The sequence below is a fragment of the Python bivittatus genome, unplaced genomic scaffold (assembly GCF_059951505.1).
Source record: "Python bivittatus isolate LINGU-HERP-01145 unplaced genomic scaffold, Pbiv_v1 ctg000960_np1212, whole genome shotgun sequence".
NCBI lineage: Eukaryota > Metazoa > Chordata > Lepidosauria > Squamata > Pythonidae > Python > Python bivittatus.
In genome coordinates, this window is record NW_028277124.1 from 12308808 (window position 1) to 12411409 (window position 102602).

The 102602-nt window shown below is 41.7% G+C and overlaps 1 protein-coding gene across 5 annotated transcripts; it reads right to left on the reverse strand.

The window, feature by feature from the left end:
• Nucleotides 1–10862: 10862 nt before the first annotated feature.
• Nucleotides 10863–81085, reverse strand: PROM1 (prominin 1). 5 transcript variants are annotated; one of them, XM_088131452.1, is made up of 28 exons: nucleotides 80921–81085; nucleotides 72501–72607; nucleotides 71278–71627; nucleotides 58904–58962; nucleotides 49436–49641; nucleotides 46924–47044; nucleotides 46212–46275; nucleotides 44978–45067; nucleotides 41995–42212; nucleotides 40032–40106; nucleotides 38684–38747; nucleotides 35003–35162; nucleotides 32404–32556; nucleotides 30009–30132; nucleotides 27247–27350; nucleotides 25152–25236; nucleotides 23584–23730; nucleotides 23102–23173; nucleotides 22285–22377; nucleotides 19811–19864; nucleotides 19292–19372; nucleotides 19116–19184; nucleotides 18834–18926; nucleotides 16776–16891; nucleotides 15402–15425; nucleotides 14860–14928; nucleotides 13093–13132; nucleotides 10863–12423 (listed from the first exon to the last, which is right to left on the reverse strand). In XM_088131452.1, the coding sequence occupies exons 3-27, from the start codon at nucleotides 71498–71500 to the stop codon at nucleotides 13114–13116; spliced, it is 2583 nt and encodes an 860-aa protein (XP_087987578.1). In that variant the 5' UTR covers nucleotides 71501–71627; nucleotides 72501–72607; nucleotides 80921–81085; the 3' UTR covers nucleotides 10863–12423; nucleotides 13093–13113. The 5 variants fall into 5 exon arrangements, with proteins under 5 accessions (XP_087987578.1, XP_087987579.1, XP_087987580.1 ...); XM_088131453.1 differs by having other exon boundaries at nucleotides 72496–72607; XM_088131454.1 differs by having other exon boundaries at nucleotides 10863–12368; nucleotides 80921–81084.
• Between the last annotated feature and the right edge of the window lie 21517 nt (nucleotides 81086–102602).

Sequence of the window (102602 nt, forward strand, 5' to 3'; positions counted from 1 at the left end):
ACAATGCTCAGAAACTATTTGCAATTAAGTGATCCCATCCTGGGGAGGCTCAGAGTCTTCATGGAGGTTGACAAAGAGTCTTAAACCCAGATATACTTTCATAACCTCACTTATCAAAAACATAGCTCAAATTACAAACTGACATGTACAGTCTAGTAGCATTGTCTAAATCTATTTACTGAGATGTCATTTATAGCACTTATAGCCCACTTTTTCTCTAAGAGCTCAACATACAGCAACGTCTCTCCTAATTTTATCCCCACAACTACAATCCTGTGAGTAGGTTGGGCTGAGAGAGAGTGGTTGGCCCAAAGTCACTCTGGGGCCTTCCATAGCTAAGAGTGGACTCATACCTGCCTCATTCAAGTTCAGCATCTTGACTTGGGCTACCAGACCTGGGCTGTAATACTCAGGACAATCACTAGATGGAGATAAAGAGATGGAGAAAATTCTAATACTTTACTGTCATCTAGTGGTTGTCCAAAATGTTTCAGCCTACCAGAGCCACTTTAATCACATTAGTTCACTTGGCTGATGTAGTAAACTAATTACACAATAGTATCTCACCTTGTATAAACTTCAGCAGGATCCAACCATGAAAAGTCCTCATTATTTTAAAAAGGCAGCCCCAGCCAAGCCGAGGATAGTTGAGAACGCTCTTTTCCCTTTTATTGCGATTTTTACTCCCAAGTTCTTTATTTTCATGGTTATTCTCTAGTAGGTTACTCTCTAGTTACTTATACACTAACTAGGTTTTTTTTTTCTTTTTTATCTGCACTCAGTCGTTACCAACTCTGCAGTGACTGCTTTTGGACAAGTCCTTTGCAGTTTTCAAGGCAAGGTGTTTTCAGAAGTGGTTTGCCAGTGCCTCCTTCCTAGAGCAGAGCCCAGGTGGCGAGCGCAGGAGGCGGGGTTTCCGTTGCTTCGCGCCTTTTTCGGGCGAGCATGGCTTCCGCACTACTGGCAACTGCTCCTGACTCCTTCTGCAAGGCGCTGCCAGCATTTTTCCTCCCACTGGAGAGAGAGTACCCATTTATCTACTCGCGTAAGTTTTCGAACTGTTGGGTTGACAGGAACTGGGGGAGGAAGCAGGAGCTCACTCTGCTGCGCGAAGGCTGGGCTCGAACCGCTGAAGTGTCGACCATTTCTGGCCGGCAACTTTCAGCGTCATTAAGCCGCTATGCCACCGCGTCCCCCATAACTAGGTTACTCTCAGAAATTATTTACTTTCTCTGCCTGTTGGCATCCTGTTGGCATCCTTACCTTCCAGTTCATTCCAGTATATTCACCACTGTTCTAACTCTTCAGATGGTGGACAAAGTTGAACTACTCCAAAAGGAATTTGAATTCCCACATAAACATTGGCTTTAACGCATAAGGAACTGCCTCCTTCTATTCATTGTTGAATATTTTTGGAAATTGCAACCTGTTTGTAATGTGCTGCCTGGAACTAGAAGCAAACCCTGAGTCTTTTAGATATGTGTCCACGCTTTTCTTTCTTAACAGAGTGTTTGAAACTGTGATTTGTTCTCCTCCTTCCCATCAATGAACAGAGCTTGAATCAGGTAAAAGTAAAGTAAAAAAAAAAAATGGTGTATTTTTAATAAATGAGGGCAGTCTCTCTGTGTGCAGCTACTGACAGCTCTACTACCAATGTCATTATTTAAGAGGAAAGAAGTGGGGGTACAGGAAATGTGAAAAACATCAGATTCCAGTGTGCTGGGTTGAAACTTTTGGTTCCTCATACAGTCCATGTGCCTGATTGTAACAGAAAAGCAATTTCTGCTATGGAACCCTGGCATGGCACAAGTACTCTTCCACAACAAGTCAAGGCAGAGTGCGCCTTTAATTTTCTCTCCCTGAAATGAGTTTGGAAAGAGTGAACAGAATCAGCTTGAGGGTAGCAGAAGCTGGAAGTGGAGCAAGGAAGGTGGCACAAAGCCCGCAAGCCACAGTCATCCCAGGAGCCAACTGAACAAGGCAGGCTGGGGACCTTGCCAATGGCAGCTGAACACCGCTGGAGGCTGGGCAAGGTTGGCCAACAGCAGCCCTGCCTAACTGCATTTAAAATGAGCGATAGAAGACGGAAGCCAGGGTGCCTAATCTGGTCCCCAGGGCATACTATAAGACAAAGGCATTTCGCTTCCTCTCCTGCTAGTGTGACTCAGTGCCCCATTGGCATACTACCTGAAGCTTTCTCTGTGTCTCAGACTTTCAAAGGAGCCTTGATAGATTGTAGGGCACTTCTACATAGCCACTGGCCTTGCCTCTTTTATCCTTTGCATTGGTTTTCTATGAAATTTGAAACCTCTTATCCTTTCATAACTGTTCTATCTCCTGTATAACTTCATCCCACTTTGCTGAAGAAAAAAAAAAAAGAACCCAATTATAGCCATCTTTTGTGGGGGTCATCTTCTGGATCTGGTGACCAAGATGGATCAGACCAGAGTAAAGCAGAACACATGGGACTCTCTGGGGAGATCTGGTCTTTGTTGTAGATTGGATGGTTTCTACATACCCCTTTTTACCGGGAGCCAGGTCAGCTCTTTGGAAAGTGAACTCAGATGTAGGTAAGAGAAGACTATTAATGGCTCCTAGGAGCAGCATGTTGAACAACAGATGTTGGACCTCAAATCCTGCTTTTCTCTAAGACAGCCAGTCGGCTACTGGACAAAAGGATGCCAAAGAGGCCTTTTGCTTTCTGCTCCTAAGTCTACAACATGTGTCAGCCAAGCTTGGGCAGATAATGTGTCCCAGGGGACATTTCCCTGCACCACCATGTTTTTACAGTCCCTTCCAATCCTGTTGTGTTCTCTTTAATGTGGGTCTGCTCACCACAAGTTGCTGTGAGAAGTTATTTCTTTCTAGAGTTTGTTTCACAACAAAAAAAGCAGGGAAGAACATTGGACTCAACTGCCAATATCTTTCTTCAGGCAAGCCATGAATATCCTAGCATGTTACTTGGGCCAGGAGACAAAAACCCCACCTCTGGTTCAGGGAGGAGAAAGAAAACTTGTTAAAACAGAATTATGCCACACACCCCTTATAACACATTTTACACTTTTTTTGCTTTGAAACTCAAATCAACAAGAGTACAAAAAAAAGTGGCTTGTAAAACATAGGAAATTAGTTCCACTAGAATCAAAAGCTGCAGAATGTGACTCAGTATTGTGGGACAGGCTTTACTGCTATCCTACAATGACGTTCTGAATTCAGAGGGGAGCAGGTCCAGGTCTAGTTCTGGGAAATGCTTGTAGGTCTTGTTCTGGTGACCCAACTTTCAAGTCTTTTGGGATCCACAAAGTACACTGTTAGGAGTGGAACAGATTATCCGTTTGCTTTTCCCCCAGAAATATCTTCTGCTCCTTCCAGATTTTTCCTCCTTGACAGTTTCACCACATAAGTTCACAACTTAACCCTCCACTTAACCCAATAGCTGGCAACCCTCTCGCATTGTTAGCATGGATCCTTTTACTTACACAGAAAGGTGGCACATGGCAATACCCTTATTATAAGTTTCTTGCAAGAGTTAGGGTGCAATCCTGTGAACTGGATGGGAAAGGGGAACTTTGTTGAACCCAGCAGCATGCTTTGCAAAAATCATTCCATGAGCAATTGTGCAAACCAAAATTAACATCTGGGACTGCATGTTTTGGAGGAAACTATACATCTCTGTGGTCACTACATCCTTTTCTTCAATGTATTTTTGATGATTTAAACTGTATCCTTTGTCAGTAGGTTTGACTTCTGATATGTCGGACAGGAATATGTCAAAAGGGAAACCTCATGCCCTGGCAAACTTTCACCCAACCTGGCTTGCAAATAAAGCATGATCTCAGAGAAGTTTGGAAGGCTCTGATGTACAAAATAGTTTCCAGGTTGGCTACAACAGTGACAAGTGCCTTATCATGGAATTGTGCAACTTCAGCATAACTTGAATTGTTGTCTGATGAGAAGATAGCAGCAACCTTGTAGATGAAAGGTGTCGGCTGCAGCCTTCAGCCATGGAAAATGTAGAGATGAGACAACATTGGCTTTGGTTGATTAAAACTTCAGTTTTTCACTTCTAGTGCCCAATGGAATTGCAATTTTGTGGCTTATTATTAGCAATGTTTTTTCTACCCAAATTTTCTTTTAAGGTCTAATATGGTTGCTGGTCAGTGTTAAACTGTTTCCTTCTGAGACAGCACTACAAAATGGGCTGGAGCAAGTATGTCCTGCCCTGGGAATGTACAGTGCAGAAGCCATATTTTAGTACCAGAAAGAACTTTATTTTCCATCTTTCCAGTAGACTTTGCAATTACTGCTCCCAAGGATTTGTGATGTAGCCACCACTAACACACCAGTTATAGGTTGGTGGACCTTCTACATAGTTAAGCAATAGCTGGGAGGTCAAAGCTCGGCTTCTTTTTTACAGGTGCAAATGATAAAAAATGAAAATAGGAATAAAAGCAGGGCAAATAGGGATTTTGCCTGGAAAACAGACGTTGGGTGTCAGCCATTCCTGCTTCCTCCACAGAGCTTAGACCTGCACACTTTGTACAGCAAATATGATTTCAGAGTTATGTGACACTGTTTTTTCCTGCACCAACTTGGGAGATCTTGATCTGGCTGGGAAACAGGTGAGGCTGTTGCTCCTCCAGGCATGCATGCAGGTGTTTAAAATTGCCTGTGACAGATTTTTATGCCTGGAATAAGCCATACCCTGTGCCTGCAACAAATAGTATTTCCCACAGAGATGATTGAGGTAATCGAGATTAGTTTGGGGGAATGAGGCCATGTAGATCTTCATCTGCAGCAGGGAAACTGTGGATGTCCTCACCTTGGTGACTATAGAGGTACAGTCATCATGCGGTAGGATTGGTTAGAAGACCCGGTGAAGCAAATGTGTCTTGAAAACACTCCCAGACTCATTAACTGTGCAGAACAATCCATACTCTATTGGCAGGAGTAGAAAGTAGGGAGGCCCACCTTCCCCTCAACCAGCTATGCCCTTGTGTGAATGCCTTATGTTCAAGGCTGGTTTAAAGTCTTCCCCGTGGTGGGGATGTATTCCTGGGTTAGGAGAATATTAGATCCAGCAGAACTGCGGTTCACACTTCCTTCTGACACCTTCTGATATTGGCCAAGCCAGCTATGAAAATCCAAGGGTGAGTGGTTTTTCTAATGTTGGGTTTCTGAGGTCAAAAAGAAATCCTTGTCAGGGACATGTGAAATCTGGAATGCCTTCCTTAAGGACAATTCTTGTTGGGTCATTCTATTGTTCACTGTGGCATATGTTTTGTGGGGCTTTCATCCTACTATTCACCACCTTTCTTCAAAGAATATTACCTTTGACTTCCATTTACAACCCCCCTAAATCTTTCCATCACTTCTATTGTTCTTATTGCAGAACATCAAGGAAGAAGTGATAACAGAACTTGGACCAATCATTTGGGAAGCTGGTATATGAAGCTTATTCTTGGTTAATCTCATCTATATTCCAAGTTTCTTATTGAACATCCCTGACTTCCTTAGAAAACCTCATTTGGTTGACCAGAGTGAGTTCTGCTTACTGACCTCCACAGAACTCCACAGAACAAGGGTGGCAAAAATGGAATCTATGAGCCAGTGGAAGAAATAATTGTACATCATTTATCCTGAATCTCTTAAACAAGCCTAGAGGATAATTATCCTAGAAGTGATGGGCTAGAAGTAGAGTAAGTTATATTGGGAATTTGGACCAGGGTACCCAGGTTAAAGTTCTCACATGGAGAATGTGGAGATCTTTTTCAGCCCAGTGGCCTTCCCAGGGCACTTGTATTGGAGATAAAATTAGGAGAGATTAGCAGATACACTGATTTGAGCTGAAGAAAGGCAGAAGATGACTGACTGACTGACTGACTGACTGACTGACTGACTGACTGACTGACTGACTTGAATGAACCTATCATGCATGACTACGACTACTACTCATGAAAAGGGATGGACTAGCCTTCAGCCAACCCACTTTCCATCTGTCCAGGAAAGGGAGATTAGGCCATTCATGTAATTCAGGGTCCCATGCAGCCCTGAAATTCAGCAGCAAAATGTCAAATTTTGGTCCATGCTTTTGAGGATGGTTTTAAAGTTGGGAATGGGAGCAGTTGGCCTCTGGGATGGCCTGTTTCCTCACTGGGCATCCAGGATGCTAATGGGACACGAGAGAATCCAGAAAGGCTGCTTCCTGCCTTAGCCTCTATCTCCAGTTTGATTTCATTGTTTACTTTAATCCAGACAGAGCAAGGATAGCCTTAGAGGAGGTGCATGAATGCCCCCCCTGAAACACATACTCACACACATGTGGTGTGTTAGCTTTTTTTCAGTCAGTCTGTACTTGATCGTTGAGAGGCGTGAAAGAATGTAGTAAGGCTCTTGAATGCACCACTTGTATATGACAATGAGTTGCTGAGGAAGGAAGGATGCAAGCAAGCAAGCAGGGAATTGTCCTTTGTAATTGCACACAGGATGAAATGTGGACCACTTGGTTGTTCTTTTGCATTCAGGGTGCTCCAATTGCGCATCTGTCAGAAGTACATTGCATTGAGGGTGGGTTGTTTTCCTGCAGTTGCAGCACCATCTATTGGTCAGAGCAGACAAATTCTTGGGACTTTCCGACCTGGCTCAGAGTGGGTTAACCTGCTATAAAGAGTTTTTGTGGAGTCCTTGGTGCTCTCTGAGCTTGGTTGTTTGCTTGCAGACACTTCCTTACTCGATTTTTATTAGTTTTCAGGACAGCACTGAGTTACCCAAAAATGTTTAGTCTGTTAAAGTAGCAGAAAGTAATTTCTACCTACATTTTCTACAAGCAGGTGTGGTCAAGCCTTAAACAACCTGTTATGGATATGGAAAGGCAATTAGATTTGAGAGCCCTAACTGCCTTTCCGTATCCGTAACAGGTTGTTTTTTGAGTAGCCAGTCTCCCTTGTTTAGACCATTAAGATATTTAAACCAAACATCCTCCCTAAATTTAGGAGAAAACCAACTCTAGGACATTTTAATACACTTCCAACTGTCATTTTTGAAAATGCAACCATGTATTATTGCATTGCCCATTTTATAAAAATGCCCAGCATAAAGACCAGCTGTGTGTCAAGGGATCAAGATAACCTTCATTTATTTTTAATCTATGGATGGGTGCAAAAGCTATCCTGGCCACAGCTGCTACCTGCTCTTTGAGCAGGGGCTGAGAGTCTAAGAGGACCTCCCAATTGCATATCAATTCTGTATGGAGAAGTGCTACCCCATCCAGAACTAAAGATAGGAGGACCCCAGGTCCAGGAGATCTGAAACCCATGCCCACTGAGTCTTGCTTGAGTTAAGCCAAGTTAAGGCTGTCCTTCCCCATGCAGATCTCATGGCCTCCAGACGCTGGGAAAAAGCGTTGTCAGCATCTCTTGGCCATCCAAGGATAGAGATGCATATCTGACTATCACCAGCATATTGATACCTGACCCTGTAGTGACAGATGACTTCATCCAATGGCTTCACGTAGATGTTAAATAGGAGCGGAGAGAGTAAAGGTCTATCATTAAGAGTCAATACTGACCTGACAGCAAGTAATCAAGCGATCAAAATTTTAAATAAAGACCTACACTGCATCCTTCGCATAATATACAATTCACTGCCTCCCCCTCTCTACCTGAAGCTGCGATAATTGTCCAACACTATATTTTTTAAAATTAAAGCTTCAATGAAATATTTGGTTTGAGAATCAAAAACTCTGGCAAGACTTCTGGGTGAGGAATGGTGAGCAAGCACGTTTCCAAATTAGCAGAGAAAATGTTGTGTCTACGACTGAAGGACCAGTGAGTAGATTGACCTCATGGAGCCCTCTGGATGAGAGGACAGAAGATCACCCACATGTGCTCCAGATGGCTGCTCCTTGCAAGAAGACTGCAGGATACTGATTTCCCACAGATCTGAGCACCAGGAGATGAAGAAAATCCATCAGACTCTCAACTGGGTTGGAGCCTTTTTAAGGACACTGGGTTCTCTAACCTCACTTTCTAATCACATTTGGAAATTACAGTATCTATTTAACTATCTTAAAGCTAATAGAGATCTTCAAAACAAGAAGTTTTCCAGACCACCTGGTCAGTTTACCTTCATTCCAGAATAAAAGAAAAATCAACTATAAGCTTAAGAATGTAAAGAGTTTGAAATAAACAGCAAAAAACTAAATAAGATTTTAATCCAAGGAAGTTATAAACAAGTTAACAGACCAGACAAATTTGGATTATTAGGAGTTTTGCAATAAGATTTTGGAAATAATTATATAAACAAACAGTGCCTTCATGGGAACTGAACTGTTTAATCTACCTTAAGTCATAACAGAAATTCAAGACTTTATGATTTCAGAAATTGGACACTAGAGGGGATTAAAGTTTCCAGGCATAAAAGGAAAAGAAAAAAAGGCTTTTGTCTTTAGTCAGCATTGCGACAAAATGACAGAAAATGGTATGAAGTACCCCAGGAGATATTCGAACAATGGGGACAGAAACTAGTAACTACAATGTCAGCAATAATGTCTGCTTCTATGGATAGACTATGTCCAAAAGATGTTAAAAAAGAAATGACAGATGTGAAAGGGAATACCTTGGAAGATCTACAGGATAAAGACTGAAACAAACTTTATCTGATGCAGAAAAATTACAATACAAAGAAATGGTTGAAATACTCGAAAATAAAAAAAAAATATGGATAAAACAGAGATGACTGTTAAAGTGGGAATAAAATGATAAGAGAATGACCTGGATAATAACTCCTTACTTGATTTACAGATGTTTGCTAAAGCCTCAAAGAAGCCTTTGAGATGGGAAAAACTGAAGAGAGATCAAATCCTATGACAACATTGGAATGTATTAAACATCAAGATTGCTAGAAGCAAAAGAAAGCAATACAAAGCTGGTTTGTTTGACCAAGGTTAAACTAAGACAGGTTTCTATAAGATTCTACGAAGCCTTTATGGACTTTTTGCTGATACCAGGACTGAATTGTTAATGATTTATGGATTTGCGTAGGAATAAGGAATGGGTTATGGGAAGAAGAGATACTTGCATATAACCTTATAGGGGGTGAAGAATTACTAAGTTTGTTTATACTTGTGATGAAGACCAGAAGTAATTTCTTTAAATATTTTTCTCATTTTTTCCTCTTTCTTGCACTTTCTATTCTTTTTTTCTTTTCCTTTCTGTGTTTAGTTTGTATTGTCTTTTATTTTTTTAAAAAACTTTCAATAAAAATTATTTTTAAAAAGAGAATCAAAAACTGGGTCATTAAATATATTATGCAAACTTTAATCCTGATATACGTTAGCAACTTTCTCAAATGTCCCAGTAAGTATGGAATTTTAAGGCCATTTCCCTCTTCCTAGAAAGCCTTGTGATCTCCTGTTAAGGCTGGGGTGGTAAGAGACAGGGATGCAGAGAATAGCAAGGGGCCTTCATTTCTTGTGCAGAAGAAATCAAGTCCTGTTCAAAGCAATTTGAACCTTCTCTGAGGCAACTGGGTTGTTGCCAGCAGATGGGAAGATTTCTCTTTCCAATGTGAAAAAAGCAGAGACAAGAATGGACAACCTTAGCTTTCAACAAGGGAGTTTGTTAAGAGCTCTCCAATCAACACTCTTGGGAAGGGATGTTGACTTATGCTATCATCACTTTTTGTTAGTTAGCACTTTTAAGAGTAGAAATGGTTGAAGTTTGGGATAAAAGTTCTGCAGGCTCTGTGTGTGTGTGTGTGTGTGTGTGTGTGATTCACTCTTTTACTAAATTTTATTTTCTAAAATCCTTCCTTAGAAATGCAACCTCTTTGCCCTTTCCAATCTTGTTGCTACTCATATCCTTATGGTATTTATTACATTCATTATGAAATTCCTTCTCCTGTGAGGTTTGGCTCAGTTGCATTTGACTTCAGATTCAGCTCTGTGTGTTTCTACCACTCTGACCTGAGTCAGTCTTTCCTTTATATATGTCACAAGGGCCTATTCTGTCTGTCTTAGAGTTTGTGCTGGCCATGTGGAATTTCAGTAGGGCATCAAGGATAAACGAGGCAAAACTCATGCTACTTCCAGTGGTGCTTCTGGGAGGAGAGCCAGAAATGACAACTCTTCCACTTGAAGTTTGGAAAATTCACCCCCACGGAATGGGCTACTCTGCCTACATATCCAAATTGGGACAAAGCAAAGTATTATGAATTTTCATCTTATCCAAATCAAGAATTGGGGGCTTGGAGGACATGTATGTGTGTACATTTCATTAAATCTATCAATTACCAACTTTCCTAAAGGAAATACTTTAGTGGAGATTCATCTGAAACTCTTTTCATCACTGTATTCCAAGTTGCTGTATAGCTCAGTGGCAAAGGCAGCTGTGCTGTTATTTCTTCTTGGAAACCTTCTCCACTAGCATCTTGGGCCAGAATCTGCCTCTAAGCACTCTAGATTACTCTAAGATGAGTAATCAATTGTTTCTTCATCTCTGGATCCCTTGGCACTGCTGAAGACTTCTTTCTTTCAACAGACTTTCTAAATTGGGGACAGAAAGCAATAATAAAGCACACCGTCCCTTCACACATGCCAACTTCCTCTGGGGGGGGGAGGGCATGGTCAATGATGACATGCATGCCATCATGGTTTGTTATGGATTCCAATGCCCACCAGCACATCTGGAACAAGTTGCTTAAGCAGAATCCATTTACTTCTGATACAAGCCCAAGTTTAAACTCATTCACCAACTTCTTCCATTTAAAACAAGTATCAATCAAGACTTTATTTAAATGATTGAAAGACATTGTCAAATTAAAAACAGGAATGTATTAAATCTACAATATTGAATTATTTTATATATATACTTAACAGATACACCCAGCCTACTTAAGTATTCTACACACTGGATAGTAAAAAAAAAAAAAAAAGTCCTATTACTGAAAACCTTGCTACACTCAATGGAGTACATTTTTAAAGTCAGGTGTTGGGTAAAAGTACTGAAACATGTGGTTTACTCTGAGTGCACAGATTGCATAATTAAACAATGCGTGCACATTAATTGCACAATCTTTAAATAATCTAGAATTATGTTTATTAGAATTCAATTCCAGTTTGGAAGGTCCAGCGAAACTCCCAAAATGGATGATTGTCTTACATGTAGGAACACATTCTCAGCATTATTGGAATACAACATAGTATTTCTTCACGTTTCTTTTGCAATTGTCATCTAGTAGTATTGGCCCCTCTTCACAATTGTTCAAATCATTATTACTCCCTTTCATTGTTCAAGGGCAATGGTGTGTCACCATTTACACTGATTGAAAATAAGAGTCACACCTTTGGCAATGTCAGTTAGCCACTGCGAAGCAGCCCTGAGATTCTCTGATGCTTCTCCTTTAAATATCAACTATCAAAGTTCAACACAGCTTCTGTGGTTCAGAAATGATGCCCAGGAGAACCCGACTTATTCACGTTGGAAACAGGTGGAGGTTTACAGTGTTTAGATCCTTCACCGAAGTGAGCCAGTGGTTGTCTTCTTCTATCACATCTGCTGTGTGTGTATGTATGCTGAAAGTCCAGATAGGTTTTTTGGGAATACCTCTTCTCTTCTTATATTGCAAAAGATCCCCACTGCTTATCTGTCTGTGTGTTCAGGGACAGACAAATCAGCCATACATCACCCTCCCCACATAAGTATAGTTCTGAACTAAACAACATTACATCTTAAATAAGAAGAGTGTCTTAAATAAGAATTCAGAAAAAGATAATTTTATCCTTCATTTACATTCACATTCCTGAAAACAGCACGAGAGAATGCTGGTTCCATCACTGCTTTTCCTTTCTTCTTCTTTACTCTTAACAGCACCAGAGAAATGTTGATCACTTTGAACAGATTGCTTATGAAAGATAACAAATGTTACTTAAAAGTCTGTGGCGAGACAGCTGTAAAAAACTCAGATACAAAAGTCTCTGTATTCAAATGTATTCTTCATGTAAACATACTTTTATATAGTGTACAAACATCAGTGGACATTTTAAGAAGAACCTTAGTCATTCTGAACAGACTGTTCAAGTGAAGAAAAAGAAAATAAAATGAAGATGATATCCAGTCAGTCCTGTTTCGTTACGCTTACATGGTACAAGGAAAAAAAATGAAAATGATTTTATGAAACAAGAACAAAACCCACAACTGATAGGTTTTAATGGTTGCTTGGCAGCAAAAACTGATTGCCATTAACCTGGCTTCGCTCTATGACACAAGATTCAGTAATTCTCTTTTTATTCAAAATCAATTGGTTGTGCTGTCCTCAGACAGGACGATTCAGCTGTGCTTTCTTTGAGGAGAATCTGATGTTTCCAGAAGCTGGAACAAAATCCAGAGAAAACAAGACAACATTCAGAGCTCTTCCAGGACTGTCCTGTTATAAGAGAGCAGACATGAAAAATGATGAAATCACTTTCCAATGATGATGGACATGTGAGCGTAACCGGACTGGGGTGCAGAATGTTTAGGATTGAGAATACAGAAGATGACAGAGGCCTCTAAGAGAACTGGTGTCTCTGAGGGGGGCTTTTAATCTTTCCAATACAACAGAATTGTATTGGAATTGAAAAGAAATTATGTCAAGAGGCCTAGGTCCTTGTCCATCTGTCTGTCCATCAGCGTGACATCTCTCTGAAAACTGAGCAGTCAAGCACCAAACTTGACATGGCAGACAAAGCCAATGCAAGAATAAGCAAATTTTGGGGCTGGATCAGTCCGGGGGCTGTGGAGAACATCATCATCATCATCGTCGTCATCGTCATCCCCCAATGCATCCCCAAAAGGGGATGCTGATTCTAAGATGCTGTCCCTTCTTCCTCCATCATGCCCTTCACAGCCTTCCCAGTGCATGCGCATCTGCGCACACACACAAAGTGAAAGTACCCACATACAGATGAAAATGGCCACCAGTATAAAGGGTTGAAAGCCATTCTGGAAATCCTGCTCTGCAAGATTTCCTTCTTTGTTAGCATTTACATGAACCCAGATGTCCACCTTTTAAGGCCATCAAGATTTAAACAGATCAATACACCACAGAACTTACGGTTAATATTTCCAGTCTGAATTACCACTGTTCCACAGAGCTAAGAGGGGGAAAAATCCACAAAAATATAAATCTGTTTGGAGATACTAAATAAATATGGTAAGTCAGGAACAATGCAATATAGAATAATAACTGAAGAGTGAAAAGGGGGCTTTTACTATCCAGTTTTATTCCAATTCCTAGGTTAGGAATGAAAACAAGCAGACACAAAGAGCACATGCATTTGCAATCACAACAGGCACCAGGGAGTCAAGACCTTAGCTTTTCTTTACCAACAAAAGTACAAAGCTCATTATAATCCACTGAGAAGCCAGAGCAAGAACATGCAAGATTGGAAAAGAAGAGGAGGAGAGGTTCATGACTAGGGGAAGAAAGTGAAGATTGTAAAGCTTTGATATGAAGGATTGGGGAAAAGGAATTCAGGGGCTGGTTTCCAACCTGTCTCAGGTACGACAACAACTAAAGTAATACTTCTGACCATGGAGAGATAAAAGGAAAAGAAGCTGGCTGGTTGAAAGAATGCTAACTGATTTTCTTAGCATGTTTTCAACAGATTTTCATGTTAATATCCCTCCAGATAACCCAACAACTTGTCTACTTATTGGTTTCTCAATGTCTGTTAAAAATTTCTAATTTTTAAAATTAGAAATACTAATGAATTGTTAGGGAGCCTGAAGAATTCTGGACAGACCTCCTCAATTTCAGAAATTTGTACCTCACTGCAAAATTGTCCAGTCCTCTCTGTGAAAAGGGGCCGTCTTCTTCTGTTTTCCAACCTTTCCCCCTGTTTCCTTAGCAAATACTGTTGGGGAACCTTGCTTTACTTAAAAAAACTTCCATGCTGAAAGAACTTTGGGACACATGTTATGGATTTGCCCACTTGCAATTCCTTGTTGGTTAGTCATTGTTGCTAGGGCAAACTAGATTCTCTGAAGGCACTTAAAGGTCAAAAAAGTTAATGTTTTCTTAAAGCATAGTCCAAAAGTTTGGAAACTTCATAGTTTCAGTCTATGAAGCACTTTGGATATATTGCCCTTGGACTGTGGCAAGAAACCTGATCAGGTACTCATGGAAGAATGCTGGTATCCTAGACTCTGAATGTTGGATAAAATGAAATCTGTCAACTCTCAGCCTTGGAATCAGCTGGATAATACAATTCTAAATTCAATTCCTTGTTTAAAAATTGCATCATAATATGGAAATAAATGAAGAAATATAATTTTAATACTCTGATATCTACCTATCTATTTATAAGTGGGCTTTTATATGATAGATAGATATACAGTAATTTAGGAATGCATGTGTTTTGCTCTTTTTTATTTCCTAGTTTAGCTTACAGTCTTTTTTTTTAATATTTATTTTTTTCTTTGTTTTCTTCGTTTTTAATATATATAAGAGGTGAGGTTTATTTTTTAAAACTATATATTTTTAAAAATAAAACAGTGGTATAAGTAGACTGCTATTTATATATAATCACAAACTATCATGGCTTTTTTAAAACAGAAATATTAGTTGTAATGTTTTTAAACTTCAAATAAATAAATGTTTTGAAAAAAATTGTTTTAAAATAAGAGCAGTTGCTAAGTCATGAATCCAATTCCACTGTTAAAATTATAATACCTAATATTATTTAGGGCATAATGTAAAAAAAAAAGTAGCCAAGGAAAAGTCATGCAAAAAGGAAAGATGCTGACTTTAAAATGTGCAGAAATGTGCATGAATAATACAAAAAATATTAAAATGTGGGCAGTTTTAAACTTGGTTTACCTTGTCATAACTGGATTGTGTATACCATACAATTGTTCTTTATGATAACTATTATTACCATTTTCCAAACTGTAATAAAATAAATATACGAGGAAAGGAGTGGGTTAATGATAAAATGCAATCGATTCAAATTGTGGTTACGAAGATGGTAATTAAAAAAAGGGCATTTATTTGAAATGTTATCAGTTGCCTTTCCAAAAATTGTTACATATACCAACAACAAATAACACAAACAATAACAGAAGACACCAACACAACTAGTATCCTGCAATATACAAAACAATGCAAATAAACAGACTCTCAGTGGAGCCTGTGAAATATATGGGTTTGTAGAAAAATTCTACAGAATGTTCCATGTTAAGATATTTTGAATGTAAAACTTTGTAGTTATGTATGTAGATCAGTAGGGCAGAGATATAGAGGGGAAAAAATCAATAACCCAAATATGTAATGCTTGAAAATGCCAAAATGAGCTCATAAAAAAAAGCAAAACCACAACCACTCCCACTTTACATGCCATAAGATTAATAAAGCTTTCTTACTTTTTCATGGGCATAGTTTCAACACTACAAAAATAATGAAAAAATAAGAATTATCACTTATGTTACTTCTAGAAGAGAATATTTGGCATAGCAATAGTTCTTTGCTCTTTTAGCAAAGGGGCGATATAAAAGTGGTCTTCAAACCAAATAAACAAATGAGGAAAAAAAATGGGGTGGGGGAGACTGGAAAAGGCACTGGACAAACCTACAGAAAATGGTTCATAAAAGGAAAAGTGGAGACACCTGAAAAATCAGTAAAAACAGCTATCATAAAGTAATGTGCCAAGTCCCTGAGACAGATGAACTGCAAGAGGAAGAAGAGAAATCCTATTATGCAGAGCAGGGCATAAACTAAGAGCTATGGCAAGGAAAATATGTAAACAAGTATCAGGAGTATCTTCAAGGTGCGGCCAAAAAAATCAAGAGGGTAGCCATAACGGGGCAATCAAAGGTCTGGCTGTTTTTTTACCCACGTTGTGGGTGCTCTGGAGAATAAATCCGCATGCTCTTCCATGGGACGTCCCTTCATCTCTTGGAAGGCTACTATCACGTCTCCTCTCACTCTTCTTTGGGCTAATCACACCAAATTCCTTCAACTGCTCTGTGAGGATTTAGCTTCCACGTTTCTGACCATCTTTGTTGCTCTTGAGTACTGTGGCTGCCATCTTGATTGGGCCTGCCATTTTGACTATTTTGGCTGTACCTTGCAGACACTCCTAGCAAATATAGCACGGTTTTGGTTCCACTGGTGATCCTACTGCATTGTGGCTAGTCTTGGAGGTTTCATCCAACCCGCCTCCCTGCAGCTCTTGAAGAGAGGAGAAGAATTGTCCACAGCTCCAATGTGCAGCAGTGGCTTTAGCTGTGCCCTTGCTTACATCAGCCAGAGCTGAAGGGGGAAGGGGACACCTCCAGAATCTGCTACCATCTTTTCCTCCTTTTTTGTTCTGATGCTTATCCTCTACCGCAAGAGGGAGGAAGCTGGGATTTTTAAAAAGGCACATTTTTACAGGTTTTTAAAAAATATACTTGGGGTTTTTTCCCCTTAAAACACCCCAAAACATAGGGCATGTGTTAAAGCCTATGCTTCCTGCAGCTCTTAGGAGCCTAGTTTTTCTTACCTGCACCCAAATCTAACAGCACTGCCCATCCCATTCTTTCATCCAATTTTAGAGGACAGTTTAAGTAATTCCAAGCAAAACTTGTCCCATCAAGTTTTTACAACATCACATAAAGACTACCCGTGAACTAGTCTTTATCTCAGTGAAGCTGGAAAAATGCTTCAGCTTCCTCTGCTTATTTATATATCCATTCGATTTCTATAGCCATCCCATCTTGCCAGCTGCTACTCTCACTCATCCTACTCTTACTTACTCATCGTACACGTCCTCTGTATCCATCCTGCGGTAAAATTTGGCTAGTTTCACCGCACAAATAATAGCAGGGATCAGCAAGACAGAGCAGCCTCCTAAACCGAACCAGAAGGCATTCTAGGCAGAAAGGAAACAGAACATTTGAATGTGTGTCTGATCCAAGGTGCTCGGAACGATTATTCTTCATCCTTTCTGTAGGTTTCATCACAGTGACCCTTCCAGCCCAAAGCTATCCATCCTTTCTCACTTGGATAAAATGCCAAACTAGAGTCACTTGAGTGCATGTATTCTAGCCATAAACAAGCAGAACCTCCATTTGAAGAAGATTGATGAAAATGTGGTTTTCAAGGGATCCAGACGTTCAAGTGTGATTTGCTAAATAGCATTAGAAGAGAATATGCGTAGCTCAGGGTTAAACTGTGGAATCCTTGGGGTTCTCTGAGCTTGGTTGTTTTCTTGCAAATGTTTCATTCAGGCATTCAGTGCTGGAATGGAGTGGAGTTTGCTCTCTGTTTATGTACAGTGGCTTGCCCTGCCTGTGTTGGTGGTCCCCCCACCCCAGTAGTATCAGAGGAAAAAAAAAACACCAACACAGGCAGGGCAAGCCACCGTACATAAACAGAGAGCAAACCCCACTCCATTCTAGCTCTGAAGATGTTACCTAGCTGAGCAACGAAACGTTTCCAAGAAAAAAACCAAGCTCAGAGAACCCCAAGGACTCCTCAATTTGCTACGTCCTTTGCCTTACCAAAGACATTTACTGCTCATGAGATAATATGCCATCAGCCTTTCCTTGTATGGAAAAATGGCTGCAGGAAGGTTTACTTTCAGCCTTGAATTCAACTTGCTGCCTGTTTTTGCTCCTCTAAGTGAGCCAGGAAGGTGACGAAGCTTTTCCCTTTTGAATCTGAACCCCCGCATAGCCCTACTGGACATCCCTCTAGCATCAGGGCAGCCCAAACCAGCCGTACCAAAGAGCAGATTGTAAAACCCTGAACAGGCATCAGGGACAAAATCATGCAAGAAAGGGCCCTGCTTCCAAGCACACCATCAGCTTCCAAGAATCATTGGGCAATTCTGGGAAACAGCCATTTACACAACACTTCAGTTTTATGAGATTATGGAATGAATCCCCTGAAAAGTTCTGATTTAGAAAGAGGTCTAGAACAAAGCCAGACCAGAAATATGATTTACAGATAGCCCAAACAGATCATTTTACATTACATCAAAGACTTTGGTCTGGCATTTAAATGACAGTAAAAAAGATCATTTTTCTTGATTTAGGATTTTCCGATAGCTAAAAGACATGCACGTTAGTGCATACATATTTTTTTCTTCTTCACAAACTCTTCCTTTATCTTCAGTAAGACACTTTTGAATAAGACTGGTTATCTGAGTCCATTTTAATCATGTCCAGCCTTGATTAGTGTGGGTTTGGTCTTACTGTATTTATTTATTTTGCTTAAAGACCAGAATAAATACAAAAAAGTCAAAATACAGGAATAAACATACAAGGATAAAAACATACAAATTGCAAGCTCATACTATCCTAAGCTTTTCATAAGCTAACAATAAAAGAAAAGCCTGTCTCAAAATTAAAATGTCCAGAATTTAAATCTTAAGACTAGTGTTGTCTTTCCTCTCTGGCTTTCTACACTTCCACACAAAACTTAGCAACGTTTATACACATCTCAGAAGGGAACAACTGAGCCCATTGGAGTTAGGGGGCTAATAAATTCAAACAAACAAACAAAATTTCCAAATCTCAAAAATAAGATGGGAACCACTTCTTACTGAAATGCACCGTTGTAGACTACAATATGTATATATAATTTACTTCTGATTCAACCACAGTTTTTATGCTGTATAACTTTCCAAAGAAATTTGTTTTATGAGGAATCCAGCAGAAAGTGACATAAATCCACAGGGGAAGGGATAACAGAACTGCATTTATGATCTTATTTGCTTCTCCATCCTAGAGAAGATAAAGTTTCTGGCAGAGAGATGACTTAAGCGAAGTCTGCCCCACCACCCTCATGCTCCTCGACTTCCCACTTACCAAAGAATCTGTTACGTAACTGCACAGAAAAATATCAACCGCCGTATCAATCGCGTTTGCAATTGGTTTACAGGTTGCTACTTCGGTAGTAATCTGTAAGAGATGAGACACGGACTTGACGTTCTAATCTTTGAAACGCAAAACTCTCCATGAACATGCTTCTCCACACCCCTCTTAGGACAGAAACATGCATGCAATTTTGATTCTAGGCATCCTCTGTTATACTTGATCTAAATTTCCATAACTGATGAGAAAACAAGCAAATAAACCAAAACATCTTACCGAATCCTTCACCCATTCTGAATACTGCTCAAAGTAAAGTAATATAGAATCCATGTATTTCTTAGCTTCCTTGAAAGAAAGAAAGAAAGAAACCATTGTTAAGAGGCATGTAAGATTTCCAAGCAATGTTCAGTGTAAGGATTTCTTTTAAGGGCTACTATGACAAAGAAATCTACCTGGACAATTATAAATGAAGCGTTGTTGTTTATAAGAAGTTGAGTGGCATCAATGGCACTTATTACATTTCTCACTTTTTCCTGGAAAGGCAGAAGGAAAGGGAGAGACCGTGAGTCAAGCCAACCTTCAGCTGTGATGACTGAAGGTCTAGAAACAATGCCTACCCAGCAGAGCCATGAAAATAAGTGACCAGTACTGAAAAGTATTGGTTTTGGTAAATGGTTATGAATTTTTAAAAATCTAGATCTCCATGGTTATTTGAGGAAAAAGGGTTAAATTCCATAGCAGGATGTTTTAAAAGCATTCTAGGCCACTTCTTTTTTACTTAATTTCCTATTAAATGGAGATAATGTAAGTTAGAAGTTTCTGCTCAAATACTAAATTAAAACTTTCAAAAGTTCATTAAAACAATAGCTAGTTTTTAACAAAGGTAATCAAACATACACTTGGACTATTACAAGCAAAACACTGAGAAATAAATGTTCATTTATTCGGGGAAAAAAGAAAGAAAAACTTACTGAAAGCTCTGATGAAGTTTTCTGCAGTAACCGAATACTCTGGTTTAAAGTACTCTGGTTTAAAATAAACAAAAGGAAAATTTTACCTCTAGCATCTTATACTGTGTTCAACAAATAGCTTGAGCCATACACTTTTTATGCCATTGCTTTTAACACTGACTGTACAATAAAGGTGGGGGTTTTTTGGCTAGAAATGTGACAATAAAAAACAGTAGCAATAGTACCACAACTAGTTTGGTTTAGTAATATTCAAAATTTAGTTAGTGCATAAATTTACTATGCCTATTTGGTAGATGGTCCTACAATTGCATCTGCCTGCAACAGGAATAGATGTTCATGGTAAGTGGATGAACACAGACTATTTGCTAGCATTACTTTAAAGTCTCTGTATAAAGTATCATCAAAGTCATTGGGACCACACTAACTTAAATCCAAGTATTTCTATTAATGGGCAGAACTACATGTTATACAAACAATGAGATTGTATTGTGGGTTGCAAGTTTTCCCAACTTCCTGTTCTGTAGCATGGCTACAAATGATAGAGGAACAACTGAAAATCCTTCTATCCCATAATATTGTGGTTTGGGAAGTGGATCTAATTAACTACCAGCTCAGCTTGTGCTACAGAAGACAGTTTAATGGCATTTCCCTTGGAGATGCACGGTGGTTGTTTCCAGCCCCCATCTCCCATCTTGGTCTGCTTCCTGGGATTCTCCTCTTAGGGTGCCGTGCAAATATTCATCCATTTCCCTCAGTTATTCCAAGGGCAGAGAGTAAGAGATTCTTTTCCTGCTTATTTTTTTTTTCAACAGCAGTGGAGAGGGAAGAACCAGGACTGAGATGGGATGCTGTGCATATGCTTAAATTGTACAATTCAAGAAGAAAAGCACAAGAACTTAACATGGGCTGAAGCTTATGGAAGCAGCTCAGCATCTACAGCAACACATAATTCTACTATTTGTCTTTCTCTTACAGTGTTAGTTTGTGTATCATGTAGTTTAATTAATCAGCTATTAGATATTCCCCCATAGAGTTATAAAGGACCACCAGTAAGCCCTTCGCATGGGTCTGCAGCAAGATTTTAGAAGTATCTCAAAATATCTCAAAATTATTTTCTTTAAAAATGTCTGCAACTAGTGTTCACTGATTTTTAACAGGCTTTGATGTTTTAAAAGTATTTCTAGCTGTTGAACTACGGTTCAACATTAGCAAAAGCAATTTACTATGAAGCCTATGATGCTTTTCTTAGTCTTCGCTTCCACTGAAGTCAAACCTAACGACATCCTTTATACCGAAGACAAAAAGCCACCTGCCTGAAACAGGCCTACCTGCCAGTTCAATTTCAGCGTAAGAAAGGAAAAACACTTACCCTAGCTCTAACATATTTCTTGACAGCCAGTTTTGGGAAACAGAAGATTGAGAATGATTAAGAATTAACCAGCAGGAAAAAAGATGGGAAAAAAGCAATAAAGCAGAATAGATATTTCAAGACAAATTCTGCAACAAGAATAGAAAATTAGCACATGTACACACAGGAAAAAAAAAATCAAACTAAAGCCTGAAATCAAGCAAGATACAGAAAGCCACAGCAATGTTCATGACTGTTCAGCTCACAACTTGGCCCTCTTCAACTTCAGAGAACTTCTACGCTGGTTTAACAAGAGAGTTTAGTTTAATAGTGGAAGTAAACTAAAAAATCTCCTTCTCAGTTAAGGAAGAGAAAAATGAAAGCAGAAAGACTCCAAGGCTCTGTTCACATAGGAATGCATCCTCTAGTTTAATGGCCTATAAATGGTCCAGCAGGTTACAAAAGCACCATTTTATTCTAGAAATCACTTTATGAGAATTAAGTCCATCTCTAAATTTTTGAGGAAAATTCCCTATTTATGATCCAAATCTATCATTCATCCAACAAACCAACCAACCAACCACCCACCCACCTACCTAATTTGTATGTTGCCCAACTCCCAAATATGGAATAGAATTATAGAATCATAGAATTGGAAGGGACCTAAGAGGTCATCAAGTCCAACACCCTGCACGCTGCAGGATTCCCTACACCATCCCTGATAAATGACTATTCAGCCTCTGCTTGAAAACCTCCAATGAAGGAGAAGAAACCGCTCTGTGCGGTAACCTGTTCTACTGACTGACAGCTCTTACTGTCAAGAAGTTCTTCCTAATGTCTAACCTGTATCTACACCCTTGAAGTTTCTTCCTACTTGTGCTAATATTTCCCCCTGGAGCAAGTGAGAATAAATCAAAACCCACCACAAGATGACTGCCCTTCAGATACTGAAGACAGGTATGATGCCCCTCTCAACCTTCTCTTCTAAACACACCCAGGTCTTTTTACCAATCCTCGTAGGACTTGATTTCCAGTCCTCTCACCATTTTGGTAGCCCTTCTCTGGACTGGCTCCAGTTAATGTGATGCATTATAGCTTATTCCAATGACAACTTTAAATTTTTTACCATTGCTTGCTCCAACGGAACAACTCGCTGGTTATGTATCAGCCGAATTGTATTTGCGTGTCCTTTCAAAGCATTTTCTAATGCTCCTTTGGGCTGGAAATACAAGTAAACAGTTATATCCAGTGGATAGTTTTCAATATATAAGTTATTCTTTTTAAAGAGCAGAAAAGCAATAGTTCAACTTTTATAAAGTATCGGAAAAGGAAAATGCTCCCCAAATTAATGAGAGATATTCTTTCTTTCCCTATCTGTATGCTTCCACTTAGAATAATCTATTACCAAGAGAAATATATGCTTTCATGGGAGACAAACTCAACCATTTTTCCAAAAGACAAAAAAGTGCAGAGATATCTGCTATCGAGAAATTTAATTATAAATATGAAATATGAGATTGCAGGCCAGCAGCTGATTAACAACCGGGACAAAGTTTATAAATTGTCATGTTGCTGTCCAAGGTGAAAATCTATATTCTTCCCAAATGTATTCTAGATGGTCTTGGGGTCATAATAGAAGCAAAACAAGTTTTTTAATGTGAAGGTTTCTCTTTTCCCCTGAACAATTAGGTTCTGCAGGCCAGGCTTAGTAGTTCTGGGGGGGTCAGCATTACTCAAGAGTTTCAAAACAAGCTTTTGAAACTTTTTTGTAACTCCGAGCCCTGAGCCCCAGAATAACAGTTAGAGAGTGCTCTGTATTTTGGATGCTTTAAGGAAGCTTCAACAGACAGAAGTCACAACAGCATCACTCGTTCAGATCGTAGGAAGATTGTTGAAATATCAGACCACTTAGTCAGTGTTTCATGCCAATGAATCAAACTTACCAGCTGGTCTGCTCTTGCTTCCAAATCATTAGCAAATAATAACAGATCAACTTTGGTGATGCTCTTGTTAATCTAGAGAGAGAGAGAGAGAGAGAAAGGAAAATCACTGCAGCATTAGACATTGTAGGAGAGCATGGTTAGTCTGCAGTAGCAAAAAATCAGGAGGAGCCTGGTAGCAGAACAAAGACCAGCAAGATTTCACAGGGTCTTCAAAGAGCCCGTGTGCCTTTGCTCCCATCTGCTGATCATCTAGATTTTGGCAGCCTGACTGGTAGTGCTACATAAGCAACTGTCTCTTTTGTTTTCAAAATGCTGCAAAATGCCTTGTGTGTTGATGACACGGTATATAACAATTGCTTCTTATAGCTATCGGAGTAATGCAAAGCAAAAAATGCCTCCGTGTCAGGTATCTGGAATTAGAGGTTCAACCATTTCTCTCTCCCACCCCAGCCACCAGAAAAACAGTTTAGTCAGCACCTTACCTCTGACAGGTATGCTGCAAAGTTTATTTCATCTATTCCCGAAGAACCAAAATTCAACAGGTTCTCTTTCCCAGTGTTGTTCAGCAAAACTATACTGCTTAAATTTATGTTGATGTACTTGATTTTGAGGGATACATCTTCTGCATACTATGGGGGGAAAAAAGCAAAAGGAAACAATTCTCAAATGTTGATGCATCTCATTACTAGAAGTCATATTGGGAGTTTACATATCTCTCTTAGAAGTTGCTCATTTCTATCACATACAACAAATCAATCTACCCTCCACTGACATTGAACAGGATGCATTAGAAGAATCTGCAAAATGCCATTCATCCTAGCAAGGCGAGGGGACAATGTCTGTCCTTCCCAGAGGCGTCACCTGCAAATGAGCCTGAAGCTCATGGCTGTCCTCATTGTTTAACAGGGCTGGGCATTGCTGCAGAGCACACTCCAAAAAGGTGCTTCAGAGTGTACACAAACATCATGCAACTCTTTAAAAGAAGCTGCATCTTTCCCCAAAATTGCAAAGCTGCTCTCTAACTGTTTTTAAACAGGAGTGGTAGCATCTAGCCACCTTGGCTGATCTCAAAAAGTTAATCAGAGGCAGTCCTGATTAGGATTTGAACAAGGAACAACCAGGAAATCCCAGAGCCAGACTGGGAAATCAAAACAATACCTTAGAAGAAGGGAAGGGCAAACCTCTTTCTGGTTATTCCTCCCAAAACATTACCAAGGCATCTGTGAAGTCACCAGGAACTGAATTCAACTCAAAGGAGATTTCATCTTTACTAAATCTGCAAGACTAAACAACTGGGATCAGAATACCCCAAAGAACCCCCTTTCCCATGTCAATCTACTTGGCTGCTGCAATAATTCCCTCCAGATTGGGCCACAACCTTGGGACCCAGACAGCCTTTTCTGTTCTGGTGCCCATCCTGTGAAAACCTGCTCTCTTCTCTGCCCCTAAACTATTGGCATGTGCTAATTCTGGCACGTGGAAGAAGCACTTTTAATTCAGCCTGGCACACCGGCATCTTAGGATGGCACAGCAAGACTGTGTATGGACACTAATTGCTTCTGTTCTATTATTTCATTTGATCTATCTGATTACATTTTCTATTGTATGCATTTTTAATGTTTGGCACTGCCCGGAGAAACTTGGCATCAGAAGTGCTTTGTAAATATTGTAATTCAAATCCCATAACAATAAATGAAAACACATGGTTCATATGTCAGAGGAAAAAGCCTAAGGCAAAACTGAGCTGAAGGAGGACCCAAAACACTTAGTCTGCTTAAACACAGACGAGCTGCCAGGGAGAGAATGAAAAACAGAAACTGAAGGACAAATGAATTGGAATGAAGTGTCCTAGAGGTGGCTGGTAGTTCCGTTCTGCAACAATTGTAACATTCAATTTTTACAAATTGTTGTAACGGCCAGGGGTTCAGTTACTACTATCCACAAATAGCCATTCTTGTAAGTCGTATTTTCTAGCAAAATCCAAAATAAAACAAATTGCAAAAGATTGCATACTAAAGTACTAAGACATTCACATAATTGTTAAACTTACCACACTAATGTTTAGGATTTCATGGATATTGAAGAGGTTTTCTAAATGGAGTGTGGTGTAAATGCCCTTATTTTCCTTGCAGTCACTAAAAAGATACATGGAAAAAGGATAAATCAACAGTTTGTTTCCAATTTTAGATCCCAACATTTTCCATTAGAAACCCATTTGACTGAACCATTTGGACACAAAACCAGCCTGAATCCAAAGAACTAGAAAGATTATTCATTTATTTACTTATTTCATTGAATTTGTCGTGGCTGCCCACTCCAGTAGATTGGGCGGCTTACAAAATCCACACATTTCCCAACCAAATACTTCCTTCCTCCCGTCACAAGCACATTTGGAGCTGAGTTATTTGGACAACTTGTATGAAGCTCTGCTATTCAAAAGCCAAACATTAGAAATTTCATCCAATGTACCTAAAGATTTGGAAGTTTCAAATAACTCTTTGGAAACAAATTAATAAACACAGCTATTTTCTTCAAGATATTTATGTATGAGATATTTCTGTGTAGCTGTAGAATTAGAGCTTCTCTCCCAAAGATTCAGCAAACTTATGGAATCCTTGACAATTTTTGGTCATACGTATGAAAAAATAGAAATAATAACTGATATCCAAGCCATTACTTAGCACCTGCTTTAAAGCAAGAATAATCTGACCATTCTTCTGTCGTTAAGACAAGACAGCTTAAGGCAGCAACATCCAACTTAAATAAATGTCATTGCATCATTTGAACCTAAATTTGATGGGGCAATGTCCAAATTAAAAAGCAAGTCATTAATGAAATCTTAAGGTTCAGCAGTAAATGTGAATCTCAGAAATGGCAGATGGATGATGCCAGGTACATTTTGTTGTTGTTGTTTTGGAGACTGAATTCAAGTCCACAAGAGTTTACAATTCAGTTTAAGCTTGATTTGGTCTAAGTAACTATATATACATATAGAGATGAAGTGTCATTTAACCTCAATGAACAGCTAAATGTTTATGAAGATGGAGAAAGTATCAGATACTTTCAACCGAAGAAATGCAACCCCTGAAGAAATGAGTATTATGGGGGGGGTCATCACACTGCTTAGCAAGACGTTTCCTCAGGCTCTTATGTTATACCTTGGTGTTTGGAAACGGCTCCGGTATTTCCTTTCCGCTCACCTGTCAACTTCTTCAAACTCACAATAACAACTGATTATCTCAGTTGATTGATTCTAGCACTGCAAAGTTGTTCCTTCTTAGAACTGCAGAATAACTGTAGGAGATCCCTGTATCCTCTCTGCAAACCAGAAAATTCCTGGTGCATGTGTGTGTGTGAGAGAGGGAGAGGGAGAGGGAGAGGGAGAGGGATTGCTCTGAAACTAGCTGCGGGAGTAAGGTCAATCACCCTTGTGGCTCAGATGCTGAAGCAAGAGGTCCTACTGCTATAGAGATGGGCAAAAGGGAAGAAGGGCCCCTCCACCTACCACACTCAGGAAGAAGGTTTGGAGGGAGGGAGGAGACAATGCAGAAAGTGCAGGAAGTAAAGTGGGAGCCAAAGTTTCTCAGAACAGAAATAGCAACCACAAACAGTTGCCCAGGGCTGAGAAGCATAAGGCAAAAAGTCCATTAAGCAAATGGGAAAGCTGGAGAAAAAAGTCCCAGAATTAAAGTATAGTACATATCCAAAAGAAACTCCACTTTCTTGCTGACAGAGGCTGATCAACAGTGTTAGTGGCTTCTTCCTAGTATGCAATAAAGATTCTCATCTATCATCTGCTGGGCTGTAGGCCCTTCAGGGAGGGCAAACCTAGAACCTGGTCAAGCCACACTGATTTGACGATCTGGGAAATTCTGCCAAGGCTTGCCAACGATTTCAACAAAGGCACAATGAACAATGACACAGCAGTCCCCAAAAGCTCCATGAATTTTGCACTCTGCATAATTATGCACATACGTAAATGTGTAAAACTATAAAGTGCTACTTTATGGGCTACAAGAAAACAAAATTTGAAACAAACAGGTGTTCCCCTTCAACTGGATTGTACTGGCCCTCAGTTTTCAGATGATTGAAACTATACGTGCAACTTAAATATGTAATGGGAGCAGGAAACAGTAAAAAGTTACCTGTAAACCTTTTCAAATGTCAAGTCAATATCTGGATTTTTCAGAATGATGCCAGATAGATAGTGTTTCCACTGGCGATTAAGCAAGAAGGGTGTGTCCAAAATCTAAAATTCAATTTAAAGAAGATGCACTCATAAATCTACTTTGGCTTCAACAAACAATACTCAGAAATGTGTCTTATTTATTATAAATGTTTTGGAAGTAATACAGAGCTAAGCTGTGTAATACCCATTTCCTAAACTTAATGGTTTCATTACACTGATTGACCTAAAAGTGATAAACTTTAGATTATCTCAGAGGCCATAATAGTCACCAAACTTTATTGAAGCACAAAGTAGGAACTTAGTTTACATCAAGCCACGTTATTTAAGCAGAAGTAATATCTTGGAATGACTGAAAAATTAAATGAGGAATCCAATTCAGATCCAATTTCTGCCATGAACCAACTTCCTTCTTTCAAATTTGCTTCCTTATTTGTAATATGTGGCTAATACTTACTATCACCATCTACTTTACGGGACTGCTTTAAAGGTAACACAGTAATTTTATCTATCTATCTATCTGCAAAAAAGTATTTAGTCAGCCACCAATTGTGCAAGTTCTCCCACTTAAAAAGATGAGAGAGGCCTGTAATTTTCATCATAGGTATACCTCAACTATGAGAGACAAAATGGGGGAAAAAATCCAGAAAATCACATTGTCTGATTTTTAAAGAATTTATTTGCAAATCATGGTGGAAAATAAGTATTTGGTCAATATCAAAAGTTCATCTCAATACTTTGTTATATATCCTTTGTTGGCAATGACAGAGGTCAAACGTTTTCTGTAAGTCTTCACAAGGTTTTCACACACTGTTGCTAGTATTTTGGCCCATTCCTCCATGCAGAACTCCTCTAGAGCAGTGATGTTTTGGGGCTGTCGCTGGGCAACACGGACTTTCAACTCCCTCCAAAGGTTTTCCATGGGGTTCAGACCTGGAGACTGGCTAGGCCACTCCAGGACCTTGAAATGCTTCTTACGAAGCCACTCCTTCATTGCCCGGGCAGTGTGTTTGGGATCATTGTCATGCTGAAAGACCCAGCCACATTTCATCTTCAATGCCCTTGCTGATGGAAGGAGATGTTCACTCAAAATCTCATGATACATGGCCCCATTAATTCTTTCCTTTACATGGATCAGTTGTCCTGGTCCCTTTGCAGAAAATCAGCCCCAAAGCATGATGTTTCCACCCCCATGCTTCACAGTAGGTATGGTGTTCTTTGGATGCAACTCAGCATTCTCTCTCCTCCAAACACAACAAGTTGAGTTTAGACCAAAATGTTCTACTTTGGTTTCATCTGACCATATGACATTCTCCCAATCCTCTTCTGGATCATCCAAATGCTCTCTAGCAAACTTCAGACGGGCCCGGACATGTACTGGCTTAAGCAGGGGGACACATCTGGCATTGCAGGATTTGAGTCCCTGGTGGCGTAGTGTGTTACTGATAGTAGCCTTTGTTACTTTGGTCCCAGCTCTCTGCAGGTCATTCACTAGGTCCCCCCGTGTGGTTCTGGGATTTTTGCTCACCATTCTTGTGATCATTTTGACCCCACAGGGTGAGATCTTGCGTGGAGCCCCAGATCGAGGGAGATTATCAGTGGTCTTATATGTCTTCCATTTTCTAATTATTGCTCCCACAGTTGATTTCTTCACACCAAGCTGCTTGCCTATTGCAGATTCAGTCTTCCCAGCCTGGTGCAGGTCTACAATTTTGTTTCTTGTGTCCTTCGACAGCTCTTTGGTCTTGACCATAGTAGAGTTTGGAGTGTGACTGTTTGAGGTTGTGGACAGGTGTCTTTTATACTGATAACAAGGTCAAACAGGTGCCATTACTACAGGTAACGAGTGGAGGACAGAGGAGCCTCTTAAAGAAGTAGTTACAAGTCTGTGAGAGCCAGACATCTTGCTTGTTTGTAGGTGACCAAATACTTATTTTCCACCATGATTTGCAAATAAATTCTTTAAAAATCAGACAATGTGATTTTCTGGATTTTTTCCCCCATTTTGTCTCTCATAGTTGAGGTATACCTATGATGAAAATTACAGGCCTCTCTCATCTTTTTAAGTGGGAGAACTTGCACAATTGGTGGCTGACTAAATACTTTTTTGCCCCACTGTATCTACCTACCTACCTACCTATCAAATTTGTCACTGCCCACCTCATTAAAAAATGACTCTGAGCAGTTTACAGAGACGATAAAATCAATTAAAATACAATATAAAATGACTGTCTTCCATGCCACCCCAAGCATGGAAGACTTGGCACCCCAATAAATCATATGTTAGGGCATGCTGTCATTTCCTACCTGCTGGTCTGTGGACAGACACAGCTAACAAACCACAGATGTTTTCCAGCTGTGGCTTGGTTACATTTCTGAATCAGAAACTTGTGTTCATTCCTCGCACAGAACAAGCCAAGGAAAGAAGCAAGAGGATGCAGTTAATGACCTGGTTTTGTGCTTTCCAAAAAGGAACGAGGCAGAGTCCCTGGCTCAGATGATAACACTAAACTATGATGAAGCCACTGCCGTTTTCTAGCTGTGCCTTTTGTGTAAGAAACCAGAGACTGAACACTGCTCATTCACAGCAAAGTCAAATTATGGCCTGATGTGTTGAATGAACATGTAGAACATTTTATGCAGTATTCTGAACATTTTACAAATGCATGGCAAAGATTTAAATTATGGGGAAAGACATGGAAATCCTATAGAATGCCCTACCTGGAATAAAGTCTTGTCGTCAAATGATTCACAGATGAGCTTCTCCATGTTTCCACCAGTAATAAAAGTGGCCACCACTGTCAGCATCAGGACCCAGGAGAAGAGGAAACTGAAAGTAACCCCACTGGTGGTGGGGGGGGCAAGAAAAAGAAGGCAGCTTAACAATGCAAACTCTTGTATGTATTTTAACAGCCAATTTAGCCTAAGGAAAACAAATGTAAGAATATTTATCAACTGCTAAGTATGCAGTGATTTTCCAGGTGAAAAATAAGTCTGTAAGTACAGGAGAGGGAACCACGCAGAGCTGAACTAGCTGTGCTGAGAATCTGTGAAAACAGGAGCAGGACAGAATGGAAAACTTCTCAAATACGAGGAAGAATCTAAGTCTTTCTAATCTAAGAATCTAAATCTAAGAATCTCAGCTTTAGCATTTCTCCCACGAGTTCTATCTTTCTGAGATGGAGCACCTCCCTATTTTCTGAGAAAGTGTTCAAAGGGTGTCTCTCTGTGTTCAAAACTCAGGTGAATTTTGAAAGGCCTGCTTTTTAAGGAACTGTAAGTGTGTAGCATAACTTGTATACTCAAAGAAGCACTTTTTTGTAGTTTACAATTCCCTAAATGATTTTTTAAAAGTTTCTTCTTCGAATAGGTGGCTTCATCAAAAGATTGTTAAAGGGCTTATCTTACATACAAAAATAAGCTTGATTCTCCCCTTTCAGTGAATCCACTAAAGAATTCCATTTAACTCCATTTAATGAGATGCTTCTTCTACTCTTGCCTATCAGTGAGGCCTCTTCATGGATGAGCCACTGGAATGGTTACCAAATTACGAGACCGACATAATTTTAAGTCTAGGATATGCCACCTTTTCTGGGCTTATGACTGTTTTGGGCTTTAGGTAGGGCCAGGCACTACAACTATACCTGATTTAATTTACATTTCAGTTTAGTTTAATTAAAGTTCATTAAATGCAGTTAACGTAAGAACTAGAGAGCCAGTTTGGTATAGCTGTTAAGGCACCAGGCTAGAAACCAGGAGGTTGTGAGTTCTAGTCCCACCTGAGGCATGAAGCCAACTGGGTGACCTTGGGCCAGTCCCTCTCAGCCCTAGGAAGAAGGCCAGGGCAAACCACCTCCAGAAATCTTGCCAAGAAAACTGCAGGGACTAGTCCAGGTGGTTGTCAGGAGTCAAACTTTGAAGGCACACATACACACAAAAAGTGAGAGCTACAAGAACAAGTCATGATCCTGGCAGTTTCAGTACAATAATGTATAGAACCACTGAGATGCTCCCCCACTGAGATATATTCAGCTGTTTGGGGAGGAGGGGGAAAAAGAGATATCAGATTTGAACCTCAGAATCTATAGTTGCCAGTTGCTTATTTTCTGTTCTAATTATGGCTGTTCTAATATTTGCAATAAAGTTAGCTTAACAAAAAGCTGAATCCATGAATCTGCTATCTTTGAATTTGAGTGATGGTCTGGGTGAAGCTTGACAATTAATATGAGCGCTCCTAGAGTATTTAATCAACTCCCCCTTTCACTAAAAGCAATCCAAGTGCTGAATCCAAGCACTGGGGGACCACATATACCTCCAAACCATTTGTTGACCACGTTCACAGTTTTTCTTTTAAAACACAGAAATCTTCGAGGCCCGCTTTTTTTGGCTGTGTTCGCAGATGATGCTAAGCTGGAATCATTTAGAGTATCATATTGGTGCATCAACTCTTCCTTGCCTCAACAGAAACAGATAAGCAAACCAGGAAACCCATCTTGGTTTGCCTAGGACAATGTACTAAATGGGATGCTCAGCTCATTTCTCTCCTAATAAGGAAGAATCAGAAGCCCAAAACAAACCTGGCTCTCAATTCTCTCTTATGACTCCCAGTTTAATGTCATCCCATTACAAGCATTGTTTAATTCCTCCAGCTGATAGGAACAGTGCTATGCCTCAGAAAAGAACAAAATCATATAATCCCATATAATCAAATCCCATTGATTTAAAAAACTGTCGATGAAAAAGAAAACATGGACCCTTTACCATAAGCAAGAATTCTGATTTCAGATTAAGTGCAATTCTAAACACCTGAATCAATCTGAAGATTTTTTAATGAGATTCAAGGCTCAGTATTCCAGTCATCATTTTAGGAGTTTAGGAATTTAATCTTTTCTCTCAAGGGTTTGTTGTTATTTGTTTAAAAATCAATTTACACTTATATTCTTTTTTAAAGCTTTTCATCTATTTTCCTTAACTCCAAAGTTCTCACAACATAATGGAAATTCTAGTAAAGCCCAAGAGTTCTTCCTCTTCTTTTTTTTTGCATTTTGTCTTCCAAATATCTTTCTTCAGTGCAATTCTCTTAACCTGGGGAAAGATTAACGGGACAAGCACTCACGCCATCAGGAAATTTCCTCCGGTGTTTGAGATGCAGCCTCTGGTTGTTGGTGTGGCATTTTTGTCATAGCCACAGGTACCACATAACAATCCCAGGTAGAAGAAGACCAGGATAAGGATCACCATGCAGCACAGGATTAAGCAACCCAGCCATCTAAACCGAGCAACAGAAAGATAATTCCAAGATGAAAATTGACGGCTTAGCAGAACAGATGAAGACCAAAGCCACGGAAACCCCAAGACTGAGAACAGCTGAGTTCCGGTTAATGTGAGGAATGGTTAGCTAGAACAACAATGAATCTTGCATTTTTCCTATTTCTCAATTTGATTAGGTTTATGTCAGCAACAGATTAAGAAGTTATTACACGCGCACACTCATGTTTTCAGTCAATCCTACCGTCTTTATGATCAACAACCAAGTGCAGGATATCCAAGAGGAGGAACAACGGCCAATCCACAGCCAACCCCATTTCTTTGAGTTTCCTACTCTCATTCAAGAATATAAGAATTAGACCTGTGTTTGCCTGCATTTCCAAATGGTTTTAATAAAAGGGATTAAGATGCAGGAATACACTCTAAAATTAAATGGTTGAAGGTTGATGTATTGTATCTGAAAGGCTGGATTAAGCAACAATTCAACTTTCTTCTAGAATCTTACAGTTCTGCAACAAAGATAAAAGTACAAATTTAGCTTAACTTCAAGCATGTTGTATGTTGAGGATCTCTCCCTGTTGCAGATGTGCACCTTGGAAGATTATAGTTGGTTCTAGGTAATCCAAATTTTGTTTTATTTGTTGCTAACATTAAACATTAATAGCAGTTTTTTCTGGATATGCTGTGCTGCCAATAAACTCTTATTTGCATATTAATAGCAACAAACACTATTAACATTGCAATGCAACTGACGATTTAAAAATAGATTATGGCATTTCAAAGAATTAAAGGAAACAGACAAAACATTACAGGTAGTCCTTGATTTACAACCACAACTGGGACCAGAATTTCCATCACTTAAGGAACCACAATTTCAGAAGTCCCAGTTGCTGTCATTAATCAAGAATCACGGGTTGTTAGCTGAGGACCCACCCCAATCTGGGCTTGATCCCTCCCAACCCCAAGCCTCAGTAGGGTAAGGGACTGCCTCCAACTCCCCCTACCGGCCTATCTCCCTCCCATCTCTGCCCTTTAGGCACTCTGCACCCTTCCTTGCAGGGTGGCAAGCAGCCCCAGAACTGAAGGCTCTGGGGCTGCTTGCCACGCCCCTGGAAGCCCCAGCCGCAGTCGCCTTCACCATCCTGCACTCTGAGACCCCTGCCACCCTGCAGTCTGCTGCACCAGCTGACTTTCACCATCTTCTTGCTCCAAAACGCCCCTTTGCAGAAGGCAACTGGGAGGGGCTGGGCTGGGCTTTTGGCTTTTTTTCTTTTTTTTCGCATAGCGAAGCAAAAGCCCAGCCCACCCCCTCCCAGGATCCTTCTGCAAAGAGGTGTTTTGGAGCAAGAAGATGGCAAAGATCAGCTTGGGTGGCAGAGCGCAGGACATCAGGGGGCCAAGGGGGCATAGAGGGGGAGATAGGCAGGTGAGGAGAGTTGAAGTGCCCCTGCGATCATAAGTGCGGGCAGGCTGCCAAGCGCCCCAATTTTGATCACGTGACCGCAGAGGCACTGCAATGGCCATAACTTTGATCACCGGTCATAAATCACTTTTTTCAGTGTGTTCATAACTTTGAACAGTTGCTGAACGAATGGTCAAAAGTCAAGGACTACCTGTATTTAAAGTTATGTCAGAGCTGGGAGTATCATCCAAACAGGGAATACTGAATTATGTGTTTGTTAGATGTTTTTAAATACACACACACACAGAGCTGCATATTTGATGTAATATATTCACTCATTTTTCCTTACTTCTCCCAATACTTCTCACCAGTTTTCACAGGAAGAGCAGGATCAGATTAATGATTAAGGCCGGGAAGCTACCACTCATAGGATGAAGCTGTTTGTCAGAGAAAAACTTGCTACTGGAAGAAACAGCTCTCCCTTGAGAACCTGAAGATGTGTCTCCCTTGCCCCCTCAGCCTTGGCTGCTCAACAAGTCCTCCTTGGTGAAATAATTCTTCACTTCATGGATCCTGACCTTTGTTCTCTTGCGTTTACCCTCTGGAACCTTAACTTAAGATGATTGTCTCTGACTTCTGGATGGACTACTAATTAGTCTTTCTCTCTAGCCATGAAAAACCCATTTGGAATTAGACTCCAAGTTGTACTATATTTCCACGGCTTCCAATCTCTGGGGCAGAACAAGGCAGCCTTAGTTATATGCAATTTATAGTAATTTAACTCTACCTGAAATATAAAATAAACCTAAAACATTTTGGCTTTGGAATACTGCTGCCCTGCACGTTTTTCTGCAGCTCATTGTGTATTTGCATTGTGCTGGCAGCTGTGCTTCTCCTCCAGTTTAGCGAGGTATACCTAACTCCTTTCACTAGGCTGTGTGCATCCCCTTGTTTAGGCTGGAAGTGGCAGTTGTACTGGCACTGATCTTCAGTGATACTTGCAGAATAGCCCCTCCATTTTGTCATCAAAACGACACACACGTACCTGTAGAAATCATATTGCTCCACTAATGGAAAATAATCTTGAACGTACGCTTCACTCTGAGTAAGATATACGGTGAAATCTGCTAGAATCTTCTGGATGGGAAGCGTTTTAGTAAAGGTTGTGATATTTGAACCAACAGTTTCCAGGATATTTTTTATATCTGAAAAGGATGAAAGACTTCAGTTACACAGGATAAAATGACTTGCCACAGACAGAAAGGGCTTACTGGACCCCACCTCTACGTAGCAGAACGAGACCTAATGAAAAGCACGAAGACCGGAAAAGCCAGCCTTTTATGTTGCACGCTCACATACAGATGCAATGCTTAAATTAAATGTCCGTGCAAGCTTTCTACTGCAGCATGTTCATTCTAATGAAACAACAGCCTTGTTCTCACCAAGGAGACAAGCCTGTGTCTGCTCCCATGACCAAATGACTACATAATAAAATGTGAAAGCATTTAATCAAGAGAATTCTCACCTGCGACCCAAATGCAAGCCTACTGCTTTGAGGAGAACTTCCTCCTCAAAGGGGGGAAATAGCTACAGTGCTTTGGTTAAAACATTGGAATCTGATCCATCCTGCTCATTCATTACCTCTTCCAGTAAATCCAGGCCTTCTGCTTACATATTTTCTTACAGTTATATAGGTTCACCCTGCTCTTGATATTTACAGAGAGGGCAGAAGCCAGAAGCATTTCCAAGTGAAACAGGCCTTCAGCACTTGTCCTCCTGATGCCTCTGGGCTCCAGCTCTTACCTGCTGTCCACCATCTTGACTTCTTAAGAACATCTTTTGGTCTAATTGGAGCCCAGAGAAATCAAGAGGACATCTGAAATTTGAGAAAGAGAATAATGCAAGAGGGAGGACCTGGGAGCAGGAACAGGCTGGGATGACTCTGGAAAGCAGGAAGACTGGGAACTAGCAAAGTGAAGCACCTGAGCTATTGAGAGCAACGGGGTGAGACAAGGAAGCCTAATGCTAACCAACAGGAGGAAGAAAAAAAACAGAGAAGTTCCCTATGAGCGTCTGCTTGGGGAGGAAATGGAGAAGGTCTGTTTTATGAGGGTCTTCTTAAAAGAGAGAAAAATAAATAACTGGAGGAAGTTAATACCCTGTGCTGGGAAGGTGAGATGGGATGGGGGGAGGCGATTTGAAAGTTTGGAAGGTTTGCTGCCCCATGGCAGCAATTTTGTAATTGTGCCTGAGACACTTTTTCAGAATTCCCTATAGGCCTACCAGACCCTTGTTTTCTATGCACACAACCTTCACCCTACTGGGAATATGGTATGAACGGAACTGTAGCTTGAATTCACTCTCTTTGATTGATCATCCAAATCTTTCTAAAACAAGTTAACATATTTAGGCATGTCTAAACCAGTTCATTCATTTTTTTTCTCCAGACAGCCTTACACTGCCATGGAAAGAATTCTGATTCTGGATTGAGATATCAATCTGGAATAGCAAAAGAACAGGTCCAGAGCCTTTTCACTGCACAAGTAGGGGTAGAGACAATAGTAGTTATTTTACTTACTTCTTTTAAATTCCCTAAACAACTCTATCATATACGTATAAGAGACATTCTGATATGTTATCTACACAGCGGTAACAATGCCTGCTTATAGAAGTAATACGGACCTGCAAAAGAATATGGCAGCCTCTATTAAAATACTTTGTAATGGGAAAAACCATAACTGTCAATATGTATTAAAAATAATGTGAAATTTAAAACTCCATCAGTTTCTAAGGATCTGCTAAAAGCAACATATAAAGTCTCTCCATGAAATTTAAGGATGCCCTTCAAAATCTTTTATCTTCTGCCATCAAGAAAATCTACCAGGAATTCTGAAAAAGAAATGAACTGGGACTTTCAGGGATGAAAACAGTTGTATTTAAGTAGGTGGTCAGCATCTCTATCTGACTGCAAGCAATACCTGGCTTGCATATCAATATCTGGCATCAGGTTGAAGATACTATATCTGATTTTTTTTCTCCTTAGTGGCAGACTAAATATACACTGATCAACTTTAAAAAATAGTTTGCACCAAGTTACATCAGCACTACCTATGGCTGGCATTTTTAAAGTTTGCTATGAGAAGAAATAGTCTGAATGTTTTCAAACCCATGTCCTTTCACGATGCAGAAAGTGCTATGTAATTTCCATGAAAGTAGTGGGGCCTTTGTGTAAAGCATATTAAAAATAACTGACTAATAAACTGTTTTGCTTTTAACATATCCCTAGTTGAAAAAGACATTCTGGGAATAATTTCACTTTATTTTTATTTTTTTGACAAGGCATGCATATGCATATGTTTATGTATACATCAATTCCATGCTCTTTGAAAACTTACAAGGTACAGCTGTTTATAATGGCAGAAGGGATCCATATGCAAGAATGAAAATTATAAGAGGTTAATAAACACTTTCTTTGGTTCTTTTTATAGCATGCAAGGACTTATCTCAGGAAAAGAAGTTACATACTTCTAAAATAATGTCTGAAATGGTCAACCAGAAGTTCACAGACCAAATTTGGACCTCAAAGCAAATTACCTGGTTCTTGAAGGATTCTAAATGTTAATTTGGGGATAAAAAATTAAAAGGTTTGTATGAAAAGGAAATTTACTGGAAAAGAAGTTAATTCATATAGAAAGTTCAAAGCAATATTCAACCTTTCTTTGGCTTCCAACTCCCTGGGAACTGATAATAAAGAGAATCCATGATCAACCTTTCTACATGAAGATTCTATACCACTGCTTTGTACATTATTTTTGCTTAGTAAGTCAATGCATAGAGAGGTGAGAAGGACATCTCAGTCCCTTCCTAGGTGGGTCTTCATATGCTTTATCCAAACATTTCCCTACATCAGCCTTGCTCCTCTCCTCAAGATCTCCTTCCTTCCTTGGCCTCTCTCCTTTAGATTCTCATGTGCATCAGCAACTCATTATGGTAAGCCAATACCACTATTTAGTACTATTATCTAGAGCTCATGGATGATGTTCTGATTTGGCTCTGTTTTGGGGGCTAACTGTAATGGGCTGTCACTAATAAACTACACTACGTCCAGCAGGAACACCAGGAGAAGAATCAGCCAAGAAAGCTTGTAAGTCACCATGCTCCAAGTATTGTTCAGGCCTGGTGGTTGCCTCCTCAGTAATTTCCATCTTAGAGCTGACTATTCACAAGAGCACCTTACTCCTGAGCAGACACTACAGTTGTTCTTTTCACAAGGAAGTCTTCAGGCTATTGTGTAAGTAGGCTCACATTCCTGAATCAGGGACCAAGTTTACATAGCTAGATTACTACTATTCCCCTTTCAAACTGTCTTATTCTCTCATTTTTATTGCTTCCCTTGATAAGAGCTCTTTTCCATAGCCGTGCTGAGATTGTATGCCTCTCATAATGAATAAAAACACTCCTGTTCAATCCTAAATAACCAAGATTATGATGAAGCAATACTCAAAAACAACCCTAGATGCCTACTAGGGTTGCGAAAAATAGGGCAATTCAGAATCACCAAACTTTGCATATACTGTATCTAGTGTCTATTTAATAACCTATATTGCCTATATTTTAATTGTTTTTTCTCATTTTTTTAAAGTAGGGAGTTTCCCATTGTTTTCTATTTAATTGTATACTCCAATCACTTTTGCAGTCAGCAAATTAATTCCCTAATCCTCCTTACCTGATAAAATGTTCTTTGTTTGATTGCGCACCAAGTCAGGAGTGTCATTAAATGCTGCATAACCCTGGAATGAACGCATCCAACAATATCTTAGTTACAAAAGATAACATTTATTTCTGTATTTAACAAGAGCCTCGTTAATGTAACTCTGTACATTACCACTCCATTTTAACTTTTAGAAACTGGAATATAAATTGCAAGCAGAATTTAAGGGAGCATTTATTCCAGATGTATACTTGCTTTCCCACAAACACATACATTCCACACTCTCACCACTAGATGAGCTCATTGAAGGCCCTATTCATTAGCAGCAGGCGAGGCCTGGTGGAAGAGTAGGTGGACATGTGTTCTTAGCCATCACCTCAAAAACATTAGAAGATGGCCAGCTTTTATTCAGGCAAAAACTTCACCAAGGACCAATTCACATTCGGCTCTCTTCTTCAGCTCACTCTGAGTTTGTGTGTTCTTGAGGTGTGACGCGAAGGGGAAAATTACTCTTCTCCTCTAATACGTGAGAGGCATCAACATACAGAGAATGACCCTCTGTGAATCTGTGAGCTGCCTACAAATACACTGGTCTTGTCCCCACAACCTATTTATTTATTACTTATTTTATTTTAGCTGACTGGCTCAACTGAACCCTCTCTGATTTCCCGTGACACAGCTATCCCCCAGCTCCTGTCCTCAACAACCCAGTTCAGGGTGTTTTAGGAACAGGACCCTTGTGATTTGCACAATCAAGATCAACTAATAATGTGTAGCATCACTTGTGCTCTAGCTCTAAGTCCTAAATGTGGGTAGGAACTTACCAATCCTAAGAAATCAATGGCTTCAGATATCATAAGCATCATCCACAAGCAGATGCAAAAGTATCTTATATGTCCACAAGTTGCATGGAAGTGCAAAGAAAAGAAACATCTGAACAATTTGCACTTCCCAACTTGGATGGTACAAAGACTTCCAGTCCTGAGGCAGAAGCAACTAATTGTTAGCAGTCAGGAGAATGAGACAGGATGAAAGTCATGAGCACTGAGATTTTCGGAACAGGATACTCCATCCCAAATCAGCAGAAGATACGTGCCACACATAAAGGATTTTTAAAAACTGACATATAAGTTGCCTTGTGCTAAAGAAGATTAAATTATGTTTCTGCTTTTATTTCAGCTCCAAATGGTAGAAAACATTAGCAGAGAAACTATGAGCTTCCTCTGTGCACACCTTCCGTATTTATGCATCTGCTTGTTGGAACAATTTATGAATATCCAAAGCAACAAAGCAAACAACAGAATGGCATTTGGGATGTAACATGTGAGCCCAATATATGTGTCTCAGCCAGGCATGATCACACCTTTTGAATGAGGCTGGAAAGGTCGATTTTAAGGACTTCGTTGACCTTGGCAAGTTGAGAGCTCACTCCTGGTAACTAAAAGGAGGGAAAAATGATCCCAGGTTAATCTTGCAATCTATAGAAGAAGTACTCAAAGTTTTGCTGATTATACTACTGTATTATCCTAATCTTACATATGGCATCCTAAACTTTCCTTCACTGTTCTTGCAAATTCAGGCACTCACTGAAAACATTTGTGTTTTTTGTTTTATGTTACAGCTTCTGCTGTGGGAGAAGCAGATTTTTAAAATTATTTCTCTGGCCTTCCAACTAATCAATAAAATTGATTTTCATGTGAGCTGCAGATGTAACACAAACAGAGAGGTTCATGATGCTCTGAGATTGTTTAAATCTTTATGCCAAGACTCAGATCAGATTTTCTACATTAGTCAACATAATGGTAGTCAATCATCTGCGTGCACTGAAGACTGATGTGGGTGTCACTTCCCACAGCAGTTTTTTTTTTTAATTAAAAGTATTTCAATCTAATTTGGGGAACTTTAGAAAATTTGGGTGGGAGGATAATTGACACCCTTATATTCTACTAGCACTGTACTGCTAATCCTCTGGTTTCAGTGGACCAGAAGGTTCCTTGAAAATATGTATATTTCATTGATTCTCTTTGTTACGGAGTTGACACTTTGTTAGGGAGTTGACACTTTTACTTGAAAGAAAGATGATCCTCAGTTTAATCCAATTCCCCCACCAAAGAAAGATTAGATAGACAGATTAGATAAAAAACAAAATCTGCCTCCATTGTAGCATTCTCAACAATTTAAGATGACCCTGCCATTGTAAAGATAACTTCTTTGAGGAGAGAGGAGAGAGGAGAGGGAGAGGGAGAGGGAGAGGGAGAGGGAGAGGGAGAGGGAGAGGGAGAGGGAGAGGGAGAGGGAGAGAGAGAAAAGAAACATAGCCTTGTTTTAGATAAATGGAAAAGGGATCTCCTAACAGAAGGGGAAATATAACAAAAGAGAGGCATTTGTTCTGCTGTAGCTCTTAGATTTTTTATCAGACTCTCAAAACTGAGTTAGGTTCCACTTCATTATAACTTCCAAGGTCACTATAATGCTTCCCTTACAGTTACATGTAGGTATTCGGCTTTTTCTCTCTCTCTCTTGAAGTACATAAAGCAAGAGCCACCAGGTAAGATGGAGGGGCACCAGGAACAGCAACATGCTTCCATTCTTTAGGGCGTGTGGAAGCAGTACCTGGCAATAGTGATCATATCCGATTTATCACCAACAATTCAGAGATATGCTACTAGAGTTTCCTAACTCTATCCATCTAAACCAAATATTTTATCTGTCTTCTTCACAAACACACTAAAGTATTTGCGCAATGGATGCAAACGGCTTTCTTATGATGATTTCAGCTATTGTCACAGAAACAGTGTTGCTGAGAAACTAGTCTCAGCTTAACTTTGGAACATGTATTTGATCATTTCCCTTAAAAATGCACATCATACAATTCAACAGAAACTATGTGCCGTTCCAGATTTACACTGCCAAGTAGACCACTGAATGAACAATAAGATTTAACAGATACAGAAGTTTCACAAATTAACTTGTTAATGGTTCTTATAGTCACTGAAGCGTTTATTGGACTACCTTCAAATAAAATGTTCTGTGAGGACAGACGTATTTCCCTGAAAGTCAACCTTCCTTACAAGTATAGACCATGGCAAGATGCTCTAAAAGTCCATATTTTTCTGCAACATGGAGGGAATCTAAGGAGTGTGGAAATGAAGGCAGTCCATTTGGTTTAAGACACCTCATAAACATTTGGCACAGCAAGAGAATCCACACTCTTTACCCAGTGTATGAGTTTTCTATCTCCTCAACATTCAGCCAAGCAAGCCCTATCTTTCTTCTGAAGAGGAAAAGGCCAACCCTTTTAAAGAAGCATGGAGGAGACAGCTTACCTTGCTGTAGTTGGCACTGATGGTCAGCTGATTCAAAGAATTTCTGATAAGCTTGCAAGTTGAAGCAACCTGGGTAGCCGTGCAGGCTGAATCATTAAGAGTATCAATCAAGTCTCCCGTCACATCCGTCAGGTTGGCATCCAGCTTCTCAGTGCCCTCTTGTAACACTTCCAGAGACCCACTCACATTCTCCAGGGCCTCCTTTGTCTCTCTAATAGCTACAGTGGTAAAAAGATCAGGTTCAATGCAATCTGCATGCTATGGTTTAATCTTACATTTGCATTGTCCATCATCTAGATACAGGATACACAACCTGAAAGAACCACTGAAAAATTAATGATGATTAGCAGGAAAGCAGTGTCCTAAGAAAAGAGAGGTTAAACTTCTTTAGCCTGGATAGCTATCAAAGACCAGAACTGGTCCTTCTTTGCTAAATATGCTACAAGTGTCTATATTAAAAGCTTTAGATTTTCTACATATGCTTTTATTGAAACAGAAATGTGAAATAAATTTGGTATTTATGTAGATAGGTCTAAGTGGCATGAACAGACATTTGATTATTGTTTTATTCAAAATGTTTAAACTGTGTATTATTCTTGTTGAAAGTTAAACGTCATCTCTGAAAGATTAAGCATTGACCATAAACTAGTACCTGAAGAGGTTTAATACCATCAAAATTTAGTTTGCTATGCTAAAGTGTTTTAGAATATCTTCTGTTGCAAGGGAACATAGATATCTCTCTCAGATTTCTCTGGACATTTGGAGATGTCTAAAGCAAAGTTCTTGAAATGGACTGCCAGTTTGCAGCTAGAATGTTCCATTTTGTGATCAGACCATTTCTAGTATGTTGGATCCTCTTGATCTGACGCTGGAACACTTCTTGGAAGATCACTCCAACTTCGTAGCAGCTGTTCTGAAACTGGAACAGGTCTCTTTGGGGTTGGAACATTTTGATTTCAAACTGTTTTGTACACCTTTAGTATTAACCACTGTAAAGTCTGAAGTGTTACATCTACTAAAGCAGTGAAATGCTTCAGATTTTATTCTAAAAGGATTATTTGGAGTGTATGGGGTTGCAAATATAGCATCTACCTACAACTCTTTAAAGCAGCTACATCTTTGCAGATGGCAACTGCAGAGGGCAGCCACACAATCCCAGGAAAAGGTTTCACTTCGGTAGATGCAGATGTCTGTGCTCCCACATATTCCGAAGTACCTTTTAAGAATCAAATCTGAAATGCAATACACCCTACACTGGGCCAAAAATAAACAAAATCAGTAGAAATCAAATTAAAATTGTTATTTTTCCTCCATCCCCTTTCGCCAACAAACCTTACAGTAGAAACAAATGGCAGGTGCTTGCTACTAATGCACATTTTCCATCACTTCCACATATCTGCTAGGCTGAGGGGCTGGGAACATGTTGCTGTTTACAACATACAAGCACTATAAGCTTCAATCCATAGCCTTTTGCTCCAGAGCAGCCCTGCTGGTTTTAACAAGGTTTGCAGGAATAAGTAAGTTATAGATGGCAGCCACAACTAATGGGCAAACTACGCTGTTGGGATCTGACCCAAGGAGCAAAACCATGAATTGCTGAAAAGAAGAGAAATATGACAAGACAAACGTGCAGAGGGTTGAAACTAGAGGAGGCACTTCACAAAATGCATTCGAGATAATTTTACCTTGAATGGCCCTTTCCACTTTGACTTCAAGACCGAAAAATAAAAGAAAGAGTGCAGGATAAAGGTTGAAAAATGCAAACACGTTTGATGGCCAACACAGAGTTTCTACCATTAAGAAGGGTGGCCCTTCTAACTATGCTCTACCAGCTGGGATATTTGGCACTTTGTATGGTTCATCTTCATGGGAACTACAGCTGAAAGCACACATTCAAGCAGTCCAAGAACAGGAAGCTAATTCTCCCAACAGCTGCAAAGCAGTGAGGTGATGGGTTAACCCAGTGTTTCTCCACCTTGGCAACTTTAAGATAGATGGACTTCAACTCCCAGAATTCCCCAGCCAGCATGGCTGGCTGGGGAATTCTGGGAGTTGAACTCCACCCATCTTAAAGTTGCCAAGGTGGAGAAGTACTGGGTTAAACTGTGGGGAGACCAGCAGATAGAGGTGGAATGCTTAACCCTTGCCTGCCTATCTTCCCCTGCCACGTACCCTCCACTCAACTACTTTTCTCCATGACAAAGTCACATCCGTACCAATTGGATGCAGAAGTTTAGACACCCCTGATCAAACTCTAACTTCCAACGAATCCGTAAGTGCACAGAAGCTGACGTCACCTTTGCATGGTACAAATTGAAGCACAAGATCTTTCTGCAAATATGAATGTGTGCTTACGAATTATGTGCCGCTGTCTGCAGATTCAGAATGAGGAGACAGTGAATAAGGGAGGCAAAGAAGTGTGGACACCCTCCCATGCAGAGTTTGATCAGCTTCTGTTCACTTAGGGATTCACGGAAATGTACAGTTGGACCAGGGGTGCCTAAATTTTGGCATACAGCTGTGGACTGTCCCTAGAGGAAAAGCTAGATAGTGGATACATGGCAGGGGGAATCCTCAAGCACCCCCATTGTCTAGCAATTTTCATGCATTTTGTGGGTGTGTTCTTGTTAATGGCATAGTGAATATTCAGTCTCCAATCAATCTAAATATTTTGGCGTTATTTCAAAGTTCCTAGTTTTCAACCAGGAGTTGGTGACATCATATGATGAAAGAGAGAGGGTCACTTTAGAGCTTTCAAAGAAACCTATGGAGGTACCTTTGCAGAGTTATGGTAAAAAAGAAGAAAGAAGTTGCAATCTGTGAGTGATTGCATTTGAGGGGCCAGGGGCACATTGTAGGAGGCATTTCAGCAATCCGATGGTTGCATGGCTTTAACTTTTGCAACCCAACCGTATCCCCAAAACTTGACAGACATTTATAAATGCAGGGAAGTTGCTAACACTAGCAACAGTGGTCCTTTTACCTCCTGCCATGGTGAGGGCTGCATCGAGAGCAGGGCGAACCTCCTTTCCCAGCTGTTCCCAGACTTGACTGCCAAGCACTGTCCCAACATCTGTTGGAGAAGGAGATGGTGGGAAGAAAGTCAACTGCCAATAACTGGGTGTACAACTTTGCATTTAAATGCCACACGTTAGCTACAACTCAAACAGCATGTAAATTAACAATTCTCCCCCCACTCCATTAGTTTTCTTGAACTATAACCAAGATTAAATTCTAGTTCGATTAAAACACACACAAACTCTGGTCATTGATTTGAAGTGGTGTTAAATAACAAATAGGACACACTGTCCAGGAATCTTAACTATTAGGAACACTAGTTCTTTATGATTATCCCTTTTGAACTTGCAACATAGATAACATTTCTTTGGTGTCACCCAAATTTTGGACTTTCTCATTAGGTGTGCTCAGTCTGAAAGCCAGTTTGGTGTAGTGGTTAAGAGACCAGGGTAGAAACTGGGAGACCATGAGTTCTGGTCCCACCTTAAGAACAAAGCCAGCTGGTGACTTCAGACCTCTCTCTCTCTGCCTTAGGAAGAAGGAGGCAAGGGCAAAACACTTTTGAAATCTTGCCAAGAAAACTGCAGGGACTAGTCCAAGCAGTCACCAGAAGTCAATATTGACTCAAAGGCACACACAAAAAGATTCAGTCTGTCACTAAATGCAACACTTGTGCATACTGCGTATTGTACTATTGTATTCTATGAATACTGCTTCTACGCAATTTTGAGAACCTTCTAGTCAGCCAGCCTTCCCTTTGGCATAAATTCCCATAAATTCTACTTGACACAACAGGGTGGCAACTCCTGTCTGTCTTCTGCTTCTGTTTCACAGGAAAAAACATTCCCAGATGCACATTCTTTGTGAGAGCAGAGTGATGCTTCTCCCCCGGGTGAGAAAATTCCTTTAGAGAAACCACCTTGAGAAGAATTTCCTTTGCTAATTAACACTATTCATAGCCTCGTAATAATCCAACTGTCCTGCCAAACTTCCTTGAGATCTTAACTCATTGTGTAACACCTAAACCTGTTATTTAACACTTTGATATTTCTGTTATTTAGCATTTTAGACTTAGCACTTAGATAGCATGTTTCATAATACGAGTATTGTAATCCTGAGCTGCAAAATGAGCTGCAGAAGCCATGAAAACAAGCTCTATCTGATGCAAGTCTCTTAAAAATCCCGTTGAATATACTTACTATTAAGATCAGAAAGTGCTTTCTTCTTGGTGGTGTTATACTGATTCACCAAATAGTCGATTTGCTAAAAATAAACCAACATGCACAGAACTAATCACATACCCAAATATACCAATGCAGTAATAGTCACCTATCTAAGCATTGTTTCCATTTCCGGAGGTCACCTCACAGCATCACAAAAGCTGTTGAATTCCAGCTTTATGAGATAGATGAGGCTTCAGTATCCAGTCTTCTTCATAGCCTGATGAGAATTTATCTCTAATCATGGTGGCTACATAAGCTCTTAATTTTAGCTGCTGGTGAACTTGAGTGAAAGTGCGCGATTACACTCTTCTGAGTTTCCAAGAGACATCTAACTGGGGTAAATGGATGGAGGATCAGACAGATCATCTACTCAAAGCCACCTTCCCCTCAAAAGGTTAGATGTCCATGTTTATCGTGGCAAGATGCCCGTGCTTACTGGAGGAGTTAAAAACAAAAGTGGTGCGCATTGTTGTAATTAATGGTGTATGCTACAATTAGCACAATCCATTATTGGGTATGAGTTCAGTTTTAATAACTGTCCTTCATCATAAATGATACTTGGCATGATATTAATAATATTTTTAGTATCTTGTACAACGTAAATGTAAAATTGAATTCAGCCACAGGATCACTCCATGCCTATTACATAACACAACATGAAGCCACCCAGAGAAAAATGTTACATTACCCCAGGAGTTCCATTCAGGAAAATCCGAAGGTCTCTGAAATTACTGTTCACCAGTTTCTTGGCTCCCCGGACTTGGCTTGTGAGATGCTGGTTAGCCGCATAAGCAACAAACACCCCAATACTAGGTAACAAAACAGAATACAGGAGAAAGGATGACTTTATGTTTGTAGAGTTAAATGATATTGTTATCTGGCTCCAAGCATAGTAAAATTACGACAAAGCTATTTCTGATACTGAAGTTGAAAATATGGCCACATATGTTGCTGTCTGTTAATACCCATTTAAGAAAACCAAAACTGGGATCCATCTTAGTTAGTGTAGGTAACAATGATTTAACCTGACCAATGGTTTTAAATTCATATCTTTGGGCGGGGTCCAAATAATCTGTTGAGCTGAACACTAGCGCGTTAAGAAGAACGGAAGTGAGAATTTGAGAAGATTCTCAAAGCTACTGTTGGCAGGGTTGGTCAACAAAAATTAACAGTCTTCAATAGATCTGAGTTGTTTCATGTTGTTACTGTAGCACCCATTTTCAACAGTTGCTGGGGGAAAAGGCTTCACAAGATTTATACATAAACAGTTGTGGCTTAGAAAGAGAATTGATAGATAATATGATGTTCCAAGCAAATGGTGCTCTATGGACAGAAAAGCAAGATACAAATGGTGAACATAAAGAAAACAGAATGTTTTTCTTTATTAAGGATTCAAGACCTTCAAAGATGGAGCTGGAGTTGTCTGCACATTTTGTTGGAGAATGCCTTTGCAACTGCTCAGGATGAGGAAGAATGGAGAAGGTCCTTCCAGAGGCCACCTCAGTCAATGTTTCATCACTGTATTTTGCCCCTTTCTCAAGAGGCAATCACACCCAGGAGGAAGAACAGGTGAGGGAGGTCTTCAGTGGATCCAGTAAAGTTTGACTGCCTGAGATTTTTATTTTATTTACTTATTTTATTAAATTTGTTATGACCACCCATTTCAAAAGACTCTGGGCGACCATAAGAAATATGGCCAATCGGGTGGGACTGGAGACAGAACCCTGGAGTTTGAGAAGATCTGGCTGTGTGACTCCACATAAGCTCTACAAAACTCAGCTCACTGGGAACTAAAACCTGTTGCTCAGGAAGGGTTCTCATCCCCTCCCCAGGTCTCATTAGCCTAGGTGGCTTAGCCTTTTTACACCATATACATGGAACCTGCATGTTCAGAAGCAGGGTAACTTAACATACTACCTACTGGAAGGTGCAAGTCATAGATTGCAGTGCAAATGTTTTGTCTCCCTGGTGTACAACTGTCTTAAACAAGATGATGGAATAAATATACTCCGATATGTGAGCGTTTACGTTGTACACTTATGTGAGATGTTTCTAACTGGTATTCCAGTGCAGGCTGTTGAAAGTTTGTTTCAGATGAGAGCAACTGATGGTGGGCCCAATGCAACTTAACAGAGGTAGAAAAATAGCATTATTTCTGATTCTGATACTCAGGGCCGCATTTTAATTAATTTATGTATTTATTTTAATGGGTATTTTGCAGCTTGCAAAAAGGAAAGAATTACACAACAGACAGCCATATCAAAAGTGAGGAGAGCCATCTCCTATCCCAACAACCAGACTCTCCAGAGGCAACTTGTTCTTTTACCTTTTTCTTCACATTACGAAAGACCAAATACATCCTTCAGTCTTCTAAAATGTTTCCAGTGCAATATTTGGGCTTCCTAAGAGCCTTGTGATGGAGTGGGAAAGGGGTTAAGACTAGGAAGAGGAAGACCCTGGTTCTCCTGTATCCCCAGCCACAGAGGTTCCCTGGGGGACTTGGTCCAGCCTGCCTCACTGGGTTGTTGTTCTGGATAAAATGAAGGGAAATCCTCATGTGAGCTGCCTTAAGCTTTGTGGGAGGGGGGAGGCAGGATATAAATCTAAACAACAACAACACTTCTTAATTGTTTCATGAATTTAGCATGAACAGTTCTTGGCAGTCCATTCACCAATTGGTAACATAAGAGGCCCATGATTTAAATGTCCATCTTTTAAGTGCTGGAGATACTAAGCCAGAAGTCTTGTATTTTATCTTTGTCTCCCCTGAAAGGTTTTAAATTTACAAGCAAGACCCTGTACTTAGTCTTCTCTGAACATATAACATATAGCTGATCTATCTGGAGTGACCATATTCAGCTCTTCTTTCATCTGAATGTATTGCCTTGGGAGAGGAGATAAATCTGTAGGTGGTTTACCGCAAAATAAATTGCAGAGGAGCTCAAGAGAAAATGGCTTGCACTTCTAGATTTCCGCTTTTCCTAAGGGGACTGAAAATCCAAGTTAATGATAAATTCCAAAATGCTTCATCTCCATCATGAAGAGCTGAGGTTTCTGATAACTATCATAAAAAGAAAGTTAGAGGCCTTTCCTTCTTTAAGCACATGGGCATTATTCCTGACCCAACCAAGCCTCCATAAATAATAGGCCAGACTTTGTACTTCTGCAGCCAAGCAAAATTTACTCTGTGTTTAGCTTGCCTGCTTAGCAACGTGGCTGCCAAGAGGAGGCTGGCAAAGCAGCCCCTCCGACAGTCGGCGTTCTTCTTCTGCCGCTGGTGCATTTCCCCACCGCAATTGTCACAGCACCGGCACAGGCAGAAACAGAGGCCGATCAGTGGAAGCAACAGGACAAACAGGATCCCCAGGGCGGCTGCGACGATGAAGCCAATTTCATAGTAAACTGCCTGCAGTTTGGAGAGAAGAGGCAGGTGTTACAGCTCAAAGGTGGGGCTGGTGAGGCTGATGCAGAATGGAACTGAACTGGTTCCCAACACGATCGTCCCACAGAAGGGCTTGACGTGTTTCTTGAACGAGGGAACTACCACCCGTTGGATGTAACCCTCTCCTGAGCTCCAGACAGGAGAGGCAGAAGGCACTACTGGCCCCTCTCTCCCCTTTCTGCTTTGGGAAAGGGCACACAGACGCACCAGGGCAGGAGAGCAATCTCCAGCTCAACATAACAGCACATTTGAAACTGGGACATCTGGAGATCCCTACTGAATTCACCGTTTTCCAAAAGCGGAACTGCAGCTTCAGCAACATCAGTGTGTGGGTGAAAGGGTCCCAGCCAAACAGATCGTTCTCATTCTACCTCTGACCTGACCAAGTCACTCTGGATCTTTTTTCCCCAAAAGATAGGGGAATGAAATATCTGGACCTCCTTGAGTCTTCAAGAGAACCACTGTAAACAGTGCACATAGTGCAGTTCAGGTCCATGAAAAAGGGATCCAAGGAAAGCAAAAAGTGCTTCCATAAGACCTCAAAATATTATAGTTCAAGCATTACAAGCTCAAACTGAGAAGCATCTCTGAAGATCTCCTGCAGGGACATGCATGGGCCCACATGAGGTGAGCTTGTCCTGCAAGGGGTAATATATGGTGGTGTGCTCCGACTGCATGTCTTGTTTTGTGATTTCTGGTTCTTTTTTCATGGGATCTACTGTATTTTTGTTTTTATTGTTGTACACTGCTTGGAGTCACATTTTTCTGAGTGGGCAGCCACAGAAATCTTAGGAGGGAGGGAGGCAGGCAGGCAGGCAGGCAGACAAGCGCAGCACAGCACGGCTTTCTTGGCAACAATATGGAGGAGGTTTGGCCTCGTCCTCTCAGAACATTATTTCCCTATTTCCCACTCTAGCCTACAGAACTAGAATTCTCTGATCTCCAACTGAAAGATTAAGCAAATCCGACCCTGCTTAGCGCTTTTTTTGAAACCCACCAAAACTGGCTAAGTCTGGCCAGCTGCTAGCTTTCAAAAGGGGATTTGATTAGCCATGGAGAATGGTGCCTGCCAGCAGGGAAACAAACAGGCTGAGCAGCAGAATTCTCAGGAGCCTTTGGCTGACCATGGTTGGAAACAGGGTGCACACCCTGCAAGCCACAGTTGTGGCCTCCAATAAGGCTAAACATACCCTGTGCTTAGCACATCTTCAAATGGCAAAAATGCAACAGACTAGAGCAGTGTTTCTCAATCTTGGCCGCTTTCAGATGTGTGGACTCCAACTCCCAGAATTCCCCAGCCAGCATGGAGAATTGCACAGCTGGCTGGGGAATTCTGGGAGTTGGAGTCCACACATCTGAAAACGGCCAAGGTTGAGAAACACTGAACTAGAGGCGCTGTTAAACAAAATACTGCAGCTCAGCTTCTTACTAACCTTTCTTTTCCCTAATTGTTGGGTGTGTTGCTCCGCCTGACAAATTTGAAAAGCACTGAAGGAATGGTACTTGGACTGTTTATAAATATATATGTTGCCTCTGCTGCCCCAAGACTAACCGGAGTGCGAAAGGAGTGCCACAAACACTTCAGGGTCCCCTCCAAGCCACTTTCACTTCATTACTTTCCGGTGAACCCATCTGAAATTTCTCATTTCTTCAAAGAAAATAGCTTCAAGCATAAATAACTGCAACGTGCAGACTTTAGTTTCAGGTGCGGTTAGGGAATTTGTTAGATATAAACAGAAATATTTTAAATACAGTTCTCTTAACATGAGACAGGAGTATTTTCCAAGCTAAATCAACAACATTGTAAATAACACCATTACATTTATGACGTCGTAAATAATACCATTTCATTCAACACCATTAACACCATTAACGTTGTAAATAACACCATTACATTTAACACAGTTGTAAATAACACCACTACATTACATTTACACAGCTCACCACGGATGAGCCTCCCCTAATCAACTGGGTGAGAGCAAGGTGCTTGGGGTGGGGGGAGCTGAATGAAGTTAAGTTAGGAAGGTGGTCAGTTTGGGGGAGGGGGAGGGAGACCCTGACTGGGTGGGGCACTGAATGCGAGGCAGAAACGTCTCTGACCAGGTCTATATATCTCTACTGAAGACTCATACTGTGTTCTGGCCCCCTGTGCTCAGCCCCATGACCCGGTTGCTGGAGTTTCGGTGGCTCTAGACTTCGGTTGCTGCTGAATGCCAGGTCAGTACAGACAGTCCCCTACTTACGAACTTTCAAGTGGTGAACTTTTGCCAATATGAACAAGATGGTCCTGGAAGTTGGGAGAAGGTGGGAAAGGGCTAGTTTCTGGCACATCACAAACTAACCCTTTCCCGCCTTCTCCTGCCGTCTGGGAGGTTGGAGGTTTTTGTTGGAGTTGGAGTTCCCGGAAAGAGTTAGTTTACGTGGTGCGTTCTGTCACTAGGTGAGGCAGGAGAGGCAGCAATGGGTCCCGCACATCCACCCCCTTTGTCCAGGGAGCCACCGCCACCTCTCCTACCCCACCTGGTGACAGCGCCCACCAGCTTGTCCCACTGCGCTCTCCACAGTCTGCAGGCTATAGCTCCTCACATTGGCAGCAGAAGACAGGGTTTCTCTGCCCACACCGCTGCCCTGCCTCCTGCCTCCTCTTTTTTTTTTTTACTTTTTACTTGGTTGGACTTACGAACAAAATGGACTTACGACAACCTCTTGGAATGTAACCTGTTTGTTTGTAGGGGACTGTCTGTATGTAATAAAGCCTCCCTCATCCTCAACTTAATCTTAACCTGGTCTATATTACTGAAACCTGGTCGGCCACAGTGTGTGGGGGGGTGTCCCCCTCTCTGAAATGTGCCGTCCTGAATTTCCAGTGTGGCACCAACCATGATTCCAGGGCAGGGGTGAGGGTGTGACTGTTGTCATTCGTGAATCTTTGGGGGCCACTGGGGGCCCTGCTCAGACATCACTGGATGTGAGACCCTCTTTGTGAGGCTGGGCCATAGGGATCAGTGGGGATTGCTGCTCGCTTGCCCCCCCCCCCCCGCAGTGTAGCGGCATCCATGTCTGCACTCCTGGACTCTGTGTCTGGGCTGGCAGTGGAGTTCCCCAGGCTTATGGTTCCAGGGGATTCAATCTGCCTTCTCTGGGTCTGGGGCCTGAGGTAGTGCAGGAGTTCATGGCTACCATGGCAGCCATGGACATGGTCCAACTTATCCATGGTCCTACCCGCATGTTAGATCTGGTGTTTGCCTCGGGGCAGTGGTGTCGTGATCTGGATTTGGGGGACCTTAGTATCAGTCCCCTGCCATGGACAGACCACTCTCTCTTGGCCCTAGAGTTCTCCACAGCCACCCCCCACCGCAGGGAGGTGGAGCCTATTTGATCACCCCACCCCAGACACCTGATGGTCCCAGTGCAGTTTCAGAGGGAGCTTGGGGCTTTTCCCAAAACTCTGGAACATGGTTTAGCAGAGGCCCTGGTCACAGCTTGAAATGAACATGGACCGAATCACGCCTGTGCGGACTCTCTGTGTACGTGGATCCTATAGAGCACCATGGTTTACCAAGCAGCTCAGAGAGATGAAGTGACAGAAGAGTCACCTAAAGCACCACTGGAGGAAGACAAAGAGTGAGGCCGACCAAGCACAGGAAAGAGCCTATATTAGGATTTATTTTGAGGTGATAAGGACGGCGAAGCATAATTACTGTTCCGCCCTCATTGCATCTGCAGGTAACTGACCAGCAGCCCAGTCAGTCGGGTCCCTCCTGGGTAAGGAGGAGCCGGGAGAGCCCTTGCAGGGTCGCTGTGAGGAATATTCTCGGCATCCATCAGATAAAGTCGCTCGACTTTGCTCGGAGTTGGACTCTGGCTGGGAAATCCTTTGGAGGTGATGGAGACACATCTGAGCCTTGTTATCTGGGAGGAGTTCGAGCGGATGCTCTTGAGGAAGCAGACAGGCCCCCTGGGGCCGTGAGCTCAGCCACCTGCTAGGGCCTCCCGGGAGGTAGCATATGGTTGGGTCCAAGTGGCGACTAATGCCTCTTTGCGGGAGGGGGTGGCACCGCTTGCCTTGAAGGAGGCGGTGATGTGCCCCTTTCTCAAGACCCCATCCTTGGACCCAACAGTATTAGACAACTTTCACCCAATCTCCAACCTTCCCTTTTTAGGGAAGGCGGTTGAGAGGGTGGTTGGTGCTCAGCTGCCTTTTCTGTGGCAGCCCCTGCCCTATGGAACACCCTTCCCCTTGAAGTGCGGCAGGTCCCCACCCTCCTAGCCTTCCGAAAAGCACTGAAGACCTGGTTTTTCCCCCAAGCATCGGGATAGGGTGAGGTGGATGAGAGGATTTAATGATGGACTGCATGTGGAAGTTTAACTTTGGTGCCAGGTATTAATGTTTGTGGTTTTAACAGACATATGTATGTATTAATTGTATATTGATGTTGTTTTTAACTGTTGGTTGGGAGCCACCCAGAGTTCGATATAAGATGGGTGGCTTTATAAATGTTGTAAATAAATAAATAAACAAACAAATTTGTTGAAATATTTTTTTCTTTCTTTAGCTATAAAGGATGCTGAAAAGACAACGTTGGATGAGGTTAAGGGTTAATTCATGGTATTTTAGAAGCAAAGGGTGAGTAAGATAACAACAAAAACATTTACCTGCAGAGTCAATACAACATTTTCGGGCTGTGGAAATCAGAGGAATATGGTGTACAGAGCAGCATGAATAAAAAGAAGGCAGGTGAGCAATAAATAAAGCACTCACAGAATTTACACAGCCATCAACTCAAGTGATAACAGCAAGGAGTAATTAAGTGCATTAAGTATTTACAAAGCAAAACTTTGACAAACTAAGATACTTTTAGTTTTACATTTAATTGACATTTTAAATTTGCTAGTTCCACTAAGAGAACTAACTGCCTCCTGTTACAAGCTGTGTTTTTAAAAATCCTTGTTTTATTTCAAATTGATTCCTTCAACAGAACTAGTCATCATTAGCATATTTTTAGCTTTGGGGGCAGAATTACATCACTTGGACTTCATTCCTTTTCTAATATCCTACAGAAATAGTTAGATAGTGGAACACTACTTGGTTTAAATGTATTTTCTACTACTTTATCTAGGGAGTTAAATCCCCAGAGGTATATCAGCACAGCAGCTGTGTAAAAAGCAATTAATTCAGCCTTCGCTTTTATGTCTTTGAAAAATGTATTTACACAGGTTCAGATATAGAGGAATCTTCATTCCCTTGAGAACAGACGTAAAGTGTTTATTTCTCTTTCCTGCCATTAATTATAAATCGGTTACCTGAAACAAGTCTCTACTTGTTTTAAAAAAAAATGGATCTATAAAAAGCAATTATTTGTGATTGTTTAGGTGATCAGTTAAGCAGACACAATACAGAATGTCTGATTCAGACATTCCAAACTTCATTTGTTTGGAAGCATGCCTTTTTTACAGAGTTACATAGTGCAATTTATTTTTTTTCCTGGTATGTTGGGGGCCAAGCTCAAAATTCATACACAAACACTTGACATGGATTTGGACAGAGCAGCACACTCTGGTTTCCTCAAGCCAGTGAAAAAAGTTGGAAATATCTGAACACACTTCAAAGAGGAGCTAAACTAACATTGGAGGCAGGGCTGATCAACTGGGGTATGCAAAGTACTGAGTTTAGAAACAGTGGTTTTAACCTCTCTGGAAGCGTTTCAAGCATGAAACGGTTGTTTCAAGTTCCAAACCGGGATGTTGCATTCAAAGTAGGGCTCTTCTGAACTCAAAATACTACTAGGAGAGTCAAAGCAACCCACTCTGAACTCAGAGGAATTGTTCCAAATTTTAAAAAAAATTCTTACCACTCCACTACTCAGTTACATCCTGGGGTGTAAGCAGAATTGGCCTGGGGAAGAACTCATCAGCATAAATCCCTAGTTATATGTCAGTTGCTCTCTTTCTTCAAAGAAACACCTCATATGGACATGGTAGCAGATGGGGCTTTCAGGTCATGGGACTGGGGCTGGTGGTGAACCTTTCCTCATTCATGTAATAAGCAAAGGATGCAGTGACATAACTTGCCTGAGGATGGAGGGCCACCACACCAATACCAACTTTCACAGAGAAGCATCTGTGACAGAGGTCTGAGGAGGACCTTACTGGTTTCTCAAACAAAGGCCTTCATAATCAGTTGTCTGTCTTTCCACAAATTGTTCAAAAATAAGTGAAAACATAAAATATAGTGTAGGGAAAGAGGAAATAAACATTGCAGACATGGTTTTTAAAACAATTCAACATGTAAAAGGATTTAGACTCGCCATTCAAGCACATGAGATACAATAATGAAATTCAACAAGGTTCTCATTTACTTTGCACATCGCAAGTTTCATTTCACTGAAAACAATTTGTTATGGCTTTCTGGGATACATTGATAACCTAAGTCCTTTTTAGGGCATTCAAAGTGTGATGTCTTTTAGTCATCCTCAAAATCCTCTAAACTGAAGCAATTTTGTTATCTCCATTACTGCAGTGAAGACACCTAATAATTTGAAAAAAGGGTCCCACACAACCTCCATCGGACTACCTCCCCCAGTTCACAAACCTACATCAAGAAGGAGGGGGTTGCAGAAAAATAAAAACAGCTTCCAACTCCCACATCCAGAAGATTAAGGGGGACCCATTCAATTCCCATGATTCAGTCTCATCCCTGATGCACTGGCAAGACTGAGAAGCAAGGAGGAAGGGCACTTCCCCTTTTTAGTTCCATCCTCTCCCCTCATCAAACAGATCTTTTATACACCCAGAAATCTGTACCTGAATTTGGCACAGAAGAATAGAAAACACTTCATCCCCATACAAACTAAAGCCACACAATTCTAAGAATGCAGGAATAACACAGACTAGACAAAAGACAACATTTAAATAATTGGTATTTATTTTAAGCCAAGAGCCCATTAGGGGATGTTGGGGGGAAAAAATCAATATATTTCAGTTTTATGCTGATCACATGGTTAGCTAAAACTAGTGAAAAATGAAATGCCTGAAAACTACAGGATTTACACAAATAAAACCTCATATTTTTGTCTTTTGTCGTAGACTGTATTTATTTTGCATGGTATGGATAGGATTTCCATTGCTTCTAAACTATCAAAGGTTCACAAAACAAACTATAAAAACTCTCCCTATTAAACAGAATGGGTAAGTGGAACCACCATTACTGACTTCGTAAGTCACAGGAGTAATAATGACAATATAAAAATCAGGTCCCATGCTCTAGTGGCAAACACTATGAAGAGTGAAAGGACTTCAGCCTGATAATTGGGCTCAATAATTTGGTTCAGAAACTCCATAAATTTATTCGACTGCAACTTTTAGACCGATGGTGTTGCCATGACCTCCAGAATGAGAAATTCTCCATCTATTCAAAAGAAGAGGCTAAATGTTGACCTCACTTGGTCAATCACAACTCATAGCTTGGAACTGGGAAGCACTTTTCTAGTTCTTCTCTTTTCCTTTCACAACCTCTCTTTGCCAAAATGTCCAAGTTGCACAAGAGATACATGTGAGACACTAGCTAGTGACCGCTACAAACCAAAAAAAGGAGGAGGGGGGGAGGAGCAGTTCATCTTAAAATCCTTTTGCAACAATATGTTATCAGCCAAACTGTCAGTTTTAAAAGAAGCAACTATGCAAAAAGAAATAATATGTTTTCATTTTTTATAGATTTTAAAAGGTCACTGCAGTTAATCTGACCATTAAATGAATTCAGCCATCTTTTCAGGAGGAAGCCTGTTTTCTATTGAGACAGACAGACTGATGGCAATTTTCTGGATTCATGAGTAGGGGACAGTACCCCAAACAGGTTCCCAAGAGTCCAATAGCCTCCCCCCTTCAATCAACCTGGACATACCAGAGATTCACTTTCTGAAAAATATTGGGAGAATTCAGAAGGGTTGTATAAACACCATCTTATAATGAATACCAACAGATAACACACTGCAAAATCCATTGATTTGAGGCAGGATCCTGAAAAGATTTTAAAGCTACCAGCTAAGGGTTGCAAAAGATCCTTGAAAATAGCTTTCTGCTACCATCTTGTGGTTCTCTGGATTTTTGCAGCCCCAGTCTGGTAGCCCTAAGACACGTTTTGTTCTTCTCTGAATCAGCTCATTCTAGAGGCAAAAATGAATATTCCAAGGAACACCAGAATGTTCCCGCAATGGACCATGATGCTTTGCTACAACTACTGAAACAGAGAATCAGCGCTCTACATTCTTCGACTGGTCACCTATTCTTGCATATAGTCCATAGCCACTTTGCCTAATTCAGAAACAGGCAACAAAATGTGTGACAGATTCTCTTATCACCTCTGTTCTTTACCTATACTGACAGCACGTAAGAGAACTTAATGATGCAACAAACACAACATTCAGAACCCTTTCATAATCTGAAGTGTTCAACTACCACATGGGACAAAGAATGGAGTCATTGTGCCGCCGTTGAAGACGATAAGCTTCTTCTGGAGCCTAATGCTCTCCTAAAACATCTCTGTGACCACTGATTCACAGTGGAAAATGGAAAATGGTGAACAAGCATAGCAGTGGGTTGGACTGGATGGATTCAACATTTCCTTCCGGGTCTTCCTGATTGGATTGCAATCTCTTATCCTCTCAGCAAGAAACCATCTGAACAACAGGAGACTGTTATCAGCAAAGTACACGCCATCTCTGTAGCATTAGTACATCCATGAACATGCAGCACCATGCTACATGCTCTCTCAGAAAGGGTGTAATTTCATTCAAATGGAAAGCATTGCATGTAAAGAGATTCTCCCAAGGCTGATTATGCAAGAAAGAAACATGTACTGCATTCAGAAGCCTGAGCTTTACACGATGGGAAGTTTCCACTGTGTTTACAGAACTCAGTTTATTTTAATATCCTTTTGCAACAATATGTTATCAGCCAAACTGTCATTTTTAAAAGAAACACTATGCAAAAAGAAATAATATGTTTTCATTTTTTATAGATTTTAAAAGTCTCATAAATCATTTAGGAAAATACTGAATTATGTAAATTACATGGACACAAAGCAAAAGGAAACATCATGCAGGTTTTGAGCTACAGAATCTGGAAAATTACTCAGGAGATGTGGCAAGAGTTAACATAACAGTATTTAGCTTGTAAAGCAAATCCCAAACACATTCCAGGAAATATGTAAATAAAGCAGTAAAATTACCTTTTGATAATCACCAGGCTTATTTCCAAATGTCTGCTGTGCTAGCTTTTTGATAAGATCTGCAAAAAAGCAAGAACATTTCCCGCTTTTAGAGATAATCTAAAAAGAGATTTTAAAAAAAAATCTTTTAAATACCATTTAAAAATAAGGGTACTAGTATTCAATGGAGAAATGATAGGGCCTACTTTATTGTTTCAGCTATGCCATAAGCATTTCCACTGACAGAGGTCTTTAAGATGCTTAGGGTTAAAAAAATACCTAGGGTGTTCAGAAGTCCTGCATGGTCATTCCATGAAACTTTCCCATGCAGGTATTGGTCCCAAGACTAAGACCAGGTCCTGAAAAGGGAAGGCAAATGTACGACAGAAAAGACACATAGCTAAAACCGAAGAACTGAACAAAGCAAAACAGATAATTTCTAGTGCCATCAAAATACTTTTTACAGTCCTCACTTTTCATCCATATCCAAAGTCTGCCAGTTAGAAAGCTGATGTAGACTAAAAGAAGGACCAGCCTTCCCGATTTCTTCAAGCTACATATCCAAGTTCATAATTTGTAACGTTTGTGACATAAGGCAGGACTAGAAAAATGATGGTGCTATCATAGACGATGTATACAGTTGATTTCAACCACTTCCTATGCTATTCGCTTCCGGTAAAGGAAAAGATTTTCTAAATTCTGATTAATATTTCATATCAGTCCAGTAACTTAGGTCCCAGGAGGAAAACATCCCTGGAATTTAACTAGGGTGTATTCATTCCTGCATCCACCTTTCTTTTCAAGTAATTAAGAGGAGTGCAGTAAAATAATTGTATCCTCATTACCTATGATTAAAGTGCCACTTATTTATTTACTTACTCTTGAATGTCATATCTCACCTTTTTGTTCATTCCAGCCCTCAAGGTGACTTACCAAAAAAAGAGTACAGAGTATACAAGTATCAGAATACAATTAAAATCTCAACAAAAATAAAGTCTGTTATTAACATAATTAATAGTTAAAAGCCTGGAGAAAGAGATGTGTTTGCACTGTCTTCCTAAATACCAGGTGCCTGGGGGCCAAACACATCCCCCTAGGGCAGTGTTTCTCAACCTTGGCAGCTTTCAGATGGGTGGACTTCAACCGGCTGGGGAATTCTGGGACAATTGAGGTTGCCCTAGGTTGAGAAACACTGCCCTAGGGAGTGTGTTCCACAGACTGGGAGCCACACAGGAGAAAGCCCAGTCCCCGTACCAGAGCACCCAATTTGTGGCACGGGTGGGTGCTTCCAAAGAGCCTTTCCTGGTGATAAGTAGCTGAATAGTTCTACACTGAGAAAGATAGTGTAGTCAAGCCCAAGCCATTAAGGTCAATGTCAACATCTTAAATTGTGCCTGGTAAGCAATTCCAGAATCTAACTTCTTCCTTACCAACAGCACCTCCCTCTTATCTGGATTTATTGTCAACTTGTCCTCCTTCATCCAGCCCACTATGAGGATAAGACAGCATTCAAGGATTGCTTCGTTGGAGTTGGAAGGCAGGGAATGTGAAGCTGAGAATCGTCACCAGACTGATGACCTCCCATTTCATAGTTATGAATGTACTCTTCCAAAGGTTGAAGAGCCCACGAGAAAAGTCAGAATCCTGTGGAACTGTGGCCCCCACAGCACCACCTTCTCAGCATATCTAATAGAAAGGACCAATACCATTGCAAAACAGCGTCCCAATGCCCAACTCTTCCAAATGGCCATGAAGGATGCTGTTGTTAATAGTATCAAAAGCAGCCTAGATGTCTAAGAGAAATAGTAGAGTTGCCTTCTCCCATTCTAGTTTCTGGCTAAGTCATCTACCAAGACATCCATGGAAGAAGCCCTGATTGAAATGGGCCCAGAAATTCAGTTTCATCCAGAAAATTCTGAAGCTGCAAGGCCACTGCCTTCCCAGTCAGGTTATCCAGAAAGGACTACTCAAGATTACTGTAATTAGTAAGATCTTCCGAGTCAGGGTAAGACTTTTTCAATGGATCTGTTATGACTGCCTCCTTCAAGGAAGTGGGGGACATATCCTGCACTCCGGGAGGCACTGATCACCTCCCTTAACCATGAGCAGCTGGGAAGGAAGCTAGATATGCATGTAGCAGAACACAGTAGTAAAAATAGAAATGTGAAATGGACTGTGCATGGGGGGGGGCAAGTTTCTGAAAGTCCCCAAAATGTCTTTTTTTATAAAAAAATGTTTCCTGGGGTTAAGAAAAAAAACTGCACAGTGGAATTTGAATCTCTTCTCTACTAAGCTACTTTTCTTCTGCCAAGGTGTTTGCCACACAAAGGGTCTAAAAGAATCTCTCTCTGAAATCCATTGTCTGCCTAAGCAGAATCAGAATGGGATGCTGTTGGCTTGAGTATAGGATCAGAGATATTCTAAACTGGCCAAGGAACTAAATTACCTCTACTCTGTTGCTAGTGAAGATGCAGGAGCTGTTTGCCATGACTAATAACCCAAGACTTTGACCCACCATATGCTTTATCACAGAAGCTTAAAAGAGGATTACCTTCTAAAGCTTATTTGCAGGACTAAGTGCATTAATGTTCCTCTCAGCCTCTCTTGCCATCTTCAATGATGCCATTGCCATCTGTTTTATCAGACACTCCCCTGACAGGCATATATCAACTCTCTGCATATTTTTTTGTTTCGGAAAATACTGGAGTTTGCTTCATGTAACTTATCTATTGAATTTCAAAGATTCACTCCATGTTCAAATATGCCACAGACATATTTGAACGCAGCCTTTGGAAACAAAGCAGAAATGCAACCTCCCACACCACCCACAAATTGGAGAGATAAGCATGAGAAAATGAAGGCTTGGAGATAAACTCTCTAAGCACTAAGTACCAGCATGAAACTGGAACAGGATTCATTCCCCAGGAAAGTTTAATGCTGATAGATGAAAGTAAAGAAGAAGTGCTGGCTAGAAGAGTTCTCTGAAGGCACATGCCTTTTGATAGGAAATCAGGTATCACTGAAGAAGCTTCTTCAGACCAAACGGCCCTTGACTTTGATGTCATTTACTTGAACTGCCTGTTCCAAGATCCTTCATTCCAAGATACTTCTCAAATAACTATAGCTTGCGTTAGTGGGTAAAACGTGATGGTTAAGGTTCAAGATTAAAACTATGGGAGCCAGGTTCACATCCACCATCGGCCATGGAAACTCAATGACGACTTGAGGCTAATCAGCCCCTCTCCACCACCACCTCCAAATCTACTTCCTAGAGTTGTTGTGGGGCTCAAATGGAGGCAAGAGGGTGATATCTAGTGCCTTGACTTCCTGGAGGAAAAACAGGCATTCATCTAACAAATATATAGTAAATAAACTAGGAGGGTGTGAGCCATTATTTTGACCCGGCCTGTTTGTGAAATGGGCTGTTTCTCTCTTTTATTAATTATCTAAAAACAAAAGGCAGCACAAAATGGCTTTACAGATTACCAAAAAGGTTTCTGCCTTAGGTTTTCATCAGTTTCAAGATCTTTGTTATTCTAAAGTATTAATTATAAATATTTCTAATCTGAATCATTCTCTAGCATTTTTTTGATAAAGAGCATGTGATAAACGACAAAAAAGGCAGGGACCTAACAGAAGCAGAAGAAATTAAGAAGAGGTGGCAAGAATACACAGAAGAACTATACAAGAAAGATCTTAATGTCCCTGATGTCCATGCTGGTGTGGTCACTGATCTTGAGCCAGACATCCTAGAGAGTGGAGTCAAGGGGACCTTAGGAAGCATTGCTAACAACAAAGCTAGTGGAGAGGACAGTATTCCAGCTGAGTTATTTAAAATACTAAAAGATGATGCTGTTAAAGTGCTGCACTCAATATGCCAGCAAGTTTGGAAAACGCAACAGTGGCCACGGGATTGGAAAAGGTCAGTTTACGTTCCAATTCCAAAGAAGGGCAATGCCAAAGAATGCTCAAACTATCACACAATTGCACTCATTTCACATGCTAGCAAGGTTATGCTCAAAATCCTATAAGCTAGGCTTCAGCAGTATGTGAACCGAGAACTACCGGATGTACAAGCTGGGTTTCAAAGAGGCAGAGGAACTAGAGATCAAATTGCCAACATTCGCTGGATCATGGAGAAAGCACAAGAGTTCCAGAAAAACATCTACTTCTGCTTCATTGACTATGCAAAAGCCTTTGATTGTGTGGATCACAACAAGCTGTGGCAAATTCTTAAAGAGATGGGGGTACCAGACCATCTTACCTGTCTCCTGAGAAATCTGTATGCGGGCCAAGAAGCAACAGTTAGAACCGGTCTCAGAACAACCGATTGGTTCAAAATAGGGAAAGGAGTACGACAAGGCTGTATACTGTCACCCTGCTTATTTAACCTATATGCAGAGTACATCATGAGAAATGCCAGGCTGGAAGAATCACAAGCCGGAATTAAGATTGCAGGGAGAATCATCAATAACCTCAGATATGCAGACGATACCACCCTAATGGCAGAAAGTGAAGAAGAACTAAAGAGCCTCTTGATGAGGGTGAAAGAGGAGAGTGCGAAAGCTGGCTTGAAACTCAACATTAAAAAAACTAAGATCATGGCATCTGGACCCATCAATTCCTGGCAAATAGAAGGGGTAGAAATGGAAGCAGTAACAGACTTCATTTATTTGGGCTCCAAGATCACCGCAGACGGAGACTGCAGCCATGAAATTAAAAGATGCTTGCTCCTTGGGAGGAAAGCTATGGCAAACCTAGATAGCATATTAAAAAGCAGAGACGTCACCTTCCCAACAAAGATCCGCATAGTCAAAGCTATGGTTTTTCCAGTAGTAATGTATGGCTGTGAGAGGTGGACCATAAAGAAGGCTGAACGCCGAAGAATTGATGCCTTTGAACTGTGGTGCTGGTGAAGACTCTTAAGAGTCCCCTGGACTGCTAGGAGGTCAAACCAGTCAATCTTAAAGGAAATCAATCCTGACTGCTCATTGGAAGGATTGATAATGAAGCTCAAGCTCAGATACTTTGGTCACCTAATGCGAAGAGAGATCTCTTTGGAGAAGACCCTGATGCTGGGAAAGATTGAAGGCAAAAGGAGAAGAGGACGGCAGAGGATGAGATGGTTAGATAGCATCACTGAAACAATGAGCATGAAACTGAGCAAACTCAGGGAGGCAGTGAAGGACAGGAAGGCCTGGCGCAATATGGTTCATGGGGTCATGAAGAGTCGGACACGACTTAACGACTGAACAACAAATGTATCTTTCTATAGCTGAGTATAAACAAGCAGACACTTCTTTATCACATTGATCAAATCTTGCCATATCTCAAAAAGGAATAGGATTGGGCTGTCATGTTCAAAGGTGTAACAAATAGGTTAATTTTTCCTTTGTCACCAGATACCAAAGCTTTTATCTAAGAATAAAATTCCCTGCCTCCTATTTTTGGATATCATCATTCCAGCTGCCACCATTTGTTATACCTTTGAACATGACAGCCCAATCCTATTCCTTTTTGAGATATGGCAAGATTTGATCAATGTGATAAAGAAGTGTCTGCTTGTTTATACTCAGCTACAGAAAGATACATGCTCTTTATCAACAGCTCTTTAGAGTTTACTTTCTGGAAATACTAAACTCCAGAAGTTTCTAGTCCTCTGACATAGTCACTACAGATGAAATATTTGTTCCTCTCTCATTACAGTTACAAAACAGCCTCCTTTGACCTTGAATAGGATATTTAGTCGTTTTTGAAAACAGCCTGTTTCATGTCCTAAATAGCAGTTTTGGACTTAAAAGTAGGTTTCACCCCAAAATAAAGCATACTATGTTCAAGATGCTTGTGGCAATTACCCTAAGTTAAATGAAACTGCACAATATATTTAAAAATTAACCAATGCAACAATTGTTCAGCCTGAAGGCAAAGTGCCTCTTTTATCCTGATGGCACGGCTCAGTAGAAGAGGGAGGCAGTGCCAGAAATTTTATTGCTTCCCTGCAAAGATTCAGTTCACACTCGGGTTTTTTTTAAGTCTCAATGTTTCCATTTAAAAGTTCTGGATTCTGAAACAACAGAACAGTACATTTGGATTGGATTGTTTTTGCAATGCATGCAACAGCTAAAAGATACTAATTTACCATAGATAATAAAGCCCAACATAATATAATTTATTATTACCCAGTCACCTTATTTGGTTAAGGAGAGAAACAAGCTTGTGCAGAGCAAAGCTGTATCATCTCCCCAATTTACTTGAATGGCCATGGTCTACATGTAGCCACCAAAAACATTCTTGGATAGTAATGATGGCAAACAACAAGAATGCAATGCTTTGTTTGGGAGTGTACCCACCAACCCAGGAACCACAAAGGTAAAACAGAAAGGTATCCCAGGGTGGCAAGGGGTGATAGAGACAAGGAGGGGCAAAGAACACCCAGGCCAGTTTTCTTTCTAGTAAAGAATATATGTAGCTCAAAGTTGAACTACTGGTGTTCTCTGAGTTAGACTGTTTTCCTCCAGATGTTTCGTTACCAGTGATGATTATCACCTAGCCTGGTAATGAAACAACCAAGCTCAGAGAACACCAAGAACCCCAAAATTTTCCTTCTAGTCAATACACGTATGGGGACTTACAGTGCCCATCAGAGCATCCATTTTGTGAACAAGCAAGGAGAAAGCACACAACAATTTCATAATTCCCAATGGAGTCCACCAGCCCCCAAAGGTCCTCCTCCCTGAATTACAAATGCACCATTGTAGATATACATGCACGTGCGCGCACACACACACACACACACACACACATGCTTTGACTATTCTTGGATGCAAAAAAGCTCTGTCTGAAGATATCTGAATTATGACAGGTTATACATGTAACTCCCATAATTCTAATACTGTTTCATTCAAAGAATGTCCCAGACACGGAAAACTGGTCTATAAAGAAAAAGTTCAGATAGTGTTCTTCTCCTTGCCATGCTAGTTTTTCTGCATCCTGATTTCAACTTAATTTTTATTTGTGGGAGAAAGCAGGTATATCTGTTGCACCAAGCAGACAGACAAGAGCTATGCCAAGCTGATGTGGATCACCCTGGCTATTAACGTCCTTGAAACTTCTTACTTCAGTAGCAGTGGCTTTCAAACATATGGAATGGATAGAGGGACAACTCTAATTTGAGTGTTTTCAAATTAGTAAGTGTTTGATTTCCATGGGAAGGGAAACCCTCCTTAGCATTTCCCCCTTCCATTGCTAAAGGTACCTAAATAAGAAAGATAAAAGCTTTTCCCTGAATTTTAAAGAACAGATGGAACAAATGTGAAGCTCCTGAAAAATTCTCTGTAGTCACTGTTCCCCTAAACATGGCTAACTCTACTAAGATGCTTGCATCCTCTTTAACTTGCCTTATCGCTTGAGCTCTTCTTCAAGGTCACCATCTGGTGGGGATTTGCAACAGATTAAGAAAAGAGTTCAACCAAGGGTGCTTTCAAGGCTGATCTGACCCACTTTCTAACATCTTACAGTTCTTACAATCCTTAAGTTTAGAGTTCATTTCCTCAGCATGATCAGTCAAGCTTCTTTTTTAAGAGAGCCCAAGAAACAGAAACTCTAGATCAGGGTTTCTCAGCCTTGGCGAGTTGAAGATGTGTGGACTTCAGAATTCCCCAGCCAATGGGAGTTGGTCCACACATCTTCAACTCGCCAAGGTTGAGAAACCCTGCTCTAGATCTTTCATCTGATTAAGGTGATCAATCAAGTCTAGCTGCGTTTTCCCTAGAATAGGCAATTACTGAAAAATCAGCCTCCCAAAGGGCTGCAAGATGAATTTGAGGGATCCTGAGAGAATGAATAAATAAAAGGGATGAAGGGGGTAATAGGGCAAAGTATTATGATTTGCCTCCAGAAAGATCTGAAATTTGGCCATTCACTGCTGAATTTTGGCCTCATAATCTAGGAGGCTGCCTGTGGTCCACAGGTCTTCATCCATCCTTGCCCAAAAAAACTGGGGAAGTTTCTACACCCAGTCTTGTCACCAGACCCAAGTGGTCATTGTGGATGTAGCACTCTTTATCACCTTCATTTGTGGCTCCAACTGGTGATGTTTGGAATTGAACACAGACATGTCTATTATGCAGGAGTGATATTCAAAAATGCTTGGAAACTACCATTAATTAAAAAGTCAAGTGCTCACTCGAAAAACCTCTTTGCTCCTGAATTTTTAAGAAGTAGATGTTTCAGTGTTTTCTTTTGTTGCTTAATCAATGGTATTTTGCATGTTATCATTCTGAAAAGTACTTCTTCCTCCTACTTACTGAAGAATGGTTAAAAAAACATTATTATATGCGTATGTCCACATATGTCACAGTTATGCGTAATATATACAAATATAACAAAAATAAAATGCTAACACGCAGAGTTTAAGAACAATCATATTCTTCTTCCCTTGTGAGTTCTATTAAGCTACGATCACATCAAAGTTGAGTTTATATGAGACAATGACTCACCAAAGAACTAAGGAATAGTGTAGACAACTGCCTGATCTGATGCTAAGTTTAAGTCAATACTGGTTGCTGATTGGAAGAGATCATTACTATCTTTAAAGCCCAGCATGGTCTGTATCATCTGAAGACCATCTGAACATCTGCTCAGGTTCCCTTCTATGGATGCTAGGTATTTCTGCTCCAAGAGGCTTACTCCCATATAAGTAGGTAATAAATTGGTTTTTAAAACTGAGTTCTATTACAACATTTGTTGGTATAGAAAATATGCTATTATTTCTTTTGCCCTTTCCTTTTTCTCCTCCCCCATATCTTACTTTCTTTCTTTGTATAGTTCTATTAAAGCAATAAAGAGTTTGAAAAGAATTTTAAAAAAGAATTCTAGTCTTAGTTGCACAAAACCAAACCATTTTAAGAGACATTACATGCTACGGTAGTACTGTAATATACCTGCAGTTTCCTACCAAGAAAATTTACAAAATAAGTTTGCATAATTAAAACACTACAGATAGCAGACAAAGTTAACAGTGAATGACTGTTAAACAGTGACTCTCGGTTTCTAATATTTTTCCATTTAAGATCACTCCATCCCTTCTGTCATTATTTTAAAAGTCTATACAAATATGATTGTACATGCTTTAACCTATGCATGCTTGTGGTCAAACTTCCTTCTGCGCACACTTTTGCCAATAATGGTTTTTGGACCATCAAAATAGATGTACTTCCCCTAGTGACCCCTTGCAACCATGAATGTACATTTTGAATAGCTTATCTTCCAAAACACCTGAATGACTGAAGTTCAGATGTTTGATTTAGAGAGGAGAATTAAGTGTTTTTAATTGTTGTTAGATGCCCAGAGTCATGAATTTGAGATGGGCGATTATATAAATTGAGAAACAAATAAAGCAATTAGGAAAAGAAAATGGTAGTAGTAAACAGATAAAATCAATATTGTTTCCTTCATCATGGATAACCAAGGAGGGAAAAAACCAATATATGGGTGAATGAGATTATGGATTAGCCAAACAAGTGACATTACCCAAATCCCCATAATCCATTTGCTTGAGGAGTGGAAAGTGGATGCCCGACTCTGCCTAAAAGAAGGGGCAAAAATTATTCCGGGAAGTTTATTGCAGAATATTAACTGCAAGTCTCATTCATTACCCTCTTCACACAACACACCCTGAATTCACTGAGCTAACAACAGCTCAATGTCCAAGAGACAGTCCTTTCACGCTTCAGACTCAGATCTGAATTTTTTGGGCTCTCTTCTTATTCACAGCAATCAAAGGATGAATTTGATGAATCCTAAAAACCAAAGTTGAAAAAACTCAAAGTACCTATCAGTTTACTGTCCTTTAGCAACTCACAGGACTAAAGACCTACTCTTCCACGATTCATTGAGAAGGCAAGGCTTGGGTGCAAATGATGCTTTCTGTGGGACCCCACAAGTGTGCCAAGCAGAAGAGCAGATGAGGAACAGTGGCTTAGCAGCTCAGAAACGCAACCAGGCTGCTTAGGGGGACCAATAGATGGGAAAATAACTTGCTGACCTGGTTCAGGACCTGCTTTTCTGGGACAACCTCTGGGTCCTGGTACCTGAATTTTAAAAGCCCTGATACATTTGTTTGTTTGTTTGTGTATTTACATGGCCTCCCATCTATCCAATGAAACAAGACTCCTATAAAAATCTCAATTCCCCCCAAATAACATTTACACACAGACATGCCAGACCTCCAATAAATTAACAGCCTGGCCCTAACGCACATGAAGACCACCTATCTGCTCTACTGTAAACCCACCTGCTCTAAAGACACTCCCCAGTTCTGAAATGTCTTCCCTGTCTCTGCTCTTTTTAGCACCAGGGAAATATCTTTTCATTGGCCTCTGGTTTTTAAGCTCTAGGTAGGTAAATCTGCTTTATGGCTCAACCACTTCAAGTATTATTTGATATTCTGCCCTTATTTCTAACACTGCAAGCTGCTTGAGACGTAGAAAGGTTTAGAAAGCTGCTACACAAATAAGTAATATTTGAAACTTTATGTTTAATTGCATTGTTTTACACTTACAGTAAGTAGATAAACAAAAGTAAAATAAAAACCAAAGATAAGCCAAGTTGTAAACTAAACAAAGTTCTCTGAATTACTCTAATAGAAAATACAAGGAGACTTGATTTATGCAGAAAGAACTTGATCTCTTCATATAAAGAAATGGACCTAGGCCAGAACTTATTATTTATTATAAGGCTTTTGAAGAATCTCTGAATATCAAAAAGGAAAGCTTTTCAGGAGGGAAAAAGGAGATGGGTGGGATTCTCTGTATTACTGTATTATGAACTCTTATCCTTCACATCATCCTTGGGTCACCACAGCAATCCCACATTTCTGTGCTTTTAGTTTGTGTAAAATCAACATCTACTCTGGCGCACGCTCATCTGCAACAAATCAAGAGTGGGTCAAAATGGCGATGCAGATAAAAAAGGGGTGGCCCTTTAATCACGCATTCAAGGCCACCATCTTGACCTTTTTGACTCCTTCCCCTGGGGATGCTCCTGGTGCAAATTCCACCTTTACATACTGACATCCTGGTGTCTCTTACAACTACATAAGGATACAGTTTGTGTCATGATGCATTATTTCCTCTCTCAACCCCTTTGTGGACCCCTTTGTTAGCTTCTAATTAATTCTTTTAATAAAGGTTGTGCCCTATTAAAAACTGTGGAATAGTACAGCTACCACTTTAAAGAAGTAACTAACAATATTTTCATTACACTCCTTAAGCTACCCACAGACATATGGATACTCTTATGTGATTAAACCAATTCCAAATTGACCGTATCTCTTTCAGTGCAGAATGATATATACAGATGATATAACTATTTTAGCATCAGTCCTAGAATACATAGCCAGGAATCGTTGATAACAGGGTAGCAGTACACAATACAGCATATTCCGTATTGAATGTCCAGTTCAGGAAATGGACAGGTTTACAAGTGGGATACTCTTCCAGGCTCAAGAACACTACTTTTGGCCGCCAACTGCTGATATATCAGAGATTAATATGTGAGACTACCCCGTACAGTGAGCTGAAACATTGACTAGCTTAGTGTCAGTCCTACAAGGTGAAGCAGACTAAGAAACCAATGCCATGTAGGGCAGGACTACTTTTACTGTAACAACTAAAGTACCAGAATCTTGCAAGTCAGAATGTGCATCCCCCCTTCCCTCACTTTATCTTCATGTGAACTAGGGAGTGGCTTGTCTGAGACGCTTTTACAAGTTATTTTCTTGGCCCGAACTCAAGCCCCTCTTATTTGACCACTGTCTTGGTAGCAGCTCTTCTCCTGTCCTTCAAGGCCATTCTCTATGTCCTCTACACCTACCTATTGAGAGACAAGGCACCCCCTGCTTTTGAAGGAGCATCCATGTGACATCATTTCCAAATTCCTCACTTTGGAAGGTTCTGCAGTCCCCAGTTACAATTCTGCCCAATAAGACAGAAGCAGGAGGTGGAAAGAGAGAGTAGGATTATCCAGAAATCAGTCTTCCAAAGAGAAACAAGCTATTACAGAAAAGGGATGTACCCAGATGAAACTTTTGATGCACAGCCATCTTGCTTCAAAAAACAATTTTTGTCTCAGGTGACTTCCTCTTCTAAAACCTTTTCCACCGCTCTTCCTTTTTGTGATATAGCAAAACACACATACACACACACACACACAAACCCAAAACTATTCACAAGAAAAAGAAAATCACTCCACTCTTCTGTTAGTTTGGCACAGTGAGTTAGGTTTCTCTCAAAACATAAACTCAAACTACACTGCCCTGAAAAACTGCCATCCCAGATAGGATCTCTGGGACAGTGTATTTTTCAAAGCCAAATTAATATATAATTTACACCTACCTTGAGGGAAATAATTTGGCTGAACTAAGCAGAGGAAAGCGTGGACAATGCGGAACAAAATCCCAATTGTTCCGGGCTCATAGTAAACGTTGGTGTCGTACGTCTTGCTGGGAACATACCCAAAATCCAGAGTTTCAGAAGGCAGTTGGGGCAAAGGCTGCCGTTCAGAAATTGTTCTCCCACAGAGCAGTAAAAGAAATAATAAATAAACTTCTCCAGCCATGGCTGACCAAACTCATAGACTGAGGCAGAAGGGAGGCAAAGAACACCCTTGAGATGAATATCTCTCCAGTGCTTTCCTGGGCACACACTTCAAAATTATTTTCTCGGAGCTCTTCATAGGAATCTGGCTAATAAAGAGAGAAAAGAGCTGTTTAACAGCTGTCATCTCACCCCTGGAAATCAGCAGACCCCCCCCCCCGAATGGATATAATATCCTGTGAAATTTTCAATATTTGGTATCTTATGGGAAAGCATATCAGAAGATCTGTATCCATTATATAAGTCCTTTTATTACAAAGGAAAGAAGGAAACACCACTAGGTTCTTGCAGAACAACTAACATTTAGAGCAATTGTTCCACTGTTAACATTTTTTTCATCATTAAAAATGGGGTTTGGGATTGACCATTCATCAACCCTGGATCTGCATTTATAGATGTAACATTTGCCATTTTAACATGAGAATGGCAGTATCTCTGCCTTCTTTCTTTCTCCCTGAGTCTCCATGGTACACCGCAATGCAGCTGAAAAATCAGTGCAATGGACTGTGGAATTCTGAGCAGAATTTCCAAACTGGGGTAAAGTGTCTTTCAAGTCAAACTTGATAATTTAAAGGACAAGATGATGCAGTTTTCATGGCAACCAACCCCACATCAAGAGTTTCTGGAGGCAGTTGGTACAGTGATGTGCCATCACCTTCTTCTGGAATATCTTTTCAACTTCCCTGTCAGTCTCCCATTCAAATACCAACCAGGGTTGACCCTGCTTAGCTTCTAAATCCAGAGAAGGGCTTCCAGCCACTGACACCTGCTGAGATGCAGAAAGTGACGATTCCTATATGCAAACACATCTTTTATTGCATCACACTATGTTTACTGGGCTACACCATAAAATGCAACATGTTGATAAATGCCCCCAGATTTTCTCTTCTATTGCTCCCAGATTATTTCAACAACAATTTATCAAATTCAAAATTCAGGCAAGTGGTATCTACTAACCTCACCTTTGGAGTTGCTAACAGCCAAGCTAGTATCATTTCTCCTGAAAAGACATTTCAGTCACGTCCTTTCTCCCCAGGCTGATTAATCCAAATATGTCCTAAAACAAGACCTGCCAAAACAATGAGAGATGAGATATTACACTTGATCTTAGCCAAAAGGCCTAGAAGCAAAAGGTTAGAGTGAACAGCCACCATGCTTTTAAATAATAGTATGGTTATGGTCATGTAATGTTAAATCATGATTTAGCTATGGGTTATTGAATAGATTACTACTGGCTGGTTCACACAATGCTTTAAGCTTTAATCCCTGGTTTGCAAATCATAATGGGTAGTTTGAACAATCCCAGTAAACCATAGCTGTAAATTGCTGCATAATATAATTGCAATTTGTCCATGGATTGGCAGAAATAAGAGGGATAGTCTACCAACTGTATCTGAGATGAAGTAAATATCCTAAGTTTCTATCTCTAGGGTCTCCAGTATGGTACCCCCACAAGAGAATAACAAAATCAGTGATCTTATCTTGCAGGCCTTAAAATCCGCCTCTGCTTTGTATGTAGGTCCCCATGAAAGTCAGATTTATTTTAGTGTCCCTCATTTGCTTCCTGGAAAATAGGTAAGTTTCATAACTTGATGACCACCATTATGGCAGTCATTTTATAAATGAACGCCCCCCCCTTCCGGTCAATCATTTTGTGAGGGTGCCCACAAGACTTTCAACAATCCAGTTTGTGTCATCAATCCCTAAATCTGGATTCCACCCCCCATTCCTAATTTTATCCTGTCTAGCATTCCTACTTTACTTGTAGCAATCTCTCTTTCCCCAAGATGGTTCCAGAGATACCCAACTACTATAGCCGCCTTCTCTGTTTCCTCTCTCTCCCTCCAAACACCTAACAGAGACAGACTTCAGGTTCCAAATACTTTCCCAAATCAACCACCCATTCCAGAAGTTCAGTTGAGAATATGGAGCTTCTATAGTGATCAACCTCATACTTATTTCTAAAGTTTCAAGCCTTCATGCAGATGTTCAAGGCCTCATTCGTCAGCAGTAAGATGTTTTCAAAAGGAAGTGAAATTGCATTCCATATGAAATACAAAATTAATCTGCTCAGGGCATTCAGTACAAAACATCTGCACAAAGAATTGAAGAACTGTAATGCTGAGATTTAAATGATTCATTTAAAATATAAAAACTCTACTTATCCAGCTTCTCCAGTATTTGGTAGTAAAGTTTCTGAGGCATAAATGAATTTTCAATATTTCTCCAAGCCAAAAAGAAAGAGGAAAAGGAAAAGAGAAACCTATAAGGAAATTATGGAAAATAGTATTTAATTCGTAAGACCAATCAATACAGAGGAATGAATCCTTACACCCAATCAAAAATTGGAATTGCTTCTATTGCAATATGATTAGATTAGAAATAATGCAATATTATATTACAATAGCTATTATAGCTTCAATTCCTAAATTGAAGGAAATTGGCTCAGGAAATGTTGATTTTTCATAAGATGTTCCATCAATATATAATGTTCTTATTTCTGCTATTTATTAGATCTGCCATTTAGGTAGCTATTTCATTGGTTCCCTTCTTAACTGAGTTTTGTCGTATGAAAATCAAGGAGAAATGTGGTATGAAAACACACTGGGGTTACACTATCTGTCTACAGAGAATAATGAGAACTTGCAACTTCATTTTTCAACCTATGGCTGCAAAAGTAGATAGTGAGGTAGGCACCTTTACTTGGAACAGCTTACATCCTATGACGATACCTTTAATGCCATCAAACAACATCTGCCTATCCCAGATCCTTGGGAAGGACTCGATAGGTGGATTAAAATGCTAAATCCAGTCTAAACATCTGGCTGACTGTGCGACCAACAAGAATAATAATAAGATGCTTGAATTCCCCATTGTGAACAACAGAAGCAATAGTTGAATATGCTGCCTGCATTAACAGCTAACAAGGAAGCAGGTGATAAGCAACTGGATTACTTCAGCATAGTCTATAAATAGCTTTCTTATTTACACATGAATATCCTCTCCTTCTCTTTGACAATGAGCCAAGAATACCCTGAGATGTGGAAGTTGGTAATGCTTATGGTTCCACAGGAAGTCCACCGCTGGAGCTGGACCCCATCCTGCTGTTGGGGATGGCACTGCACCTGACATTTCAGTCCCTCCTCCAGGCAGTAGTTAATCCCTTCTCCTCTGCAAGGAAGAGGTCCTCTACTATGAGAGACTGTCCTTTCCGACGCTTCCTTTCACTCTTGGGTTCCACAGGCTTGCCAGCACATAGGGGGTTTCAGTACTCAAGACTTCAGATGGCACATCAATTGTGTTGTCAGGTGGTCTACCAAAAGTTTGTCTTTCTTAGAATTCCACTTGTCCTGGTGGCAACTCAACTTTGTCTTCTTGACATTCAAGACATACATGATATCATAGCTTGATTCAAGTTTCACTCAGAGGTGAACTTCCACCTTTGCCAGTTTGTAGCTACAGTTCTTAAAACAAGAAGTTCTACAGCACTGTAGCATCCTGTGGCATCATGCCTTGGAGTAGTGAAAGGGGACCTTACTTCTTGTTGAGCATCTCTGATGGAAGGGTCTTGAAATCTTACACCATCTCTCCAGTGATTCCAGAAGGGCAATGCCAATTCTTGTGCAAGTATCCTTGGTGCCTTCAACCAAGAACATCTCACACAGTTTGTGAGGTGAAGAACACAACTTGTGCCAGTTATGTTTGTGTGGCCCATTATACAGTGCCAGCACTAATCCACTCACTCAGTTTAAATTCCCTATTAATTCTCCCAGTTTTTAGGTGGAAGGAAGTAAAAAAAAAATGAAATGGGATTAAAAGCAAAGAGGAAAGGGATCTCTCCCTTTTTTTCCACTTAATTCTTAAAACAGCATTTAAGCTGCTTTACCAAAACTAGGCAGCATTACCAACTACATGGATGATGTGGGGGAAGTTTTTCTGGAGTAGGCCACAGTTAATTTTCCAATAAATCTCAAACACCAATGCAACTTGTCTTTTTCCACAAAGCAAAAGTCCAAAATCTCTGCTTTCCAGCACAAAAATGGATCCTGACTTCACTGTATTATGGCTAATATTTTTTCCACATCTGGAAGCAAACAAATAGAACTGTGGGTCACCAGAAACAACATAGTCTGTTGTTTCCATTTCCCTCCAAACTGGTTATGTTTTCTCCTACCACATTTGGCACATCCCTAATTGAAGATGATCATAGTAAGACTCCATGTTTAAGACAGCATCATGTGGAAGCATAGAATTGTTAATTCCTGAGTTTGCAATGGTTGCATGTAGCAGCTTTTATACCAGAGGATTTTAATGCTATTTTAACTTGTATTAATGAAACAGGATTTACATAATTTTAAAATGGTTTCTGTCTTTGCTGCCTTCCAGTTGAGCAATCAGGTTTTAGTGAAAACCCTCTTTAAAAGAAAGCACATAAGGATAACTTTTCCAAAATGGATGTCATAAAACTGAAATTTGATGTTTTTAAATTGTGAGATGCCGCATAATTAAAGCCAATTAAAGCAGAGTACAGACAGCAAAAAATGATGACCCTAAAATCAACGCCATTCCAATTGACTGAAATGGTTTGCATTTCTGTCAACTACCAACATGTCAGGGTTATAATTTTGCTAACTGGAATAAAATCAGTTATTATTTATAAAAGCTTCCCTTGAACAACACCGTGCAGAAGGAAATGAAAAAGTATTAAGCAACATTAAAACATCCCCTGAAAATATCAAAGGATGATGCAAAACTTAGGATAGCTTCTAAGACACTAGGGAGGCACGCAGACTTTAAAAATAAGGCAAATTATCCCTTGTTTTGCCCTTCTGTTTGGAAAACCTATTTTCCTGCTTCAGTTTAATCCTGTCCAGAGTCACAACTAGTTGTGGTATTTACACTATGGTCCTACATTCCATACCTGCATCAGTGCCCTGCCAGACCCACCCGCTCAACTCCAAGGGTTTCATCAGGTTCCCAACCATCTAGAGGTTCTCACACAAGCCAACAGTGTAAGGTGGAGCAAGGATGAACTAAGCTCCTGAACAAGCATTTTGCATTTAAATTACAAAACACAACATGATTTTATGACCCCAGCAAGCTTGGCTACTTGGAAAATCAATCAGGCAAAAAGGAGACTGAAAATGATTCCTCAACCAGTTATTCAATCACACCTTTTTGAACCATTAGACAGAGATCTCAACAGAAAGTCTGCAATCAACAGATATATTTTATGAAAGAGTGAAAATAATAAATGCCACGGTTAGTTAAATTTTCTGCAAGAAGCTGGCATTACAACCAAGGACCAACTAAAGCAGTGTTGCTTTGCTCCTTCTGAAGTTACCCAGCTGGGGAAAACCATCCTTACTACAATGTTGCCAACTTATCCATGGTTATCTTGGTTTATTCAACTAACTCTGTAGACCATATGTGCAGTGCATTACAAGCTAACACCAGGTGGTAGGGTTTGCACACCATGTGAAACTAAAGTGTGGTTGTGTATTTTGGAGGCTAGGTGCATGATGCAAACGCAGCCAGTGAATTGCGAAGAGGGAAGCCGCCAAGATGGTGGCTTTCTTGCAATCAGAAAATCTTTGGCCCTCTTTAACTCCTTAATTGACTAATCTAAGGCAAAAATAGACAACTGTTGTCCCCCCACGCCCAGCTTTCAAACTAAAAAAGTTATAAAAGTAAAAACTAACAAAATATAGTGAAACTCTGATTTACTGAACCTCTATACAACAGATTTCACAAGCAACAGACTACATTCCCATAGCAATTTTTATCATTTGGGTCAATCTGCATCATGATGTAAATCACCCCAGTGATGTCTTTTCTGATTTAACCGACAAATGAGAATAACAGACACCTCCTTATCCTCCGTTTGGTCTTGAGTACTATAATATGAGTATAGGTCAGCAGACTGGAGCTCAGCAAAGAAGCTCCATTTCATACTGAGATGGTTTTTTAAGCTTGGAAGAATGATAGCCTAGATGCTCACAGATGCTCTGTTAGTATAACACTTAATCAGGGGCATCAGGGCAAGGGAGATGGTCAAAAACTGCAAGATGGCAGGCACAGCTTTGTGATCAAACTCCCGCGCATACCCCAATGGGCAGGGCTTCAACTGTGACTCTGTGCCCGCCATCTTGTTGATGTTGCAACCCAGACCTGGTAGACCTACCACACACTGGATTACCTGTCTGTGTTTAAGTTCATATCAACAATTAGGCTTCCCTGAAACAGGGATTTTTAAAACAGTTTTCCCAAACTGAAGGAACGGCAAATAACAACCCTAAAAAGCAGCCATATTTGGTGAAGACAAGAGAATTACAAACTTCTCACCTTGTTTTGAGTTGAAGGCTCTCAACTGAGCATGCAGGAAAAAACTTTGCCAGGCTACTTCATGCACATATGCTGTGTGAACAGGGTAGCTCTGCATGTTTCAAGAAGGAGCAGAGCTGGCCTCAGGCCCCTGTCAAGTCCCACTGTCGTAAACCCACACTTACAGCAATCTTTTACAGGCTCCTGAATTGTTCTCCTTGTTGTTGTCTTTTTAGAATGCATTTATTTATTTATCAGATTTATATCCCAGCTTTATTTTGTACAACTCAAGGCAGCGTACATAATGCTCTCTCCTTTCTTTTTTCTCAAACAACCCTGGGCTGAAAGGGGATAGCTGGTTAAAGTCTACCTCTCTCACACACACACCCCGCCCACACACACACAGAGTTTTTGTGCCTGGAGGAGGATTAGAACTCCAGAAACAGAACCGTTTCTGGTTTCTAATCTAGTACCTTCACTTGCAAGCCACATTGGCTCTTAATTTTAATTTATCTCCTGTTCTAGGTGGCGTACTCCCTTCTCCAATGGTTATTCTATTCTATTCCATTCCATTCCATTCCATTAATTTAACTCAACTCCAACTGAATCAGGGCGGCTCACAAAAATAAAAAGCAACATAAGAAACAATAAATTACAATAAAATAAACAAATTACAACATATCAAAACACAGAGGATCACACACAAAGGAGTCCCATTCATTCTATCCCAAAGCCTGGGAGAATACCCAGGTCTTAAGGCTTTCCAGAATGCCAACAGGGTGGGAGCCATATGGGTATCAAGGAGCATCTCATTCCAGAGGACAGGCCCTGCAACAGAGAAGGCACACTTCCTGGGTCTCAAAAGAGGACATTGTTTAATCCAGGGGACCTGGAGCGCACTCATATGGCTGGATTGTACTGGCCAGGCAGAAACCATGGAATCTCACAAATAGCTGGGCTCTATGCCATGTAGGGTTTTATAAGTGACAGCCAGTACCTTGAATTGCACCCAGAAGCAGAGGAGGAACCAGTGTAGCTCACAAAGCAAAGGTGTCATGTGGACATAGCAAAGTAAGCCCACCACTGTCATACCACTGCATTCTAGGCCACTTAAAGCTTCTGAGTAGTCTTCAAGGACAGCCCCATGTAGAGCACATTGCAACAGTCGAGCCGCAAGATGACAAGGGCATGGGTAATTGTCTGGAGGGACATCTGATCCAGGAAGGGATGCAACTGGTGCACCTGGTGAACCTGTGCAAAGGCCCTTTTGGCCACAGGCGCCACCTGCTGTGAGACCAAGACTGGGGAAGTGTAACCCCATCCAAGAGTAAAGATCTCCACTCAGTTTTGGTAGGACTGAGTCAGAGTCACTTCTTCCCAATCCAGGCCCACACAGGCTCCAAGCACTGGAACGAAACCTCGACAGCCTCACTTGGCTGCCCTGGGCTCAACAGATATAATTGGATATCATCAGCATACTGATGATACCACACCCCAAACGTGTGGATGACCTTATCCAGAGGTTTCATGTAGATGTTGAACAAGAGGGGAAAAGCATCCAGCCCTGAGATAGCCCACAAAGGAGGGTCTAGGGAGCGACATCTCTCCCCCCACCAGCCAATACCAACTGGCCTTGAAGGAAGGAGAACCACCATAAAACGGTCCACCAACCCCCAACCCCCAGAGACGATCCAGAAGGACATCATAATTGATAGTATGGAAAGCCACAGAGAGTTCAAGAAGCGCAAGAATGATTGCACCACCTCCATCCTGGCTCAACCACAGATCATGACCAAGGCTGTCTACATACTGAACCCTGGCCTGAAACTCGACTGAAATGTGTCTAGATAATCTGTTTTCTCCCAGACTCTCTGCAGCTGCAGTTTGACCACCTTCTCAATACCCTTCTCTAAAAAGGGAAGGTTGGAGACAGTGGCCAATCCTACTGCATGGACCCACTATGGATCTCCTCCCTGGCCACTTAACAATCCAGGATTGATTCTAGATCCAACAAACAGGTGGCTGAATGAACAGCACAGGGAGCCTTGTCCACTTCCTCAGGAGTCACTGACTCAAATTCATCCCAGATCGCACCACCAGACTTGTTATCTTGACAACAACCCTGCAAAGTACACTGGATTGAGAGAGAGAGCTATTTCCAGTCCCACACCTTCCCCTCGGCCCATACTGTTCTGCAGTTCAAGAATTCCGTAGACAAATTTATCTGCAGCTGTGGGAACAGAAGCATTTACATCTCAATATCTGTTGCATTCACACTTTGTCCCTCCCCAGGTCAATGACAGAACTGGTGATTCATTTGCACATTCACAGTAAGCTGGTCAGTATTAACTCTGGCTTGTTCAGGTTTTCTTGTGGGTTAGTAGGTTTTGCAAATCCAGCCTGTTTGACAAATCTATGGTTCACTGTGATGCACAGACCCAGAAAGAGGGTTAATTTTATAACTAGGTTAAATGTCTCCTGGGAATGCAGCTCTCCCCTGAAAGGTGAGCACAGAAGGCAAATCATGTATTTCTAATAACGGAATTCACGCAGACCTGAATCCAGGACTTCAGCCACACAATTTTACAGGACATAAATGGGGGGGGGGGTGCGTGGGTGCGTGCAAATAATCAACTCGTGTCCTCTCCTCCCACCTTTTTAAAAAAAATTTCAGAGGCAAGCACTCGCGCACCTCGGCTGGACCGGCCAAGCCCAGGAGCCTTTCCCCGAGGGGCCGGGTGGGTTCCTGGGTGCATCTCCTCGCGGGTTCCCCCGTTCCCGCTGCCCCCGCCGCACCGAAGAGAGCAACGCCCCGCCGAAGCAAGCGCTCGCGCGGCATCCGCTCTCTCTCGCTCCCTCTCGGCGAGCGGCTCTGCAACCCAGCGCCCGCGGGACCCCGTGGCCGTCCCCCGGAGGGCGAGCTGTTCCTCGCGAGTAACGCCGCGGAGCTCCCCGGGCAGGCGCAGCTCCGAGCACGCCCGCCGCCGGCTCCTTCCTGCCGTAGAGCCCCCGGCGCTCCTTCTCCGGGAGCGGGGCCGGAGCCCCACTTGGCACTCACCCGCCCGGTGGTCCCGACCGCCGCTCGGCTCGGCTGCTCTCCACGCGCAGCAGCTGCTGGGCGGCCGCTCAGCCGCGCACGCTCCCGCTCGTCTCCGGCCGGCTCCTTATTGCGCGCCTGCCCCGCGGGGAGCGCGCCTGGGAAAAGCGGGGGTGGGGCCTGGCGGAACTCCCCCCCCCGCCCCAGTAATGGCTCAGTCGGGGCAGCTTCCTCGGAGGCAGCCGCTGCGAGACCCCGCAGCAAACGCCCCGATCGCTCGCTGGGAGGAGCCGGGAGCCGCTGCCGAGCGCGGCGCTGGAGGGTCGGGGCGCCGCTGGCGGAGAGGCAGGGGCACGAGCGCCGACCCAGGCTCTGAGCCCCACGGCGGCTGAGCGGATGGGCTGCGGCCTGTGGGGGTTCAGCGGGGGGCGGGGAGGATCCCAAGGTGCGGGCGGAAGCGGAGATGCGGGCGAGCCCAGGTGGCAAAGCGCGATGCTCTTCGGGCGTGCAAAGCGAGTTGGGGCGGAGTGGGAAGCCCTGATTGAACTGTGGTTTAGTGGGATGCAGGACTGGCCGTTGGTCATCCCCCCAGCGAGGATGCTGAAACCACAGGGGCCCTCTTCCTTTCTTTCTGCGCCCCCCCCCCCCACATTTAATAGGAGGAGCACCACCTCTGCTTCCCTGTGCATCGAGGCAACTTCGGTGCATGCCGGACCAAGCGGATAAAGGAGTCAAAAGGTCAGTTGATTCCTGGATATGAAAGAAGTCACCAAAGGGCATCAGTCCGACATCTAGAGAAGGGCTTCTGCAAACTGGATAGTACGGTTGGGTGTGTTTCCTGTGTCTCTGGAAGCAAAGGAATAGGATGAAGGGGGAAACCAGGATTCACAACCTTCTGGGCCCCTGGGATAGTTGGAATTTGGAAGGTGCCTTTGCAAAATGGCTGCAAAATGGTAGCCCTTGCAGAGCCCACTTGAAGAGGAGGAGGAGGAGGAGGAGGCTGAAAGCTTGTGGTTTCTTTGCAACCACCCCTTTATGTGTATGGAAAGATCTTTTGAAAAATAGAAAAAAATCCTGAGGAAACTAAAGGAGATACTTATAGGCCTAAATTGGGGACCCTGAAGGTGGAAATCTTTCCATTTCTTCTGGGGCCTTTTCCTTGTATGGCAGGCCTTTCTATATTTTGACAGATTATCAAATATCTAAGGTAGTGTTTGTCAACCTTTGCAACTTTAAGATGTGTGGACTTTAACTCCCAGAATTCCCTAGCCAGCAGATGGCTGGGGAATTCTAGGAATTGAAGTCCACACATCTTAAAGTTGCCAAGGTTGAGAAACACTGATCTAGGGACTTCTCTGCATACGGTTAAAATGTTTTCAAACATGCTTTTCAAATGTGAACACTGGATGGAACTCATTTGACTTTTCCATTTTGTGTATCATGCAAGTAAATTCATCTGTAGCAGGAGTTGTACCTGTTAATTCAATGAATTCTGAGTGGAATCCAGTACATATAAAGTGCAAACCTGAAAGACTGTGAGCTTTCAAGAAATCCACAAGCAGAACATTTCAAACATATCTTCACACGCCCTGATGTTGCCTTGGCCATGTCAAAATAAGAAGGGAAAAGCTGCCATAACACTGATGCAGCTAAGGATGACTTCTGCCTGTCTCAGTTGTGGGGATGAGATGAAGGTCATGGCATGAGGATAGGGACAGACAAGTGGGGCTAGGGTATGTTTGGGTTGGGGTTAAGGGTGAGTGGGGACATAGCCAAAGCTGAAAAGTAAAGTAGCTTATAGGCTGGAAGAGAGAATATATGGATGCATTATTACTGAAATGTAATTAAAAGCTCAAGATTTAAAGGTTTGGTTTGGTTTGGTTTGGTTTGGTTTGGTTTGGTTTGGTTTGGTTTGGTTTGGTTTAGTTTATTAGATTTAGAGGCCACCCAACCAGAGCAATGCTGGGCTTTATTTTCCTTTCTTTGCTGGTCACTGACCAGCAAAATTTACATTTGATGTTAAAATTAAGGCCATCCCATTATGCCAATAATTTAACTTACGTGCGGCAAGAATAACCAGGGTTTAAGAACAAGTCTGAGCAGTTTACAAGGTTGGGTGTGCTGAATGGGATTGAATTCCTTGGGTTCAGCTGCCCTTGGCTCCAACTGAGTTCCTAATTTCCTCACTTCCTCATTTGTAAAAAAAGGATTTTTTACAAAATGGGCAGGGAGTTGGTAGAGAACAACAGTGCAAACAAATGAGTCAATTGATAGGCAGATAGGAGCTGATTTCCCCTCCAAGAAGCTTGTTCAGCTAAAAGTGAGAATGTCTAAGTGTGTGTGTAGTTATGGGTTATGGTTGTGCGGCCCTCAGCAGGGCATCAAAAAATTTGGGAAGAAATTGAAAGAGGTCACAGTCTCGACCTCCATCCAAGCTGCAGCTTTGCTAGACGGAGAGGAAGACGAGTCGCTCTCAGGAAGGGGCCAGGGTGCCCTATCAACACTCATGGCTGCTGCCCTTCTTTCTAATCATGACTTGACTTTTGGAACCAAAGTGACTGACCATGAAGCCGAGATCAGAAAGAAGAACAGCAGCAAGGAAGTGTTACGGCTGTCATCCAGATGGACTTCAACTCGGACTTTCCTGTGCATGAAATTCCTTTGCGTATTTTACAAGGATGCAGAGGAGAAATTCTTCCCTGCCCCGCCATGAGATTCCCCCCTTTGGTAACGGTCACCTGGAAACTGGTGAAAATGCCTTTTTTTACAGAAGGCCTCTAGAGGGGAAGGTGGCCCCCAGATTCCCTGTTTCAATTTATTTTTTAGTTTGCAGTGATATTGTTGATTTGGAGGGTGCCTCACGTTGCTTTGAGATTTACCATGAATGTTTTAACATGTCCTGTAGATTTTACTGTTTTGTAAGCTGTTTTAGCTCTGAGAGGTCAGGAGTGTCCTGTTGTCTGAAGTGGTCCTGTGCCATCTGCTCTGCTTATGTGATCTGGATGTTGCTGTCTAGGAAAGCCACAGTGGCATCAGTGGCATTGTGATGTCTTCCCATAAATTACCAGATTTGTGACATTTACCTAATGATACCATGGATATGATGGGATGTAGATTCCTGTGGGGTTAAGGAGTTAATGACACAAGCATCACACAAATGTCCTACAGTACTTATGTTCTTTCTTTAGACACTGGCATGCAAGTGTGTTGTCACTGGGCATCTTCAGTTTGCTGTAGACACAACTGCCTAGTCTGAACTCAGGTATGCTAAGACGATGGCTATGTGTGAACTCAGCAATTTCCTGAACCTCTTTATGCAGGAGATTTCAGACGTTAGGGTTCACACAACACATGAAACTGTATTGTGGTTTACTTGAGGCTTAGTATGCTGCATGAAGCAGTCTTTGTCTTTGTAAATCATGGTTTTAGGTTAACATATTCTATAAGCTTAATTGTTTGTGGTTTACTCAGTAAACCATAGTTATGCAAACTGGGCTTAGTGTGGCAAAGGAACACAGGCAATGCTACATACTGTATTCTCTTTGGACAGATTTTACAGGGTTATGGGTGCTCTACCGAAGTTTGACAACTCGAGTACAAGATAAACAAGTGAGGAAGGCTGTTCTAAACAAAATCTTTGTTCACACAGCAAAGCTGAAGCCAGGTTAATTAAAGACAAAGGAAGTGATTTGCATGTATAGGTATTTCCCAGTATCAAGGAAACTGGCAAATACATATGTCTTTCACCAAGCTTCTAACTTATTTTAACAATACTGATTTTAAATGTTGATTTTAATTGCATTGGTGTTATTGCTGTGATTTACAGTTTGCATTTTTAGTCATTGTAAGCCACCTCACATGTTTCTACAAACAGGAGGAGGATGCATTCACTAATGAATAATTAAATAAAACACAATATTTCTGTCTCCTAAGGCCATTCTGGGAAATAGCCCTGTAATGCATCCATGGTTAGCTTTTTGAATAGCAATAAATGGTTTACAGGAGCGCATTTTTAATCCATCCCATTTAACCTTCGTTTACCAAGCCTGCCTCAGTTGCTTTCCAAGACTGCAGGACATCCTCACTTCTTATTAGCTGGGACAAACTTTACTCCAGCAGTGTAAGGTTACTACTTCAATAGCAGTGAAGTTATGAAATTATCTTGATCCAATTATCCCAAGAGGAAAATAACTCTCAATTGGTCTAATTGGACAACAAATTCCTTTTTGGTAAATTTAACTGAAAAGATGTTGCTGATCAGAAGTTTTTTAACCCCCTGGAGATGCTATTTCCTGCTGGGCATTCTTGCAGGGAAAACCATATCTTTTGGGGGGTGGGGGTAAAAACAAGGAAAATGCTACATCCTGTGCAACATTGGCTGCATTGCAAGTGTGGTCTCATCAACAGCTGACCAGATTTTTAGTCTTGTTTATTGTTCAATGCACGGGCACCCACAGGTCAAAAATGTCAAGATGGCAGCTGGAACAATGTAATTAAAGCCCCACCACTTTTTAATGTGTGTCACAATGTATTTTCAATCACACAATCATTGCCGGCTTCTTGACTTTTCTGACCCCCATGTTCACTGTGTCTCAGAATCCCAGAAAATTGAATTGCCTGATAAAAGACCTCAATTAACTGGCTAAGTCAACAGTTGTGTGAATGCAGACTTTATCCCATAGTTTAAAGATGATCCTCAAATACCTGTAACCTAATTAACCAAACTGCTACATCACAAGACTAAAAAAAGATGTCTCAATTGCCAGTTATGAAAGAAGATGGTGATAACAAAGAAAGGAAAAGAATGGGATAAAATTTTGATTTAAGCTATTTATGGGGATAGGAAATGGTTCTACTTTCAAATAAAACTTTTGCTGTTAAGTCTGTGAACTTTATTAGGGCAAGGTATTGTCCAAGTTAATTTCTTGTTCTGAACCATCACTTCTTTAACCATGATTTATTTCACAAATGATACTTGATTGGGCTCACACACAACAGACTAAGCCACGTGTTTACAAACCATCATAACTGCTTCATATATTATCTTTGGCAAGTGAATGTTTACAGTCACAGGTGCTAGACGTGCATTAACTGGCTAAGCTAAAATCAAACAAGTCACATTAGACCGAAGTTAACACGTTGAGCTTCATATAGTAGGTGAACGGACATTGGACACCAAGTCTTTCCAGCTTAAGCTAACTTTATTTACCTTGTAGAAAAAAACAGTAAACTGAAGTCCTTTGCCCTTTGTATTCTTTTATGAAATCTACCATAGTCCCTAAAAAGTTGCATTGGGATTGGGGAAGGGAGGCTGCTCATTTGTGTAAAAATCTCAATATAATGTGGTCAATGCTGCTATTTCCTTTCTCATGAGTATCTACTGCATGCTATTTCAGGAAATCATTGGTGCAGAGAAGATTCCCATCGGGCTAGGATGTATTTCTCAGAAAAGCTGCCCAGATTGTAGCAAAGACAGGAAAGCTGGATGACCTTGGCGATTGCAATATCAGAAAGACACCATAGGCCATTAGAACAAGTTGTGTAGCATTTTGTAGAGAGTAAGGAAGATGACCTTGACAGAGATATGCAGGAAGTGTTACCTAGTCAAAAGGGAATGAAACATTTTTGAAGTCCAGAACCACCAGCTCACATTTAGAAGTGCTCAGTCAGGCCCCTCCCTGGTTCACTGAACCATAAGAGGAGGAGGAGGAGGAGGAGATGCAGCACAATCAGACTTGCAAGATTCTGTTATTAGAGCCAGTCTCAATAAAAGTCATGTTAGCCTTCCTGTGGAGTTGATTTCATGGTCTTTCTAGTAGGGCTGATGCATTTTTAGAAACAGAATATGTCTGGGAAAAACTATTTTTCTTCTCCATCCACCCAGGTTTGAACCTCCTTGCTACAGTATGGTGGAGACTTCAGAGGATCAGCCTGGCTAACATTCAGGAGACAGAGCCAAGGTTATTTTAGGGCCACCCAGGCACCCTGGATGGGGCTGTGGTTCCTGCAGTTCTGTAATGTTCTAGGGAAAGGTAGATCCATCTTCCTGGACCAGCCAATAACTGGGCTGGCTCCATCTTGGTAGAGACTGATTTACATGTCAACAGCCAACCCAGAAGCCAAGGGTTTTACATTTTATGCCCCAAATCAATTAGTCGTTTTGTAATTTGGGGCAAATGTTTCCTGTATGCAACCTATGGCAAAGTGACACTGTTTCTCCTCTTCCTATGCTTTTGCAGAGTTTTCTATTCAGGATTATCTTCTTTTGGGTAGATAGAAAACTTCTAAGGACCATCAAGGGTATCCACAGGGTGTGTCAAAAATGTCAAGATGGTCGCCACGACGGCATGACTGAAACTGCCCATTTTTTATGTGCGCTCCATAAATTCACCATCTTGAACTTTTTGACCATTCCCTGCAGATACTCCTGAGGAACATCAGGGAAGAGTTCCTGGATTGCAATGATTCTGCAACAGAAATAACTTAGAATAGAATAGTGATACAAGAGCTGAAGCTGTATTTCTCATTCAACAAAACCTTTAAAAAAACTCATGTTCAGATTGCTTTTTTTGTTCCTTGAACAGTATGTATTTTTTGCATACAACACTTCTTCAGGTCAAGTTCTCTCTTTTATACCTAACCCCTTTTAAGAAGGGATCTGTTGCATATTTGATAGAGAATTCATTCTCTCCTTGTCTGTCATCAAATATCATCATTACAGCAACTGAAAAGTATGGCCTTGGGGGAAAAATGTAAAATGAATTGTTGGTTGTGACTGGATTATTTATTTAATATGGCATGAGGACAAGTGAATAGGAAGCCACTTGTAGCAAGACACAAAGGTGCATTATTTACTCTTACAAAGGCTACTTTGAGTAAGATCTTCCAATTTCCCCTCTCGTGCTATGCACTATCTAAAGTTATTCTTTAATTACAATTTTTTCAAGGACAGTGTTTTCACCTTCCTGGAGGGGTGGGGAGAGTTTTATCAGCCAAACCCATGGAGAAGAGGAAGACAGACATGTAGAACCAAACACAACAATCCTTCAAGGCAATCTTGAATCAGGTCTACGACAAGCAAGAAAATTGGTGAGGGCCCTAACAAGACCCCTCAGGGAACTCCTTACCCAGATAAAAGAAGACTGAAGATCTCTGAGCCTGAGATGAGCAAACCCATAATTCTTCCCAGCTTTCTTTTCTTGCTTTGGTTGGGTTCTCATATTATTTGGTTTTGACTCAGCATGATGTGTGAACCCAGCAAAACATGGTTAGATAGTTGTGCTAAGCTATAGTTCGTGTAACTATACCTTGCTGGTTTAACTGTAGCTTAGCAAAATGCACAAATCAGGCCACAAGCTGTACCTTTCATGACCATGCTGGCCTCCTCCAAATGCAGGTAGTCCTCAACTTATGACCATTCATTCAATGATGGTTCGGAGTTATGACAGTGCTGAAAAAAATTGTTTGTGACTGGTCCCCAAAGTTATGGCCATTGCAGTGCCCCTGCAGTCATGTGATCAAAATTTGGGTGCTTGGGAGCCTGCCCACACGACCGCAGGGCATTTCAACTTCCCCCACTGGCCTATCTCCTCCCCCCTCTCTGCCCTTTTGGCCACCCTGCACCTTGTCTTGCAGGGCAGCAGGCAGTCCCAGAACCACATGGCTTTGGGGCTGTATGCTATGCTGTGGCTCAGGGGCTTCTTGGCACACTGCGGCTCTGGGGCTGCAAGAAGCCCCTGAGCTGTACTGTAGTGTGAAGCTGCAGCTGCCCCAGGAAGCCTCAGCTGCCCCAGCCCACCCCAGCAGCATGGCACCAAGCTGCAGTGCCCAGGAAGCCCCAGCAAGCATTTGTTCTCCCAGTTCCCCACACTGACCTTTCTCCATCAAATGCTTCCTATATGTGGCTCCCCAGCCTGGCCCAGCAGCGCAGTGCAAATAAAAATGCCAGCCAATGGGGAAGGCCGGAAGTGGTCTCACACAATGGGAAAGTACTGTGGGTCCAAAAGGGGACAGCAAAGGCAGCGAGGTGCTTCTGTTTCGGCTGCAGTGGCTGGGCACAAAAGGCAAAAGTTCAGTGCAGGAAACTGGAGAGAAGGCAGCTGGGTGAACGAACGCTTGCTGGCACTTGCTGGGGCTTTCCAGGGACTGCGGCTTTGTGCCGCACTGCTTGGGTGGGCTGGGGTGGCTGTGGCTTCCTAGGAACCTGGCAAACACCCCCAGAGCCGCACGGTTCTGGGGCTGTTTGCCGACCTGCAAGGCAGGGTGCAGGGTGGCCAGAAGGGCCAAGATGGAGGGGGAGATAGGAGGGTGGGGGGAGTTGGAGACAGTCCCTTACTTTACCAAGACTCGGGACTGGGAGGGACCAAACCTGGAATGGCTTGGATCGGGGTGGGTCCTCAGCTAATGACCAGCAGAATTCGCTTAACGACTGCAATGGGGATTGCCAGGATTGCCGTAACTAAGCAATGCAATCGCGTGACATCTCGCTTTACAACCACATCACTTACTGACAAAAATTCCAGTCTCAGTTGTGGTCATAAGTTGAGGACTACCTCTGGTGTTCTTCTCGAAGCAGTGGATCCTTGATGAATCTTGGAACTTAACACAAGCCTGGACCTCTCCATTTCTTGGAACTGGGCAAGGACCCATAATTCAGGAGCTGCTCAGTTAGGATAGAATCAATTTTCCAGTTTAGTCTCTTGTTCAGTGCTGTGGAAACTTGACAGCCATGAAGCAGCTGTAAGGATAGATTTTATGGCTGGAGAGCTGCATTTAATGTTCTGAACCATGTGGGATTGCTTAAATGTTATTTCAATTTACATCTCACCTTTCTGACCACAATTGTTCACACATTGCACTAAGCCACCATATGATTTCTGTGGGTTTTGCTTCATGTGTTGTGTGAACTAGGCGTTATTTACAGCTGAAAGCAGGGCGAACGCAGCAAATTATGGTTTACTGGATAATGTGATTAAATAAACCATGTATAATCTTAAGTTTGCATTTGATTACTCTTCTCTTCCATTCAACTTGGGGAATGCCCATAACAGTGTTATCAATGTTAGAAAATGATTGGAAAGCTATGTTTCATATACAGAAATTTTTAACTGTCTGATTTTAATTTACTTTTTTGAATGTTATCTAGCACTTGATGACCACTGCAAAGCTCCAGGAAATCCATATGTCTATATTCTGCAGAGGATTACAAGCATGGATGGGAATCAGAGATGTTCAGCTGCACCCTTCCAGTCTCCTGAACTTCAACTTCAGTTAATGGAGAAAGCTTGAAGGGCAGGGAACCTTGGATATTAGCTGAGAAGGAATAGTCACTGGATTGGACTTAGCCAGAGTTAGCTGGATAATATCGGAGAAAATGAATTCTATGGATGTGCTGTTTTTCATTCATGTCTCTCAAAAAAGTCTTAGCACTGATAACAGAAATGATAAGGCTTATAAAATATCAAGGGAATGGGTTCTCTTGATGGCTTACCATCCCTTTCCTTAATACACAAGGCAAGCTGAACTTAGAAATCCCTTTGATTCTTTAGCTCCATTAGGTAGGAGGAGAACTAGTGAGGTGTTCCAAATATGCACATGATTTTTGAGAGTCACAGCCAAGTGACTTCAAAGATACAGGCTGAATTTGCAGCCACCCCTTTATCTCTATACAATGGAGAGCTTAAAGAGTCTTGCTTAAAATCCATGAAATTCATTTTGCTATCACTTCTTTGCTGTGCCTTTTTCCAAGTCTTCTCTGGCAGACTTGCTGTCAGATATGAACATCTCCTGAGGTCTAGTCAGAGTTCAAGTGTGCAACTGAATATTGTTCTGTTATGACAAGAAATCACTCAGTTTACTGGGTAAACATTGGGATTTTTCAGCAAGGCCCTCATGGGGAAGGAAGGCCAGAGGAAGCTGTGAAGGTAGGAGGTCAGCTAGTGTGATGGAATGGAATTATGAAGGCCAAGCTCAGGGAGTCAAACATTTTCTTAGCTCACCAGAACCGCGTGGGAGGAACAAGAGGATGAGACTGGCACCTCCCTGAGGAATTCACACTGTTGTGGCTGGAGGACTTTGGGAACTGGGGTTTTAGTCTGGGAAGATTCTTGCTAGAGGTTGTAGCTAATAAACACAGCTGGACTGAATTGGCATTGTCTCTTGGAGTTCCTTGGGCTAGGCCTGACAGCTAGATAGTAACCATTGTCAGATTCAGGTGGCATGGCACCACACGGTGAATGCCGCTGCTCAGCTTCACCTAGTCAATTTCATCACCCCAGGCACTAGCAGCGAAAAAGGGGAAGTTAGCCAAACCGGGAACTGATTGCTGACAGGTGGCAGTAGTTAACTCTGGCTGAGAGCAGATACATTGTATCATTGCTGGCTTCCCTCGAATGCTGCAGACAAAGGGAAGCACAGCGGCTCGGAAGCGCAGCGATCAGCGCGCGATTGAGAACTCCCGGCTTTACACGCAACAGGAAAACCCAACAAAGGTAACAACCGCACAACCAAAAGATGGCAACCAAGAAGACAAAATAAACAGACTGAATCTGCCATTTGGGCGAGGGGGGATTACTGCGGGTAATCGGTAATGAGGCAACGGGGTAAAGCGCGGGAATGGGGAAACTATAAAACACCATGTAAGCTATGCCAAGTCAACCCTGGCTTTGTCTGTACCTTCCTACGTTACACTCTAGTAAACTTGTTTGCTGAACTTGCGTGTCACGAGAGTTTCTTTGATGCTGAGCGGGGTAAACCTTACAACCATGATGTTTCCAGACTTACTTTTCCTTTAGGTATTCTCCTGTTGTATTGGAGACCAACTCTTCTTCTAAACTGGAAAATATTCAGAGGGAATATTCTCAGATGACAAAGGACACATTTTTGGGAGTATATCTACCAGTACTTGATTTTAAAGGCCGTAATAGTTCTGGTCTGATTTATACCAAAAGTAATGAAATCTCTTGAGTGAAACTCATTAAAAAGAACTATTTACTTCCTTTCTTGTTCTGCAATAGGAGCTTATTGCAAGAAAATCTCACAGCTTTTCAAAGGAGCTTGTAATAAAATCCTTCTTCACAGTTAGTTTGGCAGCATCACAAAAGGCCAACCAACAACAGGGGCCTAAAAACTTTTTACATGATGAGCATATTTTCTCTTTTCATTTTTGGCTGATCATGGTATCTTGTCTTTGGATATGAAAGTCTTATTTTGCTGACACACTCAATAAAGTGTTGATTGACCCAACTGTTATGTATCCATGTAATTTTCAATACATTCACTGAAAGTCCTTTTATCTTTCTATTATTTACCTATTTATTCTGAGATTGCACTTTACAAAAGAGGTTGGGAGAAAAAGAGGTTCTCATAACCTTATTCCTACTTTTTATAGTTTCAGTCATCTCCTGCATCCTGTTCTTTTCCACTTTGCCTCCTTTGCATTTGGCCTCCTGGTTCTTTCGTTGACCTGAGACCGTAATATGGCACATATTTCATATGCCACCTTAGTTTGTGGCTAGTTAACCTCAGCTTCTTGCTGGTTCATGACTCCAAATATAGTGCAGTTGCTGAGTGATCCTAAAATTGAAACCACGTTTGAGGGAATATGTGCAGTTTTTATTTATTTGTCGGGTGTATTACCAACCTTTTGTTCAGGGTGCAACATGGTTGGTAATGTATTGCAGGATTAAGTCAAATGCTCCTGGGAAGTCCTTTCTATCTTAGAAAAGATGTTGAATGGTGCTGATTAAGACATCACCATTATCTCTAAGTGGTCCTTCTTGTAGGCATTTGGTGAGCTTTGTAGGTTCTGCTCCACTGGCATTTGAGGTACACAAGTATTTTGGTACCCAAACTCACTTCCAAAGAAGGGTACTTGCTTGTTTATCTAATTATTCATTTGACTTATAACAACAACCTGGAAGGAGGGTTGGACTGAGAGAGTAATTGGCCCAAAGTCACCCAGCTATAACATTGTTTTGAGTTGGAATCTACCAGAATGATAGATACAATCCACCTTCCCTTAAGGTCTCAGAAGGAGAGAGTGGTAGATGTTACATTATGTCATGTCCCCATGTACGTGGTTTTACATGATTTCCATCCTCCTCCTCTTGGAGGAGGGGGAGATTTCTCTATTTTTACATAGAGCATATCCTGTGTGGTGTTTTCAGTTACACTGACTATCAGGAGGCAGTGTGTGACCAGTTTCATCCTTACTGGGAATCATCAGAAATATGCGGTCAGATCTTATTCTATGGAATTCAAACCCAGGAATTGAATTCATGGACATGGTACTTAAGATGACTTAAGCTTTAGGAGCTATCCAGGTGCTCAGTGGTATTGCAGGAAGAGAGATATTATGCTTTTTTTTTCTTTCTGCTCTGAGATCTTATGGGAAGATCAGATCAGGAAACTGACTGAACAGGAAAACTGCTATAATATTTTATTGAGATAGTCTATAGCGGCAGAATCTTGCAAGTCTGCCTGTGTTTTCCCTTCCTCCCTCATATACCCCAGGGAGCCAGTCTGAGTCTTTTTCTAATACTTTCCTGCCTCCCTGGGCTTAACACATACTTCTTCTGTACTTGTCTTAATATCTTCTGGATGGCTTCTCCACAGTGATGTCCATGGCTTCCTATAAAAACTGGTCACATACTGCTTTCTGGTGGTCAGTATACCTTAAACTGTAATGCAATTAGATGCTTATTCTGTGCAGGGTGTGTGAAAACCAGCCATTTTCAAGCAACTGTGATTAAAATCAATGTCTTAGCCTATTGCAGCCAGCCAATGGGTTGATTACCTGGGCAGCTCTGGGCTGAGCAGCAGGCACTCCAGGGCATGCTGGAAATGAATTGGATGTCCCGAAATGTCAAAGAAAGGTGTCTGAGCAAGTCCAGAAGTGACAATGTGATAAATAAAAGTATGAATCCTCTACTAGGCTCTTCATTCTTCATTCATACCCTACTCCTGAAAAAGCAAGACTGAAATATTCATCCCAATCTGCTTTGGTGATATCACCATTGTGCTCTGAGGACCCTCTTTCTGTTTCTTGTCCAGTGTCACTGTCTTCAGATAGCAGGTTCTAGGAGGGGGGCATGGCCCTCTGATTGTTGGAATCAGCCCCCTCCTTTCTTTCATTCACTGTTGTAACTTCGGACAGTCACTGAACGAATGGTCGTAAATCAAGGACTACCTGTAGTCTGTCCATAGAAGCAGACATCATTACTGACATTGCTAATACTGTGGCTGCTATTTTCTGACTCCATTCTTCAAAAATCTCTTTCAGTATTTTTATTATCATAACCATCTTACAGATCTGAATAACTTTCCTCTATCTAAAATCTTTAGTCCCCTCTAGTGTCCAGTTTTTGAAATCATAAAATTATTTATCTATCTTATGTCTTGTAAACAACAAAACAGGATTTCCCACAAGAAACTGTTTGTACTTTATAATTAATCCCAAAATCTTAGAAAAACCCTAACCATAACCCTAACCCTAACCCAATATTTCAATTTTATCTGGACCCTTAGTCTGTTTATAACTTTCTAAGATCAAAATCTTATTTAGCTTTTTGCTGTTTATTTCAGAGTCTCTAAATTCTTAAGCTTATCATTAAAGTTTTCTTTTGTTCAGGATTAAAGGCAGATTCACCCTGTGTTTCTGAACTTGTCATTCTGCAGGTCTCTAATAGTTTAGAAGTAATTAATTTCCTAAAGTGATTAGAAAGTGAGATTTGCAAACTTAGTGTCCTTTAAAAGTCTCTGCCACAGTTGCAAGCAAGATGGCTAATCCTATTGTCTCCCTGTGCTCAAACCCACTGTCAGAATCCTTCTGATCATTCTTTTGCACGTATGGTTAAACCGCTGCGGTTCTGCCATTCCAGCAGGAGGAGGGGGAGAAACTTAGACTGAGGACTGCTCGATGCGCAAGCCATTTCCTGAACCATCAGGGTCAATTAAGAACCTAGCAACAGAGGAAATTGGAGATCCTTGACACCCTGAGCAAAAAGGACTAATGATTGAGGGGGAGGGGGAAAGGAAAGGGCTTTAAATTTGGAGTTTGGCTGGGGGGATTTAGTTCCAGCTATTTCTTTTTGCCATATCACAATTTGCTTCTGTTTTTTCAATAAAACTTCTTATCTCTGAACCTGTGTCTGTTTTGATGAGGATTGCTTTTATTGAGGACTGAGCGCAGTCCTGGCAGTTAGCTGGAACTCAGCCATTTCAGATTTTACCCAGAGTGGAGGCTCAATGAGGAAAATCACTCAGACTTGCGGACAGCCACCATGAATGAAATGGCTGACAAAATCACCAAGGTGGGGGCCAATTTCATGAGGGACCCAGAGCACGAAGCAGAAGAGGAGCCAATGGGGGGAGCGACCCGATTAGCGGCAAAGGCAAAGGACTGGCAAAAGGGCCAACACTGGATGGCTTTCCTGGAGATGCCGGAACGGGACGCGGTCCCATCCATGAGGAGGAAATCGGCGATGGCTGCATGGTCAATGGGAGTGAGGGTGCTGAGCCCCACAGAAAAGGGGGAGCTGAAACCCTGGGCGGCCGCACTGGTAGACCAGATAAACACAATGAAGACCCAAGTGTCAAACAATGTAAAGTCACTAAAGAACATGTTGGAAAAAGTACTGAGTTGCCTGGACCACGGTTGGCCAGCCAAAACACTTCTGACCCTGGGAGCCAGCAGGGAGACAAACAAAGAGTCAGCAAGCAGTGAGGATGGAAGGGAGTCTCATGATGAGAGAACGAGGATAGAAAGGAACCCGCTGCAGGAGAGAGGCTTGAAGATGTACTTTAATGGGGACCCGGAGCAGCTGGCGCACTTCCTGACCCAAGTGCACCTCTATATAGAATGATGCAGCCAGCTGTTCCATAACGATGCAGAGCAGGTAGCATACGTATCAGGCTTCCTGAAGGGGCAAGCGGCAGAGTGGATTGTGGAAATGCATGAAGCCGACGCTGGTGAGCTGAGAAATTTCATCAGTTTCATGAAGGCGTTATAGGAGCGATTTGAGGACCCCTTCGCTGTGATATGAGTGAAGAAAAGCCTCCAGTGGATAAGGCAAAGAAATTGGCCAGTCACCAAGTATGCATTGGAATTTAAGAGACTGGCTGGAAAGGCATGAAACTGGCCAGAAGAGATTAAAATCAGATGTTTCCAACAAGGGCTGCAGCTGGAGATCCTGGAGCACACGCTCGCCTGGGGATGCCTACAGACCCTGAGGGAGTGGGTCACCCTTGCTGGGAAGGTTGAAACCGACTAGATGGTGGTCAGACGAAGAAGAGGGAGCATTTGGACACAACCACCACCCTTGGTAGGCATGGCAGTTAAGCGAGCCCCCGGGAAGCCGAAGGATGGTGGTCAGAAGCTGCGACAAATGACCCGGGCTCGCTTCAAGTGCGGGGCCGAGGGACACTATCCCGCAAACTGCCCGCAAAGACCCAATTGGTAATTGTGGGGGGAGAGCAAGCCAGGGGGGAAACCCCTGGGAGGACCAAGACGAGAGAAGAAAGGGACAGCAGCCGCGGGGAGGGAAGAGCCAATCCCACTCCCGGCGACAGTGGAAAGTGACTCATCGGACAAAGAGCTTGCACAAGCGGGAAACTCCAGCCGCCTGCTTTAAAGGGCACCCCAGGGCAGGCGGAAAATCAGGGGCGTGACGAAATGGTGAGTGGGGAATGCGATCCGATGATGGTAGCAGTGAGGTTGAAGGTGCTAGAGACCAACTGCAAAGCGGACCTGTCTGCCCTAATAGACTCTGGGTGCACCCGATGCCTAATTAGCCCCGTGATTGTGGCTGAGCTAGGGCTGAAGGTGTGGAAGTTAGAAACCCCTATCCTCTTCACGCAACTGGATGGGTCAACCACAGGAGGGGGTCCCATGGAATTTTACACCGAACCGGTTGAGATTAAGATTGGGACCCACCGGGAAACACTGAACTTTCTCGTGACCCCAATCACTCACCATGCTCTGATACACGGGTTAGTGTGGTTAAGACAGAGGAACCCCGAAGTAAATTCGACAGAGGGGAGCTTGAGTTTCAAAGATGGAGAATTTCAAGTGCAGAAAGGGGCTGCGAGTCCTCCCAGGGTGGCGCTGGTGGTGGCGAGCATGGAGGTTCAAAACCCTAGTGGCCCCAGAGCCAACCCCTTAATACCAGAACAATACAGAGACCTGAGCCACGTATTCAGCGAAATGGAATCGGATCAGCTTCCCCTTCATCGAGCCACCGACTGTGTAATCGAGATTGAATCCAGGGCAAAGTTTCCCAAGCCTAAGATGTACTTGATGACCCCCAAAGAGCTAGGAGCACTGAGAGACTTCATTGACACCAATTTAAAAAGGGGTTTTATACAGCCCGCTAAATCACCCTTGGTGGCCCCTGTCCTGTTCCGAGAAAAGTAGGATGGCTTGCTGAGGCTGTGCACGGACTACAGAGGGTTGAACGCGATTTGCCAGGAGAATAAATACCTGCTACCACTGATGAAGCACTTGTTAGTCCGGTTGTCAAAGGGAAAGATTTTCACGAAATTGGACTTAAAAGAAGCGTACTTCTGGGTGCGAATCAGGGAGGGCAACAAATGGAAAACTGCCTTCAGCTGTCCCCTTGGTTGCTATCAATATTTAGTAATGCCCTTTGGGTTGGTGGGGGGCTCTGGGGTGTTTATGCAGCTGATAAACAAGGTGTTACACAAGTTTCTGTACCAGGGGGTGTTGGTATATTTAGACAACATACTGATTTACTCAGAAATGATGGAAGAACATGTGAAACTAGTCAGAGCAGTAATGAAAAAATTGTTGAAGGCACACCTGTATGCTAAACTCTCCAAATGCGAGTTCCATAAGGAAGAAATTGACTATTTAGGGTACAGAATATCCAGCAGAGGGGTGGAGATGGATCCCGTGAAAGTGTGAGATGTGGTAGGCTGGGAGATGCCCAAAACGTACAGACAGTTGCAGAGCTTTTTGGGTTTTGCCAACTTCTACCGGAAATTCATCCCCAACTTTGCCCAGATCGCCCTCCCTCTCACTGACCTCCTAAAGACGAAGGGAAAGGGCAATAGCACAAAAGCCCAGAGACTGGGGGCACTGGTACCATGGACTAAGGAGTGCCAAAAGGCTTTTGAGCAATTAAAAAGACTTTTCACCTCTGAGCCAATTTTAAAGCTGACCCAGAGAAGTCCTTTATAATCCAAGCTGATGCCTCGGAGGTGGCGGTGTTGGCGGTGTTACTCCAGAGAATGGCAGCTGGAGTGCTGCACCCATGCGCGTACGTTTCTCAGAAATTTACCATACTTGAACAGTGATGGTTGGTCTGGGAAAAGGAACCGTTTGCGGTGAGGTGAGCATTGCTAAATTGGAGGCACCTATTGGAGGGGTCGGCTCACGCATTCGAGGTGCGGACCGATCACAAGAATTTAGATGTGCTACAGTCACTGAGGAAGCTATTGCCAAAGCTCATGGGGTGGGCGCAGTTTTTTAACCACTTCAATTTCTCGCTAAAGCATATACTGGGGGGAAGAACATTTTGGCAGCTGCCCTATCTAGATTACCACAGCATGGCAGCCAGAGGGAGATGGTAATTGTAGCTGTTATACTCGAACCCCAAACTGGGCTGAGGGCGGCACCCTGGGTGGAAGGGGGGGCTTCAGGGGTTAACCCGGCAAGGGACCTTTTAAGCAATCTTTGCAACAAGTTGCAAAGTGACAAATGGTTCCAGCAGAATAAGGACACCTTGAAGGACAGCAACAGGGTGTGGTGGAGGGGTGGCAAATTATATGTCCTGGCAGAAACTAGGAAATTGGTACTGCAGAAGGGCCATGATAGCAAGACAGTGGGCCACTTTGGCTTCATTAAAACTTTACACCTGTTATGCCAGCAGTTCTGGTGGCCCTCTATCTGCCGGGACATAGTCGAATATGTAGCTGGGTGCCTGTGATGGAATGGAATTATGAAGGCCAGACTCAGGGAGAAAAACATTTTCTTTCATCTCCTGAGGCGAGAGGGAGAGATAAGAGGATGAGACTGGCACCTCCCTGAGGAATTCACAATGTTGTGGCTGGCATTACTTGGGAACTGGGGTTTCAGTCTGGGAAGATTCTTGCTAGAGGTTGTAGCTAATAAACATTGCTGGACTGAATTTACATGGTCTCTTGGAGTTCCTTGGGCTAGGCCCTATCTGCGCTATGGCAAAGAGATTAGGGGGGAAACTGGTGGGGCTCTTAGAGACAGTAGCAAACCTGGAAAAACCCTGGAAAGAGATCGCTATGGACTTCATTGTAGATCTGCCCAAAGCAAATGAAACACAGTGATTTGGATGGTGACCAACTTATTTTTCAAACAAGTCCATTTCGTGGTGTGCGCGTCCCTACCCACAGCGAACAAACTAGCTGAATTGTTCATACAACACATCTACTGGTTACATGGAGTCCCAACCCGAATAATTACCAATCACAGCACACAGTTCACCTCAAGTTCTGGAGGGTGTTTATAAAGCCACTTGGGTTGAGCCAACCCCTAAGTTCCGCCAGCCACCCCCAGATGGACAGGGCTACTGAATGACTGAATGCTGTATTGGAACAGTATTTATGGTGTTTCATTAACTATCAACAGGACAATTGGGCACAGCTGCTCCCCTTTGCTGAGGTTGCCTACAATAACACAGTACATCAGAGCATCAGACACACCCCCTTCAAAGTTGCCACGGGACAGGATTTTGTCGCTGTCCCCGAACTTCCCCAAGAAGTCATCCATGTCCCATCACTAGATGAGTGGATCAAGCAATTAACAGACCTCTGGCCAATCGTTAAAACGGCGCTCCAAGATGCCCAGGACAACTACAAGAAATATGCTGATTGCAAGCGTGTTCCTGAGAAACCATGGAAAGTGGGGGACCTAGTGTACCTGTCAACTAAATATCTCAAAATGGCACAGCCCTCAAAAAAGCTCGGACCCAAGTTTATAGGTACCTTTCCGATAGAGAAAATCATTAGCCCCGCGGCATTCCAACTAAAACTGCTGAAGTCCCTCAGGAGAATTAATCTAGTTTTTCAATGCAGCCTCCTAAAACCGCTCAAGGGATCGCACAAATGGCACCCCACGCAAAACCAACCTGAACCCATAACTATTAACGGCCAGCAGCATTTCGAGGTTCAAGAAATTCTGGACTCCAGGACATGGAGGGGGAAGCTGCAATTCCTCATGCGGTGGAAGCACTTCCCGGTGGCGCAGAGTGAGTAGGTGGATGAAACTGATGTTAGGGCACCCCGATTAGTCAGAGACTTTTATAAAAAAAATACCCCGACAAACCTAGATAGCGAACAGGGTGGGATGGTGTGTATGTTTTATTTCCTTTCTCTAGTCTCTCCCCAGGTTCATTCCATGAAGACCGGAGCTGCTCCTCTTTTTGGGGGGGCGGCATGTCAGAATCCTTGTGATCGTTCTTTTGCACGTATGCTTAAACCGCTGTGGTTCTGCCATTCCAGCAGGAGGAGGGGGAGAAGCTTAGACCAAGGACTGCTTGACGCTGGCAAGCCATTTCCCGAACCATCAGGGACAATTAAGAACCTAGCAATGGGGGAAATCGGAGAACCTTGACACCCTGAGCAAAAAGGACTAATGATCGAGGGGGAGGGGGAAAGGAAAGGGCTTTAAATTTTGTGGTTTGGCTGGGGAGATTTAGTTCCAGCTATTTCTTTTTGCCATATCACAGTGTGCTTATGTTTTTTAAATAAAACTTCTTATCTCGGAACCTGTGTTGGTTTTGATGAGGATTGCTTTTATCGAGGACTGAGCACAGTCCTGACACCCACAGAAAACCGCAGTTCTGCAGTCTCCTCATGAGAAGTAGCCATCTGGAACACATGTGACCAATCTCCTATCCTCTCCTTATCTGGAGAAGTTCCAAGGAACTGCTCTACTCACCAGTTCCTTGGTCTTTGCCTCACTCATCGGCTCTGCTTTCGCAGAACCGACTTCAATTCACCATACCTCCTCTGGAAGCTCCCCTGGACCCAACAGACAACTATAATCCTGTCTCCAACTTTCCCTTTTTAGAGAAAGTTGTTGAGAAAGTGGTTGGACTGCAGTTACAGTGGACTCTGGAGGAAGTGGATTATCTAGATCCATTTCAGTCATGTTTCAGGCCAGGATTCAGTGTGGAGACAGCCTTGGTCATGCTTGTTGATGACCTGTGGTGGAGCCAAGATGGAGGTAGTGCATACTATTGAACACAATATCCTTTTAGATCAGCTCCAGGAGTTGGGATTCAGTAACTCTTCTCTTTCTATTGGTTAGTTCCCGTTGTATTAGCTGGGGGGAAGGAGAGGTCACTCCCTAGGCCCTTCTTTGTAGGGTGCCACAGAGCCCAAAACTCTTCCCTCTCTTGTTCAACATCCACATGAAACCTCTGCGTGAGGTCATCGACAGGTTTGGATCTCAATATGCTGATGATATCCAATTATATCGACCCCAGGCCAGCCAAGATGTTGAGGTTCTATCCCAATTCTTGGAGACTATGTGGGCCAGGATGGGGAGGAACTGACTCCAATTTAATCCTACCAAAAGCCACCATGGCTATTAGGGCCACCTGGATCTGGGGATATTTCATCTTCAACCTTGGATGGGACAGTACTTCCTCATTCATGAGTGGTGCACAATCTGAGGGTCTTCCTGGACTCTCAGCTCCTGCTTGAGGAGGTGGTAACTGTGGCTAGGAAGGCCTTTGCATAACTCCATTTGGTAAGCCAGTTGTGCCTTTTCTTGGACTGAGAGGGCCTTCTGACATTCACTCATGCCCTAGTCACCTCACAGCTAGACTGTGATAATGTGCTGCCCTTGAAGACCATTCAGAAGTTTCAACTAGTCCAGAATACAGCATGCCTTGGTATGCCCATGTGACACCCCTGCTTTGTGAGCTACACTGGTTGCCAATGTACTTCTGGATGCAATTCAAGGTGCTGGTTATGACCTATAAAGCCCTGCATGGCCTGGTTATTTGAGAGACTGCCTATCTCCTGCAGTTTCTGCCCAGCCAGTACATGCCAACAGGATTGGCACACGCCAGGTCCCTTCAAATACACAGTATCAACTTTTGGGACCCAGGAAGCATTCCTTCTGTTGCACAGGATGAGCCCCCCCATCTCCCTCCCCCTCTGTGTTGCTCCGACCCTGTTGACAGTCTAGAAAGCCTTACAGTCCTAGCTGTTCTCCCAAGCCTTGGGTTAGGGTGGTTGGGGCCCATCAGATACATTTGGGGCATGGGTGCTGCTAGCTGAACTTACCATCTGTTCCTTTCCCTTTTTAGTTTATTATATTGTATTTTCTATTTTGTTCGGTTTTGTTGCACACTGCCCAGAATCAGTTTGGAGTTCATTGGTACCTACATTGAACTGATTTAATTAATTTCATTTCTGTAAAAGCTTGTCTTTAAAAGGTTCAGAGACAGGCCCGGTTATGCCCACCCTACTCTCTTGGCGGTTCCTAGGTTTATTTGTCATGGATGTATGTGTACATGGTTGTATTGTAGGATGTTGTTTTAAATAAGTAGGATTATCCTTTCTTACTTATTCGCTATTTTCCAACTTAAGAACAAGGCCTTGTTAAAATACTGCATATATGTATGTGAAAAGGCAGGGTGTGAAATTATTAAGAGTTGGTTCCTGTTCATTGAGATACATGCTGCATAAAAATCAG

Coding starts and splice junctions, on each gene's coding strand:
- PROM1 (XM_088131452.1), bottom strand. CDS start 71,500: ATGGCTGGAGAAGTTTATTTATTATTTCTTTTACTGCTCTGTGGGAGA. Junction 46,276..46,923: donor TCCTGAATGGAACTCCTGGG/GTAATGTAACAT, acceptor GTTTATTTTTAG/CAAATCGACTATTTGGTGAA. Junction 15,426..16,775: donor ACAGAGGACGTGTACGATGA/GTAAGTAAGAGT, acceptor TTATTTTTGTAG/TGTTGAAACTATGCCCATGA.